This window comes from Prionailurus bengalensis, chromosome D2 (assembly GCF_016509475.1).
Source record: "Prionailurus bengalensis isolate Pbe53 chromosome D2, Fcat_Pben_1.1_paternal_pri, whole genome shotgun sequence".
Lineage (NCBI taxonomy): Eukaryota > Metazoa > Chordata > Mammalia > Carnivora > Felidae > Prionailurus > Prionailurus bengalensis.
The window spans coordinates 39,531,549-39,675,386 of NC_057351.1; the positions used below are offsets into that span (position 1 = coordinate 39,531,549).

The 143,838-nt window shown below is 45.9% G+C and overlaps 1 protein-coding gene across 1 annotated transcript; it reads left to right on the forward strand.

The window, feature by feature from the left end:
* Nucleotides 1–27,597: 27,597 nt before the first annotated feature.
* On the forward strand, nt 27,598–89,070 carry SH2D4B (SH2 domain containing 4B). The gene is made up of 7 exons (XM_043596735.1): nt 27,598–27,962; nt 29,317–29,464; nt 44,149–44,296; nt 55,302–55,518; nt 58,085–58,209; nt 82,285–82,505; nt 86,429–89,070. The coding sequence occupies exons 1-7, from the start codon at nt 27,862–27,864 to the stop codon at nt 86,519–86,521; spliced, it is 1,053 nt and encodes a 350-aa protein (XP_043452670.1). The 5' UTR covers nt 27,598–27,861; the 3' UTR covers nt 86,522–89,070.
* The last annotated feature ends 54,768 nt before the right edge of the window (nt 89,071–143,838 follow it).

A 143,838-nucleotide genomic window follows, 5' to 3' on the forward strand; every position in this document is an offset into this window, starting at 1 on the left:
GAGTTGAGAAGAACATCCCTTGACTTTGGCCTTGGGTCTGGGGACTGATGTCCATTCATTCACTTCCTTTTTGTTTTTTTAATTTTAATTTTTTAAAAATGTTTATTTATTGAGAAAGAGAGAGAGAGAGAGCGAGCGAGCATGGGGGAGGGGCGGGGGGGGGCAGGACACAGAATCTGAAGCAGGCTCCAAGCTCTGAGCTGTCAGCACAGACCTGGACGTGGGGCTCGAACTCACGAACCGTGAGATCATGACCAGGGCTGACGTCGGATGCTCAATGGACTGAGCCACCCAGGTGCCCCCTCCATTCATTTGCTTCTGAACTCAGACTTTAATTCAACAAATGATCTGTGCATGCATTCATTTGTTCATTCACGTAAGTGAATAAGTGAATACTTATTCATTCACTTGTGCAACGCGATTAAGTGCTGCCTTTGGCATAGAGCTTTGGCCCTTGAGACTGGGGGTGGACAGATCACAGGGAACACAGCAGACTGGTGTGCCAGGAGTGAGGCCTGGGGCACAGCAGCCGCATGGTGGCTCAGGGCAGGAGTAAGTGGGGACATGTTCCACTGGCTGGATCTTTTCCGTACCTCCACTCCCCGCTCCCACGTGTCCTGAGGGAAGCTTCTGCTATGCTGCATCGAGGTGCGTGCCCCTTGGGGATCCCTGAGCACAACTTACCCGGTACCTGATGAGTCTAGATGATGCCTTGCCTGCTCCTGCCCATTGCCGCAGTCCTGTCTTGTCCCCTAAGGCCTCCCTCCCACCATCTCTTTTCTGGGGATACTTCCCAGCTCCTAGCAGACCTGACCTTGCTGTTTGTAGGGCTCAGGCCCTGTAGGGCGGGGCCGGGCGTGGTGCTCCCTGTCCCTGAGAACTTTTCCACTATCCGGTTGTGCCTGGAGAGGGGGGTAGGAAACACTGGTGTTACGGATCATTCTAGTTTACAGAACCTCGGGGGGGTGTTTATCCTTGAACACACCCTCGGGGGGTGTGATCCTTGAACACACCTTTGGGGACCACACGGAAATGAGCTGGGGTAACAGTGACGGTCATGGCTGTGCACACATCACTCCCCTGACCACGCAGGCACGTTTTTTTGTTTGTTGGTTTTCACTTCACACTTTGGTGAGAATCTTCCGATGTTCTGCCCTGTTGTGGAAGATACAGACCCTCAGCTTCGATCCTTTATACCATCATGTTTCCTGTTTTGTCCCATTTCTGAGAAAATCCGAAGTCTGACAGGACTCTGGCAAGGCATGCTGTAACACTAGGTGCCTGTTAGATTTAAACCAAGCCCTTCCGATGTTACCGTGACCTTCACCCTCTCTTCCCCTGTTGAGGGCCCTTTCTCCACAAAAGCCCATGCCACACGTCAGGGGTTGTAGAGCCTCACAACCTCCGGCCCCTTCCGTGCTTGCTCGGTCACCCCGTTTTTTAGGCTTGAAGCTGGGTGTTGCCTGGGACGAGGACTCAGGAGACACGTGGTCGCACTGCCACCATGACCCAGGAAGCTTCCTCACCTGGACCTGTCCGTTCTGCCGTGACCGACAGTTTGTGTCGGTGTTCAAGTGCTTCCTCTATAGCCATCTGGACGTCCTTTGTCTGAGAGCCAGATGTCTTTCCCCACCCCTCCTTCCTGCCTGCTTCTTGAATGTGGCGGACCCTGGCCACCCTGGGAACTGAGCCTGCGCGCTCATGGAAGGGGCAGTTCTCACCACGTGGCCAGCTCCGTGCCAGAGAGCCCCGCATCTTCCTGTGTCGGCTCACTGGTCTGCTCCAGCCCCCTCTGCCTCATCCCCCGCCACTGGGATCGTCCTAGGCCCACCTCTCTCTGTTGGCTTAGCCTGGGCAGCAACCAGGAGCAGCTCTAGAACACCCTCCTCAGCATCCTCCCTGTGTCTCAGAATTAAGCCGCTCCTGCTGCACATCTGCCCCGGCCTCCGTGGCCCACGTGGGCCTGGTCCAGGCCCGGATGACAGCTGTGTGACACGCTCCTTTTCATGGGACATCTGCCTTCTCCCTGTTTCCTGGGAACCATCTGGTAACCATGGCAACCTCGCCTGCTAGGCCTGGGCCCTCCTAGCCTCAGTGAGTTCCCTCCCCCCTGACCCCCATGGAAATGTCGACCTTGAAAACCAGCCCTGCCTGGAACCCTGTACTTTCCTGCAGACGTTCCCCGCATGGCCATGTTCCGGGTGGTCCCCTTGCTTCACACTCACTCCCGGCCACCCTTTCTCCGCACAGCAGCCAAAGAAATTTTGCAATACCTGATTAGCTCATTCATCTTCCGGCCGCAGTGGCTTCCAATACAAAGAAAATAGAATGCTTCTTGCTGGCCTCTGCCCCCTCTCCAACCTAATCTCCACGCATCTGTGTCCCTCTTTGGGGAATGCTCTCTCCCCAGATCCTCACGAGGCTGAGTGCTTCCCTGATCACCCACTCTCCACGAGTCCCATCCCCATCTCTCTCTCTTATGACACCCTGCCTAATTTTCTCTATAGAACCTGCCGCATCTACAGATAATCGTTTTTTTTTTTTTAATTGTGGTGAATTACACACAACATAAAATGTACCATTTTAACGTGTCCGTTTCAGTGACAGTACATTCAAAATGTTGTGCAACCACCGCCTTCATCGAGCTCCAGAACATTTTCATCCCAGAACGGAAACCCTTTATCGATGGATGAAGCACTCACCCCCCCCATCCCCTCCTCCCCTCAGCCCTTGGCACCCCCTGGTCGGCTTTCTCCCTCTATGGATTTGCTGCCTTCTTTTTTTTCCTTACGTTTCTGTTTGCTTGTTCATGGTCTGTCTCCTCCGTTAGCCTGAAAGCGCCGTGAGGCCACGGACGTTGCTGGCTTTGGTGCCGGCATCTGGACGTGGCTGGGGATGTGGGTGCATAGCTTGCACATGTGCTGTGTCACAAGAGCTGGACCAGACGGACGGGTGCTAAAGGGTCTCTTTTTTGAATGGAAACCTGTGCGCTCTGCGGTGTGACCTCTCCTCTAGAAGTCGAGAATCTTCAGTGCAAGTATGAAAGTCACAATATACTTGTGTTTGAGGATAGGTGATAGGAGCTGAAATATGATCTATAATAACATAGAAGTAATGGCAATTCTGTCACCTTTTCTCAGACTTAGAACTCACTTCAGTTTCGTTCCTTGTTTTAGGTTTTTGACTTAGATTTTAGTTTGACCAATATGACCTTTTCTGTCTTTGCATCTTCTTAGTGTGTATTTGCCTCCATCTGTTGTTTTTTTTCCCCTCCAGCCTTTTGGTACCATTTTGTTTTAAGAGAGCCTATTGGTAAATGTATATGAAATAGCATATGCCATTTCAAAACTTATTTTTGGAGAGTGCCTGGCTGGCTCAGTCAGTGGAGCATGTGACTCTTGATCTCAAGGTTGTAAGTTCAAGCCTCACATTTGGCATAAAGATTACTAAAATAAATAAATAAATAAATATTTATTTTAAATAAATAAATATTTATTTTAAATAAATAAATATTTATTTTAAATAAATATTTATTTTAAATAAATAAATATTTATTTTAAATAAATAAATATTTATTTTAAATAAATAAATATTTATTTATTTTAAATAAATAAATATAAAAAAAACTTATTTTAAAAAATGTACTTGAACCCATTTTATCTATCTTTATCAGGGCTAAAGCATTTTGTCCTGAAGATGAGAAATATAAGGACTTTAAAATACTTTTCTTCATGATTTTCTTGGTATAATCAAGAATTTTATTTATTTATTTATTTATTTATTTATTTATTTATTATTTTTAGAAAAAGTTTTTATTTTTTTATTTTATTTTTTTTCAACGTTTATTTATTTTTGGGACAGAGAGAGACAGAGCATGAACGGGGGAGGGGCAGAGAGAGAGGGAGACACAGAATCGGAAACAGGCTCCAGGCTCTGAGCCATCAGCCCAGAGCCCGACGCGGGGCTCGAACTCCTGGACCGCGAGATCGTGACCTGGCTGAAGTCGGACGCTTAACCGACTGCGCCACCCAGGCGCCCCTAATTTTTTTTTTTTTTTTTTTTTAGAAAAAGTTTTTAGAGAGAGGTCGGGGAAGAGTGGTAATGAGGAAGAGAGAGAGAATCCCAAGCAGGCTCCACACTCAGTGCAGAGCCCAACGTGGGGCTTGATCCTAGGATCCTAGGATCATGACCCATGACCTGAGCTGAAACCAAGAGTTGGATGCTCAATGGACTGAGCCACCCAGGCTCCTCTAATCAAGAATTTGAGATGGATTTCATTTGCCTTATTTATTATTTCACGATTTACATTTTAGGCTTACAATAGGAGTTTCTTAATCGAATCATAATAACTAATTATTTGGACGTTATGTCCACTCGGTAGCTGTGTCATTACTCCCTACATGTTTTTTCCCTCTGAGGGGAAAGCAATCAATGTTTTATTCCCCCTTCGCCCCATGGCACAAGTGATTTGACCAAGCCAGCAGCACACCCCAACCATGGGGATTCTCAGCACGTCACACAGAAGTCACTAAACATCCATCAACTGACGAATGGATAAAGAAATTGTGGTTTATATACACAACGGAATACTACGTGGCAATGAGAAAGAATGAAACATTGCCTTTTGTAGCAACGTGGGTGGAATTGGAGAGTGTGATACTAAGTGAAATAAGCCATACAGAGAAAGACAGATACCATATGTTTTCACTTTTAGGTGGATCCTGAGAAACTTCACAGAAGTCCATGGGGAGGGGAAGGAAAAAAAAAAAGAGGTTAGAGTGGGAGAGAGCCAAAGCATAAGAGACTCTTAAAAACTGAGAACAAACTGAGAGTTGATGGGGGGTGGGAGGGAGGGGAAGGTGGGTGATGGGTATTGAGGAGGGCACCTTTTGGGATGAGCACTGGGTGTTGTATGGAAACCAATTTGACAATAAATTTCATATTAAAAAAAAAAAGTCACTCAACATCAAGGGAAACCCATGCTTGACACTGACTTCTGCTGCATTCTGTTCTTGCTCACATAATGTGGTGGGACCCCATTGATCTTGGCATGCTGACTTCCTTCAACTTCCTTCTTGAATTTTTCTGTTAGGTCCAACAGTTTTTCAGTTGACGTGGGAGGCGATGACCACATAGGATCACTGGAGAGAGGGTGCCCCGGGTTTCTGAACTGTAGTCGGAGCTGTTGCTCATGGCCTCTTTCCTGGGTACCAGGGACAGAGCGTCTAGGGCAGCGCTGTGGGAAGAGGGCGTTGGGGAGACCATTGACAGACTCTCCCCTTTGGATCTCACAGCACCAGATTACCTGCCATTTGTGCCCATTCCTTTTGTTAAGAAAATGTTTCCCGTCGATATGTAAATTTTCAAGGAACAATTCTGGGGAGGGGAATGTTTGATGTTTTTTTTTGGTAGAATATATGTGATGAGGAGAGAAGAGGTGTCTGGGGGTGGGGCAGGGTGTCCAGCCTGCGGGGGACACTAGTTAGTGCCATGTAAACAAGAGGCAGAAAGTCCCTTGTGCCAAGATAATTGGTAAATTGGGGCTGAGTGTGAGTCTGAGGGGTCAGTTCGGGTAGCAGATGAGCAGTGGGGGTGCTACAAGCCTCTTAGGGAACCCTGAAGTCAGGCAAGAGGAACGTCATGAGAAGCATGTGTATGGTGACCCAGAGCTGTCCACCTGAGCCCAGAAAGGCGTCCTAGCACCCATGACCTGTAAGGTTGGCACCTGCAGCCCTCGGGGTATATTTGGGGGCAGGCGGACCATGTTCATTCTTCTAGATTTTCACCCTTGAAGGGACACTCCATTAGCTCATTTTCTGTGGTTCCCCGGGGTGGGGGGTGGGGCGGGAACAACAGTCACCAGTTAGTTCTTCCCACTTTGGTTGGGTTGACGTTATTTTCAAAATGCCTCTAGCATGGTAGAATGGAACCAGGTCAACTGGGTTTTCATCTTGGTTCTCTTTTGACCTTTGAAAGTCACCTGTGCCAGGGGAATAACAACCCTTTCTCAACAGTTGTTGGGAGGATTCACAAAGCTTCTTCGACAAATGAGAAAAGCTTCCGCCGCCGTGTCAGGCACCTAATTATACTCCTCGCCTTCCTTTCCTCCCCTTACCCCCACTCCCCCCCCCCCCCCCCCCCCCCCCCCCCCCCCCCCCCCCCCCCCCCCCCCCCCCCCCCGGCTCCGATGGCAGCTCCTCTTGGAACTGGCTGAGCCTTTTCCTGGTGCTCCACCACTAGACCTAGGCTAGGGACCAGTTGCCTCACGGCCCGGCCAACCTCAGTTTTTCTGGAGTCTCAGCCATAGGGAGGTGCTACCTTGGCCATGCCTGTCAAATCATCACCCCTTGTGTGGTTTTATTTTGCAAGATAAATGAGAGGAAATGCAGTTATTATATTCTTGGTTCTTGGGATGCTGACAAACACCTTTCCTACGGATCAGGCAAAGACCTCAGACGTCATATTATAGTGCATGCGGGACTAGTCTGCGGGGAATCGCTATTGTCTGCTGATAGCTGGAGGCACAGCATTGTGTGGCCTGGGACCATCCCAGCTGTGACTGTGTGGCTGGGCATGGGGCCTTGTCCTGGGCAAGGCAGTGGGAAAAAAAGCTAGGGGTCTCTGAGAGCTGTGTGTGCATGTGTGTGGGTGTGGGAATGGTATTCATGTTGCTGGTACTTTGGGGTGGGGGGGGGGGCCGGGGCCAGGCTTTTCTGTTCCACCTGCCTGAACGGTGACACCCAGCACGGGCCTTCCACCGGTAGGTGCTCTATCCAGGCTTGTGGACTTGACTAACAGGGCCCCACTTTCTGGCTTTCTAGCCCCATGTCCTGCTGGCACGCGGCAGACAGAAAGGTGGGACAGCTGTGCTGGTGAGTGAGCTCCTAGTGGAGATGCCACACTGCCTCCCTGCAGCTCAGTTCCTCATCTGCAGTGGGGGAGGGGTTTCCGAGTGGCCGCGAGGATGCCAGAGCCACCGGGCAAAGTTCCGAGCCAACTCTGCTTGCACGGCACTGGCTGGGGGCCTCTGGTTCCTTTGCAGCTCCCCGCCTTGGCCCCTTTCCTTCCTGCCTTTCCCCAAGCCTGGAGATACGGTGCTGACTGAGGCAGCTCCATCTGGCAAATGGCGCCGGGGTCCATGGCCCTCCCGTCTCTAGTGGTAGCACTTTTAGAAAGGGAAAAGCCCAACATCACGAGTAAATCACGCCAGTGCAAATTGAAACAATGAGATGGGCAAATGTCAAAGAAGTTTGACAGTGGTAATGTTGATGAGGATCCAGGAAAAGAGATATTCTCTCTTACATGGCTGAAGGGACGTATAAAGAGGGACAGAGTGCTTGTCCTTTTCCATTATTTCTGTTGGTTCCCGAGGAGCTTGGGCCCACTGGGATGGGGCAGATAACGAAGACCAATGCCTGGAGCCATGCAGCCGGCCAGCGGTCAGTGGCCCAGCAGAGAACTTGACTTTTTGGGTAGCTCCCTGCCCTTTCCTGGCTGCTGCCAAAACTCAGGGGCTTTGAGCAGACGGAGTTTGGCTCCGCTCTGGATGGAGGGAAGCCCCTGTCCTGCCTGTTGAAAGGGGGATGCCTGGCGAGCTGCTCAGGTTTAATTTCTCTCCCCTTGCATCAGGGGCGGCCATGCTTGCCCCCTCCCTGCTTCCCCTTCCGGGTTGGAGGTCAGCAGGGACACTTTCTGAGAAAGGCCACCAGCTGCTTATCTCCCGACTCCCTGTAACCCGACCCCAGGTCTCAGCTCCAGCTCAGAGTAACAGGTTGCAGACGGCTGCCTGTCCCTCAACTAATCTCTCCGGGCGGCTAGCATTACTGCTTTCCAGGTTTTTCTCACATAAAAATTAACAAAGCTTCTTAGGGTTTTCCCACTTGGAACCGGGTTTTGCATTCGACTTTGGGGTCTAAATTCCTTGAGGGCATTTTCATACCTATTTCTCCCATGTTCTTGTAAAATTACCTGACCTTAGTTAGGCCTTAGTTATTTTTACCCTATCATTTCACAGATGTGTTTATTTTCTGGCCACCAGGGTTGGGTTCTTGCAGCTGGGCTCTGTGAGATGCTAAACATTTTGGACGTCGGGCCCGTGCCCCCAGTACTTGTGCACCCCCTTCCTTTTACAAATCAAGTTATTTTGTGCCTCAGATGTTGTTCTAGATAAAAATTCATGGCTGACAAGGAACAGAACTAAGACTGGGGTCCAGAGACCTCCCTAGCACATTGGCTGGGCTGTGTCAGTACTGAGGGGAGGTGGGGTTGAAGGTGGGGCATTAAGGATTTCCCAGTGACGATGACATCAAGTCCTAAGATACATGGGGCATTATGGTCTTGGTGGAAGTTCTTGGATTTGCCCCTTAGTCTTCTCACAGCAGGGGGCAAGCCTTCTGAAAGAATGTGGCCTGGAGCCTGGGCGGGTGGGGGGGGGGAGGGGGTCGACTTCAGGAGCCATTTTACGCTCACAAGCTGAAAGCGAGTTTGTGTGTGTGGGTTTAGTGTGACCTGACTCCAAGTGCGTCGCTGACCCAGTTCTGAATACGGCATAAAGCAGCCTGACTATTGACGACGTACCTTATGCCCGCACCATGCCGACCTTCTTTCACGTCACTTGGGCCGGAAGTGGTACGGCAGCCACAGGGCCTGAGTTCAGCGGCTCTGACCAATGTCTAACGGCAGGTGTCTTCCACTTATTAATTTCACCTCAGCAGGTTATTCAAGCCTTCCTGAGCCTCAGTTTCTTTTTACGTACGTTGGGGGTGATGGCAATAGGACCTGTATCAGAGGTCTGTGGGCAAGATGAAACGAGCTGCTCCCAGTACCTGATAAACATTAGCAAAAGCACATTTCTCACCTCGTGGAGCTCTTTTCTGTTTGTTTGTATGTTTTTCCCAGAAGATTAAAGTTCACAGCTTAGGATAAAAAGCACCTGTATAAAGAGAACGCACCAGCTATTGGGGCAGCCACCTCCGTGTAGGATTCATTGAAAGGCACCATTTCATCAGAAGTGGCCCTACCCTTCGGAGATATCTGTATATCTATCAGTCTGCCTATGTATCTATTTAGATTTATTTTAAGGAATTGGCTACTGACTGTGGGGACTGGCAGGCCTGTCATATCTGTAGGGCACACGGGCAGGCTGGAAACTCAGGCAGGATTTCTATGTTCCAGTCTTGAGGCAGAATTCCTTCTTCTTGGGGAAACCTGTTTTTTGCTCTTAAGGCTTTAAACTGATTGGGTGAGGTCTACCCACATTATATACGGAGAGTAATCTGCTTTACTTAAGTCAACCAATTGTAAATGGTAATCACATCTACAAAAAAAACTTCACAGAAACGCCTAGACTAGTACTTGACCAAACAGTTGGGCACATGGCCTATCCATGTCATCATATAAAATTAACCATCACAGCTTATAATTGATGCTACCCACATGTAGTAAACACCTACTGTGTGCATCTACTGTGAGAGATACTAGAAGTCCTCCATGTGGCTGGGTGGCCAGACACTTTGGTAAGGACGTGATGGGTAAAGGGGGATCCTTGCAAGCTACCCCTCAGGATCCGAGAATGGCAAGTACGATCCGGAATCAGAAAGCTGTCTGTAGCCAGAGTTGTTTTTCTCCTGGGTTCTTGGTGTTTTTTCTGCACACTTGCTCCTACAGACCACCTCCCAGTGCTACTCATCTGTGGACGAAACCCTTCTAATGCTATCCCAGGTCTGAATTCTAGGTGGCCTTCCACTTCCAAGATCTGTTATCATCAAATGACCCCATCCTTTTTGTCTTAGTTTAGATTCCTTTCAGTGGGCATCTGATTGGCCCAGCTCTGGTTCACATCTGTGAGCTAAGAAGCTGGGGTCATGGAGAAGGTAAGGCTGCTGCTTTTCAGAGTGGTGAGCTATGAAGGCAGAGCTAGAAGGGAAGTTGGATATTATGGGTAAACTGGTAATATCTCTGCTTAGGGTAAACCTTCTTGTCTTGGTTGACCCAGCCTTTATTGGTTTTAAAAGTGAAACTTCTGCATCTTGGGAATCTCCTTTGTTCCAGGCAAACTGGGACTGTTGGCCATCCTATCTCTGGTACATCTTTTCTATTTGGAGGGGCAGGGGGATATGATATTACCTTTCCCACTCCTTGACAGGTAGAACATGGGCATATATAGAGGGTAAAGTAAGGTTCCACGTTCTATTTTCTGAGAAGAAAATTCTTTCTCCATTGAGTTACTTTGGCTCTCTTGTTGAAAAGTATTTGACCATGTATGTGTGGGTCTATTTCTGGACTCTGTTCTGTTTCACTGATGCACACACCTACCCTTACACAAATATCACACTATCTATAGTTTCATAGTAAATCTTGGAACTATAATTTTGTAGTAAATCTTGAGACTGAATTGTTTTGAGTCACACTCTGTTCTTTTTCAACATTGTTTTAGTTATGCCAGGACTTTTGCTTCTCCACATAAATTTTAGAATCAGCGTGTCAATTTCTATAAAAAGCTTAGTAGGAATTTTAGATTGCTTTGGACATGTAGACCAATTTGGGGTGAGTTGACCTATTGGTACAGTTGTCTTCCAATTCATGAAAAAGGTATGGTGCTCCATTTATTTAGGTCTTCTATTTCTCTCAGCAATGTTTTGTAGATTGGAGAACACATTTTGTTAAATTTATCTCTATTTCATGTTTTTTGATGCTATGGTACATGGTATTTTAAAATTTAATTTTTACTTGTTTGTTGATAAGATATAGAAATATAATTCATTTTGGTGTATTGATTACCTTATTTTCTGTGACTTTGCTAAAACCACCTATTAGTTCACATAGTTTTTTCTTTTGTAGATTCTTTAAGATTTTATATGTAGATGATCATATCATATGCAAATAGAAACAATTTTATTTCTTCCTTTCCAATATGTGTACATTTAAATTTTCTTTTTCTTGCCTTATTACATTGGTTAGGCTCTTAGTACAATGTTGAATAAGTGTAGTGAGTGCAGACAACCTTGCCTTGTTCCCAGTCTTACGGGGAGGAATTTCAATCTTTGATCCTTACATATAATGTTAACCAAAGATTTTTCCTACATATACTTTATTAGGGTCAGGAACTTTTCCATTATTACTATTTTGCTCAGAATTTTTATTAGGAATGGACATTGGTTATGTCAAAAGTTTTTTGTGAATCTATTGAGATAATTATAGCTGTTTCTTTTTCAGTCTGCCCATATGACAAATTACTTTGATTGACTTTTGAATGTTGAATCGACCTTGAATTCTGGGATAAACCCTGTATGGTCATGATACATTATCCTTTTTATATGTTTCTGAATGCAATTGGCTAATACTTTGTTAAAAATCTAAAAACTGTTTCTGTAAGGGATATTGGTCCATAGTTTTCTTTTTCTTAAAATTTTTTTTAATGTTTATTTATTTTTGAGAGAGAAAGAGAGAGAGAGAGAGAGAATGAGTGGGGGAAGGGCAGAGAGAGAGGGAGACACAGAATCCAAAACAGGGTCCAGGTTCTGAGCTGTCAGCACAGAGCCTGATGCAGAGCTTGAACTCATGAAATGTGAGATCATGACCTGAGCTGAAGTTGGATGCTTAACCGACTGAAGCACCCCAAGTGCCCCTGCTCTATAGTTTTCTTGAAGTATCTTTAGTTTATTATCAGGATAATGTTGACCCCATAAAAATGAGTTGAAAAATATTCTCTCTTCCATTCTATGGAAGAGTTTGTGTAGAATTGGTATTATTTCTTCCTTAAATATTTGGTAGAATTCTCTAGTAATTTCTTCTGGGCCCACGTTTTGTTGTGGGCAGATTTTAAAGTACAAATTCAAATGCTTTAATAGACACAATATTTCTTGAGTGAACTTTGGTATTTTATGTCTCTCAAAGAATTTGTTTATTTAATCTAAGTTACCAGACTATCGGCATTAAGTTCTTTATAAATTCTTTTGTCTGCAGGATCTGCAGTGATGACCCCTCCTTCATGCCTGATTGGTAAATTGTGTATTTTCTTGCTATTTTGATCAGTCTAGTGAAAAATTTATTACTTTTACTAATGGTTTCAAAGAACCAATTTCTAGTTCATTCGTTGTTTTCTGTTTTATTGATTTCTATTATCTTTATTATTTCTTTCTTTTATTTTTGGATTTAGCATGTTCTTTGTTTTCTAGTTTATTAATATGGAAGCTTAGACCATTGTTTTAAGATGCTTCTTTTTTTGGGGCGCCTGGGTGGCGCAGTCGGTTAAGCGTCCGACTTCAACCAGGTCACGATCTCGCGGTCCGTGAGTTCGAGCCCCGCGTCGGGCTCTGGGCTGATGGCTCAGAGCCTGGAGCCTGCTTCTGATTCTGTGTCTCCCTCTCTCTCTGCCCCTTCCCCATTCATGCTCTGTCTCTCTCTGTCCCAAAAATAAATAAACGTTGAAAAAAAAACCTTTAAAAAAAAAAAAAGATGCTTCTTTTTTTAAAAATATAAACATTCAGTGCTATAGATTTCTCTCAATGTACTGCTTTAGCTATGTCCCATGGGTTTTACATGTATTTTCATTTTTCTTCAATTAAAATATTTTCTAATTCACCTCGTGATTTCCTCTTTTATCCATGAGTTGTTTAGAATTATATTGTTTTATTATTATTAAAAAAAATGTATTTTAGAGACAGGGAGAGCATGCAAGCAGGGGAGAGGGTCAGAGGGAGGGAGAGAGAATCTTAAGCGCATGGAGCTTAGATGCACATGGAGCCTGACACAGGGCTGGATCCCATGACCCTGGGATCATGACCTGAGCTGAAACCAGGAGTCAGATGCCCAACTGACTGAGCTACCTGGGCACCCCTAGAACTATATTGTTTTATTTCTGAATATTTGAAGGGATTTTTTTCCAGACATCTTTCTGTCATCAATTTCTAGATTGATTCCACTGTGGTCAGAGTATATACCATACATGATTTCAAACATTTTAAATTTGTTGAGTTTTTTTTTTTTTAATGGGTGAGAATATGATCTGTCTTTAGTGAGTGTTCTACGTGCACTTGAAAAAGAAAGAGCTCTGCTGTAGTGTGGAGTATTCTATAAATGTCAATTAGGTTAAAAGTTGGTTGATAGTGTTGTTTGGACCTTCTTTACCCTGATTTTTTCCCCCTACTTATCTTATAAATTACCAGGAGAGAATTTTTCTTAAAAAACTTTATTGAGATATAATTCATGCACCATGCAACTCAGTTATGTAAAGTGTATGATTAAATCACTTAAAAAATTTTTTTTAACCTTTATTCATTTTTGAGACAGAGAGAGACAGAGCATGAATGGGGGAAGGTCAGAGAGAGAGGGAGACACAGAATCCGAAACAGGCTCCAGGCTCCGAGCTGTCAGCACAGAGCCTGACGCTCGAGCTCAGCACAGAGCTCGAACTCACGGACCGCGAGATCATGACCTGAGCCGAAGTCGGATGCCCAACCGACTGAGCCATCCAGGCGCCCCCTATTAAATCACTTTTAGTAAATTCACGAATATGTGCAACCATCACCACTGTCAATTTTAGAATATTTTCATTACCTTAAGAAAGCCCCGTACACTTTAACTATTACTCCCTTAGGTCCTTTTCTTCCTTCCCCAGTCCTTGGCAATCACTAATCTACTTTATGCCTCTATAATTTCTCTGTTCTGGATTTTGATACGAATGGAATCATGTAATATGTGGACTTTTGCGGCTGGCTTCTTGCACTTAGCATGATGTTTTCAAGGTCCATCAATACTGTAGCATTCCTTTTTGTGGCTGAATAATATTCCATTGCTCAAATGTGCATTTAAAAAAAACAATCTGTCCATCTCTTCATGGACATTTGGGCTGTTTTCACCTTTTTGCTATTATGAATCATACTTCTATAAACATTCATGCACAAGTTTTTGTGCACACATATGTTTTCATTTCTCTTAGGTGTGCACCTAGGATTGGAATTGCTGGTTAAACCTTATGTTTAACCATCTGAAGAACTACCAGCCTGTTTTCCAAAAGAGTTGCACCATTTTACATTCCCACCAGCCGTATGAGAATTCCAATTTCGCCACGTCCTCAACGACCCTTGCTTTTATCTGTGTCTTTTGATTAAAGCTGTCCTGGTGGGTATGAAATGTTAGGTCATTGTGATTTTGATTTTGATTTCTTTTATGAGTAACAATGTTGAGCATTTTTTCTTGTGCTTCTTGACCACAATATCTTCTTTGAAGGAATGTCTGTTTAGATACTTTGCCCATTTTTTGACTGGGTTGGATTTTACTATTGAGTTGCAAGAATTTTTATACACTCTAGGTACAAGTTCCTTATCAGATTTAAAAATATTTCCTCCCACTCCTGGGTTGCCTTTTTACTTTCTTGATGGTGTTCTTTGCAACATGAATGCTTTAAATTTCAATGAAGTCTAATTTTATTTATATATATCTAGTTCTTGTTATTGCTGTTTGTGTTTTTGGTACCATATCTAAGAAACCATTGTCTAATTTAAGGTCATGAAGGGGCGCCTGGGTGGCTCAGTCGGTTGAGCATCCGACTCTTGATCTTGGCTCAGGTCCTGATCTCACGATTGTGAGATTGAGCCCCATGTCAGGCTCTCTGTGTTCTCTCTCTCTCTCTCTCTCTCTCTCTGCCCCTCCGCTGCTCGTGCCCTCTCTCTCAAAAAGAAAAAAAAAGAAAAAGAAAAAAGTTTGCAGCAGGATCCATTCTCTCCATTGACACAGGCCTCCCGTTGCCCTTTCTCTCCCATTCTGCATCTTGGCCCCATGCTGAGCATTCTAGATATATTCTACCTTCTCAGGGCTCTCCTTCTGTCTCTCCCTTCTTCTCCCTCTGATCTGCTATTTCTAGGTTCCTCTTCATAAAGCATGGAGCCTGCTTACGATTCTCTCACTCCTGCTCCCTTTGCCCTTCCCCTACTTGTGCACATGCTCTCTCTCTCTCAAAAAAAGTAAGGTCATGAACATTTAGGCCTATATCTGCATCTGTGTTTCCAAATTTATTAACACGGAATAGCACATGAAATTCTCTTGTAATCAGTCCTTGTTTTAGGTTGTCTTTATAATTCCCAATGTTTTCTTTTTTTTTTAACCTTATTTCTTTTTTACTTAATTAGTCATGCCAGGTGATTTCTTATTTTACTACATTTTTCGAAGAACAAATGTTTAGACTCCTAGACGCTTTGCATTTCATTAATATCGGCTTTTTTCTTCATTAGTTCTTTTCCTTTCTCTTATTTTCTTTTTTAAATGTTTTAGATTAAAACGTAGTTAATTCATGTGCATCTTTTAAAAATAAAGCTTTAAAAAATCTCATAAAATATTTGAACATCTAGGCAAAATGGAAAATAATATAATGAATACTCGTGGACCCACAATGCCTTTTTAAAAACTTAAAAAAAATTTTTTTTTAAGTTTATTTATTTATTTTGAAAGAGAGAGAGAGAGAGAGTGAGGGAGGGGCAGAGAGAGAGGGGAAGAGAGAGAATCCCAAGCAGGCTCCATACTGATAGTGTGGAGCCTGAGGTGGGGCTTGAGCTCATGACCCGTGAGATCATGACCTGACCAGAAACCAAGAGTTGGATGCCCAACTGACCGAGCCATCCAGGTACCCCCTGGTTTTAAAGTTGTTTTTTAAAATTTCAATTCCAGTATCGTTAATATACAGTGTTACATTAGTTTCAGGTGTACAATATAGTGATTCAACAACTCTATACATTACTCAGTGCTCATCATGATCGTGATAAGTGTACTCTTTTTTTTAAGTTTATTTATTTTGAGAGAGAGAGAGAGAGAGAGAGAGAGCACACATGAGCAGGGGGGGGGGGGCAGAGAGAGAGGGAGAGAGAGAATCCCAAGCAGGCTCCGTGTATTCAGTGCAGAGCCGGTCACGGGGCTCCATCCCGAGAATCGTGAGATCATGACCTGAGCCGAAATCCAGAGTCAGATGCTCAACCCTACTGAGCCACCCTGGTGACCCAATAAGTGTTTTAATCCTCAATCATCTTTTCACCCATCCCCCCACCCTCCTCCCCTCTGGTAACCATCAGTTTGTTCTCTATAATTACGAGTCTGTTTCTTGGTATGTCTGTCGCTCCTTTTTTTTTTTTTTCCTTTGCTTGTTTGTTTTGTTTCTTAAATTCCACATATGAGTGAAATCATATGATATTTGTCTTTCTCTGCCTGACCTATTTCACTTAGCATAGTACATTGTAGCTCCATCCACATTGCTGCAAAAGGCAAGATTTCATTCTTTTTTTTTTTTTAACGGTTGAACAAAATCCATCTATATAGATGGACAACTGGGCTACTTCCATAATTTGGCTATTGTAAATATTGCTGCTAGAAACTTAAGGGTACATGTTTTTGTACTTTTTATGTAAATACCCGGTAGTGGAATTACTGGATCACAGGGTAGTTTTCCTTCTTTTAAACGTTTTAAACTTTTTATTTTTTATTTATTTTTTAAAGTTTATTCATTTTGAGAGAGAGAGAGAGCACAAGTTGGGGAGAGAGAGAGAGAATCCCAAGCAAGTTCTGCAGGCTCAGTGTGGACCCGATGTGGGGTTCGATCCCATGAACCATGATATCATAACCTGAGCCTAAGTCTGACGCTTAACTGATTGAGCCACCCAGGTACCCCCCACTTTTTTAAATGTTTATTTTTGAGACAGAGAGACAGAAAGAGAGAGAGAGAGAGAGAGAGAGAGAGCATGTGCATGCATGCATGAGCAGGAAAAGGCCAGAGAGAGAGAGAGAGAGAGAGAGAGAGAGAGAGAGAATCCCAAGCAGGGTTTTCACTGTCAGCATGGAGCCTGATGCGGGGCTTGAACACGTGAACCGTGAGATCATGACCTGAGCTGAAGTCGGAGGCTTAACCAACTGAGCCACCCAGGAGCCCCAGGGTAGTTCTGTTCTTAACTTTTTGCGGAACCTCCATACTGTTTTCCGCAGTGGCTGCACCAGTTTGCATTCCCACCAACAGGGCATGAGATTTCCTAGTTCTCCGTGTTTTCTCCAACACTTGCTGTTTCTTGTGTTTGGACCCATAATGTCTTTATTAAATGTTGATATTAGTGCCTTCTTTGTTTTTATTTAAACACTTTATATACAGCAGAGACCTATGTTAATGACTTCCTAAAATTTTACTCCCCGTCTCTCTCCCAATATGCAACTCTTATTAAATTCAATGTGTATCTTGCTTATATCTTTTCCATACTGCAGTATATATTTTGTAGGCACTATGTTGCTTAATCATTATATGAATGACATTATACTGTATGTAACCTGAAGTTAATTTAATTTTGTGGTTCTGTATTTTTAAAAGACACATATCTGTGTTGTTCAAATATATTTTTCTTGCTATAGAGTATTACATTTTAAAACATATCAAGATTTATTTGTCTGGTTTCCTTTATTGGGTATTTATGTTATTTCCAATTTTTCATATTCTGAACAGTGTTAAATTGGAACAATATTTTCTGGTTCAGTTTTCTTTGAGCACATGTGAAAGAGATTCTGTAAGTTATGCACCTGAAGTGCTATTCCTTAGTATTAATGTACAGCATTTTCAACTTAACATTATCAAAGATCTTCAAAGTGGTTGTATCGGTACCTTCTACCATCAGCAATTTGTAACAATTAATGTTGCTCCATATCCTTTCCAACACTTGCCTCATCAGGCTTTTTAAAAAAAAAAATTTTTTTTTAATGGTTATTTATTTCTGAGAGAGAGAGACAAGTGTGAGCGGGGGAGGGGCAGAAAGAAGGAGACACAGAATCAGAAGCAGGCTCCAGGCTCTGAGCTTTCAGTGGCAGAGCCTGACACGGGGCCCGAACCCACGAACGGTGAGATCCTGGCCTGAGCTGAAGTCAGATGCTTAACTGACTGAGCCACCCAGGTGCCCCGCTTCATCAGACTTTTTACAAAATTCTTTCCAATCGTGTAGGAGTGAAATGATAGTTCATTCTTGTTTTTATATGCTTGTGTCTAATTAGTGATAAAGTTAAGTATCTTTGTCAGTTTACTGTTTGTGTTTCCTCTTCCGTGAAATGTCTGTTCGTATCAATAATGTGACAGGAATGTGTTAAGCTGGAAGCGACAGAAAACCTAATCACCAGGGACTTCTGTAAGTAGGGTTTTTTTTCCATCTAACCAAAAAATCTAGAAGTAGGCAGACCTGAAGCGGGCTATTTGCTCTGTGATGTTACTAATGTTGCTGGCACTTCTTTCTTGATCTTCAGATGGTGGCTTAGTAATTTGGGTCTTCAGATGGTTATAGTGCTTTTTAACACCACATCTGTGTTCCAGTTACGAAGAATAGGGGGAACGAAGACTGGGTGTTAGGGTTCCATGGGGGGCTCAGTCAGTCAAGCGTCTGGCTCTTGGTTTCAGCTCAGGTCACGATCTCACAGTTTCGTGAGTTCGAGCCCTATGTGGGGCTCTGCGCTGACAGTGCAGAGCCTGCTTGGGATTCTCTCTCTCCCTCTCTCTCTGCCCCTCCCTGTTCACACTGTCTCTCTCAAAATAAATAAATAGACTTAAAAAAAAAAAGAGAGAAAGACTGGGTGATATTTGTATCAGGATAGCAAACACTTGACATAGCTCTTTCATTACCTTTTACTTATAATAATTGGCCAGAACTTTGTCACATGGAAGGGAGACAGAAAATGAGAATTTTACACAAGCATGTTGCTGTTTGATTAAATTCTGCGTACTAAAAGCAAGGAAACGGTGGAAGGAGGATGGAGGGGTAATTGGTAGGCAACTAGTGGCGTTTGGGTCAATTATCAGTTGCCTTTTCTTCTGTGGGGCTGCTGATCATTTTCTTATTTGTTTGTAAGTGTTCTTTGTATATTTCAGATAAATTTTTTTCCCCCTAATCAAGATTCTGTGAAAAAGTTAAGCCCTGATATTTTAGCAGTGATTCTTGCAGTGTGGTCCATGGGTTCCTGGAGGTCTGTGACTCTGCATGTCCACAAGGTTAAAACTATTTTCACAATAATACTAAGGTGCTATCTGACCTTTTTGCCACATTTGCGCTTGTGCTAACGATGTGAAACTAAGAGTGGGTAAATGGGCTGGTGTCTTAGTATCAGTAGCCATTGTCTTTTTCCACCATCGTGTCGTTACAGTCAAGTTTATGATGGTTTCACTCCTCGATGAGACAGTAAACCTTATTTATTATATTGTATGATAAAATGAGAAGTATGCATAAAGCATTGAGGAAAAGATACCTTCTATTCTGAAGTATTCATAGAATGCTTCAAGTTTTTACTTGAAGGAAGATTGAAAGATAAACTACGGCTTTGTTAAGACTTGGGGATTTGAGAGGCACCTGGGTGGCTGAATTGGTTAAGCATCCGACTCTGGATTTCAGCTCAGGTCATGATCTGGGGGTTGTGACATCGAGCCTGGCGTTGGGCTCTGCGCTGAGTGTGGAAGCTGCTTAAGATTCTCTCTCTCCCTCTACCCCTCCTGCCGCGTGCTCTCATCCTCTCTCTCTCAAAAAAAAAAAAAAAAAAAAAAAAAAGACAGAAACAAAGACTCGGGTATTTGAAAATGAATAAAGTGAAACTGTCACTTGAAAAACAACTGATACAATATATGCCAAAGATAAAATCCCAGCTTACAAGCAAAATTTAGAATTTTCGGAAAACTCTGTCACCAGAATCATGAGACTCATGGGGATGTTAACAAACACTTTCCTAATATTGTAAAATAAAATGTGTCCACATTGGGAATATCTACTTGACCTAGTGAACCAGTATTTTCCAAAGGACCAATGAATAACGTTGCAAGATCATGCATTAGTGAAAGACCCATTTGAAGCACAAAATAAACCAATTGATATTTATTTTGCTTTTTAGAATTTTAAGCTTTTTATTTTGAAATAACTTTAGAGACTTCAGAGTTGCAAGGTGACCCAGAGAATTCCCATATAGCTTTCACCCAGCTTCCCCAAATGGAAACATTTTATATTATCATGGTATATTGATCAAAAGTAAGAAATTAGCATGCAATGAATTCTAACATAATAAAGTACAATAAATTCATTGATATTTTTTCAGGTTTCACATCACAATATACCTTTAAGAAACTACGATTTGTTTAAGTTTCATTGTAGTATCAAAGATTATCAATACATACCTGAAAAAACTATCAATTTTTCTATTTTCTTCTCCTTTCTAACTATGTATCTGTGTGAAGTCAAAAATTTTTCATAAACTTCAACTAAAATTACATATTGCAACAGAATCAACGTAGAAGCAGATATGAGAATCCAGATGTGTTCTATGAAGGTGGACATCAAATAGATTTGCAAAAATGCGGAACAAGGCCACTCTTCCAATTAGATAGTTTTGTTCTAGAATATGCAGCCACTTTTCACAAAAATGCTAGCTGTGTTAGCGTGTCATGGATTTGCCATTATTTTAAATAAACATTAATTTTTTTTCCGATTTTAGTTTTGAATATGGTAAATATTAGTAGATATAACTCAAATAAATTAAAGCGTTTGAGATACTCAGTATCTTTAAAGAATGTAAAGGCATCCTGAGAGCAAGTTATTTGAGAACGGTTCCCTAAAGGATTCATTGTATGTAATGAGTTAACTTTTCTACAGTGCATCAGGCTAGTACTATCTATATACCATCTTTGGGAGAACTGAGGAAAATCATCATTCAAATTACCTTTTATAGGGCTTATTTTTCTCACAAGACCCCAGTAGGGCAAGATTGTTCTAGACATTAATAAGTTTAATAGATGTAAAATATGTTGAACCATGATTAGCAGATAAGCCCTCTGTAGAAGTTAGCTGTTATTATTGCTTTAATTAATTGTTGCAATCATTTGACAGTTATGTGTATTCAAATATCTTCTCTCAGTTGGTGGCTTGGTTTTTAATTGCCTTTATGGTGTGCGTTTTTGTGTAGAAATTTTAAGCTTTAATCTGTATTCAAATTCATCCACATTGTCTCTTACAGTTTATTCTTTTTATGTCTTGTAGCAGAAATTCTTCCCTTCCCCAAAGTTATCATGATGTGCTTTTATACTTCCCTCTAGAAGTTTCCAAGTATTCCTTTCCATCAACTCATGAAACCACTCTTATTAAGATAACCATGACCTCCATGTTGCCAAATTCAGTGGTCAGTTCTCTGTCTTCATCCTCTTGACTGCAGTTGATGCCTCCTTAATTCCAGAAATTCTTTCTCCCCTTGGCTTCTGGGATATCGCTCTTTTAGGGTTGTTCCCCTGCCTCACAGTGTTCTTTGTCCTTGTCTCCTTTGGGGGGTCCTCCTGCTGTCTAACTGTTGAAGTGTCCTGGGCCTCTGTGCTATACTCTGTCCCTGTTGTCATCCAGTTTTGTGGCTTTAGATATCTACACACTGATGACTGCCAAACTTTTTGTCTTCTTTCTAGCCTCTCCTCTCACCCCTATTTTATTCAACTGCCTATTGGACACCGAATAAGCATGTCAAACTTAATTTGGCCCAGATGGAATCATTGATTTCGCCAAGTTGTTTCTTTCATGTTACCAGTTTCAGTCACGTGACCATTCATTCTATCATTTGAGCTTGAAACATTGGAGTTCTCTTGTTCCCTTTCTTTCACAATTTGTATCTGGAATTTAAGCAAATATTGCTTTTTTTCTTCAGAATATATCCTAAATCTTAACCACTTTATGACTCCTCCATCCTTAGCCCAAGAAATGATTTCCTTTCACAGGGACCGTTCACAAATGCTAATGGACCCACCGTTTTCCCCACAACAGGTGGAGTGCATTGTGAAATGTAAATGAGGTCACTTTCCCTGCCCTCCGCTTCTTGTGGCTTCCATCTCACTCAGGATGAAATCCAGAGTCCTTACCTGTGCCATCCGTGTCCACCAGGGCTGGGGCTGCTGCTGCCTCTCCACCTTCTCGCTCACTCTCCTTCTTGTCCACTCTACTGCAGCCACAATGGCCTCCTTGCTGTTTCTTGCACTTGCCAAGCACTTGGCTTCAATAACGATCCTTTCAGGCCCCTGCTTTGCCTGGAGAACTTTTGTTCCCCTTTTCTCTGTAAGAGTTACATTCCTGGTGACCACGATTTGCCAGGGCACCCATGTGGAGTCCAAGGCTTCCACACCGTTCACTGTTTCCACATTCCTGTTTGGAATAGATTCCATGGAGGTGTTTCTTGTATTCCTATGCATTTTTCCCCCTATTATTTTGTATTTATTATTGTTACGTGCTTGGAGAAGAGAGGTGCATCTTCATGGGGACATCAAAAAGGAAAGCCTTTAAGTCTATAATTTTTCTTTTATGTGCCGATAGTTTTGGGCTACATTTTCCTTTTACATAATGCATAATTTCAATTTTGATTTTTTTCTAAGATTTCATAGAAGACCTAGGAGATATCTTGTTAATTATGAATTTATTAATGGCTTTTATTTTGATTTTTTAATTTTTATTTTTTTAGAGAAAGAGAGTGCGAGCAGGGATAGGGGCAGAGGGAGAGAGAGAGGATCTTAGGTCCCACACCCAATGTGGAGCCTGAGGCGGGGCTCAATCCCAAGAGCCTGGGATCATAACGAGCCAAAATCAAGAGTTGGATGCTTAACAGACTGAGCCACCAGGTGACCCAAATTTATTAATGACTTTTAAAAATGGCTATTTTTCCCATCAATTTCTAGTTTTTGTATTATGATTAGAGATCATGGCCTATAAAGTTCTCCTCATATTTGCAAGCTCAAAAGGAAAAAAGTATAATGTCAAAAGCTAAGGAATAAAGTTCTGTAATTATTAACTAAAATTTTGTTGACACATTATTCAAATCCTCTATATTATTTTTAAATAATTAAAAAATTTTTAAGTATTTAAATAATTAAAAAAATCTGTTTGATCCATCAACTTCTGAAATAAATGTAGTAAAACTTGCATCATATATATACATTTTCAAATTCTTCTTGCCTTGTTAGGAGTTTTCTGGGGGCACCGGGGTGGGTCAGTGGGTTGAGTGTCCAACTCTTGATTTTGGCTCAGGTCATGAACTCGAGGTTTGTGAGTTTGAGCCCTGCGACGGGCTCTGTAATGACGGTGGAGATCCTGCTGGGGATTCTCTGTCTCCCTCTCTCTCTGCCCCTCCCCTACTTGCTCTCTATCTCTGTCTCTCAAAATAAATACATATTTTTTAAAAATTTGAAAAGTTAGGGAGTGCCTGGGTGGCTCAGTCGGTTGGGCATCCAACTTCGGCTCGGGTCATGATCTTATAGTTTGTGGGTTCGAGCCCCGTGTCGGACTCTGTGCTGACACCTCGCAGCCTGGAGCCTGCTTTGGATTCTGTGTCTCCCTCTCTCTCTGTTCCTCCTCCTGCTCACACTCTGTCTCTTTCTCAAAAATAAAGATTAAAAATTTTTTTTTAAAAATTTAAAAAGTTAGGAATTTTGTTTGATGCAAGTTGTCTGCTGTATCACATATTGTGTCAAGTTTCATGACTGTTGCATCTTCTTTGTGGAGTGCATCTTTTATTGCCACACAGTATTCTTCTTTGTCTTGTTGAATACATTTGTCCTTGAATTTGCTTTGTTTGACATTGCTACTCTTGCTTTCTTTTTGCTCACCTTTTCACAGTCTATTGTTAGCTAGCTCTTTATTTTTAACCTTTTTCTTGTAAAAAAAAATGTATGTTTTATTTAAATAATCCACAGATTTTATTCTTTTATTCTTTTTATATTGTTATTATTTTTTAAAGTAGACTTCATGCCCAGCATGCAGCTCGACGTGGGGCTTGAACTCATGACCCTGAGATCCAGACCTCAGCTGAGATCAAGAGTCAGATGCTAAACGGACTAAGCCATCCAGCTGCCCCTAGATTTTATTTTTTGACCACGTCTGGAAGCCTCAGATTTTCAACAGGGGAATTCTGTTCGTGTTTTTTGTGTTAACGAACATACTTAGGGTTTAGGGTTTCAGTGTTATTTTGCGTTTGTTACCTATATCAGTTAATGATGTGCTTGACTTTACCTAATGGAGCACCTAGCAAATAGTTGCTTCATTAAATTACTATTTCTTGTTTATATGGTCACATTTCATTTGATAATGATAGAATTGTATTCTGTGAAGTTCCTTACTTGCCTGCAATGGCCAGGCTGGAGATGTACTGCACGGGTTAGTATTGGTGTATCTGCTCAACAGAATCATGAAGGCCCCGAATCCTCACTTTCTCCTTGCTTGCCCTTAGCTTGTGGCTTTCTTCCTCCTAGAGACAAAAGTCTTCCAGCTGTCCCTGGCCTCACCCCTTCATTCCTGGGAGGAGGAAGGAGGAAAGTGTGAAGGGGTTTCTTCCAAAGAGTCTTCCCCTTTTGTTCCGAGGGGGAAAGCCCTTTGCTCAGACTTCCACTTACGTCCACTTTGCCAGAGACAGGGACATTTGCTCTCTTCTAGATCGATCGCTCACCAGTTTTACTTGTCCTTTGAGGCCGGCGTAGAAACATGCCTCTCGCAAAGCTGAGAGATGTCTGTAACACCCTGAGCAGATCGGGGTTTTCTCATGCAGGGAGGAAGGTGGGGGTGGGGTGGGCGGTGGTCAGGAACTGACTGTCTGCTGTAACAGCTGCATAGTTTTTGTTGTTTTCTCTTGTCCCTTTACATATTTTCATAAGATCGGTAGGCCTCTTATCATTTATTTCCCCCCACTATTAATTTAGAAGATGTATGGGGCGCCTGAGTGGCGCAGTTGGTTAGGCGTCAGACTTCGGCTCAGGTCATGATCTCTGTGAGTTTGAGCCCCGCATCGGGCTCTGTGCCGACAGCTCAGAGCCTGGAGCCTGCTTCGGATTCTGTGTCTCCTTCTCTCTCTGCCCTGCCCATGCTCACGCTCTCTCTCTCTCTCTCCCCAAAATAAATAAACATTAAAAAAAATTTAAGAAGATTTATAATTTTAATAGCGGTTGCCTCCCTGTTTCTACCAGTCATAATTAAGCCTGTGTTTCTCCATTACAGTATTTCTTTCAACGTGCAGAAAAATGACAGTGCCCTCCTGTATCAGGGAATTAATGCTGCCCTCGGTAATAGATACACGCTGAAATTTCAGCGAATTAAGTGAGGAAGCTTTATTTCTTGATGTGGATGAGGTAACTCTTCTGTGTCATTGGCTTTCAAACATGGACTCGTGGATCAGGCTGCTTTTTTCTCGCGATGCCACCATCTTGGATGAAATGGGTGGATGAGAGACAACGAGGAAAAGACATACCAGTTGCAAAAGCCACAGCCTGAGAGCGTACAGATCAGATTCCCTGACATTCATAGACTAGAATTCCTTCACACGGCCACATGGAGCTGAAGGGGAGCTGAGAAAAGTAGTCATCTGGTGGGTTCAGGGAAGGGAAATAGGGTGCCAGACAGCACGGCCGTTGTCATAGATTGTCATTCTGGTCCCTCACACATTGTGTTCTCCTCTTCATGTAAATACACTCACCATCTCCTTCATGGGGACACCCTCAAGTCGCAGGCAGTCACTGCATCCAGCCCAAAGTCCGCAGTCTGCACGGATTCTGCGTTAATCTCTAGAATGTCTGGATGTGGCTGAAAAGACATGTTACCTAAACAACCCCACCCCCACCCCCACCCCGTACGACACAGTGCACAGCAGTAGAGCAGGTCCACTATGGAAAAGAGGAGAATGTGAGCCTCACTCAGTCACTAGTTGACAGCATTCCTGAAGTCCTGCTAGTCAGGCACTGTGAAGTTCTCCTGTCCTGGCAGTGAGGGGACAGCCTTGAGTGAGGGTAGGACTGTGCCCTAGAGGAGGCTCGTCCTTGTTCATTGTCCCCCTTGGCTTCATCTGAATGAGTGTTGAGGACCACGCCCTCCTTGGATCAGGATACCCTTTGAAATCTGCCTCCCATTCATTCATGGAGCTTGGGTACCCAAAGGTTGCTGAAGTCTTGAATAATCGAAGGCTTTTTTGTTTTAGTTCAGACTCAAAAACTTAGTAGGCTTCTGACCTGTTTGCTTCCATGTCCCAGGAACAACATCTAAAATTCTTTTCTAGACATATTTTGCAAGCTGACTGCAATTCTCTGCCTCTTTTTCCCTATACCTCTACTTGCAACCGAAGGGCATCTATCTTAGGCTGTTTGAAAAGTAAGTGGGAAGGATTGCACTCTTCATGTGCTTGTGTTAGCCTGGCTCCTCCGAGGAGTTAGAGACAGGGATGGGGTTACACACACAGGGGTTTTATTCAGGAAACGCCTGTGGGGGGAAAGGGGAAGAGTGCTGGAGGAGTGTGGGAGAGCCATCACCCTGCAGCACAAGTCTGACCTTGAGTGAAGGAGGCAGGGAAGGCAGATGAGGGGACGAGGTGTTCTAGGCAGCCATGCAGCCCAAGGGAAGCTTGTCCAGGCTGCATGGAAGCTGCCCATCCGAAGGGTCTGGTGTCCCCTAGGAATGGGTCCACCATGCTGAGTCAAAGACTGGGGCCACCTCTGGGAAGCATGGCCATGGGCAAACACAGGAGCACAGGGACTGTACTGTTTGCTCACTTATGCTGTCTGTAGTTGGATGTCTGCGGAGCACATTCTCATGGCCACCTGTACCTTAGGTCACTTTATTCACCTTAGAAGTTTTATTAGGCTCTGTCATGCAAAACTTAAAAAAAAAAAAATCCCATCTCTTGTAATTTGGGCCCTAGAAAGAGGTGGCTTTTCCAATCCTACAAAGTCCCAAATTTCTATATTCTCTCTATTCTCTTTCATTTTGATTTGCTAAGCACTCAATCCTTTCTTGAACTCCTTTCTTTCTCTTAACACCTTGCTGAACACAGCTGCTAGCAACCAACACCCGCTCTCAATGTTCTGTTTTCTAGCGTCTTCCTTAGAGTGGCAAGGTCAGAAGGTACGAGGGTCTGCCTTTCCAGTTGCAGCATCTGACAATTCGATCAAGTGTTTTGCCCTTGCATAGCGTGGATCTCTGGCCATCCATTCAGCCTGCTGCTGAATGCCAGCAACCTGCTAAGGCAATGGCATTACATAGTTTACATTTCTTTTTTTTTTTTTTTTTAATTTTTTTTAATGTTTATTTATTTTTGAGACAGAGAGAGACAGAGCATGAACGGGGGAGGGTCAGAGAGAGAGGGAGACACAGAATCTGAAACAGGCTCCAGGCTCTGAGCTGTCAGCACAGAGCCCGACGCGGGGCTCAAACTCACGGACCGTGAGATCATGACCTGAGCCGAAGTCAGACGCTTAACCGACCAAGCCACCCAGGCGCCCCATAGTTTATATTTCTGTGTCAGCACTACCCCGCTTTGGGGACAGATTTGCATTTTAGTCACGGGAATTGATGGGGTCTGTTGCCGCCGGCAAACCAAGAAATCTCAGTGGCTTAAAACAGCACGGGTTTATTTCTTCCTCACGTTACAGGCTGATGTGGGTCAGGGGCCTAGCGTCTTCGTCTTGCAACACTATCTCCGTTCCCCGTTTCCAGCCAGTGGACGGGAGGGAGAGAGAGGAAGGACTGGTGTGCTGTCTGCTGAAGATCTCAGAGGGGCTCGGCCTCCAACACCAGTTCCAGCCTTGGGCACCGGCTTTGGCAGCTGTGATGCTCCCCAGAAGGGGCGGGAGGGAGAGAGGGAGGTGGCTTTGCATTCGGGCCGGCAGGTATCTCTCTGGAATGCCTTTGTCGATGACACTGCTCTGTAGAGAGGTGTGAAGGTTGTGCTCTGTCGGCCAACCTAGCTCATCTCGTACTAATTGGGACTCAGACCTGTTTCTTCTTCCTTCCTGGTGCCTCCTTCTGCTGTGAGGCAGCGAGTGACAAGCACATCCAGTGGCTCCTGGGGGCAGATGGTGAAGTCTGGGTCTGGATCATGGGAGAAGGCCCTGGCGACAAGCCCTATGAAGAGATCTCTGAGGAGCTGATTGCGGAGAGGGCGCGGCTGCAGGCACAGAGGGAGGCCGAGGAGCTCTGGTGAGAGGTGCAGACGGGTACCGGGTCGGGTCTGAACACAGAGCCTACGGTGGGTCCAAGCCGCAGGACGCTAGGTTGTGGGTGGGAGGGGGGAGGTGCCAGGCAGCTGGCTGGCCGTTTTCTTAGCTCAGCTAAGATTAGGGGACCAAAGCACCAGTCTTCCATCAGGTAGGTCTGGTGGGTTCAAATCCCGGCTCCACCAGTTACTTGTAAGCTGATCTGGGGTCTCAGTTTTCACATCTGTGGTGCGGGCATAACAACACCCTTTCCGTCTGGACATAGATTGGATTCACTGCGATGATACAGGTGGCATGCTTTTCCTCTCTTCCTCGGGGAGCTGTCCCTGGGACAGCAGAGGAGTTTGGGTTCACCTTTGTGGCTGCTTGTTCCTCTTCACCGTACCTGCCTTTCTCACACAAGGTGCATAGTTGAGCCCCCAGTGAGATTTGGAGTCAGACTTCTTTCATAAACAACTTTTAACCTTTTTTTTTTCGGAAATCCGTATGAAGTTGACTTCAACATTCCCCTACCCCCCTATAAAATAAGTGACAATATTTTATTTTATTTAAGTATTTATTTATTTATTCATTCATTCATTCATTTAATGTATGTATGTACTTATTTTTGAGAGAGAGAGAGAGAGAGAGCGCACAAGCACAAGCGGGGGAGGGCAGAGAGAGAGGGGGTCAGAGGATCTGAAGCGGGCTCTGCGCACACAACAGAGAGCCCGGGGTGGGGCTCGAACTCACGAACTGTGAGATCCTGCCCGGAGCCGAAAGCAGACGCTTAACCAATGAGTCACCCAGGCGCCCCATAATAACAATATTTTAGTTGTAAAATTGTAGCAACAACTCAACGCCCACCGCCTGAGATAATCACGGTGAGCATTTAGGCAGCACGTGCTTTATAAACTGCTTTATTCACACCTTGATAAATTGATTAATATAGATTCACAGTGTTATTTAAGACTACTATATAGTATCCTATTACATGAGAAACCCAATTTATTGGCCCTGTTGATGGACATTTAGGTTGTTCGCCGTTTGTTCTGTTATAAAAATTCTCTGATGAACATCTTCTACCTACATCTTTGTAAACTTGAGTGAGATATAGGATTTCTGAGTCTTTTTTTTTTTTTTATCCGTGGCTTCCTGACAATTCTGTTGATTGACACTCCCTTCCAGGAGGGTGACTGTTTCTCTCCAACTTGGCAACATTGAGTTTTGCTGACCTTAGATCGTTGTCATTCTGATGGACCCAGAAATATTGCTCATAGTTTTTATTTGAAGCTCTGTGGTTACGTGGTCCTTCAGTCTCCTGCATGAGCTTATATCTGCTGGTGTTTTATTGGAAGGAGACAGAAGGAGGCAGAAATCACCAAGAAGTTTCGGGATGCGCTGGCCAATGAGAAAGCCCGGATCCTGGCGGAGAAGTGGAAAGTGGAGACGGAAGACCGGAAGGCTGCCAAAGTCCTCGAGGAGCGCATCCACGAGGAATTCAAGGTGAGGCCGTGCGTGGAACGTGTGTGTGGCCACCTATGCGAGCTCCCAGGCAACTGGCGCCCACCTCTGGTTTGAGCATTGGTTGGCACTGAACAGAAATCTCACATGTCTGAGCAGGAAGGAATTTGACACACCAGTTGGGCCAATTCACTTCTCACTGGACAGATGAGGAAACTGAGGGTTAGACAGAGGAAGAGATTTGCCAAGGACAAGTAGCTTGGGACTGAGCCAAGATCAGAACTCAGACCTTCTGCCTCCCAAATGAAGGGTCCTGCAAAGGGACCTAGAAAGTGTCGAGGTTGTGGTCAGACCAGCCTGGCATCCAGTTCCAGTTCTACTGGTTAGTGCTGCGTGACCTTGGGAAGCTTGCTGAACTTCTCTGAGCCTTCACTTTCTTGTTTATAATATTAGGGTAATAACAACACCCAACTTGAGATTTTTGGAGGATGTAAGGAGATGAAAAATGCACATTTTCTGGCCCCAGACAGAAAATTGTTGGGAACCTTGCATACCTATTCATGCTGGGAAAGTTCAGTGCCGGTAAAGGAGATTTACACTGCTCTAGTTAGAAGTTAAGATTGCCTGAAAAAAAATTTTATTCCTGGTCCCTATTTTGCGTTTTTTTCCCCCTACAGGAATAATATATTTTGGGGGTGAGGGTAGAAAACTCAAAAATACATATAAGTGAAAAGAAGAAAATAATAATCTGCTGAATCCTATTAATGATATTATTTTAGGGGCGCCTGGGTGGCTCAGTCGGTTAAGCGTCCGACTTCAGCTCGGGTCCCGATCTCGCGGTCCGTGAGTTCGAGCCCCGCATCGGGCTCTGGGCTGATGGTTCGGAGCCTGGAGCCTGCTTCCGATTCTGTATCTCCCTCTCTCTCTGCCCCTCCCCCGTTCATGCTCTGTCTCTCTCTGTCTCAAAAATAAATAAAATCTTAAAAAAAATTTTAAAAAATGATATTATTTTATAAATTGTATATTCATGGAATGTGCACATTTAAACATTTTAAAAGTATTTTTTCCTATAATGATTAGATAGAACAATGGCCCCTTAAGATCATTTATGTTGCAAATATTCTTCTCAGTGTTATTTTTTCTTAATTGTGGTTATAGTGCTTTCGGACGTACAGAAGATTACAAGTTTTATTAGCCAACTATATCAATCTTTTCTTTTAATGTTTATTTATTTTTGAGAGAGAGAGAGAGAGAGAGCACGAGTGGGGAAGGAGTACAGAGAGAGGGAGACACAGAATCCGAAGCAGGCTCCAGGCTCTGAGCCGTCAGCACAGAGTCTGATGTGGGGCTCAAACTCACAAACCGTGAGATCGTGACCTGAGCCGAAGCCAGACGCTCAACTGACTGAGCCACCCAGGCGCCCCTATATCAATCTTTTAAAATTATTGTTACATGCTAAGAAAGATCTGTGCCACTACAAGCTTATAAAACACTAATCTACGTTGTTTTCTATGTCTTTCATGATTTTATTTTTTTGCACTTAATTTCCCTCCACTTTAATTTTTCTTTTAAGGTTTGTTCATTTCTCAGAGAAAGAGACAGAGTGTGAGCGGGGGAGGGGCAGAGAGAGAGAGGGAGACACAGAATCAGAAGCAGGCTCCAGGCTCTGAGCTGTCAGCACAGAGCCCGACACGGAGCTTGAACCCACAAACTGCGAGATCATGAGCTGAGCCAAAGTCAGACGCTTAACCTGCTGAGCCACCCACGCGCCCCAATTTCCCTCCACCTTAGAGTGTGGTATGATATAGGGCTATAACTTTGTTTTTCTTCCAAATAGTTAGCAAATTGTCCCATCATCATTTATTATATCATCTCCCTTCTCTTAGTGCACTCGCTGCCTTGATTCTTCTTACCTACCTCTGGATCTCTTCATGGGTTCTTCTTCATTGATCATTCCTGAACCAGATTCACTTATTTAATTATTGTCGCTTTTAAAATGAAGTTTAACATCTGCTATCAGGGAAGAACCTATCCTTGCTCTTCATTTTCAAAATGTCCTTGGCTAATTTTAGTCATTCTTGGCCCACTAGAGATACATCTGAATCATCATGTCGCCGTCCTCCTCCCCGAAACAACAAAAAAATACACGGTGATTTTCATTGGAATTACATCCGCGTTAGAGATGTATTTCTCGTTCAGTCTTCTTTTTCAGGGTGTGGTGTCTTCTTCCTGTTACTCAAAGCTTCTTTTTGTCTTTGATAAAAATTTTTGAAACACCTCTCTATGCACCGTCCACCCAATCCCAAACATGCACAATAACTTATATATACGCATGGTGCCTCCGTCTTTTGGAACTGGGCAAAGTTTATTGTTTTATTTAAATGCTTCACGTTTCTTTTCTACGTAAACCTTAGGTTGAATATTTTTTGTTGCTATCGTGAAGAAGACTGTTCTCATTACTTTAAAACCTATTGCAATTGCTGCTTATTTATTTACATTGCTATTGATCTTATTTAATTTTCCCTTGCGTTATATATACATTTTTAGGAGATTCATTTACTCTCAAAACATACGATTTAAAAGCAGTTTCAGACTTGCAGCCACACTGAGAGAAAAAAACAAATGTTCGTGTGTTCTCCCCTGAAATTCACCAGTTATTGATGCCTTGTCCAATTTTCATTCTCCTTCCTCCTCTTCCTCTATATCTGTGTCTATCTATACGCAGACATATATATACACACACATATCTACGTATGTACATTTTTGTTGCTACTGCTAAATTGTTTCGCTAAACAATTTGAATGGAAGCTGTAGACATCATATCCTCCAGCCCAGGGGTTAGCAGACTATTTTCGGTAAAGGTGCAGATAGCTAATATTTTAGGCTTTGTCGGCCGCATCGTCTCTGTCACAACTCCTCAACCAGGCCATTGTAGCACAAACACGGCTACAGACAATATGTAAGCAAATGGGGGTGACTGTCCTTTAACAAGACTTTATTTTAAATAACAGGGGGCAGGGGCGCCTGGGTGGCGCAGTCGGTTAAGCGTCCGACTTCAGCCAGGTCACGATCTCGTGGTCCGTGAGTTCGAGCCCCGCGTCGGGCTCTGGGCTGATGGCTCAGAGCCTGGAGCCTGTTTCCGATTCTGTGTCTCCCTCTCTCTCTGCCCCTCCCCCGTTCATGTTCTGTCTCTCTCTCTGTCCCAAAAATGAATAAACTTTGAAAAAAAAAAAAAATAAATAACAGGGGGCAGATCTGGGAGCCTTAGTCTGCTGACTCCTGATCACACACTATGTACTTCAGCGTGCCTCTCCCATGACTGAGTACCTTTGCCCCTGGGTAGCCAGGACAATCCTGATCGCACCTGTTGAAATGAACAATAATTCCATGATAGTATCCATAATCCAGTCAATCCATAGTGGAGAGATGTTCAGTTTGTATCGTTGGGTTTTGCTTTTGGTTGTTCAAGTCTGCTGGGGAAGAAAACCAATACTTTCTGTGTATCTCTAACAGCAAGAATCACATGTTCTTGTCTCTGGCCACCCTCCTTCCCAGAGGTGAGCTGAGTCCCAGATACTGGGAGGGTGGCTCTTTGGAGCTGGGGTCCTGGGGTTCATTTATTTCACAAGGAGATTCCAGAGTGAATGAGTTCTCAGAGATTTTCAGGTTGGACTTCTCCTTGAGAACTTCAGTGAGAGAGAGAGAGAGATGATACGTTGTGGGGCGCTCTGTGTGGACGTTCATGGAGGGCTCGGTAAAGCCATGAGGTTCACTAAGGAACCCAAACGCAGACTTTTGGTGTTATTTCCAAAGAAGGCCATGGTAATTATATGTTTGTTTTTGTTTTAAGAATTAACTTGCTGAATGTGAATGTTTACACATCAGTACTCACATTCTGATTCTGATTTGGCGTATCTGCATTTTGAAAAGCCTCAGACTTGCAGGTTGTATCTGTGAGGCCCTGGTGGGGCTCACCAAGGCAATGTCTGACAGGAACACCAGCACATGGACTCTGGAGTGGGAAGGGCCAGGTTTATGAACTAGGATATTTCCTGTCAGAGCTGTCTGTAAGTGAGCTACCGTTGTATTGTGATGAGATCTTCATTGCAGGAACCGCTTACCATGGGCTGAAATGGTATCTGAAAAGTTTCTGTGGTGGATTAAATATGGCCGGTGGCAAGTTCTTTGCCATGTCTCTCTTTGAGACTGCTCTTCCCTTGAGTCTGCTCTGGCCTTGTGACTAGCTTTGATTGGTAGAGTGCAGTAGAAATGACTCTGTGTAACAGTTGAGGACAGGATACAGGAGATTTGTAGCTTCGGCCCCTCTTGCGATGCTCACTTTTGGAAGCTGCCCCCATGAGAAGCCCTACGACCTTAGCCCATCACTCTGTAAGGAAACCCAGGCAAGCCAGGCAGAGAGAAAGGGGCTGTGTGGGGGAGCACTGAGGCACCAGACACGTGAGTGGAATCTTGTTGGTTCTTCCAGTGAATGACCCCAACCAAATGATTGGCCTCGGATGCCTCGGATTAACCTATGGAACCACAGGCAAATAAGATTGTTGTTGTTTTAAGCCATTATGTTTTCTGGTAGTTTGTTACTTGGTAATAGACAACCGGATCAGTTTCGCCAAAGGGATTTCTGCACTGGATTAGAGATTGGCTTCGATAATTTTATTGTGTCTTTCAACAACCAAGACTCTAACCTGACGTGAGGCTCGCATGCAGGCATACGCCAACAACGTTCGTTTAATTTCATACACTTTTCCCCCTTTCCCTGAGAACCTGAGTGCAGGTTGTTTGGGGGAAGTGATGGTGGTAGTTATAAACTCCCTCCTCTCCTCAAGCGTAGAGGGTGCCAGGGGAGAGAGAGAGATAACTCTGGGAGTAACCTTCAGCCCCCACCATGCCTGGGGGACTATGATGGAGCTCAATGGAGCACCTGTACGCGTCCGGGTGTGAGCAGAGACGGGAAATGGACAGGAGATATGTGGAATCGTGAATGGTCTGCTGGTGGGAGAGGAAAAAGTGATGGGGGAAGCCAGACAGGGATCTGGCAAGGTAGGCTGTGGAGCCCTTGGGTGCTACCACAAAGAGGCAGACAGTTCCCTGCGGGCAGAGTGGAGCTGTGAGGATCTCGAAGCAGAGGGACATGGCCAGATCAAGTTCAGTGAGAGTAACTGGTGGTGATGGTTATGATTCAAGTGCTGAAGGCATGGCGAGAGGGAGAGGCCAGTGGTCCAAGTGGGAACTGCTGAGTGTGACTATGGTGAGATTCAGGGGGATGGACACAGAGAAACGGAGGTGAAATCGGCAAGGCTTGGCATCAGTTAGATGCCGGGATGGGGGGAACCCAAAGAGCAAAGACATCAGAGCCCCAGGCTGAGGAGTAGGGACAGGGTGCCACCCTGTTGCTATGGAGATCTGGGAAGGCAGAGTAGGCTTGGGGGGAAGAGAATGTGCTTGGGCTGGCTGGGCCAATGTGGTTCTCTAGAAGGGGAATTTGGGGTGGGGGCTGGAGGAGAGGGGAGACGCTGGATGGGAAGCCTGCTCTGCTGGTGGAGGGGGGCTGGCTGGGCTCACTTCCGGCTACCGGTGTGGAGGATGCAGGCAGGTTCTTGAAATCCTCCTGCTTATAGGACAGATGATAGTGAAAATTCCTTTGAGAAAATGGGGAGGAAAAAAATCCCAGAATCTTGTGTCAGGTTAAAGAGGGAACTTCAAAATAGAAGATACAGACAGCTGGAAACCTGTTTTTAAAAACCATTCTGTTGTGGCTGGCACCATTGGAATGCAATTTACAATGCATATGAAAATGTTCCTTTAGTAAAAAAGGGGATCAGGAGGCCAGATATAATTTGCATATTTTCTCTGCTTTCTTAACTCATAAAACTGCTTTTGGCTGCTTCTGTCTCTGCTTAAGACCGCAGAACACGGACAATAAGGCTCCTTCTCTCTCACTCTTAGTCTCCCTACCCTCCCGCCTCCTGCCAGGGTTCCTGATAAGGAACAGGCACGGGTTGATAGAGTTAGGCTGCCCTTTAATTTTTTTTTCCATTTTCTATTCAAGGCCACTCACGCCCTTTGTTTTTTCTTTCTCCTTTAAGGTTGTAGTTCATTTTGGCCCTTTGTGACATCTTGTATGACTACAGAAACTATCCCCACCTTATTTCCAAAAGGATTATATAAATGGTGGGGACACTTTCCACTTCTCAATTTTCTCTAGAAAATTGTAGACTTTATCTGAGTTTCTCTTGGACAAGGCTGGCATCAACAGGACAACATGATATAGTTTACGCTTTGCCTTTCAACAATCATCACAAGCCCTGTCTTACCTTCACTTGTTCACTTGCTCCTCCAGTCAGTGTTTATGGAGCACCTGCTATCTGCCAGGCTCTGTGCTGGGGGCTGTCGATGGGGGAATAAATGATACAGGCCTGGCCCTGCCCTTTTGGTGTACCTCATCTCGAAAAGCATGATGGTATTATTTGGGCCAGATGAACAACTAAAGGGTTTGGGACAGCCCTCCCGCCCCTGGAATGTGCCACTTTGGCATGTGGATTGTTTTGAGCTGAAGGCAATTGAGACCCTGAGGTCTCAGGAGAAACTATCGCCCCTCCCTCCAACCACATAGAAGAATCTCAGTGGGGGCTGTTTTCCAGAATGAGGGTTATTAACAGTGATAAATTTTATCTGAGTGACCCATCTGTATGGCAGGGCAGACATCTAATTGCCAAACAGCTGCTCATCTCTTTATCACCCTGTGAGGTGCATTCCTTTCTTTTGAAGTCCCAGACCCCTATCGCCTCTCCTAAGCTCAGGATGACACAGATCCCTCATTTTGCCTGATGGTCTTTGGAATTTCCATATCCGTGTGCTTTCCTTGTATATCTGTTATTAAATCTGATTGTCTCCTGTTAATCTGTCTCACGTCAGTCTGATTCTTAGTGCCGCAGGAAGGATCCTTGAAGGGGACAGGACTGCTTGCTCCCCAACACAACAAAAGCGACTATGCCTTCCAGAAAAGCATCTGTCTCAGTGACATTTTCCATCGGAGTGGGGCGGACCCGGGCCTCTGGGGGCTCCTGTGGTGTGCTGTTACTGATGGGTTATCAGGAGAAGGGGGATTGAATAAGCCGGACGGCTCAGAGGGCTTTGGGCCTGCCAGAAAAAGGCATCCATTCCTAACGTGGAAGGGAGTGTTTTCATAGTCGCCTTTTGGCTGCCTTGGCCTGTGGCTGCTAAATTTAAAGACAGACTTTTCACTGGGGCTCATGGAGGAGCCGAAGGATTCTGAGAGCAGCCCCAAACAGGGAGAGCTTTTCAGACAATTTCAGCTGTGAGGGGTGAGTCATTTCAGCAAGACCCTGGAGGGAAGGATGCAGTGCTCTTTATCTGTAGGTGCAAAATGTTTCCTTTTGTTGTCCCCATCCCTGTGAGAAGCTTGTCTTTGTCACAGTAAGTGGCCAGTTATTTTCCTTGGAGATGGAGGCTGTTTTCCGACTCCCAGTCTGTTGTTGTTCATTCGTGGGTGCAGAGGATTGAGTGAACAGTGGCACTGCCGTTTATTTATGTATTTATTTATTTGCTGGTAATTATCACCCCCCCCCTTTACTGAGCTACAATGTACAAAGAAAAATTGTATATAGAGATGTGCAATGTTTTGGTGTATGCATACATTGTGAAATGATTACCATAATCAAGATAATGAACGCGTCTCTCACCTTACCTGGTTACTGTTTTCGTGTGTGGTGAGAACACTTAACATCTGCTCTCTTAGCAGATTTCAAGTATACAGTATAGTATTAACTATAGGTACCATGCTGTACATTGTATTTCCAGAATTTATTCATCCTGCATCACTGAAACTTTGTAGCTTTTCACCAAACACAATCTAAGTGTCTGTTGACCAATGAATGGATAAAATGTGATATATATACATAATGTATATGTGTACATATATATGTGTATGTAATGTGTGTATATATATATATATATATATAATATGATGGAATATTATTCAGTCTTAATAAAGAAGGAAACCCTGCCATTTGTGACAACATGGATGAACTTGGAGGACGTCAGGCCAAGCATCAGTCATGACCCTTCTCTGGGGTGCAGTCTCTTTGTTATGGGCCTCATATGTTGACGGCCTAACTTCCACCATCACAGAATGTAAGTGTATGTAGAGGTAAGGTCTTTAGAAAGGTCATAGGTTAAGATGAGGTCTTCAGGGTGGGCCCTAATCCAGTATGACTGGTGCCCTTATAAGAAGAGGAAATTTGGACACAGACATGTGTGCCCACAGAAGACAGGGCATGTGAGACACAGGGAGAAGATGGTCCCTCTAGAAGGCAAGGAGAGAAGCCTCAGAAGAAACCAGCCCTGCCCACGCCTTGATCTCGGACGAATGGGTGTTCTAATTGATGAGTTATGGCCTCTGTAGCTCCTAAGTGTCTGTTGTTTAAGCCTCCTGGTTTGTAGTACTTCGCTATGGGAGCCCAAGCAAGCCAATACACTCCTTGTCTATATCAGAAAGTAGGACCAGGAGGCTGAAGCCCCTCTGACTCTGACAGGTCTTGGCTGACTGTATTTTCCGTAAGACCTTCCCGCCTGGAAGACCTGACGTGGGCAGGTGCTGGATCTGAAGTGTCTGGGTGGATGCCATTTTGGCTGGCGCTCTGTGTGTTGGGTGATGTGACCTCCTTGGTCAGAGGTGGGGGGGCCCTGTGGGGGCACAGGAAACCTGCTGTGTACACTGTAATGCTGTGCCCACGTGGGGCTGATTTTTGCTCTGCTGACATGCTGGTGATTGCCGAAGGTGAGTTTTTTTCACGGCTTTGAGCTAGAACCCCGCTTGTTCTGCCTTGGAGCCAGGCCGACTTTGGTTCCAGTTTTGTATCCATCACCAACTCTTGACTCTAGCATTTCTCACCTGAGGCTATTTCCCTCCCGACCCCACACTCCCCTCCACCTGTTGATCCCTGTCTCTGCTTGTCTGCAGATGTCCTTAAAGGGCTGCCTGCGGTCATTCCACTCCCTCCCCTCAGTCGCCTGGATGGCTGCCTTCCCCTCCCCTTACCTTGGCCGCTTTCGCTCTCCCATCACATCCTGTGGCCACCACCCGCCTTCCCTTGTCGCTTCTCTGTCCTTATCTTCTGCGCTGTCTCGATGTCTCTGGGCCTGCAGCTCAGTTTACCACTCCCTTTTACTTGAAATGTTCTCTTCTATTGGCTTCTCCAACAGATATCGCAGACTTCTGGGTTTTTAGCTTATCTGTTGGCCTTCCTTCTCAGCCTCCTTTCCTGGCTCCAGCTCTTTCTCTCAAGTTTTAAATGGTGGAGTGGCCCAAGACACTCTGGTTGTTCTCGCTCCCTCTCGCTCTTTTTGACTGTTATTATTGAGGTGTAATTGATGTACAGTGTTAGTTTCAGGTGTGCAACATACTGATTTGACCATTCTATGCATTACGCAACGCTCACCTCGATAAGCGCGGTCACCATCCGTCACCATGCAACATTATTACGGTTTTATTGACTATATTCCCTACGCTGTACTTTCATCTCTGTGATTTATCTCTGGTTGTTTTCTTTTGATCTGCATTCTTTCTCTCAGGGATAGCATTAGGTCCTGTGGCTGAGACACTTCATCCCTCTGCAGATGGCTTCTCAGCCAATATCTTCAGCTGAACTTGCCCTGAAGCCCAGGCACATGCATCCTGCTGCTAACGGCAGGCCTCTGGGGACGTCAGATGGCTTCTCGAACTCATCAAAGATAGCATTTTCACTTTTCTTCTTTCAAACACGGTAGATGATTCTGTACTCAAACATGGCAAACCCATTTGCACTGCTGGCCCTATTGTGTGTGTGGTTTTTCTCTGCCCGGAAATTTCTTTTCCCCAGTACTTACTTACCAATATTCTTCCTTATTGTTCGGTTATCAGATCACATTGTCCCTCCTAGGAGGGCTTCTGGTCACACAGCCTAAAGTAGCTTCCTAAATTCTGTCACTTACCCTGTTTTAATTCTTTGCACACTGTTTATTATTCTCTGGCATTTCCTGATTTTTATTTGTCTGGTGTGTTTCACGCACTGGAAGGTGAGCTCTGAGGGTGGGGCCTGTGTGCGTCATGCCCATGGCTGTGTCCCCAGAGCCCACAGCCCGATGCCGGCCTGAGCCTCTAGGTGCTTTGTGTTTGGTGAGTCACTACATGAAGCCACTTGCCTTCTTTTGCCCTAATTCCCAACTCTTGAGAGTGGCTCATTTGGAAGTGGAAATTTTATTCTTTAGGATTAAAAAATGGATTTGAATTAGTGGAAAAAACCTTAATCTATACCATTTCAGAAGAAACAAAAAACTTTGTCTTTATTAATGAGGGATTAAAACTCAGTTATCTTTTTTTTTTCTCTTGTTGATCCATTAAAATAGTAGCAAAGGACCGAGGAAGTTCTAAAGCACAAGGAGATAGAAGATGAGAAGAGAGAACAGATGAGAAAATATTCACCAGAGTTTGGTTGCCGGGAGGGGGAAGTGGGGAGGGGTTCAGTGGGGCGCCTGCAGGAAGAGGGTGAGTAGGTGAGCTGTATTGGTCTGGATCCACACGGGCTCAGGACCCGGAGGCACCAGGGACTATGGTGAGGGGAGCTCAGACTGGCTCAGTTTCTCTGTGGTGTGGCTGGACCCCCATGTCCCCATTTTCATCCATTTCTTCCAGGCTGCTACATCCCTCCCTCCAAGCGGAAGGAGATGGGGCGCTGGCAGGGGTCCAGAGCTCAGTGTGTCAGGCAGAGTGGAGAGAGCAGGCCAGGGGCAGATGGGAAACAGTAAAGGTCTGAACACGTGCAGTGGGACCTGCAGCCAGGGTTCCCCTAGGATGCACAGGGCCGCAGGTATTTCTGCATGGTGTCTTTGTTTATAATAAATTATTAACTTGAGCCACATAAAATCAGCCTGTTAGCTCTGTTCTGGTGACCTAATCACATGCGATCCTGTGATGAAAATATGGTGCTGCGGGCACCTGGGTGGCTCAGTCAATTAAGTGTCCAACTCTTGATTTTGGCTAAAGTCATGATCTCACAGTTCGCGGGATCAAGCCCCACATCCGGCTCTGTACTGACAGTGCAGAGCCTGCTTGGAATTCTCCTCTCTCTCTGCCCCTCCTTCTCTCTTACTCTCTCTCTCAAAAATAAATAAATAAATAAATAAATAAATAAATAAACAAACATTAAAAAAAAAAAAAAAAAGAAAATACCATGCTAGCTGGCAGGTTTCATCTGCTTGCCAGGTCACCCTCCTGGAACCATGGCCTGGCCATCAGGCTCCAGGATGCCTCCATAAATGAATCCTGGAGCCCCTATGGGCATATGGTTAACACCTTTCACGAAGGAAGGGTCAGAGAGCACCGAGGGGGAGAAATGGAGACTAGGGCTCATGCAGGAGCCGGTCTGGACTTGGAGTACCTTACCTGGATTCCACTGCTGCCCCTGCGAATCCTGGGAGGACTCTGTGGCCATTCCTGGGGGGGACCTGAGAGGGATGTTTGCAAAGAAGACATTTCAAAGCATGGTGTTCCTATGAAATATGAGGTGTGGGCCATGGGTTCTGCTTGCTAGGGTCTAAGAGCTGTCCTGCCTGCAGCCTGCCTCCCCCACAGACTTCTGGTATACCACTCAGGTAGGATAATCTCCGAGAAAGGACTTCTAGATACTTGAACGTTCCCCAGCGAAATGGCTGATTCCTTGTCCATTCATCCTAGAGTGGAGCCCACCTCTCAAAGAAGTCCTGTCTATATACTGAGTCTCTGTGTAGTTATTTTCTCTCTTGAATATGAATAGACAGCCAGGAAACATCAGACATCTGAGGAAAGCCTCCAACACGAATGACAAGCATCACATAAAACACACTTTAAAGAAAATAAAAAACAAAAAACAGAGGAACTAGATCTAAATCAGAATATAGGGGAGAAAAAGCTCTAACATCCTCAGAGATGAAACATTACTCTCATAACAGGGATGAAACCAGAACAGGGTGCAATGAAGCCAAAAGAACGACCAAAGAATAAGAAGGAGGGCTTGGGGATTACAAATGCAGTGCTTGAAATAAAAAATGTGGTAGCAGATTTAGACAAGAAAGTCAGTGAAATCAACCAGGAAGTAGAACAGCAAAGACAGGAGACGGAAAATAAGAGAGAAATGATAAGGCACCAAGAGGATCAAGTCAAGGAGTCCAGCATTTGACAAACAGGAGTTCTAGAAAGAAAAACAGTGAGAGGAGAAGAAATTATCCAAGAAATTCTAAGCCAAGGTGTGTTAGACTGGAAAGATCTGAGACTTCAGGCAGAAAGTTACCTGAGTGCCTGGCACAGTCAATGGAAGAAAATCGCCACCAAGGCACATCATGTAACTACGTTCAGAATGTCAGCAATAAAGAGAAAAATTAATATCTCATGCAGAAGATTAAGAATCCGAGTGGCAGTCCTGGATACTAGGAGGTAAAGTCTTCTAAATTCTGCTTTAGGAAAATGATTTTTAATTAAATTCTATGCTCAGCCAAATGAGCTGTTATATCTGAGGGCAGCATATAGATGTTTTCAGCTAAGACTCAGTGAGTGTCTCTCTGTGCGTCCATAGCTGAGAAGTCCTGTTGCTGCCAAATGACGAAGGGGCCAGAAAAAGAACAAGGAACAAAGAAACAAGGGCTTCAACTCAGGGAGGGCTGAGAAAGGAGTCCCTGGTGGGTGGACAGACAGGAGACTCCGGTAACAACCAGTTGAGTTGGGAGAAAAAGGGAGGCTGGCATCTGGGGGCAGTGATGATCCTGGAAAAACAATAACTGCTGTTTATCTGTTATAATAATAAACACAGTGGGGCACCTGGGTGGCTCAGTTGGATAAGCGTCCGGCTTCGGCTCAGGTCATGATCTCACGGTTCGTGAGTTCAAGCCCCGCATCGGGCCCTCTGCTGTCAGCAAAGAGCCTGCTTCAGATCCTCTGTCCCTCTCTCTCTCTCTCTCTCTCTCTCTCTCTCTCTCTGCCCCTCCCCAACTAGTGCTCTCTCTCTCTCTGTCTCAAATAAATAAACATTTAAAAAAATCTTTAAGAAATAATAAACACAGAGAAAGATCTACCACAGGTCTTAGAGAAGTTTGGGAAAACTCAATATTCAACTTCAGGATAAAACAATTATAAACTCAGGAAAGAAACAGCCATCATACTATCATGTTTTACTAAATATAAGATGCCATTATTAGTTAAGTAACGACTTGTCAATCATCATTTTAGGAAGAAAGAAAAAACCGTTGCCCATGAAAAAGGCAGACTGTAGGTTGTGAGACATATACCCACGTTTCAGAGATTGTGTTAGAAGGCTAAAGAACATCACAGCGCCCCACTCCGGCTTTGCGGTGAGCCATATTTAGTCTGACCCATTGATTTCACCACAGAGAGTGATGTCGACATTGTGAGGATGAAGAGAGGGAAAGTGCGGGTGTGTTCCTGTGTGAGAAACATTAGTGCTAAATAGTCATGAAGCAAAAATGAAAGGCAGTAGTTTAATGCCTAGAATTGATACATCAAAATATTAGCCGCATTAGGCAGACAGAGATGTAACCACACGAAGGAGCAGCCAAAATAAGGGAGAATGGTGGCCTCTGGGCACTGGGGAAGGGTGGGGTAGGTTGGGGTGAAGGGGTTTGGAGACTTGCCGGTTTTTATTGTATTAAAAAAATTTTTTTTTAAATGTATATTTGAGAGAGAGAGAGAGAGAGAGAGAGGACAAAGACAGCTTGAGAGGGGGAGGGGCAAAAAGACGGAGACAGAATCCGGAGCAGGCTCCAGGCTCGTAGCTGTGAGCTATCAGCACAGAGCCAGATGCAGGACTCGAACCCACAAGCAATGGGATCATGACCTGAGCCGAAGTCGTATGCTTAACCAACTGAGCCACCCCCAGGCTCCCTGAGACTTGGTGGTTTTATTCCATTTATGTATGTATGTATGTATGTTTATTTTTGAAAGACAGAGAGAGACAGAGCGTGAGCAGAGGAGGGGAGAGAGAGAGAGGGAGGCACAGACTTCAAAGCAGGCTCCAGGCTCTGAGCTGTCAGCACAGAGACTAAGGTGGGGATTGAACTCAGAAACCGTGACATCGTGACCCTAGCGGAAGTCAGATGCTTAACCGACTGAGCCACCCAGGCACCCCATAGACTGGCTGGTTGTTTAAATGAGCCTTTGGCATATAATGCACGTTTGACCAAAGGTAGAGGAAAATACACACACGCACGCACACACACACACACACACACACACAGCCCTTTTGGAGATTAAAAGAGGGACAACAATTGCAGAAGTGGGGCAACCCTGCTTGTCTCTGAAATACCTTATTCGGACATAAGGTTAGGACATGGTCCTATCCTGCTTCACTGGCCCCCAGGAAGACTGGTACTTACCCGCCTTTCCCCGCTCAATGCAAGATGGCCCAGCGTCCCCTTTTCTTTGCAGAAAGCCTTAGAGTCTACACATTGTTCCATGTGTTTTTACCCATTTGATCCTTCCCGCTGCCTGGATTAGGCCTAACGAACTGTTGCCATTTCTGCCTCAGAGCCGGAAACTGAGCCGCCGCCACCTGCCGGGCCGGCCCACCCCGCCCCGCCGCGCGACGGCTCAGCCCTGCTCAGCCGCACAGGGGCGCTTCTCTCTCGTGACCTCACGCCCCTCTGTCCCCATGATATTTTAGAGGAAAGAGGAAGAGGAGCGGAAGCGGGGAGAGGAGCAGATTCGCCTCCAGGAAGAGCAGAGGGCGAAAGAACTCTACTGGACCCTGAAGCAGGCCCAGCTGCAGAGCCACGCCAGCGAGAAGGAGGAGCGCGAGTGGGAGGAGCAGCGTGAGTACTCGGGCCTGCCTCCCCGCCCACCCTCCTCCCATTTGTGTCCGTGCTCCGTCCTCCTTCCGGTTAGCTAGCGCGCGCGGCCCACACGCCTTTAGCCGGGGCCACCCACGCGCGCGGCCCTGCAGAGGACCCAGAGGGTAAGGGCTCTCTGCCTAGGGGGAGATTTCTTACACTAAAAAACGAAACCCTACATTTACTGAGCCACCAGTACTTCACTGGCCAAGCCCTGGGCATCCAGATATGAGGGTTCATGGTGCTTATCTTGGAGGGACTCATGGGCCAGACTCACAGGCGACGGGCTTGGAGCGGGAAAGTAGCACGTACTGCTGGAACAGAGAGTGGGGATCCTGGCGGGCTTCCAGACGCAGCATTACGGAGTGGAGCTTGATGGGGGGCACAGGAACAACTGAGGCAAACAAGTGGAGGAGGGAGAGGGTGCAGGAGATGGAGACCCCAGCAGGTGTAAAGGCATGATGACCAGAGTGTGGGGTGCTCAGGAGGGTGGAGATGTACGGGGGTGGCGAAAAGGCTTGGAGGCTGTCGGTGGCGAGAAGTTAGGTGGGAGAGGGAAGGCGGGACCAGATTTGCAAGGTGGTGTTTCAGTATGTGCTCGGGGTTCGTTTGAATCAGGTCTGGTGTCACATGCAGATGTGGAGATGTGGATCTTGCAGGAGGAAGTTTTTACTCGAGGGGGCGGGGCTACGTGGGGAAGGCCTGGGGCCAGTCAGGAGGCGGTGGGAGCCAGGGGACAGTGTGGGCCAGAGCCTTTGCTGTGGTTTGCTTGGGAAAGGGAGGGTCAGGCAGGGTAAGCAGGTTTAGGATTGGCGGGCTTGAATAATTTCTGCAGTCTCTGGGGCATAGGGGCTGTCTCTGGTTGCCTGACACCTGGCCCTGGGGTGATGGGGGCATGTGGATAGTGACCCAGAGTATAAGAACTAGATAAAGGAAATGGTTGGGATGTAGGTTTTTGATTGGCTGGTTTATAAATCACTGATTGTGATTGTGATTTGATTGGCTGGTTTACAAAGGCACACTTGCACGTGAGCCCTTTAGTATCTTTGGGACTTGGCGAACTCTGGGAGGGGCAGTCCCTCTGGGCTCAGGTGTGAAAACATCAAAAACTATGGAAAATAAAAAGGCATGGTTCATGCAGGTGGACAGTGGGAAGCATCCAGAAGTGGGCTTGGGAGTGAGAGGGAGGAGGCGGCTGTTGCCGAGTTACACATTAGAGATGATTGGAACCAGGGCCGCAGCAGGGAGAGCGGAGATGTGGGGTGACTTCTACTCGCCAGCCCTCTGGTCCTCAGGCTTTTCTCAACCACATGCCAGAGTCCTCAGACAGACCTTAAAAAAATGGAAATACAATTCACATGACATAAAATTCACCGTCCTAAGGTGTACAATTCAGTGACTTTTAGTATACTCGCTACGTTGTACAGCCTTCACCACTATTAGTTCCAGAACATTTCGTCACTGCAAAGAGGAACTCTGTACACATTGGTTATTCCTTCTCTTGCCATGCCTCTGGAAACCACTGATGTAATTTCTGTCCTTATGCCTTCGCCTATTACAGATATTTCATATACATTGAATCATGCGTTACCTGGCCTTCTGTGTCCGACCTCTTTCATTCAGCGTGCTTTCAAGTCCAGCCATGCTGTAGTTTGGGTCAGTACTTCATTCCTTTTTGTGGTGGAATAAAATTGGAATGTAGGCATGTGCCACCATGTTGTTTATCCATTTGTTAGCTGATGGACCTTTGGGTTATTTCTACTCTTTGGCTATTATGAATAATGTTGCTGTGAACATTGGTGGGTTTTTGTGTGCACATATTTTTCCGTTCTCTTGGGAGTGGAATTTCTAGGTCATATGGTAACTATGTTTAGCATTTAGGGTAACTGCCATACTGTTTTCCAAAGTGACTGTACCATTTTACATTTCCACAAGCAGTATATGAGGGTGCTAGTTTCTTCCCATCTTTGCCAATGCTTGGTATCTTTTGTCTTTTTTCTTTAATTTTTTAAACGTTTATTCATTTTAAAAAATTTTTAATGTTTATTTATTTTTGAGAGAGAGTGAGTGCTGGGGAAGGGCATAGAGAGAGGGAGACACAGAATCCGAGGCAGGCTCCAGCTCCAAGCTGCCCAGAGCCCGATGTGGGACTTGAACTCACAAACTATGAGATCATGACCTGAGCCAAAGTCGGACGCTTAACCGAGTGAGCCAGCCAGATGTCCCCGTTTATTTATTTTTTGAGAGACAGAGCATGAATGGGGCAGGGTGAGGGGCAGAGAGAGAGGGAGATACTGAATCTGAAGCAGGCTCCAGGCTCTGAGCGGTCAATGCAGAGCCTGACGCGGGGCTCGAACTCACAAACCATGAGATCATGACCTGAGACGAAGTCGCCTGCTTAACTGAGCCACCTAGGCACCCCTGGTCTTTTTGATAATAGACATTCTAACAGGTGTGAGGTGACACCTCATTGTGTCATTTGATTTGCATTTCCCTGGTGATTAATGATGTCGAGCACTTTTTCACGTACCTGTTGGCCATCTGAATATCTTTTTGAAAAAAAATATCTGTTCAGGTCCTTTGCCTATTTTTAAATTGGGTTATTTGTTTTGGCTAATCGAGTTGCATGGGTTCCTATATATCTTGAATATTAACCCCTTATTAGGTATGTGGTTTACAAAGATTTTTGCCTATTCCACAGGCTGCCTTTTAATTTTGTTGATGGCTTCCTTTGCTGTGCAGAAGCTTTTCGAATGGATGTAATCCCACCTGTTTAATTTTGCTTTTGGTGTCATATCCAAAATATCATCGCCAAGACCAATGTCAAGGAACTTTTTTCCTAGGTTTTCTTCCAGGTGTTTTACAGTTTCAGGTCTTACATTTAAGCTTTTAATCCATTTTGAGGTGATTTTTGTGTATCCTGTGAGATAAAGGTTCAATTTCATTCTTTTCTAGTAGCTGTCCACTTTTCCTTGCACCTTTTATTAAAGAGACTATCCTTGCCCATTATGGATTCTTAGTGCCTTTGTTGAAAATTAGTTGAGTATATATGCATAAGTTTATTTGTGAACTCTACATTCTTTTCCATTGGTCTGTGTGTCTTTTTATGTCAGTACTATACTGTTTTGATTTCTATAGCTTTGTAATATAACTTGAAATCATGAAGTGAGATACTTCTGGCTTTGTTCTTCTTGCTGAAGATTGCTTTAGCTATTGAAATCTTTTGTGGTTCCATACGAATTTTAGGATTATTTTTTTCTATTTCTGTGAAAAATGCCATTGGAATTTTAATAGGGATTGTTTTGAATCTGTACATTGCTTTGAGTAGTATATTTATTTTAACAATATTAATTCTTCCAGTCTATGAACACAGGATAAATCTTTCCATTTGTTTGTGTCTTCTTCAATTTCTTTCCTCAATGTCGTATAGTTTTTAGTGTACAGGTCTTTTGCCCCCTTGGTTAAATTTATTTCTAGTATTTTGTTCTTTTTTTTTTCTTTTCTTTCCAAGCTTTTATTTAAATTCCAGTTAGTTAACATGTAGTGTAATCTTAGTTTCAGGTGTAGAATTTAGTGATTCATCACTTACATACAACACCCAGTGCTCATCCCAACAAGTGCCCTCCTTAATCCCCATTGCCTGTTTCATGCACCCTGATGCTATTGTCAATGGGGTTGTTTTATTATTATTTTTTTGCTGATTCACTGTTAGTGCATAGAAACACAACTGACATTTGTATGTTGATTTTGTATCCCGCCATTTTAATTTGTTTATTAGTTCTAACAATTTTTGGGTAAAATTATTAGGGTTTTCTATGTGCGAGGTCATGCCGCCTGCAAACAGAGATAGTTTTACTCCTTCCTTTCTGATTTGGATGCCTTTTATTATTTTTTTCTTGCCTAATTATTCTGGCTAGAACTTCCAGCATTATGGTGAATAAAAGTGGTGACAGTGGGCATTCTTGTCTTGCTTCTGATCTTAGAGCAAAAGCTTTCAACCATACACTGGGGCTTATGAGGTTAGTTATGGGCTTGTCATATATGGCTTTTATTATGAGGTACATTCTTTCTATCCCCAATTTCTTGAGAGTGTTTATCATGAAAAGATGCTGAGTTTTGTGAAATGCATTTTCTGCATCTACTGAGATGATCATGTGATTTTTATTCTTTTTGTTACTGTGGTGTGTCAGAGTTATTGATTTGCCGCTATTGAGCCATCCTTGTATCCCAGAATACATCCCACTTGATCGCGGTGTATAGAGCATTTGGAAAGGCCTCCATGGAGGAAATGGCATTTGGTTTGGGGAAAACGGAGAGGTAAAGAAGGCAGGGAAGGGCATCACAGCAGCACTGAGCAAAAGCAAGGTCATCATCATATGCATAGGGCACGGCACATGTTCTAAATCGGCTGCAGCCTGGGGTTCCTGGTGAACAATGACGAGAATGAGGCTAGAAAGGGAAGATAGGCAAGAGCTAAAGAACAATTCATTTAGATTCAGAACGGAAGAAGAGAGGGGAGAAACAAGAAGGCGGGACAAAGGTTTATACTGAAAATATGGTGAACAGTTACAGGGTGAAGTCACATGAGGCTACTCTAGTGTGGGAAGGGGAGGAGCCCTGGACTGGGAGCCCCACCCCAGCTCTGCCACTGGCTAGGGTGACTGTGGACCAAGTTCGTGCTCAGTTGCTCAGTTTCTGTTTTGTACAGTGGGGACATCCGTGTTGAGTTGAGGCTTGTTGGGAGGGTAAAGGGAGAGGGAGGATGTGTCACTCAGGAGCGTTTCTCTTCTGGTAGTGACACGATGAGGTGGACCGTTATGGGCTGGGCTGGTGTTTCCTTGGGGATGGAGACAGGAGATTCTCTGGCTCAAGTGCTGCCCGATTGCTAATTAATGTACAGCGTGGCAGCGGAAAATGGAAAACCCTCCAAAAGACAGAGGAAAGGTGATAATTCAGGTCCCCTGATTTTGGTTCCCTATTTTATGCTTTCTTGAAGAATGATGTGCTAAACTCTGGAGCCTGTCATTCAAAACCAGCAAAGCCGTTCTGCACTCAATTAATTTAATATGAGAGATTATGGTGGGCCATTAATCTCCTGGGAGCAGCAGTTTTTGATAAAACACCTAAATTAAATTCTCCAAGTTAGAGGAAAAAGGGCATTGTTTCCTTTAGTATCACTAGAATACGAAGTTAGTTGTTCAGTTCAAATAGCAGAGCAGGCTCTGGCTTCTGAGAAGCTCTGAATATTCCAGGCAGAAATTCATTTAATTATGTCTCAACTGTGAACTTGCAGGCATGTGGAGTTAGGTGATGTCTAGCTGCCCAGAGATTTGGAGACAAGCTAGCATGACTTGGTGAATGATACACTTTCCAAAAATTGGAGCTGTGTTCTTCTTTACCCCTCTCCTCCCTCCTTGAACCGTGTGATTCTGGTGTGACCCTTAACACACGATCTGTGCTCTGCTTGGCTCCCCCCTTGCCAGGGTGTGGTCAGAACTGAGGGAGAAACTGTGTGCTCAGGCCCAGTATGGAGTCCAATTACGTTGGTTCCCTTCTCTTTGCCCATAGACAGGAGACTGCTCTGGAGTCTGGGTTTCATGTGGGTGATTCTAAAATGCTGTGTGCTTGAGACAGGCAGAACCCACAGGGGTTTGAGGAGACGCAGTGCGGTCTGGAGATGGGGTGGGGCTGGAAGGAAAAGATAACACAGAAGAAGGGCCTGTCCTATCTACTCATGGGATGGGAAATTATGCAATGTCTCTTTGGATGTAACCAGTTAGAGCTGTTTTTCATGCTCTGAGTGCCAAATGTTTTTGGTTTTACAACTTAGAATAGTGCCAGCCTGAGTCTCCACATGCCTGATTCATATCCTGCTTGGGGTTCCCTCTTCTCTTGAATTGCTCAAGAATCCCTGGGGGCTTTCTTTTGTCCCAAAGCAGAGTCATCCCCAGGTTTACCCTGGCCTTAAGGAACCCCTGAAATTACTTCTGGTGGCCGCAGGGGGTCACTGTTGGCAGCCATCAAGAATCAGCAGGACAATGGTGGGTGGTGACCTCAGAAGACTTGAGTCAGGGTGGAGAGAGGTCTTCTTCCCTTGGCCACGTTTAGCTGGGGGTGAGCCTCACTTTCTTTGTCCCCAACCCCTGGATACCAACATTCTCCTTTTTGCTGTGTATTTAACTATTGTAAGTACCATGCGTGGAATATCAGTGGAATCATATGATGTCCTTTTGTGTCTGGCTTATTCACTTAGCATAATGTCTTAAAGATTCGTCCACATTGTAGCAGGTATTGGAATTCCCTTCTTTTAAAAAATTTTTTTAAAAAATGTTTTATTATTTATTTGAGAGAGAGAGAGAGAGAGAGAGAGAGAGACAGAGTGTGAGCAGGGGAGGGGCAGAGAGAGAAGCAGACACAGAACTAGAAGCAGGCTCCAGGCTCTGAGCTGTCAGCACAGAGCCTGATGTGGGGCTCAAACTCACAAACCATGAGATCATTACCTGAGCCGAAGTTGGATGCTCAGGCGTCCCAAGGAATTCGCTTCTTTTTAAAGGCTGAATAATATTCCACTGCATATATATATATATATATATATATATATATATATATATGCATATATGTATATACACACAAACACACACATACCATACTTCGGTTATCTCTTTGTCCTTTGATGAACATTTGGGTTGTTTCCACCTTCTGGCTATTGTGAATCATGCTTCTATGAATATTGCTGTACAAAAATTTGTTTCAACCCCTACTTTCAATTCTTTTGGGTATATATCCAGAAGATTGTATGGCAATTGTACGTTTAATTTTTCTGGACCTGCCATACCATTTTCCACAGCAGCTGCACCATTTTTCATTTCCACCAACAATGCACGAAGGTTCCACTCTCTCCATATCCTTGTCAACACTTGTTTACTGTTTTTTTCTAACTAAAAAAATTAAAAACAAAAGAGCTACCCTGATGCGTGTGAAGTGGTGTCTTATTGTGGTTAGTCTATTGTTTGATACCTCGATTCAGCCTTTCTCCTGAAGTCCTCGGTGTTTTCACACTGTTCCAGCCATCCATACATTGTTACTGTGACATGAGCCTCAGTTTCCCATTAGCAGAAGGAGAAAGGAGACCACGGATCTTACCTTGGAAGTAAGAATGGCCATGGTCACCCTTTGTTCTGTGTGTGGAGCAGGCCTCGCAGTGCCTGTTGGCCAGGCCCATGGGGCGTCACCTTGGGCTGGGACATGGGCTGTGGGAGGAAGAAGCAGGTGTCTTGGTGTGGGTCCTCACCTCTGCAGTGGGTCTGCCAGGCCACGGGGAGAGTCTGATACTTGCTGGCTCAGGGCAGAAAATGCCTGTGGCTCCTCATGTGAGTTTGAGTTATTTTCACTGGGTTAGAAGAAAAATACCCCGTGGGTTCTGGCTGAGGGTTTTCTGTGGCAGATTCCTGGGATACAGTCTGAATTCATTCCTGATTCTGAGAAGGAACTGAAGCAATCCCTCAGGAGTTCAAAGTGGAATTTAGGGTAAGCTGCTTGACCCAGAGAGGATTCCCCATGATCGGCCAGCAAGGGTGCCCCCTCCTGGACTGGCCAGGAACTCGGTTTTGGACCTGGCAATTCCAGGGCTGATGAAAAGAAACATTTTAGCTAATACTTAACCATAGTGCTTAATATGTACCTGACATGGTTTTAAGTGGCTTACCTTATGAGCTCTCTGGATCCTCATGACAACGTTATGAGGTAGGGACTGTTATTATCTCCATTTAATTTATGACAGAATGCAGGCCCAGGGCGATTAAGTAACTGGTCCCACGTCACACAGCTGGTAAGTGAAGCTGGGATCTGAATCTAGGCACCCTGGCTCCAGACTCAGGCTTCGAGAGATTTGAAGAAAGGATCAAAGCCAGGGGCCTGATTTAGTCAGACATCGCTTTTCCAGGACACTTCATAGTTTATAGTGTTTTTATATGTTTCATTTACTCTCCACGACAACTCTGTGAGGCAGACGTTCGTGTCGTTCTCATTTTGACAGAGGTGGAAACTGAGTCCCAGGGCCGTTCTGGAATTTTCTTAGGGAAGCCAGATGGAGCGTGCCAAAGATGTGCAGAAAAGGGAACCGGTGTATGCCGTTGGTGGGAATATAAATTGGTGCAGCCACTGTGGAGAACAGTGCCAAGGCAGAGCTCCCACTTGCTTCCTGCTTGTGGCTTTGGCCACGTCCTCACCCCTGAGAGCTGTCAGTGCTGCCTTGGCCTTTCTGCGCTGCCCTGGCTGTGTATTCATCACAGTTGGTCTGAGCTGGCTGGGCACAGCCGAGCAGGACAGAGTCTCCAGAGCATGGAAGCCCAGTGGAGCCCAGTGAAGAATGGGGAGGAGCTCAGAAACCATCAGGCTGGGAAAGAAAGTGGGGCAGGCGGGACACTTCTTAAGGGCTGGGGAGGGGAATTTGTCCTTTATCCTGTGTCCAGTGGGAGCCCCTGAAGGCTTTGAGGAAGACAATGGCAGGCTTGAGCTGGCCCTTAGGAGGCTGACTTTAGTCTCTGTGTGTCGAATGGCTCTGGGCCTCACCTGGCTGAGTCCCAAAAGCCCATCTTCCTAGGTTGCCTATGACTTCCTTCTGCAACTTGTCTGTCACTGAGTTTCGCTGTCTGTGTGGGGCTGTAAGCTCTCAAAGGTTGCTGGCTTTTGTAGGGCACCACTGTCTGTGTTTCTTTTGCTGGCTAGTGGCTGCAAAGCCCACGCCTGGGCACCCTGGCCTTGTTTGACCCTCCCACGGCAATGCAAGGCAGGCATCATGGTGTTCCTGGTATCCGGAACTTACAGGTGAGCCAGCTGGGCACCAAACCTAGGATTCTCCCTGGGATGGCTTCTTTCTCTGGAAAACTCCTGTTGATCTTCCCAGATGCTTCCTCTCCTGTGATGGCTGTTGGCTTTCTCGCAGAATATGAGAGCTGCTGTCCCTAAACCCAGACAATGCTTTATTTGTCCCAGACTTCATTGTGTTAGAGATATTTATCTTGTTTTCCCAGGTAGCACCTTGAGGGTCCGGTCTCTTGTTATGTCTGCACCCAGCTCAGAGTTAAATCCTTAACTGGACACAGTCGGCCAAGAATAGGCATTGTCTGTTGGCTGGCACGTATGTATTGTAGGCACTGGACGATAGCCATGGGTAGAGCAGGAGAAATTCCCCACCTGACCTTGTGGGACTCGGCCTACTGGATCCTCTGCATGTGACCTCCACTTCCATAAATACCTTCTGAGGGACAGACTTGATGTGCCCTTCTTTGGATCTGGGGCAACGTTGTTTTTTGTGGGTTTTTTTTTTTTGACATTTATTTATTTTTGATAGACAGTGAGAGACAGAGCGCGAGCAGGGGAGGGTCAGAGAGAGGGGGAGACACAGAATCCGAAGCAGGCTCCAGGCTCCGAGCCGTCAGCCCAGAGCCCGACGTGGGGTTCGAACTCACGGACCGTGAGATCGTGACCCGAGCTGAAGTCGGACGCTCAACAGACTGAGCCACCCAGGCGCCCCTGGGGTAATGTTTTATTTCAAGAAAGGGTCTTTGACAAGTTGAGAGACAAATTTAGAAGTGCTGCCTTTCAGGACAAGGGCTTATTTGTCTTGTGTCCTCCAGGCACTAACAGAACACAGTTCTCTGACGTTGGCAGGTTGTAGGTGTTGGCTACACATGCGTGGAATGATTGGAATTGAAGTAGATTATGGATAAGATTTTACTCTAGGAGGGGAAGGTGACCTTCTCAGGCCCACTCAATTACCAGTCATGCACAATTAGGACACGGCCAGCCCTAAGAGTTCTCTGCAGAAAGAACTAGATGTTAGAGGCAGATAGGGACCTGACAGGATGCATTCAGACTACAAAAGAATTAGCTTGAATTCCAGACCTTGCCTCCAACCGGTTTTGTTCCCTCTCTTGGCATTTTCCCAGCTCTAGGACTCCCTTGTGAGTGTTAGAAGCAGCAACACACAGATGTCTTTCCAAGGCCACTTGGCTGAGACAGGGCCCTGCCTGGAGGAACACAAAAGCCTGGAAGGCTGGAGAGAGGGGCCTCTGGGAGTGACAGAGCTCCCAGAGGATCTTCTCGCCAACACACTCATCAGCTGTCAAGGCCACTGCAAACCAGAGAAGGGGCACCAGGACCGGGATGCCAGTGTTTTTAACAACTCACCCTGTGGTAGCAGAAAGGATGGTTCCTGGCTTGGCCATTGACCCAGCCTGGCAAGTTACTGTCCTAGCATGAGTGGGGGAGGGGCAGAGAGAGAGGGAGACACAGAATCTTAAGCAGGCTCCAGGCTCTGAGCTGTCAGCACAGAGCCCGACGTGGGGCTTGAGCTCATGAACCGTGAGATCACGACCTGAGCTGAAGTCGGCTGCTTCACTGGCTGAGCCACCCAGGTGCCGTGGAGGCTGGGTTTCTGGTGTAGAAATTGTGATGGGCCCTCTTCCCTGGGTGGTTGGGGGAAGTGTCTATAATGAGATATCGCAGGCAAAGCATAGAACCCAGGGCTTGGCACAGAGAAAGCTACAATCAATGTGGGTGATGGTAGTGCTATTTGGAGATGCTGACCACCTTGACAGGTGCCCTTGAGGCTGGGCAGGTGGGCACATGGTTTGAGAGGCTGCTCTAAGCAGGGTACTCCTGGAAGGAAATACGTAGAGAGATGTATATTTCCATCCAAAGTTTGCTTGCTCATTCTGGAACAGAGCCATAGGAACAGGCAGATGACCCTGAAGTGTCACGAGTGTTTCTACCTCCACAGGGACAGGCAAGCCCCGGGCTGCTGGCCAGGGCTGGGCCTGCCCTGCCGTTTCCAAGCTCTGAAGCTCCATGCAGCCCATGTGGGTGAATCCAGGTGAATCGTGGGACTCTGGGTGACTCCCAGGGCTCTGGGCCCAGTCCTGACTTGCTCAGTGTACAGCCTGGGCTGCGGGTCTGGGTAAACATACTCTCTACCCCTTTGCAGTGCGCCGGTCCAAGGCTGCTGATGAAGAGAGGAGTCGCAGAGCCCAGCGCGCCAGGGACGAGTACCGGCGCCACTCGCTCCGTGCCATCCAGAAGGGCACTGTCGCTGGCCTCAGCTCCATGTTCCGAGAGCTTGGCCAGAGCCAGGAGCAGGAGGCCAGACTTGACCACCACCTTCCCGGCCCAGGGCCACCGCCACCCCTTGCCGTACCTGTCAGGTAGGTCTGGGGGACTCTGCAAATGCAGTGTGGCGGGAGGATCCAGTCCTGTCTCTGCTCCAATTGCTGTGAAATTTGGAGCTAGTCATTTCCCCGCTGTGGGCCTCAGTGTCTCAGTCTGCATAATGGGGCAGGAGGGGACAGTGAGGAGTCTGGTTGGAGATTTCTAGTAGCCCCGGAGCTCTGGGAGTCTTAACATTTTGGGTCTAGCAGTCCTTTGAGAATCTAAAGAAAGCTGCGTACAGTCTTGCTTCCAAAATGTGCATATGAACATACCCCAAAATGTCTGCATATAATTTCAAGCTCTTCAGGGTCTACAGATACCGGGTTAAGAACTGGTAATATAAGACCTCGAATGGGTTAAATATGGTCCAGCAGCTTGGAAACCAGTGTTGGCTGCTGTTTCTAACCGCAGGTGGCGCTGGTGCATCCTGGGTTCTGATACGGGGTTTGCAGGTGAGTGTGCTTGAGTGCAGGGGGGCGGTCATCTGAGGAGTGCTTTGGCAAGGACACTTAAGTGACTGCCCATGCTCGCCAGACCCACGGTCAAGAGGTTGCCTGGAGCGTCTCCTTAGACCAGCCCCAAGGTTGGTCCCCGCACGTCCATCACTGCTGAGCAGCTCCTGCCCCGGTGAGGGTGGACAGTGAGTGTTTGCTGCTTCCCCGAACCACAGTTAATTTGCAGGACAGTCCATTCACTCCCAAATGACAGTGGCTTGTCTGAGTTTTGCTTTAATTGGGATTTAGGATTATTCATAACCCCCTTCTCCCTCTCCCCGCCATCTAGGGAGAGCTGACCACGTCTGCATTTCTCCTTTCCTTCCTCCCCTTCCTCCCTCCCTTCCTTGTCATTTATGATTCACAAACCAGGAAGTTTAAAAAGAAATATGGAAAAAGACAGACTTCCATTCCTGCCTCCACCTACTTGGTTTTCCCGTGCCCCGTGGGTGGGAGCACTGTTCTTAGTTTATGTGTGCCTGCCCACTTCTGTCGTGTAGTTGCTGACGTGAAAAGTCATAAAAAGTCCTAGCCCAGTCTCTCTCTCTCTCTTTTTTTTTTATAAGAAAAGGTTGCATGCTGTATACATGGCTCTGCTTTTCACATCAATTCTTAGCTATTCATTTATTTTTATTAAGTTTTCTTTTTTTAAAAATATTTTTAAGTAATCTCTACACCCAACATGGGGCTCAAACTCACAACCTGGAGATGAAGAGTCACATGCTCCCCTGAGCCATCCAGTGCCTCTATTTAGTTTTTTCTTTCTTCCTTTCTTCCTTTCTTCCTTTCTTTCTTCCTTCCTTCCTTCCTTCTTTCTTTCTTTTTCTTTCAGTGAGAGAGAGAGAGACAGAGAGAGCGAGAGAGAGAGCGTGCATGATGAGGGAGGGACACAGAGAGAGGGAGGGAGAGAATCCCAAGTAGGTTCCATTCTGTCAGTGCAGATCCGATGTAGGGCTTGATCCCGTGACCCTGGGATCATGATCCTGAGCCAGAAGCGAGAGTCAGACCCTTAACCCACTCAGCCACCCAGGTGCTCCTAGTTTCCTTTCTTATAGTTACGTCGTATTCTACTCCATAGATGTGCTAGAAGTTAATTATCAAAAACTACTGGTGGACATTAGAGTTGTTTGAAATCTTTGGTTATTACCAACAGTGCCCTTAAAGAATAGCCTTGGGGCGCCTGGGTGGCGCAGTCGGTTAAGCGTCCGACTTCAGCCAGGTCACGATCTCGTGGTCCGGGAGTTCGAGCCCCGCGTCGGGCTCTGGGCTGATGGCTCAGAGCCTGGAGCCTGTTTCCGATTCTGTGTCTCCCTCTCTCTCTGCCCCTCCCCCGTTCATGCTCTGTCTCTCTCTGTCCCAAAAATAAATAAACGTTGAAAAAAAAAAAAAGAATAGCCTTGTAGACACTCATCTGACACACGGCGGCCACAGGCGGGAGGCCTATGAGCGGCCGGGAAAATGCCTTTTCTTTCTCTCAGACATCTCCTCCTGTCCTCTTTTCTTTTCTTTTTTTTTTTTTTTAAATTTTTTTTTTCAACGTTTATTTATTTTTCGGACAGAGAGAGACAGAGCATGAACGGGGGAGGGGCAGAGAGAGAGGGAGACACAGAATCGGAAACAGGCTCCAGGCTCCAAGCCATCAGCCCAGAGCCTGACGCGGGGCTCAAACTCCCGGACCGCGAGATCATGACCTGGCTGAAGTCGGACGCTTAACTGACTGCGCCACCCAGGCGCCCCTCCTGTCCTCTTTTCCATTCCCACCTGTGTGGCTTTTTTTCGAACCAAGTGACAACAGTTCTCTTTGGGGAAAAGTAATAACAGCTGGTACGTTATAATCTGCAAAGTGCCTTCAAGCACCTGGACTCATTTAATTGTCTCCACAGGCGTGAGTGTGGGCATCGTGCTTATTCATCTCATAGCGGCCCCCCCTCCTCTCCCCTCCTCTCCCCTCCTCTCCCCTCCTCTCCCCTCCTCTCCCCTCCTCTCCCCTCCTCCTCCTTCTCCCTGCTCTTCTGGTCCCCTCCCCCTCCCTCCCTGACTTTCCACATCCCTGCTGTCTTCTCAGCAGGACTTGGGAGCGCCCACGGAGACCTGTCTCCAGGGAAGTCATAGTCCGCTGGTTTAAGGAGGAGCAGCTGCCTCGCCGAGCCGGCTTTGAGAGGAACACCAAATCCATCGCCCCCTGGTTCCATGGTAGGATGGCTTTCCGGGCCCCTGGGGTGGATAATTTCCACGTGTCCACCTCTCTCTGGGGTTGGCAGGAGGTCCTGAAGGACTGCGGTCATCAGGGCTAGTGGAGGACTTTGGACTCTGCTACTTTCACGCTACCCCCACAAAGACTGGCCGGTCTCCCAGGGTTAAGGATTGGCTGTCCTGCGTCGTCTGGGTGAGAGTGGAGTGGAGAGAGGTCCCGTGGCTGTCCTCTGTTTGCTCATTGAATGTGCTGCGTTCAAGCCACAGGTTGTGATTTCCCCAGGGCCTGAGCTGAATTACTGAGTGGCCTTCATCAAGGCCCTCAGGGACCAAGGCAGACATGTACGAGCAGGGGTCCAGGACACGGAAGGCACCAGGGATTTCTAATGTGCGTTCCCCTCTCTCTGCTGGGGAGGGATGACCACGATCTTGCTCACTGCTTTCACTCACAGACTCCTTGACCATCGGGGCCTCCTCAGAGGTGTCTTCTCTATACACCCAAGCGTGAGCTCTCCGTGAGCTCTCACTGCACCGTGAGCTCCTGGTAGGCAGGGCCCACATCTCGTCGTCTAAGCCTGCATCCCAGATGCCGGCCATAGGCTGGCACACAGCAGGCTCTGAACAAGTACTTGTTGCTGAGATGACAGAATGGCTGAATGAAGAGGTCAGGGCCACCCAAGCATAGAACATGAGAGCGGGAAGCCTCCCTGGAAGTGTCTCATTCCTCATTTTACAGATAAGGAGACAGGTCCAGGTCAGGGAGAACATTTTCATAATGTCACCAACAGACTGGTAAGGTTCAAGAACACATCTCAAGCTCATGACCCCGTCCAGTGATCTGAACCTGTAGAGGCCTCAGACAGGGAAACAGGATTGTGATTTCAGCAGAGACTTGCTACAGTGAAATAAGAGTGGCTACTGGCCATCAGACTCTTCTGTATCAGTTAGCTGTTGCTACATAACAAATCACCCCAAAACTCAGTAGTTGAAAACAAATAAGCATTTATTATTTATTCATACTTTTTAAAAAATGTTTGTTTATTTTTGAGAGAGAGAGTGCACGAGTAGTGGAGGGACAGAGAGAGAGAGAGAGACAGAATCTGAAGCAGGCTTCAGCCTCCGAACTGTTAGCACAGAGCCCGATGCTGAGCTGGAACCCATAAGCCATGAGACCGTGACCTGAGCCGAAGTCGGATGCTTAACCGAATGAGCCACCCAGGCACCCCAATTTATTCATAAGTTTCTGAATCAACTAGGCAGTTCTTCTGGAATGGGCCAGGCTCAGATGATCTGAGCTGAGCTTGCTTGTGTGTCCCCAGACAGCAGGCTGGTCTCCTGGGTGCTGGCTTATCCGGGATAGACTTGACCGAGACCTCTCCTCTCTGCTCCATGTGGTGTCATATTCTCCAGCAGCCTGGCCAGACTGTCAGGTTTCTCTGGATGAGTTGTCTCCTGGCCTTGCTCCCTGAGTCTTCCCTCCCTTGTCAGCACTGAGCCGAGGTTTGCCTGAGAGCTGCTCTGGTCAGAATTGATCTCACCTGCCACAGTTAGCATCCATCAGACCCTTACCTGCCTTTGTTGCACTTCTGCCTGCTTCCTGGGAGCTTGGCCAACCTCCCCTTGGCCTGTGTGCCCTCTTGCGGTGTGAATTGCCAACCTGCTTCCTGGCCAGCTTCCATGTGTTCTCAATTCCATCCGGATGTAGACATGACCCCAGTGTCATGATGGGCACTAGAGACCGTGGGATCTCAAGGGCTACTAGGGAGGCCCTCACAGGCAAGCTGTGGGCATGGCTCCAGCTCCAGGAAAGACAGCTGGAGTGAAATCATGCAGACATCATGCAGGGGCGAGCAAGGCCACGTACGCCTTCATCCCCATCTTCAAGAGCCTAAAGAACTTGTGAACTCCTAAGTATAGGCAGTCACAACATTACAGATGGGGTGAACTGTAGCATTTTTCAGGGACTGTCCCAGGTCATAAAGGTCACAGAGGCACCATCCAGTTCATGCAAGAGTATCTTCAGTGGTCTGCCTGTTTCACTCTGACCCCTCTACAATTTATCATTCACACAGCATCCTGAGAATATTTTAAACATAAGTCAGATCCTGTCACTCCCCTGCTTAATACCCATTGCTTACTTCCCTTTATACTTGCAATGAACTTCAAACTTCATGCTGGGGCCTGCAGGTCCCCAGATGATGGGTCTTGCTTCCTGCTTCAGCCTTATACCACAATTCTCCCCTTGTCCACCTTGCTTCCACAGCTCTGGCATTTTTCTTCTTCAGACAAGCCATTTTCTACCCCAGGCCCTTTGCACTTGCTTTTAATCTGTTTGGTATTGCTCGTTTCCTAGCTTTTTTTGCATGGATGATGCATTCTTATTTCTCATCTCAAATATCCCCTTTTCCCAAAAGGCCCTTTCCTGAATCCTTACCTAGAGCAGCCTTTGTCAATTTCTCTCACTTTACTACACTTATCTCTTTAAGAGTGCTCCCTCGGGACTCCTGGGTGGCTCAGTCAGTTAAGCGTCTGACTCTTGATTTCAGCTTAGGTCATGATCTCACCCTTTGTGAGTTTGACCCCCATGTCGGGCTCTGCTTTGTTGGCACAGATTCTCGGTCTCCCTCTCCCCCTCTCTGTCTCTCTCAGAAAAATAAATAAACATTAAAAAAAAAAGAGTGCTCACCCAATTGATATTTATCTTGTTGTTTGCTTTTGTGTATTCTCCTCCCTTAACAAAAGCCTGTGAAACTAAGGACCTTATTCATTTTCCCTGGATGCCTGCCATAGTAAGTGTCCATAGAAAGAATAGAAGAAGGTGGAAGTGAAGTGTCAGTTTAGATCCCAGTCTTTCTGGTCCCCATGAACAGCCATTGCTTCTGTGCACTGGGCCCTGGTGGGTGTGTGGGTCCCCTCAGGGTCTGATGAGTGAGGTTAAGCTAGAGCCATCTGCTTGTAGACGCCTTCCTTCTCCAGGCCTCCACTTATCCAACAGAAGGATGGAGAGGCTCTTTATGGCCCAGAAAGAAGGGAGTCAACATTCACAGGTGACTGAGCGACCCGTCCTCGAAGCCGGTCCTGGGGGATGCCCTGCCTGTCACTCCCAGTTTTGTGTCCCTGTAGCCCTAAGAGAGCTTGAATCATTGTTTTCCTTTTCATTTATCCATTGGGATCATGGAAACACAACGGTAGCGTCTCAGGCACCTGTGTGGTGCAGCTCAGGAGTTCTGTGGAGATGGGGCTTTGCAGGGGCCCTGCATGCTTGTGGCAGCCAGCAGAGAAGGCATGACACAGGGACTCCAATTGATCTCTAGCTTTATTTTCTCTCCTGATGGAAAAAACGTAATTTTTGTATTGTCACAGGACAAACAGAGCCATGATTTAGGTCTCGTAATTTATGTAACTGATTTCATGTTCTTTTGACAGTTCTATCATAAAGTATGTGAGAAAGTTGCTAATACACAGACCGGAGCTATTTAGTGACAGAGTTTTTATTTGATCTGTGACAGAATGGAAGAAAAAGGCTCATGTATGGAGGGTGGCCGACCGTCTTTGCTTGGAGAGGACTGAGTCATGTTCTAAGATGATAGCCTTTCCTCAGTTTCAGTGTTCAAATGTTCCATCATCTTTTATGAATTGGTGGTGACAGTAAACAGTAGTTATTTTTATATATTGCCTTTGCTCAGAAGAGTAAAAAATGTAGCAGCCCCATGCTGGTTTCCAAACTCTCGAGAGTACCTTTGCTCATACCTAAAATCCCAAAGCCTGGAATGACCGGTGTGGTCCAACTTCTGCCCCAACGTAGGCGTTTCCTGACAGCATCTCTGAGAGCCTCCCCTGTACCAAACCTTCCAGAGATGGCGCTACTGACCGTAGTGTGCCCAGACAGCCTGCACCCATTTAATTGTTAGGGAGACTTTGCCCCAGGTTGGCTGGGGGCTCTGCCTTCAACTGGTCTTGGCAGACATCTTAGCGGGGGCGGCTCCGCTCCCTGTATCTCCCATGCTCCTCCTGGGGACCGGCAGGCTGGCCCACGCACGCTCTTCTCAGGGACCAGAGACCAAGTGGCATTCTTGGCTTGTGAATCTAGTCTTGGAAGCGGGACGCTATTGCCCTCATCTCACACCATTGGCCACGTTATGTCCCAGGGTTCAGGGGTGGAAAAATATATTCTACTTCTTTCCTGTGAGGAAGACAAGGAGGGGAGGAGAATTTGAGTCAATAATGTCATCTGTTACAATCCCAATGTAAGTCTTTTCTTTTCTGGGTAGAACAGTCCTAGTTAATTTAGCTGGGTTTTAGATGCGGGTTAAAAATGACCACCGTGATTTCTAGTTCCTTCCCTTCCCTCAAACACATCCGGTTGTGTTGTGGGGTATACAGTCCAAAGAGCAATGTGGACAAGGAGTCTGAAGCTATGGGGCCCACTCTAGAACCTAGCAGCTCTGTGACCTTGGGCGTGTCCTTTATTTATTTATTTATTTATTTATTTATTTATTTATTATTTTTTAAATGTTTATTTTTGAGAAAGAAAGAAAGACAGAGCATGAAAGGAAGAGGGACAGAGAGAGAGGGAGACACAGAATCTGAAGCAGGCTCCAGGCTCTGAGCTGTCAGCACAGAGCCCGACATGGGGCTGGAACTCACGAACCGTGACATCACGACCTGAGCCGAAGTCGGACGCTTAACCGACTGAGCCACCCAACAGCCCCTGGGTGTGTCCTTTAAATGCCCATCTATGAAATTGGGATTTTCACATCGATTTCACGGGACTTAGGAAGAGAAGCCAACAAATGTGCTTTGTCCGCCATAACGAGCCCTATCGGTGTGAGTGCTGATGTCTCTCCGAGTCTGAGGTGGGCCACCAGAGACCCCACCCCCTCTGGGAAACAGAGTGTATATGGAGGTGGGGGGTTGGGAGAGGACTCAGGACAAGAAGGGGAGGGGAGGAGAACTGGCTTCCTGTTGGGACCAAGGGGTTCTCAATAGTCTCCTCTGTTAAAAAGAGAAAGTGGTAAAGTTATTCCTTGGTTCTCCTTCGTTCATTGTTATGTTCCAGGGTTGTAAGAGAGCCTTGTAGTTATACAAAAATACTCCTGAGAAAAGCTACTGCATATGAGCTTGGCTTGGAGGAGAAAAATCTATTTTTGGACTTCAACATGTATCTAAAATTATTAAGAGCATCCTCTGTCTGCACATTGGCTCAGTCAGACCCCGTTTCCCTTTCTGTGCTTTACCTGTAGGAAAACAGTCACAACGTGAGCCACGATGTATTGTCTTGGCGGCCGCCCGCTGGCCGTCTTGCAGGTTGACCTTAGGACTTGGTGGGCAATCGGCAGTGGCTGATGTAGTTGGTTTGGTAAACTACTCCCACAAGACCCTTCTCAGGGCCTGGGGGCGGACCTTGAACACAGCCTCACCTGCATGCGGGTGGGGTGTTACTGTCATGGCTTTTTTGACCTTCACCAGGGAGGAGGTATTCCCCATCCATGTGGACAGACGGTGCAGTCTGCAGGGTGCCCAGCAGTCGGGGGTGGCTTTCCACGCAAAGCTTGAGCTACCCAGTGGAACGGGCACTGCTTCCTACCTTTCCACACTGTGACTCCCAGAGCTGCAGGGTTCTAGGATGGGCCCAAACCTTTAGACTCCTTGTTCACCTTGATCTTTTTTTTTTTTTTAATGTTTATTTTTTGAGAGAGAGCGAGAGAGCAAGCTAGCAGTGGGGGAGGGGCAGAGAGAGAGAGGAAGACACAGAATCCCAAGCAGGCTCCAGGCTCGGAGCTGTCAGCGCAGAGCCCAACTCGTGGCTTGAACTCATGAGCTGTGAGATCATGACCTGAGCTGAAGTCGGACGCTTAGCCAACAGAGCCATCCAGGCGCCCCTACCTTGCTCTTGATTACAACGCTTCCAAATGTATTTGAAGGAAGGGAAGGAAATAGAAGTCATTGTCACATGTAGCGATTACCTGGGGGAATGTCGGTCTTGGAAAAGAGAACCTGTGGTGTGGGATGGATGGGGGAACAGAGCCGCCACTTCTTGATCTCAAGTTCTGTCTTTTTTGTTAATTTTTTTTTTAACGTTTATTTATTTATTTATTTATTTATTTAAAAAAAATTTTTTTTCTCAACGTTTATTTTTTAATTTTTGGGACAGAGAGAGAGAGAGAGCATGAACGGGGGAGGGGCAGAGAGAGAGGGAGACACAGAATGGGAAACAGGCTCCAGTCTCCAGTCTCTGAGCCATCAGCCCAGAGCCTGACGCGGGGCTCGAACTCACGGACTGCGAGATCGTGACCTGGCTGAAGTCGGAGGCTTAACCGACTGCGCCACCCAGGCGCCCCTAACGTTTATTTATTTTTGACACAGAGAGAGACAGAGCATGAACGGGGGAGGGGCAGAGAGAGGGAGACACAGAATCTGAAACAGGCTCCAGGCTCTGAGCTGTCAGCACAGAGCCCGGATGCGGGGCTCGAACTCACAGACCGCGAGATCATGACCTGAGCCGAAGTCGGCCGTTTAACCGACTGAGCCACCCAGGTGCCCCTCAAGTTCTGTCTTTTTTTTTTTTTTCAACGTTTTTTAATTTTTATTTTTGGGACAGAGAGAGACAGAGCATGAACGGGGGAGGGGCAGAGAGAGAGGGAGACACAGAATCGGAAACAGGCTCCAGGCTCCCAGCCATCAACCCAGAGCCCGACGCGGGGCTCGAACTCCCGGACCGCGAGATCGTGACCTGGCTGAAGTCGGACGCTTAACCGACTGCGCCACCCAGGCGCCCCTCAAGTTCTGTCTTGAGAGGAGGAGATTATTAAAGGGGATACGACCGGAGCTGGGGGCTAAGCGTTTGGAAGGGATACGTTTCACTTCGGTACAAGAAAGAACTTTTTGGTGGCTACAGCTTACCACCGGGCAGTCTGGATGGCTAGTGGACTCACCGAATGGGAGAATGGGGACCTTTACGCTTTCTGTCCTTTGTGTCCGGGATACAATGTGATTCTGAGCGCATGTTTTGCTGGCATCACCTGAGGACCATGGGCTCTGCTCCTGCTGAGGCTCCAGAACTTTCTCTGGTGGTTGGGAGCATTGGAAACTATGGCCAGGGCACGGGGCTGGCCACTAGTGGGCGCTTGGGAGTCTGCGGCCTGAGGATGAAGGTTGTTCTTCCCAAGACTGTTGGCTTCTTCCCCTTCCTCATTTCTCTATTGCTGGTGGCGTTACTGGTCCAGGAGCCGAGGCACTGGCAGTGGTGACCCCTTCTGGATGGTTTTCAGGAGTCCTGCAGCTGAAAGGCGGACCCACCAGGTGTCCTGCAGGGAGGCAGCCCTCTGTGAGGTGGGAAGGATTATGCCTGGAAGGCAGAGGCCGAGTGGGAATGGAGCGTAGACTCAGTTCCTCCAACTGCATGCACTGGGAGGTCCCTTCTTCTCTGAGCTGCATGGAAGGACTTGGTTGGCTGACCAGCGCTGATCATCGGCGATCCCTCCAGCATGATGGTTGCATGTGGCTGTTTAGACATATGGGGGTGGGGGTGGGGGGTGGATGTGCACCGTCTCACAGGCGCTCTCAACTGCTCTTGACCCAGTCATGGTTCACTTTTTACAGGTGACCATACTGAGGCCCGGAGAGCTTGAGAAACCAACCCCTGTCACCCAGCAGGAATCACAGGAGCTGTAGGGCTTCTGGATCCTGGCCCTTCCTACTCCATTTTGGCGGTCCCTTAAATACACTGTTACCCAGGGAGGGAGATCGGGGCCTAGAAGTGTTCCCTCTGGATTCACTATCCCTTACTGTATATTCATTTGAACCTCTTTTAGATGCTGCCCGGGTTCTTTATTTTTAAATCTCACGCCTGCTCGTTCTGTGACCTTGTGGAGTGGAGATGCCACTGGTCTCCTGGCCCAGCTGGAGGGAAATCTGGCAATGCCCTGTTTGGCCTTTGGGATCACTCTCAGAAGCTAGCTTTTCTGGGGCCGAGATGGAGAGAGTGAACCAGCCCAGGCCCCGTCCTTGCTGTCCAAGATCCGTGGGAGGACAGGGAACCGTGGTGAGGTTTGGAACCTGCAGCCAGAATGAGGGACTTGGGCAGCTGTGGACCCAGACACGAAATCCATGCTAAGCTTGGAATAGCCGAAGACACCGGCAGGTGCAGAAAGTAGTAATATCCACTTTGTAGTTGTGTTATGAGGATTAAGTTATAATATTTATAAAGTGTTTAGAACATTCCTGGCATACAAGAAATGCTTCCATTTGTTACCTGGAATAAATAAACACGGTAGCCTTTGGAGATGCATATCATGATTTGAATATGTAAATGGTGGCCTCACACCCTGAGGCGATGCTTCTGCTGTCAAGGAAGTGAAGAAAAAGATGACATCAAATGACTGTGCTTAAAAGGAAGACTATGCTGTTTAGCCTTCCCACCCCCAAAAAGCGAAAGTCTGGATTTTCTTACGTTATGAACATGATCCCCTCTTTCAATGTTGTTTGAAAGCTGTGAGGGTAACACACGGGGTCATTTGGAAGGATGGTTGGCTTGTCACAGATCCATCATGTCAAAGTTAGATTGCTAGTTCCCCGCTGCCCAGCAGAATGTGGAATGGAAATTTCCCACCAACTCGGATCCCAAATGCAAACATTTCCAAAGAGGAAAAAAGTAGGTCAGTTGACCTACTTTCCTCTTAAGCTCTTGCTTAAGCTGTTCCAACTAAGAAATAAAGGGATCTTTTTCCTTTTTTCAAAGAAAGGTTGTGCGCTGGCTGTAAAGTCTCAAAAAAGGAAAAAAAAAAAAATTACAAAGAAGAGCAACGCTAATTTTCGCTTTGGGAAAGCGTAGATTGTAAATGGCATTTTCAAGGTCTTAACTCTTTCCTTTCGGCCGTCTGTCATTCTGTGTTTTTGATTTCGGCCTTTTGTGTCTTGTCTACCTCACACGTTTATTTTGGCTCTTTTCCGGCCATCTTTACTTTCTGATCCACAGGTGGGGGTGACTAAAATGTGTGGGCAGGGACAGGGCTAGGGCATCTAGTTGGATTTGAGAGGACTGAATTTTTGTTTTCTTTCTGGATTAAAAAAAAAAGCACAGAGTAACAATAAACCATGATTTCTGTTGATGTAATTGATTTAATATTCTCCTGACAGTCCCGTCGTATTTCTGGTGTTCCCCAAAGATCCCTCCTATCTTCCTAACTCTGGGAAGTGCCTATCATAGGTTAGACCCTTCTTCAACTCCAGCAAGCTATTTTGGGACTTTCTTTGCTCCAGGCTCTGTAGTCTATCTAGTTTCTCACCTGTTTCCAGCCCCAAGTTCATCCCAGCCCTGGCACCCACGGCCACTGCTCAGCCCAGAGCATCAGCTGTGCATTTTCCTGAGGGCAGGCGTGGGGTTGAGAAGGAAAATTTAGAGCGAGGGGCACAGCTGCTGTCTTGAAACCACCAACGTCCCCTAACCTGTTGAAGGCCTCAAGGTCAGGATGTGAAGTACATGGTGAAAGGCACAAGGTGCTGACTTTGATTCAGTCTGGTGAACTTTGCAGCACTTAGCTGTCTGGACGCGGAATAAGCTATCTCTGGGAGTCGCGAGCACCCAGTGCTGGGGTGTGTAAACAGAGGCCAGACAGCCCTTCGGTCAAAATAGCGAGCCTGTGGATTGTCCAGTCTGATGGGGATTAGGTCTTATCACATGACATTTCCCCCCTAGCCTGCCCACTGTTAGTTATTCTGTCTCTGCTTACCTGAGAAACAAATAACGGTGGCTTTGGCATTTGCTGGAGAATCAAGTCTAGTCTCAACTACAATAGTAGTTGAGAAGACTTTCTGGAAATGAAGATTCATTAATATTTATGCTTAATTATTAAAAGTTTATCGGACTCAAATTAACTTCTGTCTAGTGATTAAGTTCTTTATGGATTTACATGCCTGAGCATTTGCTTACAGGTTTCATTTCAACTCAGGATGCTGCTTTTGGGTGTTGTGATTCACACCCCGTCTCACCAGCCTCCAGGGGTGCACAGGGCGGGAGGGTGGCCCCTACCCCTGCGACAGCCTAGAAATGCTTCCTGGAGGAGAACAGCATGGCTTGCATATGCAATCAACGTATGGTTTCTCCTGTAATCGACACAAATGTGCCGCCCCTGCAGACAGTGGGGCATTGCCAACATTTGTGCAGTCGGGATGTAGGTGTCAGTGTCCAGAGAAAATGCAGTTCCCTTGCTTTTCTACATTTTCTCCCATATCCTGAACTTCTCATCACCTCCTTTTCCTTTCTGGGTAGTAGGGAAAAAATAAACTCTAGTCCATTTTTGGTTAACTTTGTCCTACTCAGTGGAGTCGTCTTTTTTAGTTAAACTGCCTTTTGGGGGAGATGAGGTCTTTGGGGTTTTCTCTCCCCACCCCCTTGCTTCTCTGCAAGGGGGCATGGGGGTGTTTGGGGCTTCTCTCCAGGGTGAGGAGGTGGTCAGGGGCAGGGCTGCAGGGCAGATGTTCAGACTTCGTCTTGCATGAGGGTATGTGGCTGAGGCGACCAGAGAGGCAGAAACCTGGGTGTCTGCTTCCGAGCCCTGTATGCCGTATGGGGCTGTGTCTATCTGGAGCACACCAAAGTCCCTCTTGGATTGGTGGCACCCCCGGAAAGGAGGCACTTTTTTTTTTTTTAAGTTTATTTATTTTGAGAGAGAGCTGGGGGAAAGAGAGAATCCCAAGCAGGCTCTGCACTGTTAGCACAGAGCCTGACACGGGGCTCGAACTCACGAACCGTGAGATCATGACCTGAGCCGAAACCAAGAGTCAGTGCTTAGGTGACTGAGGCCCCCAGGCGCCCCTGGAGAGGGGCACTTCACCTTGTACTGGTCCTCAGGTGTGCGTGCACTGGTTGCTATCCACAGGGGTGTGGTTGGTTAGCCTCCCCTGTGGCGTCACGCTGGCTTTGATGTTGTAACAGATCATTTATTAAGTTTTTGCTTTGTGCTGGCTATTGCAGGTAAGCATGGAACAGCCGGTGTTTCATTTAGTCCTCCCACAACTCTCTGGAAGAACTGGTAATACTGGCCGTGAGGCAGGTGCACAGTGTTTAAAGTATGCTGGCTTCTCGCTCACATTCGTTAATTTATTTAAGCCTTGTAACATCGCATGTGTGCTTCCGCTAGCATTAGCCTCCTTTCGCAGACGAGGAAGCTAAGGCACAGAGAACGGAGGCCACGTGCATGAGGCCCACTGTTTGTAACGGGGGGCAGTGGGGTTCAAACCCCAGCGGTCCATGCTCGGATCTGTGATGCAAAACAGCCTTGTTGCCATTTCACAGTTAAGTAACTGCCTGGGGCATGCAGTACTCAGGGAGCTAGTTCCCTGCCCAGTCCAGAATGTCTCCTTGAGCAGGGAGAGATGGCTCTTCCGTTAGGAGACACCAGCGTCTCTGGGTCGTGGGGTGAACTGTTTCAGCTGCCATGCCTTATTCTTGGCGAGGCAAGTGTCTGCTGTTTCCTAGGCCTCCCTCCCACAGAATTCCTGAAGGGTGCCCTCCAAGTCTCCTACAGTCTGCAAAGTCCTCACGCAATAAATAGAGCGAAACTGGGAATTGTCAGTGTTTGGAATTACCCAATTACCTGGGCAGGGGCACGAGGAGGCAGGCTCCCTGCGTAAGGCATTTGCATAATTAATTTATTGATTGTTACTATTAGGTTGCTGTTGTGTGCTAGGCACATGCTAAGTACAGAGCATGTGGTGGTGAATGAAACTGACAACTTCCCTGCCCTCACAGAACTTACATTCATTTGCAAGTAACAGAAAAAAATCAAACTGATAGAATCAAAGAGAGGATTTATTTGCTTATATGACTGAAAAATCCAAAGATATGTCTAGCTTCAGGCTTTGCTTGATCCAGGGAGCTTAGGTTGGCCTGGCCTTTCTCCATCTCTCAGCTCTGTTGCTCTACATGTTGTTTTCATTCCCAAGCAATGCATCAGCCTGTGGTTGCATGCCCGCTTTTGCTGAGTTTGAAATCCAGGAGACACAGGGCATGGTTTTCTCTCAATACTCTGAATACTAGTCCCCATATCCTGCCTTGTTGGGTCTGCTTTGGTCACATGCTCACTCCTGACTCCAGTCCCTATGGTCAGAGGCATGAGACCTCTGATTGGCTAGGCTTGAGTCACATGACCGTACCTGGCATGGAAGAGAGTCCATCCCACTGCAACTGCATAGACATGAATGAGAGGGTGTGGCTTTCTAAAAGAAGGTCCACGATCCCTTGCCAGAAGAAGGGCAACTGGTCCTGAGTGGGCAAGACTGATGGATGTCTATCATAGAGAGGAAAAAAAAAAACCTGTCCTCTGTCCTAGTGAAACTGTCCGTCCAGTCAGCAAGACCGGCATGAATCAAATAATAGATTTATGCTTCCAGTTGAAGTTAGCGCTACACAGGATCCTTGGGTAGCCAGGTTGAGAGGTCATTTTGCTGGGTGGTTGCAACCCTCTGTCACCAACAGTGGCATTAGTGATTTGAACCTGGCATGTCAGCTTGGAGCAGGCAGTCATGGGTGTGGGATACTGCCTCTTGTGCATGGCTGTATCTGGAACCAAGAAGCTCATCCGCTGAAACCCTTGTCTCAGCAGTTCGCTATGGTTAAATTTCATTTGGAGGTATAAAAAATGAAGGCATGCGAGCTCCTTTATCACAATCTCTGTGGCTTTAGGATGCTTTAAGAAACTGTTGAGAATGAAGAGCTTAACAATTCCAGCCTCTTTAATGATGCCGTCTGGAAAGTATGGCAATAAGAAAGGAAAGTCACAAAAATGAGTGAGAAATAGCTAACCCGTCATGGAGGAGTTGCCGGCCGGTGAGGCGTAGCTATAGTGAAAGCTGTAAGAAATATGCACGTCAGATAAATTGAGACCCATAAAAAGTAAACCCGTCGTGTCTGGCCCTGCTGCATTTCTTTCTTTCCAGAGAGAAACCCTAACAGAGAAATAAAAGGAGCTCATTTGGTTACCCAGGTGCAATTCAGAGCTAATGATTTCAGGGAATGGGCATGGAGGTGGAGGAGGGGCTGGGAACTGAATCCCGGGCCGGCTTTAGAATTTGCTAACATGTGGATTTTTGGGTCCCTTATAGCTGAGCGTCTTTTGAAGCTGTGCCTTCCCTTTCCTGGGGCTGCCACAGTTAGCACCGGTGGGATAAATATTTTGATAGCAACTTGAAGTTGTTGGCAGGTTTGAGAGCATCTGCATGGGATGCAGGGAGATGATTAGGTGAGGCATCAGGGAGAAGGCACGGGGATGCACGGGGATTCGTGCTCTGTGCAGTAAGAAGGGAGTCGGGAGCTGCTGGCTGCACCTCGCGGGGGTGCTGGGTGCAGACGCCTGCCTGCCTGCCATATTAATGGGTATTGGGACAGGAATAGCAAGCCTTGCCTTAAGCCTTGACTTCTTGGCTGGCCATCCTCCCCTCCTGCGTTCCTAGCTTCTCAACCGTCAGGGGGCAGCCGCCCTGGAAGGCTTAGGTTCCCTGACGTTGGCCCTGGCTTTTTCTGCCGAGGCCCAGCAGAGGGCGCTGTAGTTGCCTTTGACGCCCAAAGCCCAGAGGAGCCCTGGACTATTTTTGCTCTAACTTTTGTTGTTATTGTCAATGAGAGATCTGTCGGGTCTGTCTCCATGTCAGTGGTTCTCAACTTACCAGGGGTGATTGTACCCCAGGGAAGAGCTGATAGTGTCTAAAGGCATATTTGGTTGTCACAACTGCAAGGTGCTGTTGGCATCCAGCGGGTAGAGGTCAGGGATGCTGTTATACATCCTACAATGCATTCTGCAGACCCTTATCTGGCTCAAAATGTCAACAGTGCCAGGTTGAGAAACCCTGGTCTACCTATAGATTTATGTGAACCTCTCTACCAAGCTTTTTAATTGTTGCTGGAAAGACCTACAAGTGTAACTTCTTTAAAAAAAAAGTTTTTTTAAATGTTTATTTATTTTTGGGAGATAGAGAGGCAGAGTGCAAGCAGGGGAGGGGCAGAGAGAGGGAGAGACACAGAATCCAAAGCAGGCTCCAGGCTCTGAGCTGTCAGCAGAGAGCCGGATGCGGGGCTCAAACTCACCAACCTGCGAGATCATGACCTGAGCCGCTGTCTGACGCCCAACAGACTGAGCCACCCAGGTGCCCCTACTTCTTTTTAGAAATGATCTTACCTCATCAGGACCTCCATTCTGCTAATGCCTGAAAAAAACCCCTTAAAATTTCCGGTTCCTCTGGTTTAAGAGTCTCTTTCAGTTTACCTCGGTTACTTTCTAGCAACTATTCAACCTTAATTTTAAACTCAAAGTTCTGCTTCTCCCTTCTCATGGGGTCTCTCCAACATCACTCCTTCCCCCCAAGTAGTGTCTGAGTGTAAGGGCAGCTTGTGGCTTGGGAGGAAGCCAAAGAAAGGCCGTGGTTGGTTGCTCATCTCTGGACTTTGTTCTCTGCTTTTAGGGGTCCCCTTCCCCGCGCTGATTATCCCCTAAACTTGACTTGGCTGTACCTTGACTCTTGCTGGGGCTTCTGAATTTTAACAACTGACATCAATTAGCTGTTAGTGAAGACCATCCACCCCAAAGCCTAAGTTCGGGGGTCACCTTGCCTCTTTTCTGGGCTCTGCTCTTTTTTTTTTTTTTTTTAAGTTGATTTATTTTGAGAGAGGGAGGGACGGAGAGAGAGAGAGAGAGCGAGTGTGCGTGTGCAAATGGGGGAGGGGCAGAGAGAGAGGGAGAGAGAGGCAATCCCAAGCAGACTCTGCACTGTCAGTGCACAGCCTGACTCTGGTCTGGAGCTCACCAACCCGGAGATCATGACCTGAGCTAAAGTCTGATGCTTAATGGACTGAGCCACCCAGGCGCCCCTGGGCTACACTCTTAATGACGATTATTTTTTCAAAAAACCCTTAGTCCTAAAGGTTCATTTCACTGGCTCCCTCTTCCCTCTCTTGTCCTCACAGTTTATGATCATTATGGAAAGGAACAAGGCTGTCCCTTATTGTTTTATTTTCTTACTCTCCTTTATTTTTCACTCACATTCCCATTCCTCCTCAATAAGCAGCCTCTCTGATAATACTGTGTATCTGTTCAAACGGTTCTTGTATATATATTGTATATATATATCACCCGAGGGGGGTTACTCTGCTCTTTATTTTCTTTTTTTCTCATGGTAGCGTTGACCTTGGTGCTTTTCTGTGGCTAGTTTTTATGTGAAATTAGTTTGCCTGAACATTTCAAGTGAAACAAGAGCCTGGAGAGTTGTTTTGGACTTTGCAGAGCCTCCTGTTCTATTAGTTTTGTGAAGTGCTCACAAATAGGGCAGCTTGCCTCTCCGGAGTAGCTCGGCTCTGTTCCCCTCCCCCCACGTGGGTCTGGACTTTCTCCTTCTTTCTTTTCTTTTGTCCTACCCGGCTCAATTTTTATGCCACTCCCAGTGGTCGAAGGTGGCTCTGGAGGGTGTCACCATGGGCCTCTTGCACTTCCCCAGGATTGCAGAAGGCAAATCCTTCCCAAGTTTTGACTGCTGTTCTTAAGTTAGCCTCCTGCTTTCCAGTGAGTTCCTGTTGACTGCTCTCGGGTCCATTGGTCACTCTTGCTTCTCTCTTCTTCCTGTGGAAACACCTGGTATGGTGAAGGTCTTGTGTTGACTATTTGTTCCCACCACTGTTTGTATGTGGGGTTCATGGGACCACCTTGCTACCTAGTTCTGTTGTAAACATAGCCCATGGACTTTTGGTTTCGTCTTTACTTGTCCTGCTTCTTCTTATTTGGGGATTTGGGCAGATTGGAAAATGATGTTGCTGCCATCACAGATTCTACCTTGTCCTACCCTGTGCTTACGTACATTTGCCTGAAAGCTGAGGTAAATCATTCTTGTTCCTCACTCTGTCTCACCGAGCATCTGTTACGAGAGCCATGCTGTTCCTGTCTCTGGCCTATTATTTCTAATTGCTGCACAGTATTCCTCAGGGTGAATCTACCTGGTTTTGCTCATCCACTCTGAGTCATGGACACCCTGATTGCCCCCAACTTACCAGCACCACAGATCAGTCTAAGAACCAATTACGTCTCTTGGCGCCAGATGCTTATGGACCTGTGTGACGATTTCTTTAGAATATATCTCAGTAATGGAATTGTTGGGCCAGAGGGTATACATGCAGTTAATTTGACTAGGGGTACCAGTGGCTCTCCAGAAGGCTGATCCGGCCCCTATTGCCAGCAGCCAAATGTGAGAGTTGCTCTAGCCCCATGTTCCAGATCCCACACCAGAATGCGGTAGAGGTCCTTGGTCCCCTCCACGATTCACAGGAACTTGGGGAGGCTGGCAGACATGATCATCAGGCTCTTCTGTCTCCAAATACATCATTCTGCCCTAATTGTGGCTCTATTATGTGGGCAAAATTGGGGTACGGGGGGATATTCTACTTTCTCAATATCTGTGGGGTGCAGGAACATGAGTGGGGTCCCTCCCTTTAGTCCTTCATCCCCTCTGTCCCACCCCAGCCCAGGAAAAGCTCTTTCCCATCTGGCAGAGACTTCTCATAGGACCTATCCCATGTCCTCTCTAGAGTAGGTCAGTTAAATTGTGTTCAGACCTCCAAGTATTACTTTAAATACAGAGGAAGTTTCTAGAATGTAAAAATCACTTTTTACCTTTTTGCCAATCCTGGCTTGCAAGACTGTTTACACTCTAGCTCGGCGAGTCTCAAACCTGGCTGCCAGTTGGAATTACCTGAGAAGATTGTAAACATGACCGATGCTTGTTGTTCCCAAAGTGACTGACACAAGACTCAGTCAGAGTGGGCCAGGGTTGAGAACCATGCTCTAGAGACTCAAAGCAGCCAACACTGACATTTAAAGCTCATTAGCGATTCTTTTTTTCCTAGGTGATAACCTCCCCATCCCTCAAAGGACATTGACCGACTTTGAATGAATGTCATAGCATAATGTGTGGGGAGGTACAGAGCAATGATATTTAAATACTTAAAATATTCAATGTGGAATATACGTGGTGTGTGCACGTACAGATGTGAAGGGCGTGAAGGGGGAGCTTCAGCAGCGGGGACACGACCAATCCTGGAAGCACCTGTGTGCTCGTCCCCAGGCCAGCCCCTGCTCCTGTGATCTGTCGCCTGAATATTTTCTCCATCAGCTCTTTGCTTCATTTCTTATTTCTATGTTAATCTCCAAACACCGTAGTGTTTAGCTTTGTGAGCTTTTCCATTTAATATAAACGGAACTATAGTGGCGTTATTTTTTAGTTATTAGCTGGCTTCACGCTTCATTGAAAAAAACTTTTCTCTCATTGCATTTTTCCATCTCCGTTGTTTGGAGGTTATACCGCTCTCAGTGCTCGTCTTTCAGTGGTTGGTTTAGAGGATTTAACATTCATATTTCACGTATCCTAAAGTTGATGTATATCGTTACCCTCTTCCTAAACACACAGAATTTTTATTTATTTTTAATGTTTATTTATCTATTTTGAGAGAGAGTGGGCACACGAGAGAGGGCGTGAGTGGGGGAGGAGCGGAGAGAGAGGGAGAGACAGAGAATCCCAAGCCGGCTCCGTGCTGTCAGCGCAGAGCCCAACTCGGGGCTCGGTCATGAACGGTGCGCTCATGACCTGAGCCGAAAACAAGAGTTGGAAGCTTAACTGACTGAGCCACCCAGCTGCCCCTATTTTTGTTTTTTATTATTTTTTGAAGTTTTATTTATTTAGGTAATCTGTATACTCAACATGGAGTTTGAACTCACGACCCCAAGATCAGGAGTCGCGTGCTCTTCCGACTGAGCCAGCCAGGTACCCCCTAAACACATAGATTTTTTGAAGTCCAGCATTTCTACTCTCAACTGATCAGATGTTGTCAACATTACAGTTCTATATTTTTTTAAACCCTCCACTATCCATTATTAGTATTAGTTTGTAAGTCAACATATACTGTTAACTTACCTGTGATATCTGTCCTCATCATGCCTTCTAGCCTCTCAGATGGTCTATCCAGGATCCAATTTCTTCTACCTGAAGTACGTCCTTTAGAATATCCCTAATTGTCAATTTTCTCAACTTTTTTTTTTTTTTCAGAAGATGCCTTTATTTCGTCCTCCTTGAAAGATAGTTTCATTAAACACTGTTATTTTTTTTCTCAGCGCACTGAAAATATTATCCCATTGTCCTCTGGCTTCTACTGTTGCAACTGAGGAGTTAACCAACAGTCTAATTGTTCATTCTTTGTAGACAATCAGCCTTTTTCTCTGGTTGACAAAATGAGACGTTAAGTGGCTTTGTGCAGTTTCCCTGTGATGTGTCTGTGATGAATCACTCTTAAATATTGCCTCCTCTCCATTCTCCTCACCGGTCTTCTCTGGGATCCAGATCATACACGTGCTAGATCTTTCCGTCCATCTGCTGTGTCTCTTCCTGTCCTGAGACTTAAATTAGGCTTCTCTTAGGTTGCATTTTTATAAATGTGCCATGGACTCGTTCTTCTTAGTCTTCGCTGTGACTCTTCCCTCATTTTATCCCTCCTTCTCCCCTTTTACCTCACCACCTCGGCTTACGGCCACGGAATCTACCCAGCCCCCAAGGCCTGCTTCTCATCCCCCTTCGTTGCCTCTTTGAGGCCTGCCCTGACTTTTCTACAGGCCACATTAGTCTCCTCCTTCTTGTGCCTTTCACAGCCCTTACTGTCCTCTGCATGAGATAACATGGTGTAGAGCAAAGAGTACTAGACTTGGAGTCTGAGGACCTGAGTTCAAATTCTGACTCCGCCATTTAATAGCTCTGTGGCCTTGGGGAAGTCCCTTTTCTTGCTGACCCTCAGTGTCCTCAGTTATGAAGTGATGATAATTGGGATGGTAGGAAGACCGAAGGAGATGAGGCCCACTGAGGCCCCAGATGGTGTCCCATGCTGGCTGTGACATGAGGCTTTTCATGTAACCCCCGATGTGTCCTTTTGCCCCCCTGCTTCAATATAGAAGCCATTTCTGGCAGACTAGTGGTCTGGGAGCTAGATTCCAGTGCTGTAGCTATGGAAATGTAGCTATGAAGAAATGCTTAGATGAAGGAGCCCTCATTGCATTGAGATCGCTAGCTTGTGTGCCTATAATTCATGCCCCCTGAGGCCATTTTTTTATCCTTGAACATTCTCATATTCTTCTTCTGCTTAGGGAACACCAGTCGTTTCTCATTGCCCTCAGAATTAGGTCCAGAATCCTTCTAATGGTCTGGGGAGCGCATGGGAGCTTGGCCCCTGCCGACCTCTGTGTATGTTGTCACCACCCATCTCCTACGTTGGCCTCCTCTCCTGCCATGAAGACTCATGTGCTAATCCCTTTTGCAAAACAGATACTTGCCTCACCCCTCTGTTTTAACCCTTCTGGTCTTAGTCTAACTGTCACTTCTGCCCCTGGCACCAGAGCTGGGTGGGGTGCTTCCCCTGGGTGCTCCCATAGCACCCGTGGCCTTGATCACCACTGGTTACGGTGAGCCTTTTCTTTAAAAAAAAAAAAGAAAAAAAAAACACAATAAAATAGAAAAATTCTGCCAATCTCTACTTCTGTCCAGAGTCAAAACTTCTGGGAGGCAGGAACTGTTTCTCATTCAGTGCTGACTCCCAGGTGCTAAGCATGGGGCTTGGCTCCTAGAGAGTGCTTAATACATACTTATTAAAGGGAGGAAGGGGAGAAATTACAGGAAACGCTACATTTCTCATCGTTGGTGGGTGAGAATTGGCTCAGAAGGGATCTACAGTTGCAGTCTCCAGTGACCATTCCAGAACAGGTGCTGTGGGGCCTTGGCCATGCCCCTCAGCCAGCCTTGGTCACTGGCTGAGGCCGAAAGTTCCCGTGATCCCTGGGGAGCACTGTGCTCGCTCCCCAGTCAGAAGGGGTGAGGTGAAGCTCTCCCTTCTTCCTCAGCCAAGAGGTTGTGGAGTGTTTAGAAGGGGCAGAGGTGGGATGGGTTGGGGTATGGTTAGTGCTTAGGATCAGTACACTTGGCTTAGAGGCCATCCAGGGAGAGAGAGAGGGAGATGGGGAGGGCAGGGTGAACGGGGCAGGAAAATGTGACAGCTTCTCCTTGTAAGTGTCCCTCGGGGCTCCCAGCCACTAATTCTCTTGGGGGTCAGGTTTGCTGTGAAATGGCCGGTGCCGTCCTAAACGATGAAGCTGTACTCCTTTTGGTCTTGGGTCCAGATACAATTTTGATTTCTAGGTTAAGTATCCAAGAGCGGGGCAGGTCTCACAGATGTTTACTATTCCAGACACCCGGAAGAGTCTGCGGGGGGAGGGGGGGAGGTGGTGATGGCAGTGCAGGCTGGGGCCCAGGGACCCGAGCAGTCCCCACCAGAAGAAGTCCTCCTCAGCAGCCTCAGTCTGGGGGGATTGGGTGCTTGGGCAGCACAGCCTGGCAGCACGATGACCAAGGCTGCTACCAGCACAAGGTGACATCCAGTCTTGGCACACACGAGCAGCACCCTTGGTGTGGCCAGGACAAACTAGTTACGTGTATTAGACGGCCATTGCGGAGGTGCCTGGTGGCTCAGGCGGTTAAGTGGTTGAGTGTCTGACTCTTCATTTTGGCTCAGCCCGTTCGGTGTGAGATCGAGCCCCGCGTTGTGCTCTACACGGAGCATGGAGCCTGCTTGGGATTTTCTCTGCCTCTCCCTCTGCCCCTCCCCTGCTTGCATGCATTCTTTTTTTATATAAAAAAAAAATTAGATGGCCATTGTGTTCTCAGCCACTGTGGTAAGCACGTTCACACATTAATTTAATGTAGGCTCGAGCAACCTTAAGACGTAGATAGTATTAGTGCGACTGCTTAATAGATGAGGACGCCACCCTGGGTTTCAGAAGCTTAAGTAACCTGCCCAAGGCCACCTGTTGAACAAGTCCCTGAGCTGTGGTGTTAGTCCACGCTCTGGATTACTGCTTCGGACAAGCCCCCCAGCATTCCAGGTCCTTGGGGCACAGACATCAGCTTCTGTGTCAGTGTGGGGCTTCTGGGAAGCAGAAGTGCCAGGGATTTACTGGAAGAAATGCCCATGAAGGATAAAGGGGAGAGGGAGCAGGAGAAGGTGGGGAGTCTTCAGACAGTGGTGCAAGGAGGGAGGGAGGGAGCGAGGGAAGGAGGGGCGGTTGGGGGAGGAGCCTGCTACTGGAGCGCAGCTCAGGGCAAGTCTTGCTCGGGCTGATGGGAAACCCCAGAGCAAGGACTGCTCACTCAGAAGTCCTGCACTGGGTGGGCACGGTGGCTCCAGTACCCTTGTGCTCAGTCATAGAAACCTCTGTGCTCTGAGGCAAGGGCGCCCAGTCTTTTTTCTCTTTTGATGTTTATTTTACTTTTGAGAGAGAGAGAGAGAGAGAGAGAGAGAGAGAGAGAGAGAGCGAGCAGGGGAGGGGCAGAGAGAGAGGGACAGAGGACCTGAAGCGGGCTCTGCGCTGACAGCAGAGAGCCCAGTGCAGGGCTCGAACTCACGAACTGTGGGATCATGACCTGGGCTGAAACTAGGAGTTGGATGCTTAACTGACTGAGCCACCCAGATGCCCCAAGGGCACTCGGTCTTGTACCCTCTGTGCCAGAAGCAGCCTGGGGAGAATATGCTTCAGCGGTGCGTCCTGAGCAGCAGCTGGAGGCTGTCAGTCCAGACATCGTTTGCAGCGGAGTCCGTCCTGAGGGTCCCATGGTTGCCACAGGCTCTATCCTTGAGCCGTTCACAGCCTGTTTCCTAGTGTACTATAGCCTCTGGGCAGGGCGTTATGAAAGCTCGAAGGTGGGTATCCCGTGCAGCCTCCCGGTGTAGAAATGATTTCCTGATAGGGTTGAGCAGATTGCGCACTGAGTAAAGCGAACTTGCCAAGAGGGCTAGTTGTGGGCAGGAGGGACTGAAATGCAGAAACGAGAGCTTGGCCATTTGGGTCCAGATGGGCACCGTTTTCAAATTCTACCGCTCAGAGGGACATCTTTTTCTATCTTGCACAGAGGCAGAGTGTAAGTGATCACCAGCTTGTGCTTCCCAGGAGAGAAGAGACATCCTTCATTGAGGATTTGGGGTCCGCTGGGACAAAGGGGGCTGGGCTGGGGCTGAGGCTTCTGCACAAGGGGGGCTGGAGGTCAGCAGCCAGTAATGGCTCATGAGGGAGTGAGTGAATGAGCCTAGAGAGGTGGGTGAGATGGGGTCCCGGAGCCCAGTGCCTGTCATTGCTGAGCCTGGACTCTGCTGGATTTCAGAGGGGCTATTCAAAGGTTTTAGATGGCAGAGAGACATGACATTGTCCTTTTGGTCTTACTGGTCACTTTCGGGCGGTAAAAAGTCGAGTCCTATTCAAGTTTGATTGTTCAGTCTCCTACTCCATGTAACACTTCTCTCCTCTCCCAGTTTCCAGTCTGGGCTGGGCTTTAGCTTTAGGTGTGGGGAATGGGGTTGGGGGTGACATTTGCTGGTCTCTCGTCCTCCTGAGCCGGCTCTATACTGTCTCACTTTCTTCCCCACCCCAGCTACCTTTAGGGTCTAGGTCCTCTGATACTGGGGCAGGGAGGTGGGTGAGGGACTGTGCTGAGTCTTATGACAGATTCCAGGTGGGCCATTTTGGCCCTCTTTTGGCTGTCATTGCTTCCCCGGCCGAAGGCACTAATGCCCTCCCTGGGGGTAGGGGACAGCCCCAGGGTGCACCCTCCTGCCTACGAGGGGTTTGTGTGCGATTCTTCAGGTGTCCTGTGGCAGAAGGGCTCACTACTTCCTTCCCTTCCTCTCTCTCTTCCTAATTTCCTACTTCTATAGCCTGGTTGGGGAGAGGGTGGCTCACTTGATTGCCTCTTGATAAGTCCTGGGCAAGGAGGAAAGAGGTGGCCCCCATTTGTGTTGGCTGTCTTTAAAAGGGGGACAGGTGACAGTGTGATTGCCTCTATGTCCTCTGCTTTGGGCACAAGGAAAGTCTGGCCAGATGACCTATAAGTAGGAGAGTGATGGTGGTGTGTGTGTGTGGGGGGGAGGGGAACACTACAGGAAAGTGCAATATTGAAAGCGGTACCAGGGTGCAGCGTGGGACAAGTCACAAGTCCCTGGGTCACAGGGATGAACAGCCCAGCTGCCTTCTACCCCTTGGCTATGTCACTGCCGTAAATGATCCCACTGAATGTATGCAGCGGGTGAACAGGTGGGCGTGTGAACAAGACAGTGTGCTCCTCCTCTCCCCCGAAATAACAGAGGACAACAGCAGCCAACATGTCCCCAGTTGTTCTCGATTTACGAAAGGCTTTCACGAACTTTATCTGACTTGAAAGTTGTGAGGTGCCCTTGAAGTGGTCGGATTAAGATGATCACTTAAACGTCGAAGGACACCGCAGAAGTTGAGGGGTTGGCTGAACATCCTGTAGCCCGGGTGAAGGCAGGGGTCAGTAGGTAATCTAGGTTTTCTGGCTCCTGCCCTCTTCCCACTGCCCTGCCCTCAGAGGCGGACCCACTGGACGCATGGCTTCCTGTGCTCTATCCCTGAGTGCAGCTCCCTAAAAGCCCTGCTGGAGATAGCCACTGGCGAATACTCGACTCCAGGGCCAGACCGCCTTTCATACTGTGGTGAAAGCACATTGTGAAGGACTGTAGAAAATTTTGTCCTTTGAGCTGTTTGCCTGGTGTCCGCAGGTGGATGGAGGAAGCCCTCTTTCTTCTTAAGAGGACGTGCTGTGTTCAGGCGCTCATTCACGGGTACAGGAAAGGTAACTGGGGTAGTAATCGTAAGTCCCTACAGTGTTGTTATCAAAGCAGGACTCTTATGTGTAATTGATAGATGCTATAATCCTGGCTCATTGCTAATTCTTTGCTTACCCAGTTAATCCAAGTTAGTGTGGCATAATTTGGAGGAAAGAATGCTAAACTCAGGTCCTAGTAGGAATTCTGCCCAGACAGCTTGTTCTGGGCCAAGGTGAGCCCACTGTGGAATGAGGCAAGTACCTGAGCCCCCCGCAGCCTCCCTTCCTGACACCCTTGAAGGAGGATGAGGGGCAGGGATGAGTGGAGGAGAGTGGCAGGGGAAGGTTTGCTGAACCTATGGCCTTTTTTCCCCCCCTCTTTTAAACCAGGAATTATTAGCCGAGAAGATGCAGAAGATCTCCTTGAGAACATGACAGAGGGAGCATTTTTGGTCCGGGTCAGTGAGAAAATCTGGGGTTATACCCTCTCCTATCGCCTGCAGAAAGGGTTCAAGCACTTTCTTGTGGATGCCTCTGGAGATTTTTACAGCTTCCTGGGAGTGGACCCCAATCGCCATGCAACGCTCACTGATCTCATTGATTTCCACAAGGTATCCCTCGTAGGGGTGCTGGTTGAGAGATGGGACTGGTAGAAACTTGAGCTGAAGGAGAGCCAGGTTGTAGGTGTTCTAAGAGAGGAGGTGGAGAGGGAGCACGCAGCCCCCAAAGGTCTGTAGGATCACAGGAACATGGAACATTGGGGTGGAAGAGAGTACAGTTGTCTAGACAGGCTCTGGGACCTTCTCTTTTTCTCTCTGGCTTACCCCCTGACTGATACAGGCACCTGATCCCTAGCGTCTTCTCACCTCGAGTAGCTGAGGGCTTCCTACTGTCAACACTTAGGAGCTGGTTGACTCACCTTCAGTCCAAACCTGCATCTCACCTACAACTCATCCCTAGGATGTCCTGCTTGAGAACATTCTAGGCAGGTCTCTGGCAGCTCTGTAGGGTTAGCTGAAGCCTAGCTGTCAGCCCCGTGGTTTGAGAAGCTTTTCTAGTAGAGTTACCATGTCTCTTGTTCCAACTACAGCTTTACCACTTGGTATGTGTATGACCTTGGGTAGGTTCCTTAGCCCTCCCTGAACCTGAGTTTCCTAACCAGGCAAATGGATATAAATAGTACTTAGTTCAGATCCCATGACCATTAGATGAGGCAGTGTACATAACAGTGCTCTGTAACTGGGAAGCGGTATGGAAGTTCTTGTTTTCCAGAACCCTGTCTTGTTATTTGTCCCCTGCTGTAGACCTCTCATTGGGAAAGATGTTGCCTTCCGAACAATATATTTAGACAGGAGCAACTTTTGTGTTGATGTGGCTGTTGGCACGGTGGTAACTGGTAGCTGGGAGAAAACCTAAGATGGAACTCGATGGCCCAGAAGGGTGGGGGAGGGATTCCGAGAGACAGAGTGGTGGGAGCTCACCATCTCCCTGAGCTTTGCACCTGCGGAAAGGTTCTCAGGGTTACTTGACCATCTCACTGGGTTTTTGCTGTAATAGGGACTCTTGGATTTGTATTGTTTTCTCTTCATGGATGTTCCCAGGGCTCTGAGGACAGCTCCTGACTTGACCTTATAAGTCAAGCACATAGACAATCACCCATTTACAAATACCTAGACATTGGCTGGAGAGTACGGCTGGAAAACTGGACTCACCAGGTTGAAGGCAGATTTCTACCTGTGTCGGGAACAGTCTTCTAACAATTCTAGGAAAGAGAGAGCGAGGACATGTGTGGATGTTGGCACCTTCTCTGTATCCGGCATTGTGCCTGTTGCTGTACATCATGGTCTCACGTAATCTTCATGGCAGCTCTGTGAGGGAGGCATATTTCACAGATCAGGAAACCAAAGCCAGGGAGCTTGGGTAACTTCCCTAAGTTTTTGTGGCTGGTACCCCTAGGTCCAGCAGTTAATCCTCAGGCTGTCTGCCTCTAAAGCTTGTGCCTTTTCCCTCTGTACCACACTGCTTGGTTTCCCCTATCAAATATAATGTGCCTTGAGCAGCGATGAACTTCTTGCCCCTGGAAGTGTTTAGGCAAAGGGAAAAGGTCCGTCTCTCGGAGATGCTATGCTATGGTTCCTGCACAGGAAGGCTTGAACAGTATCTTTGAAGGTCTTTATTCTCTTCCGAATCTGGGGTTGGAGACTGCCAATCCAATTTTGTTTCTTTCACAAAAGGGAGAGCTCATCAATGCCCATGTGGCAATCTGATGGCCAGCGTGTGTAAATTAAAATTTTAATTACACAACTAATTTATGATTACATTCTAAGAAAAATCAGATACAGTACAAGGTGAAAGCCTTGTTCTTTAAAGATTTTTTTTAAGTTTATTTATTTATTTTGAGAGAGAGTGCAAGCAGGGGAGGGGCAGAGAGAGAGAGGGAGAGAGCGAGAATCCGAAGCAGGCTCCGCACCGTCAGCACAGAGCTTGATGCGGGGCTCAAACTGACAAACCATGAGATATGACCTAAGGTGGAGTCCACCACTTAACTGACTGAGCCACCCAGGCGCCCTGTGCCTTGTTCATTTAATATCCCCACTTCCCCTGGGTGGTTCAGTTGGTTAAGCGGCTGACTTTGGCTCAGGTCATGATCTCACGGTTCGTGGGTTTAAACCCCACGTGGGGCTCTGTGCTGACAGTTCAGAGCTTGGAGCCTGCTTTGGATTCTGCTTCTCTCTCTCTGCCCCTCTCCCACTCACACTTTGTCTCTGTCCCTCAAAAATAAACATTAAAATCCCCACTTCAATCCGGTATTAACATTGAAATTTGTGTACATAAGGAAATACATAGTTTTGTTAATTTTCACATAAACTGGACAATTCTTTACTTAATAGCTCAGCAATATGATTGTTTTGTTTAACACAATATATCATATGGTATATTTTTTGAAAGCATGGTCCCTGGAAGCAGGCTGCTAAGTTTTAAATCCCAACTTCATTACTGTGTGTGATTGCAGGCAACTACTGATGATTTGATGCTTTAGTTTCCTCCTCAGTAAAATGGGTTTCAAAATAGCACTCGCCTCCTTAGGGTCACTGGCAGGTTTCACTGAGAGAGCACTGTGTAAATTGCCGAAACAGTATACCTGACATCTGTAAGTGATCAGGACGTTGGCTGTTACTGAAACGTTTCTGTTCAGTCCACGCACCACATCCTTGTACGTGCCCCATGGTGTTCCGCAATGGCCACTTAGTCAGCTTCCAGGCTCCCACGATCACAAACGGGGCTGCAGAGATTTGCTTGTCTGTGTCTATGTCACTTAGGGCGCATGTGCAAGGATTTCTCTGGATGGATCCCTCGTACTGGGATTGCTGGATAGAAGATTATGCACATTTTAATTTGAAAAGATCTGCCAGATTGCCCTCCAAAAACATAGCGCCAATTCATGCTTCTGCCAAAGCGAGATGAGGCTGTTTCCCCACACTGCTGCCAGCCCTGGGGATTATCAGTCATTTAAATTTTTTCCCATTAGATGGGCAGATGCTGTATCTCCTTGTTGATTAGCTTGCATTTCTCTGATTCCTACTGGCACAGAGGATCTTTTCATATGTTTACTGGCCACTTGGATTTCTGCTGGGGATTGTCTGTTCCTGTCTTCTGTCCATTTTCTACTTAGACATCTCCTTTCTTACTGATGTGTCAATTCTTCCAGCAACAGAATCGCTCTTTAGTTATGTCCATCCTGCCCCTCAGGTCTTCTATGGAAATTTTTATTTAAATGGGCATTCTTTTCATTTCCAGGTTCTTTAATTTTGAAAAAAATATAGCCCATTCTTATCTCATGGATGATTTATGCTCTTATGTTCTCCTGAGGAGATTAATACCCATCCCTTAAAGGCTCCTTCCGTTTGTTTTATAAACTTGACCTTCTCTTCAATGTCCATTCTGTTGTTGAGTTTGGCATCTTTCTTTTACAGGTGTGATTTTTCCTTAAATATTCATAGATTTTGAGCTATGAGATGGTGTCTGAACTTGAAATTTCCTGTTTATCCATCAATGGATGTAGTCCCTATTTCCCAAATCTGTTCTCTCCGTGCTGTAAGGGTTGGAGTTGATAGTGAGTAGCTAGCTCATCTTTTGGGCATGGGAGTGTAGGAGCTTTGGTGGTCTCTCCTCACTTCTGATCTGCCCAAGGCAAAGACCTTTGCTGTCTGGGGTTCCCCAGCCCCTGCCCTACGTTATCTCCTCCGACACTCTCATCCTGTGGGTCTTTTGGTTTTTCAGTACTCTTTAACATTTAGCTTTGTGGATGGCCTTCCTTCTTATTTTCCCGTGTTGGATTTCTTTCCATTTTCCCAGTATGGATTTACTTCTTTTTAAAAGCAGATTTTTTCCCCCTGCCATTTCTATAAATTTGAGTGAGGAGAAGGCAGATACATATTCATAGACTTTCTACCTTGAACTGGTCTCTCTCTGGCGGATGTTTATTTCCCTTACTTGATTATAAGTGCGCTTTCCTTTTTGTTTTCCCTTTTAGGAGGAAATTATCACTGTTTCAGGGGGAGAGCTGCTGCAGGAACCCTGTGGACAGAGGGACAGCCCGCCAGACTACCATCTGTTGTTTGAATGATTTTTTTTCCCCCTTACCAATTGGACTTCTTTGGGCATCCAGTTTTTGAACTCAACTTAAGAATTTCCCAGCTCAAATCCTTCCTTATGGCCTTCTGGAATATCCACCACCATCCAGTGGATTAAGTAGATTAGTATGCCTCAAGGGATATGAAATATATGGCGTATGTGCTATCGGTCCCTGTCCCGATGCCCAGGACAGAAATTGCAAATAGCTGCTGCAACTCTTTCACGAAGAGTTTAGTTATGACTTCAGAAGAGAAGCCTATCTGCCCTAAATCGAGCTCCTAGAGCACACGGACCATGTTTTAATAATCGAAAATAATTCCAGTGCCGAACTCCGATTTTAACATATGGTAGGCATTCGATAAATATTTGTTTGAATGAATGCAGTTCTTCTGAAAGTTTTCCAACACTAATCAGCAGTCGTTTCTAGTAAGTTATTTCCTACCTGTTCCATTTATAAAGTCATGGAGAGGATGGAAGAAACGTTGCAAAGAATTTATATGGAAAATAGAGATGCTGCGTCTTTAATGGTGTATGTTATTGCCCTCATTGATTTTACCGTTGGAATTACCCAAGGCTTCTGAGACCCCGCTTCCAGAATAGGTGACGGATGCTGCCCTGCCTTCCTTATTTGCCACCCCTGCTTGGTCTTGGAAGCATATCTTGACCCTGGTTTTACAATATTGAGGCAGTGGTTTCATGCAGTCCCAATAAATGTGCGCAAAACCTGGGGTGAATTATAAATCCAAAAAAGCCTTTGCTCTCTAGGATTTACCCCTCTTTATGCAGGTTATTCAAATGATTACTTCTGCCTTTACGGTCCTTTGGACGCTGATCCTTGTGTTCACTTACTCTGGCTATGTTTTTCATATCAACAGGATTCTTCCTGTGACCCCTGAATAACTCTCAGGGGCAGTGTCTTTGCCCACACTCTGCCTTCACGTTTATGGACATATGCGTAGAGACAGCATGTTGTGATGGGAATATTATAGTGGCATCAAGCAGACTTGCGTTCAACTCCCCACCCTGGACCTTACTAGTATTGTAATGCTAGAAGCCCCGTATTTGGTGGGAGTGGGAGGATGGATGGACTTTGTGCCTTGTCGGTGGACGGGCATACATTACTTGATGGTCACGTCACACATATCCTACGTCACGCACCTCTCACATCATGCGTCTCTTCCGTCACGTTATCTCTTACGCTCCATTTCCTCTCTTGCCTCTTCTACTCTTCACATCCTTGGCTGCTTATTATGCCCTGGTCACCATCACTGCAATCAGTTCTGCGTGGACTCTGTTTTTCACCACTGGGCCCATCAGCTTCATTTGAGATAAGCCAACGCCACCTGGCCCCACGTGGGGCTCTGGGCCTCTCATCCCCTATGGCTGCAGACACAGAAGACACCAGAAAACCAGCAGGAGCAGGGCAGTTAACTCCCCATGCGGTGAAGCTTGCATCAATGGGAGACAGCAGCTTGAGGATTAGTTCTTCTGTCTTCCTCCTCCGGGGGGGCTGTTTGGACCGGCAGCTCTTCCTATGACCTCTGGGAAAACAGTCCTGCAAGACGGAGCAACTAGTCCCGATGGAACCAAGGAGCGGCCGGATGAGGCCCACCCCCTCCTGTGTGGCCCCCCTCCTTCCCCGCCTCGCTCTCCTGCTCCCCTCCAGGATGGCACTCTTGAGCTGAATGACACCACAGAGGCATTTGCCGCAGGCTCTGCCTCTTAGGGAAAGCCAGGGAAGGCCCCATTGTACAGATAGATGTGTTCGATACTGTCAGCTTTGCAACCTGGCACCCTTCTGCCGTCTCACAGGGCCCCTGAATGAATAAAACCAAGGGAAGGCAGGAAGCCGGCTTCCTGAATACGGAAGTGCTTTAAAACTATTACCGATTATGGTTCGATTCTCTTCTGTTAGACATCGAGTGGCCTCAGACGAGCTGAATTTTAGTTTTGGCCATGCTACTTACAGACTATGTGACTTTGTTCAAGTCAGTTAACCCCATGAAAGCTTCTCAGTATACTGAGAAGAGAGCTTTTTGTGTGGCCGTCACTGGTTTTTTTGGAGGGTCAGTTACATGAGCAGTAGGAAAGCTTCATCTAAATGGAAGGCATTGCTAATAACCCCACTAACAGCAACAATTATTCTGGGCTCAGCAGCGATGTGTCAGGGGAACATGGTGTTGATTTTCAAGGTGTTAGAGGAAGCTTCTTATTCCAAGAACTAGCAGCAGCTCTGAAAGCAGACCAAGGGTTGAGAACCTGAACCCCTGAGCTGTTGTTTCTGTCGCTCCTAATTAATATGTGAGAGACAACAGCTGGGTTTTCCATGCCTAACACATTTATTTCATTCTGTTTGGGGCCTGCACTTTCTGCACATCTCATATATTTTAGGTTTTACCTGGCCTTAAAATAAATTCCTCGTAAGTTGTCCTGCAAATGAAATTACTGTCTGGAAAACTGCAATTTCATCTTGAGAGTTTTATTATGCTAATAAATGTCAGGATTCTCAAATAAAGGGATTGGCTTTTTTTTTTTTTTTCCCCTCCCCGAGCCCTGCAAATATAATGAAAAACAGTCAGTCAGCTACAAGATTCCGCAGAGAGAAAATTTACAGTCTGGAACTAGAAAGAGAAGTTGTAAAAAACACTAGGCAACTTATCGGAAGATAAACGTCGACGAGTGGAAGGGTGACTTGGGGTCCCGGTCAGGGAGAGCCCTACGTGGCTGAGCTGGGGAGCTGGACACCTGGGGTGCAGCGGTCTGGGGAGCATAGGCCGCAAGCGGCTTCTGGGAGTGGGAATGGAGCCCTGGACATGAAGACCCGGGTGCCTGGGGAGTGCGGCCCTTTTTTATACCCTTGAACCCTTCCTTAGCCTGAGGACCAGATCTGGAGCCAGAAAGACCTCTGTTCGGTGACCCTAGACAAGTGTTTCCAATTCTCTGGGCCATCGTTTCCTCTGTGAAATGGGGTAAACCGTGACTGTCTCAGATGGTGGCCTGTGAAAATGTAGTCGACCCTTGAATAATGTGGGGGGTGAGGAGTACTGGCCCCCCACATGCTCAAAAATCCACATATAGCTTTTGAGTAACCTCAAACTTAACTACTAATAGCCTGTTGTTGACAGAAGCCTTACCAATAACATAAACGGCCAATGAAACACCTACTTTTTTATATGTATCATATACTGTATTTTTTACAATAAAGAACCTAGAGAAAAGAAAATGTTATTAAGAAAATCATACTGGGGGCACCTGGATGGTTCAGTTGGTTGAGTGTCTGACTCTTGATTTTGGCTCAGGTCATGATCCTAGGGTCGTGGGATTGAGTCCTATGTCGAGCTCTGTGCTGAGCATGGAACCTGCTTGAGGTTCTCTCTCTCTCTCTCTCTCTCTCTCTCTCTCTCTCTCTCTCTCTCTCTCCCCCTCTCCCTTTGGCCCTTTCCCATGCTCATGCTCCTCCTCCATCTCTAAAATAAAAAAGATAATAAAAAAATAGAAAAAGAAGAAAATCATACTGAAGAGAAAATACATTTAGAGCACTGTATTTATTGGGGGGAAAACCACGTATAAGTGTACCCGTGTAGTTCAAACCCATGTGGTTCAAGCATCAACTGTCACATGATGTGAGATTTTGTAATAGTAATGACAAATTCTGTTTCAGCTGTGTGTGTGTGTGTGTGTGTGTGTGTGTGTGTGTGTACTCACAATCATGCTGAGGCAGACAATGCTATCATCTCCACCTTTCGCATGGGGAAATTGAAGCACAGAGAAGTTTAGGACCTCCCCAGCGTTACCTGTCTGGGAATTCGTATTTTAGAGCTGGGATTTGCCAACCTGGCTTCAGAGTCCGCGTAGACCTTAAACCAGTGCTTCTCAAACTCGGGTGTGCAAATCAGACACAAAGGGATGTTCTTAAAATGCAGATTCTCCTTGCGTGCATCTGGGGTGGGGCTTGAAGTTCTGTATTTCTAATGAGCCCTTGGGTGCTGCTGATGTTGCTGAACTGTCTGCCACACTTTGAGAAACCAGCTTTGAAAGCAGGGCTTTGCAAACCATTGCTACAGGCCAAATTTGGCCTGAGGCCCTATGTTTCTACAGCCTAAGTAAGAGCCAAGAGTGGTTTGTACATTTTCAAGTGGTTGGAAAAAAAGTTAAAAAGAAGAATAACATTTTATGACCTGTGAAAATTTTATTACATTCAAATTTCAGCACTCATAAAGAAAGTTTTATTGGAAGAGAGCCACGCTCATTTGTTGACATCGTGTCTTTGGCTGTGTAGGGCCTGGAAAGCCTGAAATAGTTACCGTCTGGCCCTTTACAGAGAATGCTTGCTGACCCTGGCTTTAAATTACGTGCATATGTCACAAATTATTTTGCTCTCTTGGTCTGCTTTATCTAAATCTACTCTTAGGAGCGATTCTCACACTATATTTATACCCTGAACAAAATGTGTTACATTTTCCGACAGCGTTCCTATTTTAAATACAATACATGTCACCCCCTCTCTGGTAACCAGAAAGGAGGCTCATTTCTTTGACAAAGGGTTTTAACCAAATGTAAGCCAGTAACTATCACGGTTATATAGATGCTTCACGTGGACATTGAATCATTTGCCTCTAAATTTATCATCCTTTCTTACACTTAACTGTGCCTATGTCTGTTTTGCCCTTCTGTCTGTGCGGTCGCCGAGGTCCGACAATGTCATATTTACTGGTGTGTTTTATCATGCGTGGCACAGTGGATGTTGTTGGGTTGTGTTTGTTATAGATTCGGGACAAATGGACTATGCAGATCTCAAAGCCTTGCTTTACCCTTGACAGGAGCCCCATAGTCGAAAATCACAGGCTGAGCTAAATGATGGCTGCCTTGGGTTGGAATCTCAAATCCACTACTTTGAGTTGTCTAGAGGAATGAACCAACCAACCAATGAGACTGAAAAGGTCAGAGACAGCCCATCTAATAGCTAGGGTGGGATGGGCGAACTGAGAATTAAAACAGAAATTGCATCTTGGCAAAGCTGTTTTCTGTGACTTGCCAAACGTAGACTGAACTCAGCCACAGCAGGCCAGAGAACTGCCTGAGCCCAAACTCTTTTAGCTTGTTTGTGCAGACTCGTGTGTTCTCACAGGACGTCGGATGAGCTGATCTAGTGGTCACTCTGCGTGACTTTTTTTTATTATGGTAAAATATACGTAACATAAAATTTACCATTTGAATGCACTCGGCACCCTGCCCGTGCACGGAACACTTCATCTTGTAAAACTGACGCTCGGTACCCATTAAACAATAACTCCCCATTCTCCCCTCCCTCTGGCCCCTGGGAATCAGCCTTCTACTTTCTGTCTGTTTTAATTGGATAACTCTAGGTAGCTTATATAAGTGGAATCATTCTGTATTTGGCTTTTTGTCACTTGGCATGATTCCTCCAAGGTTCGTCCGTGTTGTAGCATGTGTAAGTATTGTCTTCCTTTTGAAGGCTGAGTAGTATCCCCTTGTATGTATGTACCACGTTGTGCTTATCCGTTCATCCATCCGTGGACGTTTGGGCTGCTTCTGCCTTTTGGCCATTGTGAAAATCATCCCGCTAGGAAAACTCCCTGGTTTACAGATTCTGACCAATCCCTACCGTTCCCAATCTCAATAAGAAACCTTGCCTAACTCCCGCCTTACGAGAAGTTCATGATTCCTCTGGTCTATGCTCTTTCTTGTCGCAATAAGCTAATAAACCTAACTTGGGTTACACGTATGCTCTAGGTGGGCTTTAGCTGGTGGGCTTTAAAACGATGATATCTGTGAAGCATGGGGTCCATGAGAAGCACTTAATAAGAGCTGAATGTCTTCTCCCCCTTGACCACGCTAAGAGCACCTGTGCAAGTCCGTGTCATGAGTCGCAGTGTGTGCACTTACACCCTCGTCTCAGAGAATGAGCTTCTGGACTGGCTGGGCTACGAGCTCATCCCCCAGAAGACTGTGTAAAGCAGTCTTTGCAGAGCCAGAGGCAGACTCAAAAATGGTGCGCCAGCTGCTCTTCTGAAGGGAAATTTCTTATCCCGGGGGCACCCAATGTCAGAGGCCCAGTGTTCAGAGGGACCCCCTCAAGGGAGGCTGAAGGAGGAGGCCTCAGGAACACCTGCATCCTGTAGAATGGGGGCGGGCAGCGGAGCTTGTTTACGGTGGACCCTTAACCCATTTGCTAAGGGGCTTCTACCCTCCATGGACACCTATCCTGCCCCCCCCTCGCCTCCTCTGCAGACAGAAGGAGACAGCAGAGGATAGTGGGAAGAGTAATTCTTTGGGGCTATCAATATAAACCTAAATTTAAATGGCAGAAGAATAGAAGAGGCTGCCAGGGGGCACCTGGGTGGCTCAGCTGGTTAAGCGTCTGACTCTTGATTTTGGCTCAGGTCATGATTTCACTATAGTTGTGAGATCGAGCCCTGCAATGGGTGTGGAGCCTACTTAAGATTCTTTCTCTCCCTTTGCCCCTTCTCAATCATGTGTGCGTGTTCATGCATGTGCTCTTTCTCTCAAATAAAGAGAGGAGAGGAGAGGAGAGGAGAGGAGAGGGGGAAGGGGAAGGGGAAGGGGAAGGGGAAGGGGAAGGGGAAGGGGAAGGGGAAGGGGAAGGGGAAGGGGAAGGGGAAGGGGAAGGAGAAGGAGAAGGAGAAAGAGAAGAAGAGGCTGCCAGGAAGAGGAAACAAGTGTCATAAGCAAAGGTTCGGAGGCATGAAGGTGCATAAGTGTCTGTGCATGTGTGTTTGAGGGTCAAAAGCCTTAAATATGATCCAAGGGGGTCATTCAGACCCAAACATGGGCCGTGTGTGTGTGTGTGTGTGTGTGTGTGTGTGTGTGTGTGTGTCTGTGAGAACGAAGACCTGAGGGTCGCTCTCTAGGATACTATTCTCCACTCCTCCCTTATCATACCAACTAAACATTTGCATGACCAAATTCATCACTGGGGACGCATTCTGCCCAGATTCTCCGCCGTTGGCCAAGTGCCTTGGACACTTCTGCAAGCCTATGGGGCAACAGCAATTTGTGCATATAACTTGGGTGTTGACCAAAAATTCAGCATAGCCTTCCATAACTTGGTTTGTTCCTTATACATCTTTTCCTGAATCCTTTAATCAATATTGCTTTAATCAGTATTGCTGACTACCTTTTATGTCCTCTGCTGGAACGTCTCTGGGCAATTTCTCTTTTATTCTCACATCGTCATGGATTTTTGGTGGGTTTTCCATTTGTTTTTTTCTGACTGGCTGTCATTATTGCCTTTCATTTCACCATTTTCTGATGGTTCTTTCTGCCCTGGGCAGCTGCCAGGCAATTCGGTGAGAGGAGGGAACCCACCCCCTTATATGTGGCCTGGGTATTCTTTGCAGTGTCATGTTTCTACTGGGTTGTTTGTTGTTGAACAGAACTATAGAAATTTCTTTGCGATAATCAAACCTCCCGCCTCATTTCTGGTTTCTAAGGATTTATGAAAAGTATGACACACATATAAGCCGATAAAACAAACAGCCAAAATATTACAATGAAACACAGAAATTAGTATTCTAATAAATAACTACATCCATAAAAAACATCTGTGAGCTAGTAGCCCAAAGTCTGACTCTAGCACACTGTTTTAGGAACAAATCTGACACCTCCCCAAGTCTGCCTAACAAAACATCGTTTTCCATTAACAGCTTAGCAATTTGTTCAAGAGGCATGGAATCCCTGAACAAATGGGCCATCGGGAAACTAATTAATGACGCTCTGCATTAGACACGTTCTTAACCTTAAAAAGCAGACGCTAACTCATAGTTGAAACAGAAACACAAAATCATTTTAGGAACAACTTAGCTTTTATTACTTAGTGCATACCAAGGGAGGAATACTTTGTGTTAAAAGCACTTACCTGACACACCTATAAAACAATAGAGCCCGGGCTGGTAGGTGTACCACACATGGCCCTTAAAGAGAAACTGTCAGTATTCACAATAGAGATTTATGTTCTCAATTAAGCAATTCAATTATTGGTTTAAGGGAGGTACCATTTCTCCCAGCAATTTAAAAAGCCCTGAGCACTAATTTTTTAGCCAATTGTACTGAAAAGTACGATGGTGGCTCAAAAAGGAGAAAAAGTTAGAGATACATTTCATGGGCTCTTACAAGCTTTTTCTTGTGTCCCTGTTACTTCTTCAGATAGAATCATTTTTCAATACCATTGAATATGTATTCTGTCTTTTGCCAGACATCTGAGAGTGGCCAGAAGCAGACCTAGGGGCTGTTGGTGTCTATATTAGTCAGATCCCTTAATAGGAAAGAAGAGGGAGCCCAATTCAGGGCCATCTGATGAGGCTTCATTCCCAAAGGTGGGGGTGTAGGGGAGCCAACTGGAAAGTGCAGTGACCTATGGCTTAGTAGCTTCCCAGCTGTCTCCCTCCCTAGCTCACCCCCAATGACAAGGGAGGAAGCAGGTGCCATATGAGGAAGGAGATCCACATGCAGGTGACCAGAGACAGAGCTGGCCTCAGGTGACCTTGCAGGCAGGTCCCTGGGGCAATAAATAAATACCCTGACCTCACCCTCCTCCTTCCTTCTAATCTCTGCAGTGTGCCCCAGTGGCTGCACTGCCTAAAGCCAGAGGGTCTGAAACTCTGGGTAAAATCTACCCAGGTCAGTCTCCAAGGTAGAGGGGGCCAAAGGTGTATCTGGGGGGCAAAGTTAGTCTGATGGTGTCCCAGCATTCTTTGCCAACCCTGAGTCCTCTCACACATCCAGAGGTATATCTCTGTCTGCTTTCCTGTTCCATCCACCCCTGTCACCTTTCCAGTCCCCCTCGGAAAGTCTGTGAATGGGCCTCTTCATCTTGCTTTGAAGGCAGACACCATTATCTCATTACCTAACTTCCAGCTTTTCAACTTGGCTCTAGTGTTTCGGTGCCTGCCACCACCACCAGGTGACGCTCACCTTTCCCTCCTTACCTGAGGAGACAGACAGCATGGCAGTGGTCACTGGACCCCAGGATGGCAGACTGCCTCATCCTCTCTACTCTGATGTGCCCATTTTGATGGATTTTCTATTTAGTTTCATGTTTAGCAAGGAACCCATTCTTGGGATATTTCAGTCCTGACTGTGACCGTTTGATCCTTTTGTGGGTCTCCAAAGACAAAGTAACCATGGGAGATTTGTGAGGGTCATCAGAGAAACACACAACTGGAGTCAGTACACTCTGAGCATCTCTGGAGGCTCAGGGCTCCCGCACAGGTCCCTCAAGCCCCTACTGCTGGAGGAACATGAAGCCTGGGTCCCGCCCCTCAGGAAGCTCTGTCCAGGGTCTCCACGCAGTAGTTCTACAGTGTTGGCAGGATGAGGGGGTGGCCATTCAGAATGGCTGTTGTCATTTCCTCACTGGTTCATCTGAGCATGGGATGAACCACTCGTGTGATTTCTAGCAAATTAGGAGGAAGAAGTGAAATTCAACTATAGTTGAGACTTCTGGCTGAGTCTGATATGGCCATATTTGAAATTTGGCCACAACAGGAGGACAGAAAACACACTAGCAGTGAGGGGAAAGACCCGCAATTGTCTGCTTCTGTCTGTCCAGCCAGTCAATTGTCTAGACACAGGATCACATACCGGGCATGAACAGGAAGATCTAAAGTAGTTTCCAGTGGTACATGAGAATAATCCAGGGATCTTTAAAACTAACAAACAAATGAGCAAGCAATGCCTGCCCTAGTTATGTGGACACTGTTGGTCTGAGCTGGGGTCTCTGTATCAATATATTTGAAGGAAATGGGGGACTCTGTGTGTCAGAGGCTAAATTTGCCCTCTGTGGGGCACAGGATAGTGTGGACATACTGCGTTTGTGGGGACGATGACATTTATAACCTTCATAACTTCAGGTAACTGTGCAAGAAATGAACCTTTAATTTTCTGTAATTAAAACTAATTAATGTCAAATTCTCATTCTGCTGAAATAAACTTGGTTATTTCAGGTTAAACTCAAGTCAATTCACAATCCCGTCTTCTTCCCTGCATGGATTTAAAGCACTGGGGGCGGGGGGTTTGTGACTACTCCTGGGTGGGATGGGGCTAGCTAGGGGTCTTCCTTTCAGGAACTGTTCCTTCCGAGTCAACGTCCACTGGATGTAGCCCTATGTGATGTTGGGGTCTGTCCTGCTTTCCTGCTGCGTGTTGGTGGACGTTCCCATCTTGTTCCCAGCCATGACATTCACACTGCCACTACTGATAGTCCTGGTCTGGCTTCAAAGCCCCAGTAGGTCCACCCTCTGTGAAAGGCACGCAGGGAAAGATCTGTCTGCTTTCTGAGCTCTCTCTATCCAGATGTGTGGAGACTGTGCAACCTCCTGGGACTATCCTTCTAGGTACATTCATATATATATTTAAATAGAAACATCACTTTTATTGACAAGTTAGGGCCACAGATAAGACAGTCCCAAGACAAATACACACACACACACACACACGGATGTATATCTATCTGCAGGGTTTGTCTTTGGAGAAATGAACTTGAAGTTACAGTTCAGTCCAAAGACTACTGCAGATTTTCCGCTTACTCAGGGGAGGTCAGTCTTTTGTTCTATTTAGGCCTTCAACTGATTGGATGAGGCCCACCCTCAATACAGAAAGCAATCTGCTTTATTCAAAGTCCACTCATTTAAATATTAATCTCATCCAAAAACACCCTCACAGAAAGATCCAGAGTAGTCTTTGGTGACATATCTGGCACTGTGGCTCAGCCAGATGACATACAAATAACCATCACAGTGGCCCTTAACTCTAGAAGCCAATGGTGATGTTAAAAAGCATTGACTTCCTGATGACAAGACTTGGGCCATGGTGTCCCTAAGAAGGGCCTTACTTGGTGGTCCCCTCTCTTGCTGTTCTGTCACACCTATGCCTCAGACTAGGAGGACCCAGCTCTCTCTAGCCTCCCAGATCAAAGCCTTTGGTAAATCGCTCCCTGCTGCTTCTTCAACCTAAAATGGGAGAGAGAGATTGCCCCCAGGCTCTGCTCTTTCTCTGAGGTTGCCAATTCAAAGGCATAGGATTAAAAATAGCCCTCTTTCCAGAGTCAGCCTGGATGAATTCCTCGGGGGGCTCTCCCGTGAAAGCACATCTGTCAGGGGCTTATGAGCCTGTCCAGTCCTGCCTTCCACTTGCTAGCAGGTGAAGAGAAGTGACCTGCTGTAGCAAATCGCCCGTGTCCTTTGGGTATTTGATGTGACTTCTGGAAGCCATCTGCATCAGCTCCAGCTTCTATCCTCCTCCGAAGAGGATGGATAGTTGTAGACTGGCTGTGTCTGAGAACTCCATATGCTTGTTCACCTTCTACAGACAAATGCGCACTCCACACTGGATCCTTTCTAATGGCAGGGGTCCCTTCACCTTGGAAACTCCAAGAGTTTTTTTTCCTTGGGCAGAGACAGTGTGGTCAGGACTTGCACGAGAATGAAGGGAGTGTAAATCCAGGTTGGAATCCCTGACCTGCACTTGCTTGCCTCCGGTCGGGTCTGTGCTCATCTCTGTTGCTTCATTTTGCATCCCAGCAGCAAATGTGCCGATTATAGCCAGCATTTATTCACTTTTTGACATTTCCAGGATGCCTGCTAAGCTCTTGCCCTATGTGGGGTGCTGGGAACGTAGGGACAAATCAGCCACAGGCAGTGCTTTCAAGGGGGCTCCCAGTCCAGTGGGCCCCTTGGAGCGGAGAGTGGCAGAGCTCTCTCCCACCTCCTTGGACCCCACTTTACCATCGCTGCTGTCAACATGATGTTTTTAATAGCTTGTGTCTGCTGCTCTTCTCGAAGGACTCTACTAGGGTGACTGGAGCCACTTTGCAAGGATGTGCCTTGGGGTTTACATTAATTTCCCTCTCCCACCCTGGCTGCCACTAATCAATGCCTGTTGGGCATGAAGTGTGGGAGCCCAGCCCCTTGTCTGGGGGTGGGACACTTCTGAGATGCAGATGACCCTCGTGAATTCCCGAGGGGTCAGCCCGAAGCCACCCTCTGCTTCACTTCCGTCTGAGATCTCCTCCTGCCTCAGCTTCCTCCGCTTCCTGTCCTGTCCTCCCTTCTCCCCACACCGATCTTCCCCCAGGAATTGCCTTCATAAGTCCCTGCTATGTGATTCCTCTTCTGAAGGTCTGCTTTGGGGGGAGTGTATCCTAAGTCACAGCAACCTAGTCAGAAAAATACAGAACCATATGATTAAGCTTAAGGGGTGCTGGGAACACAGGTCAGGGACTGTGGGTGAGTGAATGTATGCGTGTGACACACACAGAAAAGCGTGTCTGGGGAGTTTTGGTGCCACAGGGATGCTCGTGTAGAGTCGCCGTGTCTATTCTGTTTCTGGCTGCCTGGCATCTGAGCCCTTTACCTGAGTGAGTCTGGCTGGAATTCAGGCTGTGTGGCCCACCACGGAAGTTGAAAAGCCCAATTTTCCCATTCTCTGCCCCTCCTTATAAGAAGGGCAAAGTCCCCCAGACTTGCCCATTTGGACAGATCGGTCTGAACTTGGCATTGCAGCTGCTGAGTCACATTTCTTATTGGACTGGTGATGGTGGCAGTGTGGGGGCAGTCAGCCCGCGGCAGGTGGTGATGGTGAGGCCCACACCTATGGCTTCTGGTGCTTGGCAGTGGAGGGGTCGGCCCTGAACTGTTTTGCACTGCGGTCTTGGCCGCGGTTCTGACTGTGATTTTCCATCATTCCCAACCACCTGCCTAGGCTTCTCAGTGATGCTGGGAGCTCCTCTGGCAGGCTGCTTTAGTGCTGAAGTCACCTGGAGGCAGATTCTGTTGTAGCCAAGAGGCCTGACTGGCCTTGGGTCAAAAGTCTGGGGAGGATGGAGGGAAAGGGCAGGGGGAGGGGGCATGTGAAAAGCCACGGAGGTGGAAGGGGCACCAGGAGCCACAGAAGTTTGACATTTATTGGACACAGAGTCAGGGATGAGCTGGAGAGGCCAGAGCAGAAGGATCTCATGGGTTCTGTGATGGAGATGGGCCTATGTTTCTGTTGCTTTTTCTTCCAGATGTAACCCAGATGGGGAGATGGGCCTTCGATGCTCAGTAACTGAAACTCTTTGGCCATATGATAAATTGTAGTATATTTTATTTTCAAATGAACGTTTCTGTAACATCTCCTGCCTCTAACTTCCTGGAACCTGGGACCCAGAACTAACCACGAAGAAAGGGTCCTGGTTTTTCTGGAATTCCAACCCCTCTGACACAAGAGGAGCCAAGGCAGTGGGGATGGTCCTTTTCAAAGCAGTTCCCATTCTGTGTCTAACTTATGCGTTCTGTTTATCAACTCCTTACAGGTAAGAAAACTGAGGCTCATGTGACTTAAAGGTTGTTTGAGGTGACCCAATGACAGAACATTGATGCTGGTATGTGAACCCAGACCTTCTAGCTCCATAGCATTGAGTCTTTCCCTCTGGGCTCACTGAAGATTTTATTTGCAGGTCACGTTTCAGTGTCTGCCTGGAGCACAGGTGAAATACGGCTCACTTCCAGTGTGGCGATGAGGCATCAATCTTATTTCTTCTGTGTCTTTCCAGTTTGGATGTGAGAGAAGATGTACATTCATCAGGGACGCCTAAGACCCCTGTTAAGAATTCAGCTCTAACTGAACAAAAGCCTCGGGGTTCAGTTATAGGTGGAGCTCGCCTTGGCAATGAGGGGGCTAATAAATGACTCTGACGTCCATAAGTGTGAGACGCTATGATTTCCATGTTTGTGTAAATCAAAGCCTTTTACTAGTATCCACGAGCAGTGAGCTGCTGAGGACATGAGCCTATTGGGAGAAAATTCGCATAGTGGTGCTGGTAATGCTCACCTTTCACTGCACGCCCATTACACACTGGAGACCATCCTAGGTACTCATATATGGTATCCACACAATCCAGGCAAAATGCAGTGAAGAAGGTATGGACACGCCCATTTTACAACAGGGACTTCAAGGTTCAAGACGGTTAAGTCGTTTGTCTGAGATCACACAGCTGGTAAGTGGGAAAATTGGGGTTCAGACCATTCCATCTGTCTCCAAAGTTTATGCACTTCCGTCTACAATCTTGCTACTCAGAGTGTGGTCCTTGAGCCAGCAATTGTATCACTGGTGACCTTGTTAGTGATGCAGGGTCCCAGGCTCCGCCTGGAGCCCAGCTAATCAAAATTCGCATTTCCACAAGATCCCCAGGTGAACAGGTCTGTTCACCTTAAATTTCTTAAAAAGGTTCTTTTAATGTTTGATGAGAGAGACAGAGAGACAGAGCATGAGTGGGGGTGGGGCAGAGAGAGGAGGAGACACAGAATCTGAAGCAGGCTCCAGGCTCTGAGCTGTCAGCACAGAGCCCGACGCGGGGCTCAAACCCACGAGCCACCAGATCACCACCTGAGCCAAAGACGGATGCTTAACCGACTGAGCCACCCAGGTGCCCCACGTTCACATTAAATTTCAAGGCACTGCTCTGGACTAGGCTACCTGGGTTTCATCCTTTCAGGATCTCGTGGATGGAATTCTGATGGCCATAGTTTCAATTGAACATGAACAGAACAATGTCTCATGGAATATTTCATTTCCCCTCTATGTGGACAGTTGTTTCACTTTGGCCCCATAGCTTATGTATAGGTTTCCAACCGCTGGCGATGGGCGGGCAGTAATAGGGAGGGCGGGCAGGACTGTGATACTCTGTTTGTCCAGCAGGGGCATCTGCTGCATCTGCCGACCTCTGTAGCTGCAGACCCCCCAACATGGTGAGTGTAGTGCGTGGAGCAGACCACGCCTAGGTGAAAAAGTCTTGCCGTCTGCTTTCTTGGACTGGGGCCCATGATTCCACAGTGCTGTGGTGCAGAAGTGCAGGGGGCTTTGTCAGTGTGTGTGTTTCCGAGTAAGCCATGCTACAAACCCCCCTGGAAGAGCCTGCACACTTCTCTGCAAGTTGCAAGCCAGCAAGCACATGGAGGCGGGAGCTTGTGGTCAAGGGCAAGGGGCCTGGGTTCTAACTCTACCTCTGCCACGACCTCACAGTGTGATTTTGGTTCCTGGTTCTTTTCTCCACCTTAGTTTCCCCAGCTGTCTGAGACTAAGGTGCAGGACTAAGGATGAAGGTCTTTTCAAGCTGTAACAGTCTATGAAGTCATAATTAAAATGCCCTGGGAGAACACATTGTCTATTTAAAGGATTTTTTTGTTAAATGAAACTGTGCAAAGCTAATTATCACTCCTTAATTCATTTATTTTATAGCTTTCCTGTTTTTTTTCCTGCCTTTTTTTTTTTCCGGTACAAAAGTGAATATTTAAAGTGTGAAAAGAAATCCCAACAAAACACAAATTTGAATAAGTTGCCAAACACCACAAACATCTTCAAATCCAAGGTGGAATAATGTTTGCTAAACAAGTGCCTACCACCCATCTAGAGTACTTACATCTTCCTACCTTTTTCTTGGCTTCATATTCTTTGATCATCTTGCCCCAGAACTGTCATTTTCCACGCAAATAATTAAAAGGATAATCTCCTGTTTCTTCTAACAAAGTTGATCAAAATTTAAGGCGTATTCTTGAGATTTGGGACGTATATGTACCACGTGACTTCAGACACACACATACATACTCATTTGTTTATAGCCTTGCTACAGGATTGTGCTTTTCAAATAGGAAGTCTGAAAAAAATTGTATTTCACTCAATTTTCATCAACACCGAGAAGGTATAGGGTACATTTATAACTCTATACACTGCATCCTTGAGTATGTTTTTGAAAGGAGAGCACTTCCATTTTGGCTAAACGGCAGTGAGAATTCTGGCTTCCACTGTCAATTGTACACATATGATGGCTTGAGAACTTTCTCACAGATTGGCTTCTGGCTCAGTACACATCAGACCATGTTTCTCCTTCTCTGTTCTCCATTTATTTCTGGGGCCAGGTGCAGTAGGATGTGTTCACCGGGTAATGGAACTGGTGGTCCTATACCTTCATGAGAGGATGTAGATATGTCATCATGTAGAGCATTCTGGAAGCCATTCCTGCACTCTTGCCTTCTTCAGAGATCTGGGCAGAATTTGGGCTGAGATTCCATCATTGCTGCTGAGGGAAGTTCACCTCAGGGGGCAATGTAGGCCACTGGCTATGGTTGAGCCGGGCTTTGATCTTCCTCAGGGAAGGTGCCAGTGGAAGATGGGGCCACCGGAAAAGCTTCTTCTAATGCTTTAATTTCACCTCCTCTGAGCAATTTCCCTCAATGCCATTTCCCTCCTATATGATGTGTCCTTTCTTTCCATTAACTATTTTTCTCACCATATGCCCAAAGCCTGAAACTGTGGGTGGACTTGGGATGGAAATAGTTGCACCCTACTTTCCCTCTCGCTCCAAACCACAACTTGAAGGGTGAGTAAAAAAGGAAGCAAGGGGCACCTGGGTGGCTCAGTCAGTTAGGGATCCGACTTTGGCTCAGGTCATGATCTTGTGGTTCATGGGTTCAAGCCCATTGTCGGGCTCTGTGCTGGCAGCTCAGAGCCTGGAGCCTGCTGCGGACTCTGTGTCTCCCCCTCTCTCTGCCCCTCCCCTGCCCACGCTCTGTCTCTGTCTCTTTCAAAAATAAATAAAAACAGGGGCGCCTGGGTGGCGCAGTTGGTTAAGCGTCCGACTTCAGCCGGGTCACGATCTTGCGGTCCGTGAGTTCAAGCCCCATGTCAGGCTCTGGGCTGATGGCTCAGAGCCTGGAGCCTGTTTCCGATTCTGTGTCTCCCTCTCTCTCTGCCCCTCCCCCATTCATGCTCTGTCTCTCTCTGTCCCAAAAATAAATAAACGTTGAAAAAAAAATTAAAAATAAATAAATAAAAACATTAAAATTTAAAAAAAAATAAAAGGAAGCTAATGTTTTGGATGTTCTGTGTCTTTAGAGAATATTTCCCAGCCAGGTCTCCTGCTTCTCACCTGTGCTGGTAATTCTTTGCCTTTTTTTTTTTTTTTTAAATTAAGCCTCATATGAGGATGTAGTAAGCCAAATTCAGAATGAGAGAAATCCTATAGGACAAATGACCTGACTTCTTCAAGAAAGAAATGGCATAAAAAAGTGGGGGCGGGGCAGTAAGTTGTAGATGAGAAGAAACTTAAGAGACAGATCAACCCAATGTAATGTGTGGACACTGTTTGAATCCCGAGCTGAACAGATTGCCTATAAAAAGGATGTCTGTGAAAGACGTGCGATGTTTAAACATGGCCTAGAAATCAGCTGATGCTAAGAAATTTTTGTTAATTTGGCCGGATGTGCTGTGCTGATAGTTTGTTTGTTTATTTATTTATTTATTTTCCCCCCTGTTATTGGTTTCTTTTTTTTGAATTAATTTTATTTTTTTAAAATTTACATCCAAATTAGTTAGCAAATAGTGCAACAATGATTTCAGGAGTAGATTCCTTAATGCCCCTTACCCATTTAGCCCATCCCCCTTCCCACACCCCTCTAGTAACCCTCTGTTTGTTCTCCATATTTGTGAGTCTATTATGCTTTGTTCCCCTCCCTGTTTTTATATTATTTTTGTTTCCCTTCCCTTATGTTCATCTGTTTTGTCTCTTAAAGTCCTCATATGAGTGAAGTCATACGATATTTGTCTTTCTCTGACTAATTTCACTTAGCATAATACCCTCCAGTTCTACCCATGTAGTTGCAAATGGCAAGATTTCATTCTTTTTGATTGCCAAGTAATACTCCATTGTATATATATACCACATCTTTATCCATTCATCCATCAGTGGACATTTGGGCTCTTTCCATACTTTGGCTATTGTTGATAGTGCTGCTATAAACATGGGGGTGCATGTGTCCCTTTGAAACAGCGCACCTGTATCCCTTGGATAAATACCCAGTAGTGCAATTACTGGGTCATAGGGTAGATCTATTTTTAATTTTTTGAGGAACCTCCATACTGTTCTCCAGAGTGGCTGCACCAGCTTGCATTCCCACCAATGCAAAAGAGATCCTCTTTCTCTGCATCCTCACCAACATCTGTTGTTGCCTGAGTTGTTCATGTTAGCCATTCTGACAGGTGTGAGGTGGTATCTCATTGTGGTTTTGATTTGTATTTCCCTGATGATGAGTGATGTTGAGCATTTTTTCATGTGTCGATTGGCCATCTGGATGTCTTCTTTGGAGAAGTGTCTATTCATGTCTTTTGCCCATTTCTTCACTGGATTATTTTTTCTTTGGGTGTTGAGTTTGATAAGTTCTTTATAGATTTTGGATACTAACCCTTTATCTGATATGTCATTTGCAAATATCTTCTCCCATTCTGTCGGTTGCCTTTTAGTTTTGCTGATTGTTTCCTTTGCTGTGCAGAAGCTTTTTATTTTGATGAGGTCCCAGTAGTTCATTTTTGCTTTTGTTTCCCTTGCCTCCGGAGACATGTTGAGTAAGAAGTTGCTGCGGCCAAGATCAAAGAGGTTTTTGCCTGCTTTCTCCTTGAGAATTTTGATGGCTTCCTGTCTTAAATTTAGGTCTTTCATCCATTTTGAGTTTATTTTTGTGTATGGTGCAAGAAAGTGGTCCAGGTTCATTCTTCTGCATGTCGCCATCCAGTTTTCCCAGCATCACTTGCTGAAGAGACTGTCTTTATTTCATTGGATATTCTTTCCTGCTTTGTCAAAGATTAGCTGGCCATACGCTTGTGGGTCCATTTCTGGGTTCTCTATTCTGTTCCATTGATCTGAATGTCTGTTCCTGTGCCAGTACCATACTGTCTTGATGATTACAGCTTCGTAGTATAGCTTGAAGTCCGGGATTGTGATGCCTCCTGCTTTGGTTTTCTTTTTCAAGATCGCTTTGGCTATTCGGGCTCTTTTCTGGTTCCATACAAATTTTAGGATTATTTGTTCTAGCTCTGTGAAGAATGCTGGTGTTATTTTGATAGTAATTGCATTGAATATGTAGATTGCTTTGGGTAGTATCGACATTTTAACAATATTTGTTCTTCCTATCCAGGGGCATGGAATCTTTTTCCATTTTTTTGTGTCTTATTCAATTTCTTTCATAAGCTTTCTATAGTTTTCAGTGTATAGATTTTTCACCTCTTTGGTTAGATTTATTCCTAGGTATTTTATGGTTTTTGGTGCAACTGTAAATGGGATCAATTTCCTTGATTTCTCTTTCTGTCGCTTCATTGTTGGTGTATAGGAATGCAACCGATTTCTGTGCATTGATTTTATACCCTGAAACTTTGCTGACTTCATGAATCAATTCTAACAGTTTTTTGGTGGAGTCTTTGGGTTTTCCATATAGAGTATCATGTCATCTGTGAAGAGTGAAAGTTTGACCTCCTCCTGGCCCATTTGGATGCCTTTTATTTCTTTGTGTTGTCTGATTGCAGAGGCTAAGACTTCCAATACTATGTTGAATAACAGTGGTGAGAGTGGACATCCCTGTCTTGTTCCTGACCTTAGGGGAAAAGCTCTCAGTTTTTCCCCATTGAGGATGATATTAGTGTTGGGTCATTCATATATGGCTTTTGTGATCTCAAGGTATGATCCTTCTATCCCTACTTTCTTGAGGGTTTTTATCAAGAAAGAATGCTGTATCTTGTCAAATGCTTTCTCTGCATCTATTGAGAGGATCATATGGTTCTTGTCCTTTCTTTTATTGATGTGATGAATCACATTAATTGTTTTGCAGATATTGAATCAGTCCTGCCTCCCAGGTATAAATCCCACTTGGGTGTGATGAATAATTTTATTTAAGGTATGGTTGGAGCCCTGCATCCCAGGTATAAATCCCACTTGGTTGTGGTGAATAATTCTTTTTAATGTATTGTTGGAGCCAGTTGGCTAATATCTTGTTAAGGATTTTTGCATCCATGTTCATCAGGGAAACTGGTCTGTAGTTCTCCTTTTTTAGCGGGGTCTCTGTCTCATTTTGGAATCAAGGTAATGCTGGCTTCATAGAATGAGTTTGGAAGTTTTCCTTCCATTTCCATTTTTTGGAACAGCTTCAAGAGAATAGGTGTTAACTCTTCCTTAAATGTTTGGTAGAATTCCCCTGGAAAGCCATCTGGCCCTGGACTCCTGTTTTTTGGGAGATTTTTGATTACTAATTCGATTTCCTTCTTCCTGTTTCAGTTTTGGTAGTGTATATGTTTCTAGGAATTTGTCCATTTCTTCCAGATTGCCCATTTTATTGGCATATAATTGCTCATAATATTCTCTTATTATTGTTTTTATTTCTGCTGTGTTGGTTGTGATCTCTCCTCTTTCATTCTTGATTTTATTTATTTGGGTCCTTTCCTTTTTCTTCTTGATCAAACTGGCTAGTGGTTTATCAATTTTGTTAATTCTTTCAAAGAACCAGCTTCTGGTTTCATTGATCTGTTCTACTGTTTTTTTGGTTTTGATGGCATTAATTTCTGCTCTAATCTTTATTTTTTCCTGTCTTCTGCTGGTTTGGGGTTTTATTTGCTGTTCTTTTTTCAGTTCTTTAAGGTATAAGGTCAGGTTGTGTATCTGAGACCTTTCTTCCTTCTTTAAGAAGGCCTGGATTGCTATATACTTTCCTCTTATGACCACTTTGCTGCATCCCAGAGGTTTTGGGTTGTGGTGTTATCATTTTCATTGGCTTTCATATACCTTTTAATTTCCTCTTTAACTTCTTGGTTAGCCCATTCATTCTTTAGTAGGATGTTCTTCAGTCTCCAAGTATTTGTTACCTTTCCAAATTTTTTCTTGTGGTTGATTTCGAGTTGCATAGTGTTGTGGTCTGAAAATGTACACAGTATGATCTCGATCTTTTTGTACTTGCTGAGGGCTGATTTGTGTCCCAGTATATGGTCTATTCTGGAGAACGTTCCATGTTAACCGGAGAAGAATGTATATTCTGCTGCTTTAGGATGAAATGTTCTGAATATATCTGTTAAGTCCATCCGGCCCAATGTGTTATTCAAAGCCATTGTTTCCTTGTTGATTTTTTGATTAGATGATCTGTCCATTGCTGTGAGTGGGGTGTTGAAGTCTCCTACTATTATGGTATTACTATTGATGAGTTTCTTTGTGTTCGTGATTAATTGATTTATATATTTGTGTGCTTCTACATTTGGCACACAAATGTTTACAATTGTTAGGTCTTCTTGGTGGATAGACCCCTTGATTATGATATAATGCCCTTCTGCATCTCTTGATACAGTCTTTATTTTAAAGTCTAGATTGTCTGATATAAGTATGGCTACTCTGGCTTTCTTTTGTTGACCATTAGCATGACAGATGGTTCTCCATCCCGTTACTTTCAATCTGAAGGTGTCTTTAGGTCTAAAGTGGGTCTCTTGTAAACAGCATATAGATGGATCTTGTTTTCTTATCCATTCTGTCACCCTATGTCTTTTGATTGAAGCATTGAGTCCATTGATGTTTAGAGTGAGTACTGAAAGATATGAATTTATTGCCATTATGTTGCTTGTATAGTTGGAGTTTCTGGTGGCGTTCTCTGGTCCTTTCTAATCTTTGTTGCTTTTGGTATGTATGTATGTATGTATGTATGTATGTATTTATTTATATATTTTCATCTTTTCTCCCCTCAGAGAGTCACCCTTAAAATTTCTTACAGGGCTGGTTTAGTGGTCACCAAACTCCTTTAATTTTTGTTTGTCTGGGAAACTTTTTATCTCTCCTATTTTGAATGACAGCTTTGCTGGGGAAAGAATTCTTGGCTGCATATTTTTCTGATTCAGCACACTGAATATATCCCGCCACTCCTTTCGGGCCTGCAATGTTTCTGTGGATAGGTCTGCTGCAAACCTGGTCTGTCTTCCCTTGTATGTTAGGGACTTTTTTCCCTTGCTGCTTTCATGATTCTCAACTTGCCTGAGTATTTTGTGAATTTGCCTATGATATGCCTTGTTGATGGTCGGTTTTTGTTGAATCTAATGGGGGTCCACTGTGCTTCCTGGATTTTGATGTCTGTGTCTTTCCCCAGGTTAGGAACGTTGTCCGCTATGATTTACTCACATAACCCTTCTACCCCTAATTCTGTCTCTTCCTCTTCTGGGACCCCTATGATTCTGATGTTGTTCCTTTTTAATGAGCCACTGATTTCTCTAATTCTTAAATCGTGCTCTTTTGCCTTAATCTCCCTCTTTTTTTCTGCTTCATTATTTTCTATAAGTTTGTCCTCTATATCGCTGATTCTCTGTTCTGCCTCATCCATCCTTGCCGTTGCAGCAACCGTCATGATCGTAGCTCAGTTATAGCATTTTTTATTTCATCCTGACTAGTTTTTACTGCTTTTGTCTCCTCAGAAAGGGATTCTAATCTATTTTCTTTGTTTTTAATTTCTATTTCTATTTATTTTTTTTTATATGAAATTTATTGACAAATTGGTTTCCATACAACACCCAGTGCTCATCCCAAAAGGTGCCCTCCTCAATACCCATCACCCACCCTCCCCTCCCTCCCACCCCCCATCAACCCTCAGTTTGTTCTCAGTTTTTAACAGTCTCTTATGCTTTGGCTCTCTCCCACTCTAACCTCTTTTTTTTTTTTTTTCTTCCCCTCCCCCATGGGTTTCTGTTAAGTTTCTCAGGATCCACATAAGAGTGAAACCATATGGTATCTGTCTTTCTCTGTATGGCTTATTTCACTTAGCATCACACTCTCCAGTTCCATCCACGTTGCTACAAAAGGCCATATTTCATTTTTTCTCATTGCCACGTAGTACTCCATTGTGTATATAAACCACAATTTCTTTATCCATTCATCAGTTGATGGACATTTAGGCTCTTTCCATAATTTGGCTATTGTTGAGAGTGCTGCTATGAACATCGGGGTACAAGTGCCCCTATGCATCAGTACTCCTGTATCCCTTGGGTAAATTCCTAGCAGCGCTATTGCTGGGTCATAGGGTAGGTCTATTTTTAATTTTCTGAGGAACCTCCACACTGCTTTCCAGAGCGGCTGCACCAGTTTGCATTCCCACCAACAGTGCAAGAGGGTTCCCGTTTCTCCACATCCTCTCCAGCATCTATAGTCTCCTGATTTGTTCATTTTGGCCACTCTGACTGGCGTGAGGTGATACCCGAGTGTGGTTTTGATTTGTATTTCCCTGTCTAATCTATTTTCAACTCCAGCTAGTTTTCTTATTATCGTGATTCTAAATTCTGATTCAGACATCTTGCTTGTATCTGTGTTGGTTAAATCCCTGGCTGTTGTTTCTTCCTGCTCTTTCTTTTGGGGGTGAATTCCTTCGTTTCATCTTTGAAGGGAGAAAAGGAATTAATGAGGTAGAAGAAATTAAAATTAAAAAAATTAAAATTAAATAATATGAAAGTTAAAAACTAAACACACACACACAAAATCAAATAAAGGATGCTAGATCCTAGGTGTGTTTTGGTCTGGGTGTTGAAAGTGGCTTGATTGGCTAAAGAAAAAACGGAGGAAAAAAGAAAAAGAAGAACAAAAAAGGAAATCGTTCGAAAATTTGAAAAAACGAATACACTGCAGTAGACTAAAGTGAAATGATGGAAGTAAGATAGAATTTGAAAAAATTTACACAAAAGTAAAGATTATAGTAGGAAAAATTAAATAAAATATTTTTAATAAAAATTGAATATAAAAATGAATTTTTTCTCTTTCTGTATTCAAGAAAAAGAAAAGAAATGAAAAAGAGAAAAAAGAAAAAGAAAAAAAGGAAATCGTTTGAAAATTTGAAAAAGTGAATACACTGAAGTAGATTAAAATAAAATGATGGAAATAAAATAGAATTTGAAAATATTTGTGCAAAAGTAAAAAATATAGTAATAAAAATTAAAGAAAAACGTTTTTATTTAAAAAATTTTTTTTTCCAACGTTTATTTATTTTTGGGACAGAGAGAGACACAGCATGAACGGGGGAGGGGCAGAGAGAGAGGGAGACACAGAATCGGAGACAGGCTCCAGGCTCTGAGCCATCAGCCCAGAGCCCGACGCGGGGCTCGAACTCCCGGACCGCGAGATTGTGACCTGGCTGAAGTCGGACGCTTAACTGACTGCACCAACCAGGCGCCCCAAGAAAAACGTTTTTAATAAAAATTGAAAATAAAAATGAATTTTTCTCTTTCTGTATTCAAGAAAAAAGTGAAAAAGAGAAAAAAAATGGAATAGATGGACCTAACAGATTCAAATATGACTGAAATTACTTCATTTTCCGCTAGAAGTCAGACTACGAAGCTCTTTATAGTCCATAAACTAAGCAGGTGGTGAGACTTGTATTCTTGAAGAGTGAGGCTGGCTCAATTGGGCGGGGCTCAGTGTAATGGCTCCATTCTCCACTAGATGGCGCTGCGAGCCTACTGGGGTGGATTGTTGTGGCGCTCGTAGGTGCGTATGTGCATGCGCGGGAGCAGTGAAAATGGCGTCACCCAGTAACCCAGTCTCTAGTATCAGAACTCTGTTCTCCTGATCAGCAATCGTGCACCCGTCCTCTGTCTTCAGCTTTTGTCCACTCCCCGCTTTTTCACTGTCCGTGAGCAGGCCCCAGGCAGTACCTCTCTCCCGAGTTTTGTCTCAGCTGCAGCTGTTTTCCCCAGCCCCTTAGTTCTGAAGGACTTTGGCTTTGACCCGTTCCGCCCCTCTGTGGAGGGTCTCACGGAGCAATGGCCGAATGCCGGCCGCACCCAGGAATGTTCGCAGGACCGTGCTGCTGCTGAAGCCCAGAGACTGTGGCCAGGTGCCAGCTGGCCCCATAAAAAAGTTCGCGAGACAGTGTAACAGCAGCGTTTCAGGGATTATGGAAAATCACAACACACGACTGGCACCAAGCTTCACCCTTAACGACCTTGTTCCAGCACCAGCGAATGCGGCCGTTCTCTGGGGTCTGCTGGGCCCAGGTTGCCTCAAGCCTCTACCAAATGTCCTTCCAGCAGTGGAACCGCTTTTCCCTGTGTGGCCCGAGAACCTCCCGGACCCCACTCTGCTCCTGGGGATTCACCCTTCCCACCAGAGCACTGCCAGGTATGGAGCTGTGGAGTTGCAGACTCTGTGCTCGCCCTGTTTACAGTTTTAATGGAGTTTAAACCCTCTCCTTTCTTTCTGCCTTTTCAGTTTAGTCCCTGCAGCTGTTTCCAATTTTCCACTTTCTCTCCAGCTGCTTTTCCCGTATTCTCCACCCCCCGACCCCAGTCTGTCCTCTCTCCACACGCAAAAGCACCTCCCTGGCCTCCGTGGCCTCTCTCTCCCCCAGTTCACCTCCTTGCACCACGCACCTGCTGAATTCTGTGGTTCAGGTTGTGCAGATTGTTGTGTGAATCCTCAGATCAGTTTTCTAGGTGGGCAGGATGGTTTAGTGTTGGTCTGGCTGTATTTCATGGACGCGAGACACACAAAAAACTTCCATGCTGTTCTGCCATCTTGGCTCCCTCCCCGATAGTTTAAATTATGGGTCAGCGCAGGGTCACCCGCTACTACCCACACCCCCCAGCAGTAGAGGATGTGTAGGGAGGGAGGAGGCAGATGCACAAATCCAGAGGGGAGATGGCGGCGGCTCGGACAAGGGGGCGGCCCTAGGGGTAGTGGGAAGGAATAAACCCCAGAACCATTTTCTCTTTCCGTTTCACCCATTGTCTCCTCCCCATACTATCATGCCTTTTCTTGTCCTTGGGCTTTGCTTACTGGGTTGCCCCTTCTTAGAAGCCTTTTCTTTAGCTTCTTTTCTCTACCTTCCACCCAGCCTACCTTCGGCCTGCCTCCTCCAGGGAGCATCCTCTACTGTAGCACACACTGTCGGCCCTTCTCGGAAAGCCCACTGTATGCCCACCGAATTCACGGGCATTGGCATACAAATCAGCTCTTGGTCACGTGCTCATCTACCCAGTTGGACAAGGTTTTTTTTTAAGTTTATTTATTTATTTTGAATGAGAGAGAGAGGAAGGGAGGGGCAGAGAGAGAGAGAGAGACAGAGAGACAGAGAATCCCAAGCAGGCTCCACACCGCCAGTGTAGAGGCTAACACGGGGCTCGAACCCACGAACTGCGAGACCATGCCCTGAGCCAAAATCAAGAGTCAGACGCTCAACTGACTGAGCCACCCAGGCCCTGCTGGACATTGGGTTTTTTGAGGAAAGGCAAGGGCTGGGTCTGATGTGTGTGTATCTCTCCTAGTGTGCATGCTTAGAAAAGGTTTGCTGACTGAGAAACACACCAGGCAAAGATCATTTATCCTGGAAAATGCACTTGCATTGAGATAGGGTTGGCCCCGGCAGTGCCTCTGCCAACTCACAGTGGGTTTGGAGGCAGCGAGAACACCAGGTGGGGACCTGCACATACCCCGGAGGATAGTGAGTAATGTGGCTTTATTTCATCCCGTCTCACCCCCGATCATGGCACTTCAGAGGTGCTCTCCTCAATGACGAGGCAAGACTTCTGGCAGAGAAGGTGTTGATCTGTTTCACGGCAGTGCTTCTCAACCCCGGTCTTATGTTAGAATCACATAGGATGGGGGGAAAGGCAATCCTTACACATGGCCCTCCTCACCTCTTGCAGACTAATTAAAACAAAATCTCTGGGGGGTGGGGTGGAGACCCAGGCATCTTGTTTAAAAAAAAAAACCCATCCAGGTGATCCCATTTGCAGCTGAGGCTGTGAAGCACTGGGCTGTGGGAATCTTTGCCCCACTACAGAGCTGGGATTTACTGGAGTCATTTACAAAGCTGCCAGCTGTTCTGTGTTGGCTGTGCCAACAGAGAGAACAAGCTTATAGTTTTTTATTTCTATAAAATACAGCCAATAGTCCCAACAGTAAACAAGGGGGGGGTTCTTAAAGCCATATGCTGCAGGAAAAAATTGGGGTCTGGGCTTAGCTGCCAAGAGGAGAAATTCAGAAGAATGGGATGGAAGTCTCTTTGCTGAAAAGAAGGGACTGAGCAATCATTTCAGATGTTTTAAAGTTCCTTGTCCTGGGAAGGAGGCTGAAGCATGGGGTGAGAAGGACAGTGGGCAAGAGGGCAGGAGGAAGGGGAGAGTGAGGAAGAGCGTCTACCCTGGGATCTGTCCTCAGAGGAAGAACTCTAACAATCCGAGGGGGACTCAGCTGCCTGGAGCCCAAGGTCCAGGGAGAGGGTTAAAGTATCCCACTCTCTGAGCGCCCTGATGCCCCTCTATACCATTGCCAGTTCTTGCCAAATGGATGTGACCTGGTGGGGCAAGGCTGGGAGCTGAGCGGGGCACATGCAGGTGGCTGAAGGATGCTGGTAAAGGAAGGAAGTGCTAACCAGCTTGGTGACCCCCTTCTGTGCTGCCATGTTATGGGTCTCCCTCCCTCTCAGCACTTGCTACCCTGTATGACCACTGAGTGGATAAAAGAAATGAATGACTGGAGTGCCAGGGTGGCTCAGTGGGTTAAGCATCAGGTCATGATCTCACGGTTGATGAGTTTGAGCCCCACGTCAGGCTCTGTGCTGATAGCTCAGAGCCTGGAGCCTGCTTCAGATTCTGTCTCCCTCTCTCTCTGCCCCTCCCTCACTCACACACACACTCTCTCTCTCTCCCTAAAATAAACATTAAAAAAAAGAGAGAAATGAATGACTTACATGATACTTGAGGTACAAAAAGTGACACATTTCCTATTTTTTCTAAATCCTATAAAATCCAGCTCTGAGATTCACTCATAAACAGGCCCAGTCATTTCTGGGCTTTCCCTAGACAAGTACCAGAGGCTTTTTACATCCATGGTTGTTGCCAGTTTCCTTTTCTTTGCTTCATCCGCTAATGATGTCACTGCTTCCCTGGGAAGTCTGTTGTGAAGATGTTCTAGTCTTAATAGGAGTGGAAACCCAAGCCCTTCCCCTTATGCAGCTGATCTTGAAGGGCTGGAACAACACTACATTCAATCCTTAATGTCCAAAGGGGCCAGTTCCCTTGGTGGTTCCAAAGGGCCCCCTTAGACTAGCTGTTCTCACTGGAGTCTCCTGGGGAACTTGGGACACTGCTGATCATTGGCTCTCACCTCCAGATTTTCTGACCTAATTGGCTTAGATGTACTCTGGCCATAGTGACTTAAAACTTCCAGGTGATTCTACCCTGTAGTCAAGATTGAGAGCTACCGCCAGCCCAACCCCTCTTCATTGAGCATAGAGAAGGTTCACAAACCCAGCTGCAGAGGGCGAGTGGTTAACATCAACACCACACACCAAGTCTCCCACCCACCCAGGTCCAATGTCTTTTCAAGTTTTGTGCAGGCTGAAGACAGTGGCTATAGGGTGGCCCTCAGTGACGGGTGTGAGATCACTTGCCCAGATTTTTGAACACAAATCTTACTCATGCACTCATCCGGCGGGTAAAGGAGGCCCAAGCCTTCAGACTGAAAGCCCCGGCTATCTCTTTGGGGCAATAAGACACAGCTATTTCTAAACTGGGTTATAGCATATTTCTTTCTTTTTTTTTTTTTTAATAATTTTTTTGAAAGAGAGAGAGAGAAACAGAGAGTGAGCAGGGGAGGGGCAGAGAGAGAGGGAGACACAGTATCTGAAGCAGGCTCCAGGCTCCGGGCTGTCAGCACAGAGCCCGACGTGGGGCTCGAACTCACGGACTGTGAGATCATGACCTGAGCTTGAAGTCTGACACTTAACCGACTGAGCCACCCAGGCGCCCTGGTTATAGTATATTTCTAATGAATCATGCTGCTATGCTAGTGGACTTGTCTGTATTTGTCTGGAGAGGCAGTTCCATGAGACTGGGGGCCAGATCTGTGAGTTTACTGCTATGTCCCTACTTTATAGGACAGAGCCTGGTAAACAGCCAGTCATCGGGAGAACAGATGAATGCCTGAGTGGATGGACGGATGGACGGATGGATGCGTGGGTGGGTATATGATGGCTATGTGGACGGAAGAACTGGAACCACAGCCTCCTGAGAGGCTGTGAGAAAACCAGCCCCTCACTCAGGGTTTAGGGTTCTTTTCAAAAGTCAGAATTAGAAGGACATCTGAAAGCGGAACAGCCTAGAAATTCGATTTTTCGAAAGGCCAGAGCCTCCGAGTCCTGGGAAGTTTTATCTTAGCTATTTATGTTGTTGCAATTTAAGCTCTCGTAAGAGTAGCCACCGCATTAGCCTCTCTATCTTGTGACATGCAGACCCCACGACTGAGGAGCGGAAAGAAAGCACATTCCTAAGAAAGCCATCAATCTCAGAGTGACCTTTCAGCTATGATTTATACGAGAGGAAAAAAGAAAATGCTACAGTGAAAAGACTCAGATTTCTTTCTTTCCTTCTTTCCTGGCTACCTTTCTTCCTGGAGGAAATATCTTTGGGCTGCCTTTTATACCATCATTGTGAAGGCCTTCTCTGCACCCTGTGCAGAGGGGGTCCCTCGGGGCGGAGACACCTCTGAGCTGGTGGGTGGCGATGGGAGGGTGTGAGGTGGCTGTGGTTGACTCCTGTGCCGACCTGGCTTCATTCTGGCTGTGCCCGAGCAGCGTGCAGTCCTGTGGGCTTCTCACCTGTCTCTAAGTAAGGAGAGAGCAGCCCATGTGCCTGTGGCACAGTCTGCCTTCTGGGGACATGGGACCCAGGCCTGTCTGTAGAACGGTATCTCGGGTGGCTTCCAGGTTTTCTTGCTTGTCCTACGGAAGCTCTCAGAACCTGACGTCGGTCGGGCCTATAGACCAGACCTATAGGCCTATAGCGTACAGAAGGGCCAAGAATTCAGTAAGAACCCAGGGTCAGCAGGTGCGTTCTACACCCTGATCAGCTCTCACTTCTGACCCCTGACCCTTGCCTCGGCAGGGCTTGAGCCCACCAAACCCTATCATGGACTGTTAGGCACCATCATGAACTGGAAACCCATCCTTGGAGGAGAGCCAGTGCTCTGCCCCTGTTTGAGGTGACGGTTGAGGTTTGGCCATTTTGAACCTTTCTAAGTAGGGGCAGTCAGCTGTCCTCCCTCATCCCAGGCAACGCTGGACGCTAGCACCGTAAAGGAAGCGGTGAACCCATAAAGCGTGTATTGTTTCAAGGATGTGAACTTTCCTTTGGGATCCTGCTCTGTGTCAGGCTCTATATGCTTTATACATTTCATCTTCTTTAAATTTAAAAAAAAGCTTTTATTTTATTTGAGAGAGGGAGAGAGAGAGTGAGCACGAGTTGGAGGGAGGGACAGGGATAGAGAGAGAATCTTAAGCAGGCTCCGGGCTCAGCATGGAGCCGAACATGGGGCTCGATCCCATGACCCTGGGATCATGACCTGAGCCGAAATCAAGAATCAGACCCTCAACTGACAAGCCAGCCCGACACTCCACATTTCACCATCTTTGATCTTACAACAGCCCTCCAAATGAGCATGATTGCCCCATCTTACAGAGGAGGACACAGAGACCCAGAGCCATACAGCTAGAAGGAGTCGTGTTTAAAATCTTGGCCTGTTTGATGGCCCAGTGACTGACAGCAGAGACCCCTGCAGAAATTCCTGAGACCCCAGAGGGTACATATAGGAAAGGTGGGAGGAGGGACACAGGTGAACAGGAGTTCACCCAGGCAGCGTCAGGGTGAACAAAACCTTGAGAATCTGAGACTCACAGTGAATGCCAAGGGCAGGTGCACTCAAGGTCCTATTTAATTCTGTCTGGAGTTAATTGAACAAGGACAGGGTCTGCCTGCTGTTTGGGGGCAAGGTTGATAGGTGGAGTGAAAGAATGCTATTTTGCTTTCTCTTTCTGTGGGGGGGGGGCACCACTTCATGTACTGACCCAGTTTGGATGGAAGAACCAATACAATGGGCTGTTGAATAGACCTTCAGAGACACACTGTATCATTTAGATAAAATAAAATAAATTTTAGCATGAATGTGTCCCAAGTTCACTATTCGGCCCTTAACATCAACTAGTCAGGTACAGGTCAGTCAGAAGAGGCAGAATTTAGGCTCACCCCAAAAAAGGCTGAAGGGTCTGCCTCGGGAACGTGGGCTCTGCTACGAGAGATAGCAGAACCAGAGAAAAGATGGGTGTTCTTGCTCTACAGAGATCTCATCCTGTGGACTGGGCTGCACTCTTCAGATGATGTTTGGGAAATTGAAGCATGCACAGAAAAGCATTCATTCAGATTCTAGTCCAAGATGGCAATGTAGGAAGACCTTGAACTCACCTCCTCCATGGACGCACCAAAGCTACATCTATTCATAAAGTGATTCTTCCTCAAGAAGAACTGAGGGCTGACTGGACAGCTTCTATACAACAAAAGCTAGAACGGCAGGAGAGAAGGAGACGTGAAGGGACCTCTACCTCTGACACCGGGGACTGCAGTGGGGAGGGACAGCACAGAGGGAGGGAGCACATTCATCTACCCCGAGGCACAGGAAAAAAGCCATGATTTAAAAGAACAACAAGGGGGCACCTGGGTATCTCAGTGGGTTAAGCATCTGACTCTTGGTTTTGCAGTTCCAGTCATGGTCTTTACAGTTTGTGAGTTCAAGCCCTGCATTGGGTTCTGCACTGACAGTGCGGAGCCTGCTTGGGATATTGGGATATTCTCTCTCTCCCTCCCTCCCTCTCCCTCCGCCCCTCCTTGCCTCTCTGTCAAAATAAATAAGTAAACTTAAAAAATAACTAAAAAATAAAAGAACAACTAGGGTATTAAAGATCCAGTTCTAGAACCCCGCCAGGTGATGGGTTGGAGGAGTTGGCAAGCACCACAGTTTATATTCCCCCTTGGCCTTGATAGCACACACAGGAGCAAGGTCCAGGCACCATAGCCTGCCTGCTGCCTCAGTGAGCTCCGGGCTGCCAGGCCCACCAGCCCCAGCCATCCCACCAAAGCGGCCCCTAGGACACTCCTGGTCAGCACTCATTACAGCTCAGGCCATTGTGCCAAGGCGACACAGGTACAAAACACCCCAGAATACTCCAGGCCCACACTACTTAAGGTCCAGATGGCTTTCGGGGGCACCCCTGGCACAGAGCACTGTGGGACTTCCTGGTTCACACCTGCTTCCAGCCACCTGGCCAGGGCGTCCCCTGGGACACCTCAACTTACACCCACTTCAGCCACAGCTGTTCTGCCAAGTTGCTCCTTGCACAGAGCATTTTGGGATTCCCCAGCCACCCTGTCAGAGCACCTCTTGCACAGGGCACCCTGGGATCCCTCAGCCTGCACCTCACCTTGACTCCAGCCACCTGGCAGGGTGCCCTCTATGCAGAGAGCCTTGGGACACCCTGGCCATGCCCACTTCACCCCCATGCCATCCTGCTCAGGTGACTCCAGGATAGAGTGAGCAGGACCCCCAGCCCAGGCCAGCCAAAGTCACCAGCCATACACAGTCTATCCAAGGCATGACCATACACACGAACATTCTTTCAAGTCGAGGAGAAGTAGCTGTTCCACCTAAATATAGAAACAAATACAGAAAGTCAAGCAAAATGAAGAGACAGAGGAATATGGTCCAAATAAAAGAACAAGACAAAACCTCAGGAAAAGAACTAAATGAAACAGAGATAAGCAATAGGCCCGATAAAGAGTTTAGAGTAATGATCATAATGGTATTCACTGGACTGGAGAGAAGAGTGGAAGAAAAACATTCATTCGTTCATTCTTTTATTCAAAAATAGTCATTAGCATCTGCCAGGGCCAGGCACTCATGAATTTCTTAATCTAATGTAGACATGGTAATAAGCAAGTGTGGAAATAACAAGGCAGATTCAGATGCTGATATAAGTGCAATACAAAATTGAAACAGTGGGGTATGTCAGAAAGTCCCCGGTGAGTGGAGGCTCCTTTAGATCGAGCGGCCAGGAAAGCCCTCTTTGAGGATCTGACATTTGAGCTAAGGTCGAGATGATAAGAAGGAGCCAGCCACGCAGAGAGCCAGGCAAAGAGAACAGTGGTGGGCAGCCTGAGGTGGAATAGACCTAGGTGTTTGAAGAACAGAGATAAGGAATTGAGCACTGGTCCTAAATTGATGGGATGTATGGCAGGGATGGCTAACTAAGCCCTTTCTTCTTCTAGGCACCCAAGTCTTGTATATTTCCTAGCCTCCCTTGATGCTGGGTATGACTCTGATTAACTTTCAACCTGTGGCATGTGCGTGTAGGTGATCGGTCCTGCTTCCAGTCTTGGCCTGTAAGAAGTGCCCCAAATCCCTATTTCCCACGTCCCATTTTCTTCTGCTGGTCTGCTGGAGATGAGCAAGATATTAGGAGCCATGTTTTGAAGATTAAAAAAAATATTGTTTATTTTTTGGAAGGAAAGATCAAGGTTCTTGTTTTGGTTACATTAGGTTTGAGATGCTAGTTAGAACCCATAGGAGTTTGCCCACTGTGAAGTGGGTGCATATTAGATCACCCACACTTCTGACACCAGCTGCAAGCTTGGGGACTTTTTTTTTAAATTTTTAAAAATGTTTTTATTTATTTTTTTGAAGGAGAGAGAGAGAGAGACAGAGAGAGAGAAAGAGACAGAGCATGAGCAGGGGAGGAGCAGAGAGAGAGGGAAACACAGAATCCGAAGCAGGCTCCAGGCTCTGAGCTGTCAGCACAGAGCCTGACGCGGGGCTCAAACTCACAAACCGTGAGATCATGACCCGAGCCAAAGTCAGACGCTCTACCGATTGAGCCACCCAGGCACCCAAGCTTGGGGACTTTTAAAACCACCTTCATATTTGATAATTCACTAGAAGGACTCTTGGAGTTCACGGAAAGCTGTTTTACTCATGTTTACGGGCTATTACAAGGCAAGGATACAGATTAGAATCAGTCAATGGAAGACGTTCATAGCAGAGTCCAGAAGTACCAAATATGGAACTTCCGTTGTCCTTTCCCTGTGAAGTCAGGATAGTATTTCTCTCCCAATATCAATGTGTGACAATATGCATGGAGTATTGCCAACCAGGGGGCTCACCTGGGCCTTGGCATTCAGAGGGCTCATCACATAGGCATGAATGAGTACTCATGGGGCTGATCTTAATTTCCAGTCTCTTTGGTTATGCTGATACTATGTAACCTAAATCATGTTGTTAGACTATTTGGTGCCATCCAAGGCTCTCAGGAAAATAAAGACACTCCTATCAGTCAGGATATTCCAAGGACTTACAGATAAGCTCCCATAAGTGAATGGCAAAGACTAGATATTTTTGGGGGGGGCAAGGTTAACTTTTTTACTACACAATATCCAAATGGAAATGTCTAGTAAATAATTGGATATGTAAGTGTAGAGCTCAATGGAAAGGTATGAGCTAGAGTTAACACGGTTGGGGCAGTCCTAGACATAAGGATGTTATTAGAAGCCAGGGGTAGAGAGAGGAGGTTTGAGGGCCTAGGACAAAGCCCAGGCACCCTACCATTTGGAGGCATCCAAACAACCTGAATTAACAAAGGACACTGAATGGTATCAGCCAGTGAGGTAGGAGGAAACTAGACACTTACAGAGAGCCATATATATATGTAGTTGAACAGTTAAAGGTGTCAGAATCATAAATATATAAGAATTTGAAGGAAGAATAATTACTAGTATTTAATGGAATACTTAATATGCATTAGGACTTATGCTGGCATTGTGCATAAAACTCTATGAGCTATATCTTCTCTTGTAAATTCCCCATTTTAAAAAAATTCCCAACATGTATTAAGTGCTTAATATGAGTTAAGACCAGTGTTCACATTGTGCACCAGACTCTATCAGGTGTCTTCTCTATTAAATTCTCTGTATTACAGAAGAGGCGTTAAGTCTTAGGAAGGTCAAATAGCCGGACCGGGCCCCAACTAGATTCACTCCACATCCATCTGACTTCAGAGCCCTTGCGATTAAGTAGTGGGCAACAGAGTTTCTGTTTGGTCTTTGGGGATTGAGGAAGGAATGGGGAGTCCTTAATGGAGACAAGAGGTGCTTTTGTAGGGGTGTCGGGGTGACTCAGTTAAGTGTCTGGCTTTCAATTTTGGCTCAGGTCATGATCTCACGGTTGGTGGGTTCGAGCCTCGCATGGGGCTCTGTACTGACAGCTTGGAGCCTGGAGCCTGCTTTAGATTCTGTGTCTCCCTCTCTATCTGCCCCTCCCCTTTTGTGCTCTCTCTCTCTCTCTCTCTCTCTCTCTCTCAAATAAATAAACATTAGGAGGTGCTTTTGTAGGGCCGCCATTTGGAAGCAGATGTAGAACTGCTCTATGTAGCAGCAGAGGGCAGACCTCGAGCCTACACTGGTCTACTGACAAGATTTCATTTGGCACAAAGAAAACTTCCCAGTGGCTAGTGTTCTCTGAGACAGGCGCAGGTGGTATAGAAGGTGTTCAGACTGGTGAGTCATGGTCAGGGTGGATGGATGTCCTTCTTCCAGTTCACTTTGCTTCTTCTCGTATGTGGGAAGCTGCTACTGGGGTCCAAGCTTTGCTTCCCCTCTATGCTTTCTGGGCCATTAAGTGTAATCCAAATACCACAAGCCTCCAATCCCCTCAAGTTTTTCTTCCCGTATCTTCAGTTTCCTTAAATGGAAATCAGCCAGTCAATAAGCTGCAATTGCGTGGGTGCCACATGGTTGTTGCCACGGAGGGCTATACTGAGCACTAATTTTGTGTCAGGTGCTGTATTAGGTGCATCTCAATAATCCAATAACATAGGTACTATCATTCCCTCATAAAGGTGAGGAAACTTCAGAAAGGTGTAGTTGCAGAGCCTGCATTCTAACTCCAGCTGGCCTGGCCCCAAAGCTTGTCCACGTGGCTGTGTATCATTGACCAGACCCTGGGTGACGTTCCTTGTGGCCGTCCAAGGCTACAGTGCAAGCTGTCTTGTCAACCTCATTGGTTAATTATGGGATTGCTGTGTTTCTTCCCTTGAGCCATTAGAGACAAATAACTAGCTATTGATGTTTTGGGGAAGGTCCAATAGCAGAAATGTCAGCTTTTTCAGAAGAATAACAGCTAAGGAATATTAGCTGAGGAATAATGTGGATTTTGCTTGAACATCAGCTCTGGGAAGTGGGGAATAGACACCCCACCCACATCTGTAGCCACCAGTATTCATGCTGACCTTGACACTTAGCCAGATCTTAGGCTGGGAGGTCAATGTGCAGTGTGGGTGTGTGAGTGCTCATTTCTAAATAACTGAGTCTTCCCCTCATGCTTTTTCTTCTTTCTTTCTTTCTTTCTTTCTTTCTTTCTTTCTTTCTTTCTTTCTTTCCTTCCTTCTTTTCTTTCTTTCTTTCTTTCTTTCTTTCTTTCTTTCTTTCTTTCTTTCCTTCCTTCCTTCCTTCCTTCCTTCCTTCCTTCCTTCCTTCTTTCTCCTTAGTGACTGAACCACTGTTCCATTAGCAAAGTGTAAACAATATTCCATAATCTAATGTGATTCTCCTAAAGGGCCTGGAGGCACACAAGACTATGCTATTGTTCCTGTTTTACAGGTGAGGAAACTAAGATCCAGCGAGTCTGAGCAAAATGCCCAAAGTGACATAGTGGGTTAATGGCCAACACCCGGGTGCTTTCTACTCTACCACACTGCTAGCGCGCCTCGCTCACAGGCCCAGAGAGAGGAGTCCAATCTGTTTCCAGAGTGGACAAGTGAGTGGGGAGGAGGGAAAATGGAGATAGCAGCTATTGTGTTTCTTTACGAGAACCATTCTACAAAATTTGATTCTTCCCAGATCTAAACCAAGCATGGCGGCTGGGCTAGTACCTAATTCTTAGGCTTGACCATGCATGGAGGGAAATGGGATATTGAATGCTTATAAGGTGTTATTGTCGTGTTAATGCAGGAACTTGGAGTGATTACACTGTGAAATTTACCTGGCAGCTCAGCAGTGAAATTGCAGCTAATTAATTTTGCCTGACTTGATGGAATCCTCCTCATTCTTAATCCTCTCTCTGCTCTTTGCCAAAAGATGAATGAGGGGGATGTAAATGGAAATGTAACTTGCAAAGTAGCTTCTCTGTGTGGCCACCTGGCATTTCTCCTGCAGCCCACCCATTTTCAAGCACAGAATTCTCTTTTCATGGGGTCTGGGTAGAAAGAAAGCTGGAGGCTGTTAGGGGGTTTCATTCATTTCCAGCAGAGCTATAGAGGAATTGAAGATGAGGAGTCTGAAGTAGGAAGAAGGAGATTTAACAGTCCAGTTTTGTAGAGTTCATGGAGAAATTCAGAAAATTTTTTAGAGCTGGAAGTATAGAACTCATCTATTCTGTTCTAGCACTCTCTCATAAAATTGTGGCAATCTGTGAGTGAGTTTGGACTGAGCCCTGGGAACTTGACCTGAAAGGGGCCAGCTTGGGCAAGGACCCATGGCGGTTGTCTAGTGTTTGGTATGGCCAGCCAAGGGTTGAGGATGATCTGAAAATGATCTGGGGCTGTGGCCATGGAGAGCAGCCTCTGAGCCAGGTAGGCTCTTTAGAGATGACTGAACCATGATTGATCATGTCTTAATGCTTTGGATGGTGGAAGGACCCCCTACTGGGCCATTGTTGGGGTTCTAGCCTGGGCTGCTGCAACTCCGTAGGTCTCAAGCTTAGGGTGCAGAGCAGCAGATGTCCCTATAGCTGTGACTACATGTTCTCAAGGCATGCCAGGGCTCCTTTTGGGGAACGTTTTGCTGATCAAAATTAGGATGCTTCCCAAGCCTAAGCTATTTCTTTTTTCTTTCTTTCCCAGGCTCTGTCTTTAAAGTGTTCCACCCAGGGGCACCTGCGTGGCTCAGTTGGTTAAGCGTCTGACTTTGGCTCAGGTCATGATCTCATGGCTTGTGAGTTTGAGCCCCACGTCAGGCTCTGTGCTGACAGCTCAGAGCCTGGAGCCTGCTTCAGACTCTGTCTCTGTCTGCCCCTCCGTGACTCACGCTGTGTCTCTGTCTCTCTCTCAAATATATATAAACATTAAAAAAAATTTTTTTAAAGTGTTCCACACACATTCTGTCCTGTAGCCTGGATAAGTGACAAGAAGCGGGCTTTCCATTTCTTTCCATCTCTCTCTTGCAGCCCTGACACTAGGAATGTCATCACACAAAGGGCTACATTTTCCAAGATAAAGGACTGGAATTTAGAAGTGTTGGGGGAGGGGGGGGCGCCTGGGTGGCTTAGTCGGTTAAGCGTCTGACTTCGGCTCAGGCCATGATCTCGTGGTTCGAGCCCCGTGTCGGGCTCTGTGCTGACATCTCAGAGCCTGGAGCCTGCTTCGGATTCTGTGTCTCCCTCTCTCTCTGCCCCTCCCTGCTCATGCCCTGTTTCTCTCTGTCTCAAAAATAAATAAAACATTAAAAAAAATAAAAAAAACCAAAAGAAGTGTTGGGAAATTATTGAAAGTTTTTTTTCCGCTCTACCAGTTTCTTTTTAATTTAATAACTGTTCATTTTACAATAGTTTTTAGATTTACAGAAAAATTGCCAAGAGAGAACAGAGAATTCCCATGTATCCCACACCCAGTTTCCCCCTATTATTAATATCTTACAATAACTGGATACATTGATTACAATGTATGAACCAATATTGATATATTATTATTATTAAAAAAAATTTTTTTTGCTGTTTATTTATATTTGAGAGAGAGAGATAGACAGACAGACAGAGCACAAGCAGGGGAGGGGCAGAGAGAGAGTGGGAGGCACAGAATCCGAAGCAGGCTCCAGGCTCTGAACTGTCAGCACAGAGCCCAATATGGGGATTGAACTCATGAACTGTGAGATCATGATCTGAGCCAAAGTCAGACGCTCAGTCAACTAAGCTACCCAGGTGCCCCTATTGATATATTATTTTTAACTGAAGTCCATACTTTATTCAGCCTTTTTGAGTTTTTACCTAAGGGGCCTTTCAGTTTCAGGATTGCATCAGAGATACCATGTCATATTCAGGTGTCATGTGTCCTTAGCCTCCCTTGGCTGTGAGTGTCTCAGAACCACCAAAGGGTGCTATCTGGCCACGTCTGAGTTTCAGAAAATACTGAGACTAGAGTGATGGAAGGTGGGTGTCTTCTCAGAGATGAGCCTTGGGGTATGAAGAATGACAGGTGGACTTCTGGCATCTGGGCTCAGACCCTTAGTCGGTGGGGCAGGGATCTGGGGCCGTGGGCTATTGCTTCTCACTGGGTCAGACCCACATTCTGCTCCTCCCAGAAGTATTGTCAAGAAATCTATTACTTTATCTCAGTTTTTAAGATTTATTCATGTGTAGTTGTTTTATTTATTATTTTATTTATATTGTGCCTGTAGGTGTTTCCTATTTCATTCCACTTTTTAATTTTCCCCGTTCTGTTCTGATCAGTGTTGCCAAAGTTCTATGTTGTTAATTTCTTCAAAGAACTAGCTTTTGGTTTTGTACAATGTCTAGTTTTAAGTTACCAACTTCATTTATTTTTGCCTTTTTGCAATTTCTTGAATTGGAGCTTTTCAATTTCTGTTTTTACTGTTTAGATGAATTTATGAGTATCTGGAAAGTTCTTCTATTCCCACAGATTTTGAAATGGAGTGTCTTAATTGTTACTGAGTCTTAGAGCATTTATTAATTTCAGTTATGATTTGTTAGACCAAAAATTATTAGTCATATCTAATCCTATTTCCTGATATATAGAATTTTGAACTTAATTTTTTGTTAGTAGTCTCTATTGGAATCTGAGTAGAGAACATACATACCTTTGAGATAGTAGAATATACCTTTTAGAATTTATTGACACTTCCATGGTGTTATAGATGGTCATTTCTTGGTGCAGGTTAAATATGTAATTAGGAAGAATGCATACTCTGTACTTATTGGGTGTGAAGTCCTCTATCTTCAATAATTGCATTATCCAGATAGTCTCTACTTTTGCTCAATTTTTATGGCTTTATTTATCAGTTTCTGAGAAGGGGATATTAAATTCTTAACTGTAATTGTTGATTTATAAATTTCTTCCCACAATCCTGGAGGTTATTGCTTTGCATATTTTGAATTATTATTACAATTATATTGTAAGATATATAAATATTCATCATTATATTTTTTTACCCTACTATTTCTTTTGATCAATATATATGTAACATTACTCTTTGGTCTTTGAATTCCATTTTGTCAGGTATTGAAACTGCTCTCCCAGCATTTTTTGGTTTCATATTTGCCTGGTATATCTCTCCTCATTTAAATACTTTTTAGCTTTTCTCTATTTCTTGGTTTGAAATGTATCTAAGACAACATGTTGGTAGATATTGTTTTCTTTAATCCAATGTGGAGAGTCTCATTTTATTTATTTATTTTTTATTTTATTAAAAAAAATTTTTTTTTAATGTTTATTTATTTTTGAGACAGAGCGAGACAGAGCATGAACAGGGGAGGAGCAGAGAGAGAGGGAGACACAGAATCTGAAACAGGCTCCAGGCTCTGAGCTGTCAGTACAGAGCCCGATGCAGGGCTCGAACTCACAGACTTTGAGATCATGACCTGAGCCGAAGTCGGACACTTAACCGACCAAGCCACCCAGGCGCCCCCGCGAGAGTCTCATTTTAAATTGGTAAGTTTAACCCATTTGGGTTTACTATTATTAGATTAGAACTTATTTGCCATCTTAGGTCTTATTTTCCATTTGTTTGTGTGTTTTTCCTCTTTTTTGTGTTTCATTGGGTAGATTGAGTTTTTCTCCGTTGATATAAAAGCCATACGTTCTATTTTGCTCTTACTGTGATTTTCTCCTCTTATCTAACTGATTGGCTATTATCTCTCGTAGTGTTAAGAGTTGTGAAAATGGCATCCTTGCCTTGTATCTAACGGTAGAGCAAATGCCTTCAGCAATCCCCCATTAAATGTGATGTGTGCTCCGAGAAACCACATTTTCTCTATTATCATAATTAATGATAAAACTCACTTTCCCCCTCCTCACTTGAACCCAAGGCATGAGGAAAGTAATCATCATTTACTTTCATACTTTCTGACTTGCCAGGTTTGCAAATAAAGGTTGGAGTCTTTCTGAATGAGCCCACATTAATATACAAATGGATGCATTTTCTTTTGTAGGAACAGTGGCATATTAATACAATAATTTTGAAACAATATTTATAATATATTTAGTATTAAGTGCCTGTGGCAGAGGCAGTTACTTGTTTACCCTAATTTCCATTTTCCGTTTCACATAAGCTTTGATTTTTTACCAGGGCACATGGCTGCATTGAGTAAGACTACATTTCCCATCCTCCTCTGCATTCAGATGAAGGCGTGTAATTAGGTTTCAGGCAATAAGGGTAAATGGCATTGTTGTATAATAGCTTCCGGAGTGCTTTGCCCCTTCTTCCTCTCCTTCTGTCCTTGCTTCTTGGAATATGGATGTGATGGCTGGAGCTTCATGATGGGACATGAGCAGGAGGGCTGTCCTCTGGGAAGGGTAGTGACTGATGATGCTGCAGACACTAACCTGGCCCTGGCCTGCCCACCTTCAGACTTTGAAATAAGACAAACATAAACCTGCTTTAAGCCACTGTCATTTTATGTCACTGTTAACTGAAGCTGAACTTAATCCTAACCACTATAGTTACCATTTTTGGGTGTTCCTTTCTTATTGCCCATCATTTTATATTATGACTTTTATGTTCTTTATTTTGATTTGACATTTAGTCTGGGAAGTTGGTCTTTGAACTAGTCAGATTTGAGTTTAAATTCTTATTTTCTCATTTATTAGCATAAAACTAGGACTATTTTCTGTATTTAACCTAATTCTTTATTTGCAAATCACTAATTACATGTATCTTACATGACTGTTGAGGGATCCAATGTTTATAAAATGTTTAACAAAATGCTAGTCCTATAATAGCCTCTTGATGCATTTTTGGGGTTCATTGTCCTCTTTACTCTCCATGTTGGAGAATCATATCCTGTGCCACAGAATAATATTCCCAAATCTTTCCCATAAAACTCATTGTATGTTGGAACCCAGTGACTTGTCCTATGGTCGCTGCCCAACTCAGTAGCTTGATCTTCTTTCCCTGTTAATATCGGGGCACCTTGTGCCATTTGCCAGTACCTAGGATGAGAGTGAGTAATTTTACCTTACCTTGAAATGTGTCATCATTTTTTACTTTTAAATATCATTTTCAAGGATGATAGAGAGGTACGTACTCAGACTCTTTTCACAAAGTGATGAACTTCAGTTTTTCTGCAATGAGTTGGTTGGTTGAATTGAGTTCTGTTCATTCAGGGGGACAGGACCTCCGGATTTGTGACAAAGAAAGCAAGACGTCTGCTTTTGAGTAGTCCTGGGAGACAGACAGGAGGTAAACACGTTTGCTCAAGTATGTAGAGCATATAGAGGAAGGACTAATTAGTGCTAAGGGGAGATTAGATGTGTTAGGTAAGTGTTGGTTCATCAGACCATACCTGAAGAGGACTTTGAAGAACAATAGGGATTTCCCTGGCAGGTGATTGGCAACATTTTGGGAGCCCTGGGCAGGGCAAATATAGATGAAGAGACCAGACCGCACTGAGGGATATGGGTAGCAACTAGCACGGTCTGTCTCTGCACCTGGGAATGGCTGTATATTGCCAGGTGCAAGAAGGAAAATGCTTAGAGTCTGCATAGTCCTGGGGCTGGAGGGACAGAAAGCTGCAGGAGGGCGCTAGCAAATACAATGCTTTTAGAGGTTAGAGTTTGCATTTCCTCAAGACCCGTGAGGCAGCAGAGTTGAGGGAGGATTGGATTATTCAGGGGAAAACCACAGCAGGCAGCCCAGTGAGGAAGCCACTGCAATCATCCACAAGGGAGAGGAGAAGGGCTGGAATCAGGTAATATCATCTAGGGATAGAAAGAAGAGGGCATGTTTGAGACATATCAAAGGGCCAAAATTGACCCCACTTGACTGCTGGTTGGTTGTAAGAGTTCAGGGCTGTCCCCCACTCTCTGGACTGAGTGACTGAACGAATGATGAGTCCATTAACCAGAACAGAGCATCTGTAAGGAGAAGGCAGTGGAGGAAGACAAGGAAGCCCAATGTGGGGCACGATGAGATGATGCTGCCTTTTCAGAAACCTCTCTGTGCCACTCAACTCTGGTCCTGATTCTTATAAGGTGCTTCTTGAAGCCAGCTGTCTTTTACCCGCCTCTATTGTGGGCACATAACAGTAGCTCGGTTTCAAACATGCAGTGTTTTAGGAAAAGTCCTTGGTACACCCGGGAGAAAGCTGGAGTCAGGGCAGTGTTGGAGAAACGGCGTAGGAGCTCAAGAAGGCAGACGCAGTCTGTGAGTCTGTGCTCAAATCCTAGGGGAGCGCCTTACAGGAAAAGTAAGTGAACTCGCAGGAGACAAAACACGAAGAATCTCCGAATTATGGAAAGCATGTTAGAAGGGATGGAGGAGGAAGCATGGGCAAACCCATGCACGAGAGTGAGGGGGTTTGGGGGCGAAGGGGGTTCGGAGCTGATGGCCAAGAAAGAATTCTTGAAGATGTCTTTGGTGCAAAAAAGTGATTTTAGTAAAGCATGGCCCTGTGGGCAGAAAGAGCTGCACTGGGGTTGTGAAGACTGACTGCTTATATACTGTGGAATTGGGGGAGAAAAGTCAAGAGGAAGTTTCTTGAAGGGATTTCCATATGCTAAAGAAGACTCATAGATTACTGGAGGCCTGGCTATTGTCAAGCTAAAGTGGTTTTTCCTTCTAGCAAAGCATTATCTTTAAGACAGTAGGGAATTCCTAGAGATTAGGCTATTGATGAGATATTTGTAAACGGATGGAAACTCATCAGTTGACCATCGGTTTTCTTTCCCTTTCCTTTATCATTGGGCAGCCAGGAGTGCCTGAGGAATATAACACATATCCTACCCTAGGTGGCAGGAGTGGGGGTGGGGGGTGGGGTACTAGTTTGTGCTTGGCCTTCAGCTTGCCTTATGGTCCCTCATCCAGAGGATTGTGAAATAGTGGAAGTACTCCGGCCTGTGCTCAGCACCTGGAGGAGGCCGGCCCTGGAAGCATGAGGATTTCTCTGGAATAGCAGTCAGGTGGGCTGGTGTCCTCAACACCCTCTCATTGCCCCACTCGGCGCACAGGACAATGACAGGGGTGGGAAGAATGAGAAGTGGAAACGTGAGAACGGCAAGGCAGTGTCTGTTGGAAATCACCCTGGAGGGGTTCCTGTGGTCCCCAAATGAGGTCCTGGTGCATTCTGCCCTGTGACGCAGATGCTTTGCCCCCACCGTGATCTCAAGTCCACCTCACCTACCACTTCCTTTTCTCTGTTTCTACTTCCCAGTGGAAAGTAAAACTGTAGGAGGGAAGACCTAAGAAAGTCTCTACCACTGCCTGTCTGAAAAATGAGCTAAAATCTGAGTTTGTAGTGGATATAATTTACATCATAATAAAGCTTCTACAAATATGATTTTACAATAACCCTTTCAATTTCCAGTTAAACTCCTAGAAGTTTGGTGATTTTAGACACTTAAAAAATTTTTTTTAATGTTTGTTTATTTTGAGAGAGAGAGAGAGAGAGACAGACAGACAGAGTGCAAGGAGGGGAAGGAGGGGCAGAGAGAGAGGGAGAGAGAATCCCAAGGAGGCTCTGTGCTGTCGGTGCAGAGCCCGAGGTGGGGCCTGATCTCACAAATGGTGAGATCATGACCTGAGCCTAAACCAAGAGCTGGACCCTCAACCAACTGAGCCACCCAGGTGCCCCTTTTAGGTACTTTTATGATGTGGAAGGGCATTGAGTCCTACAGTGAGATCTCTGGGCTAATGTACTTGTTAACTTTTAAGATTGGTGGTTTCTGGGAATTTATATGATATCACACAAGGACAGCACAGACCAGCTACATAGCATACTCTACTCGGCTGGTTAGCAGTCTGGGAATTACAGCATCCTTTTCTGCTCATGTCTTAACTGATTGGGGGGGGGGGTAATTTATTTATGAGGATTGAAGTAGCATGAGGGCTGGTTTTCTAATGAGAAGGTCATAGGATATAGAGTTTTCTACGTGGCAAGGCAATGTGGTGAGGGGCAAAGTCATGGGTTTCAGATCCAGGTGACCTAAATAGGAATCCTGCTCCCATCACCTATTTGCTGGATGATCTTGGCAAGTTACTTGACCACCCTGTATCTCAGTCACCCCATTTATAAAATGGGGGTGATGACATCTGTCTCATGGGGCCACTGCAAGGATTAGATGAGATGAAGCATATAAGACACCTGGACCAGAGTAGGTGCTTGATCAAGGGGCCTTTTCCTCACCCCTAGAGAAGCTGGAATGAAAAAAACACAGCAACAAGGAGCAAAGAACCTGGATTCAAATACCACATCCAATCCTCCCAGCTCTGAGAAGCTCTTAACTTCTCTGAGTCTCACTTGCCTCATTTGTAAAAGAGGATTAATATAATTGTACTCTCTAATTACTTCTCCCTGATGCTATGAGGCCCTCAACCATAGTGCTGAAAGTCCTTCAAGAGCCACGAAGCCTTCTTAGTTAGTGTGTTGTAGGAGAATGTGTATGAAGGGTCAAGCAAGAGAGCAGAGAGGATGTCTTTGTTTAGAATTTGTGTGGGAAAGACATTCATTTAATATTCAAGAGACATTTGTTAGTGTGGGCCTAAGGTATGTTTATCCTGGGAGTTAGCATGGTCTGGAGGACTATATGGAGGTGGGATTTGACCCTACAGTTAATTCACAGGAAGATATTGGGTCTCTCTTGACATTTTGATGGAGGAAGAGAGCATCATCGTGCATATGTATGGCTTCAGGCCAAGAGGGTCCTTTTGAGGGTTGATGTGGGATTCCAAGGAAGACGGACCTTCACTCCAGGCACTTCTGACAGATGTCTTAAGTGAGTCTGAATGGGTTATATCTTAATGGCCCTGGCACCAAGCAGATGCACAGTCACCTATACTGAATGAATAAACGTGTTGACTGTGTCTTTGTGGGACACAGAAAAGACAAGGCATGGAAAGATTTAGAACGGAGGGTGGCAGTGACATTGATTTCCCATGTACTTGTCATTGAGCTTCAGCGCCTAACGAGCAGCAATTGGGCCATGTGGGGCACTGGGCCTTGCCCCACTCTTCGAGTAGGTAAAGGAAAGAGATATTGTAACAGCTCTTGGAAGACAGAAGACAAGAGGCAAATTGCAGGTGTCCCATGGTAGCTAAGAGGTCTCATTCTCAAAGCTCATATAAGAAAACTCCTGGCCGCTGGGGCGCCTGGGTGGCTCAGTCGGTTGAGTGTCTGACTTCGGCTCAGGTCATGATCTCACGGTCTGTGAGTTCGAGCCCCGCGTCGGGCTCTGTGCTGACAGCTCAGAGCCTGGAGCCTGCTTCTGATTCTGTGTCTCCCTCTCTCTGCCCCTCCCCCGCTCATGCTCTGTCTCCACCTCTGTCAAAAATAAAAATAAACATTAAAAAAAAATTAAAAAAAAAGAAACCTCCTGGCCGCTTAGAGAATTGGCTGGGAGAAAGTTCAGAGGATTCAGAGTTTCCGTGGAGCAAGTGGAGTTGTAGTTAGAGAAATACATTTGGATGCCCAGACCAATGTGTTGTAGTCTATGTCCAAGGAATCTTGGGTAGAAACAAAAATGAATGAGCTGTCCTAACAGACTTTATCGTCTAGTGGTGAAGTAGACACGTACCTCCCTGATTTAGGATGGAAGGAAGTAACTAGGGTTGGAGGAGAGGTCAAGGACGGGTGACACGAGCACTCAAAGGAGGAGGAGATGTGCTCTGCTCAGGACATCAGGGCAGGGGTGGGCTTTGATCTGGGCAGGGGTAGACCAGGGAGGTGAGGCAGAGACTCTTTCAGACACCAGTGCTAAATCCCTAGAGGGACAACCCAATCGTCCCCCTGCTATGTCATATGTGCATGCCGTTCCTCTCAACTGGGGACGGGAAGGAGGCATCATGAGAGGCAGAAATGGCTGCAGGACCTACACGTCTCACCCCTCCACTCAGATCTTAGAGATACCTTCCCAGGTACCCCTTATCAGAGCTCTTTACAGCTTGATGTGGACAGTCTGATTTCCACAGAGCCACCTAATTAATCTTGCAGAAGCATGACTATTTATGTTATGACCCTGCTCCAAAACCTTCAATGACTCCCAATTGCCTCTGCAAAATTTTTCAAACTTCCTCGATGACCAGAATTACTGGAGGGGTCCCTGAGGGACTCGGTAAGTTAAGCGTCGGACTCTTGATTTTGGCTCAGGCCATGATCTTGCAGTACGTGAGATCGAGCCCTGTGCTGGGCTCTGAGCTGACAGCATGGAACCTGCTTGGGATTCTCCCTCTCTCCCTGTCTCTCTGCCTCCCTGTCTCTCTCTCAAAATGAATAAACATGAAAAAAAAATAATTACTGGAATATCAGGACTCTCCCCTGGAAGTTCTTTTTTTTTTTTTTTCTAGGTTTATTTATTTTGAGAGAGACAGAGACAGCATGAGTGGGGGAGGGGCAGAGAGAGAGAGAGAGAGAGAGAGAGAGAGAGAGAGAGAGAGAATCCTAAGCTGTCAGTGCAGAGCCCGACGGGGGGCTCGAACTCATGAAACTGTGAGATCATGACCTGAGTCAAAAGTGAGAGTCAGATGCTTAACCAACTGAGGCACCCAGGCACCTGTCCCCCAGAAATTCTAAACCAGGATGCCTAGGTTAGGCCCCAGCAATCCATTGCTTTGATAAGCACCCCAGATAATTCTTAAGCTCAAGAAAACTTGAGAAAAGTGCAGAATAAGTTGTAAACTCATGAGCGTAAGACTCTGGAGAATGCAATAAAGTGGTCCACAGACAGAGCGCTAGGAGATGGGTATGCTGGGTGGGGTGGACAGAAGTCAGATCTGGACTTAGCACAGCACCAGGTTGGAAATCTGGCTCCTGGTCTGGTCCCACCTCTGCCCCTGACACACTGTGGCCTTGGACTCTACTTTCCTCTCACTGGGCCTCAGTATTTTCTCTTCTATAGTACGGGAGGTCGGGATCATCATATCAGCTCCCAGTCAACCTCTGGTTTTGGCAAGATTCTATGGAAACCGCCGAGGTGTGCTCAGAAAAATGTACCCCTTTGAAGTTCTAACATTGCCAAGTACTTACTGGGGTTTGCTTTCCTATCCTGGGACCTGGGTGAACCTGGAAGAGGCAGGGCCTCCTGGACAAGCCCATGGTCACAGCCAGACAGGGTTGGCCTGGGGCACCCCCAGGCAGACAGTCAGTGGCCAGCATGCACACTAAGCCATGTGTGGGGCTGGAAGAACAATCAGTCCTGTGATTCCAAGGTAAGCTCATGGAACCAGAGGTGAGGTGAAAGCTAGAGATCAGAAACGTATTGTTGGGAAGGGTCCACGCCTCTAGCATCAGGCGGGTCTCTCATCTGTGCTGGGTGCCTGCAGAGCATAGTACTATGGCATGCATGAGGCCAATTGGTTTAAGGCTGCAGTTTCTGGCTGGAGGCTTTAAAAATCCTTTGGTGTTCAGGGCATATAGACAAGCCAGGCCTGCTAATGACGTCAGAAGATCTGCTAGATGATGTCAGGCAGGGGTGCTGGGGAAGGAGCTTCGGGAAGGCGGGGAGCTTTCTTGGCAGTCCACTGTCCCCTGCCCTGACCCTTCCCCGCTCCTGCTTCCCACCTCCTGCCCAGGACCAATGATCTGTGGGGTGTGTGCTGTCATCCTGGAGGAGGTGCAGATGGAGGGGTAGTGAAGCAACAAAGCCGAAAACCTTGTGTCATTTTAACGAAGAAGAAATGAAACATCAGGCAATTAGGCAGGAGTGCATCAATTAGTGAGCCAGAAAAGAGCTTCACGATATTTTGATGACTCAACACTGGCAAACAAAAACAAAATTAAAAAGGAAAAAAGCCCTCAAACAAATACCAGAAAACCCGCAGAAATCCTTAAATAATCACTTCATTTAAGTGCATTTAAAATATTGGAAACAGGGAAAAATGGAGAGACGCATTCGGAGGGGAACAGAGTTACCACGAGGTGATTGAGTTCCCCATTTGTAAGAAATATAGTGTACCGATTCTCTTCCCCGACTCCCCTCTCAACAAGGCCCCCCCTTTGACCATCAGACTGCTGTGAACTTCCATCCACTCCCCAGCCTGGGAAATAGAGAGAGGAGCAGAGAAGGCACCTCACATCTCCCTCCTGGGGTCTGATGCCCGGTGTCCCTCCTCAGCTAGGACAAGAACCCTGTGAAACAAATCGTGTGCAAGTGGGTAGATAAGGAAGAAGGATGCGTTTTTGGGTTGACCTCAGCTTTGACATTCACTGGCGATGCGACCCAAGGGAGGATAGATTAGCTTGTGAGTTCTAGTGTCTTCATTTGCAAATCAGGGTAATGATCCCTATGTCACAAGGTCATTGTCAGGATTTAATGAGAACATGTATAAAAAGTTGGTGACGTATACTGGGTATTAACCACACGCTATTTTCCTGTCCTCAGAGCTTCAGTCTCAAAGATAACCAGGATCTGGGGCGCCTGGGTGGCGCAGTCGGTTAAGCGTCCGACTTCAGCCAGGTCACGATCTCGCGGCCCGTGAGTTCGAGCCCCGCGTCGGGCTCTGGGCTGATGGCTCAGAGCCTGGAGCCTGTTTCCGATTCTGTGTCTCCCTCTCTCTCTGCCCCTCCCCCGTTCATGCTCTGTCTCTCTCTGTCCCAAAAATAAATAAACGTTGAAAAAAAAATTAAAAAAAAAAAAAAAAAAAAAAAAAAAAAAAGATAACCAGGATCTCCTGAAGTGTCAAAACACGCCAGCTTTCCCTGTCCCAACTTGTTTTATGAATAAAAGAAAGGGCCTTTTGGCCACACGGCTACATGCGGCCATGCTGGGTGCCAGGCCTAGAAGATTTCCTGGAAGGTTTTTTCGTTGTTGTTTTTTTGTGTTTTTTTTTCAACTTTGTATATGTTTTATTTTTATCAATATATGAAATTTATTGTCAAATTGGTTTCCATACAACACCCAGTGCTCATCCCAAAAGGTGCCCTCCTCAATACCCATCACCCACCCTCCCCTCCCTCCCACCCCCCATCAACCCTCAGTTTGTTCTCAGTTTTTTTTTTTAATTTTTTTAATGTTTATTTTTGAGACAGAGAGAGACAGAGAATGAACGGGGGAGGGTCAGAGAGAGAGGGGGACACAGAATCCGAAGCAGGCTCCAGGCTCTGAGCTGTCAGCACAGAGCCCGATGCGGGGCTCGAACCCACAGACCGTGAGATCATGACCTGAGCCGAAGTTGGACGCTCAACTGACTGAGCCACCCAGGCACCCCTGTTTTCAGTTTTTAAGAGTCTCTTATGCTTTGGCTCTCTCCCACTCTAACCTCTTTTTTTTTTTTTTTTTTTCCCTACCTCTCCCCCATGGGTTTCTGTTAAGTTTCTCAGGATCCACATAAGAGTGAAAACATATGGTATCTGTCTTTCTCTGTATGGCTTATTTCACTCAGCCTAACACTCTCCAGTTCCATCCACGTTGCTACAAAGGGCCATATTTCATTCTTTATCATTGCCACGTAGTACTCCATTGTGTATATAAACCACAATTTCTTTATCCATTCATCCGTTGATGGACATTTAGGCTCTTTCCATAATTTGGCTATTGTTGAGAGTGCTGCTATAAACATTGGGGTACAAGTGCCCCTATGCATCAGTACTCCTGTATCCCTTGGGTAAATTCCTAGCAGTGCTATTGCTGGGTCATAGGGTAGGTCTATTTTCAATTTTTTGAGGAACCTCCACACTGTTTTCCAGAGTGGCTACACCAATTTGCATTCCCACCAACAGTGCAAGAGGGTTCCCGTTTCTCCACATCCTCTCCAGCATCTGTAGTCTCCTGATTTGTTCATTTTGGCCACTCTGACTGGCGTGAGGTGATATCTGAGTGTGGTTTTGATTTGTATTTCCCTGATGAGGAGCGACGTTGAGCATCTTTTCATGTGCCTGTTGGCCATCCAGATGTCTTCTTTCGAGAAGTGTCTATTCATGTTTTCTGCCCATTTCTTCACTGGGTTATTTGTTTTTCGGGTGTGGAGTTTGGTGAGCTCTTTATAGATTTTGGATACTAGCCCTTTGTCCGATATGTCATTTGCAAATATCTTTTCCCATTCTGTTGGTTGCCTTTGAGTTTTGTTGGTTGTTTCCTTTGCTGTGCAGAAGCTTTTTATCTTTATAAGGTCCCAGTAGTTCATTTTTGCTTTTAATTCCCTTGCCTTTGGGGATGTGTCAAGTAAGAAATTGCTACAGCTGAGGTCAGAGAGGTCTTTTCCTGCTTTCTCCTCTAAGGTTTTGATGGTTTCCTGTCTCACATTCAGGTCCTTTATCCATTTTGAGTTTATTTTTGTGAATGGTGTGAGAAAGTGGTCTAGTTTCAACCTGCTGCATGTTGCTGTCCAGTTCTCCCAGCACCATTTGTTAAAGAGGCTGTCTTTTTTCCATTGGATATTCTTTCCTGCTTTGTCAAAGATTAGTTGGCCATACGTTTGTGGGTCTAGTTCTGGGGTTTCTATTCTATTCCATTGGTCTATGGGTCTGTTTTTGTGCCAATACCATGCTGTCTTGATGATTATAGCTTTTTAGTAGAGGCTAAAGTCTGGGATTGTGATGCCTCCTGCTTTGGTCTTCTTCTTCAAAATTATTTTGGCTATTTGGGGCCTTTTGTGGTTCCATATGAATTTTAGGATTGCTTGTTATAGTTTCGAGAAGAATGCTGGTGCAATTTTGATTGGGATTGCATTGAATGTGTAGATAGCTTTGGGTAGTATTGACATTTTGACAATATTTATTCTTCCAATCCATGAGCATGGAATGTTTTTCCATTTCTTTATATCTTCTTCAATTTCCTTCATAAGCTTTCTATAGTTTTCAGCATACAGATCTTTTACATCTTTGGTTAGATTTATCCCTAGGTATTTTATACTTCTTGGTGCAATTGTGAATGGGATCAGTTTCTTTATTTGTCTTTCTGTTGCTTCATTATTAGTGTATAAGAATGCAACTGATTTCTGTACATTGATTTTGTATCCTGCAACTTTGCTGAATTCATGTACCAGTTCTAGCAGACTTTTGGTGGAGTCTATCGGATTTTCCATGTATAATATCATGTCATCTGCAAAAAGTGAAAGCTTGACTTCATCTTTGCCAATTTTGATGCCTTTGATTTCCTTTTGTTGTCTGATTACTGATGCTAGAACTTCCAACACTATGTTAAACAACAGCAGTGAGAGTGGACATCCCTGTCATGTTCCTGATCTCAGGGAAAAAGCTCTCAGTTTTTCCCCATTGAGGATGATGTTAGCTGTGGGCTTTTCATAAATGGCTTTTATGATGTTTAAGTATGTTCCTTCTATCCTGACTTTCTGAAGGGTTTGTATTAAGAAAGTTGCTGAATTTTGTCAAATGCCTTTTCTGCATCGATTGACAGGATCATATGGTTCTTTTCTTTTATTAATGTGATGTATCACGTTGATTGATTTGCGAATGTTGAACCAGCCCTGCATCCCAGGAATGAATCCCACTTGATCATGGTGAATAATTCTTTTTATATGCTGTTGAATTCGATTTGCTAGTATCTTATTGAGAATTTTTGCATCCATATTCATCAGGGATATTGGCCTGTAGTTCTCTTTTTTTACTGGGTCTCTGTCTGGTTTAGGAATCAAAGTAATACTGGCTTCATAGAATGAGTCTGGAAGTTTTCCTTCCCTTTCTATTTTTTGGAATAGCTTGAGAAGGATAGGTATTATCTCTGCTTTAAACGTCTGGTAGAACTCCCCTGGGAAGCCATTTGGTCCTGGACTCTTATTTGTTGGGAGATTTTTGATAACTGATTCAATTTCTTCGCTGGTTATGGGTCTGTTCAAGCTTTCTATTTCCTCCTGATTGAGTTTTGGAAGCGTGTGGGTGTTTAGGAATTTGTCCATTTCTTCCAGGTTGTCCAGTTTGTTGGCATATAATTTTTCATAGTATTCCTTGATAATTGCTTGTATCTCTGAGGGATTGGTTGTAATAATTCCATTTTCATTCATGATTTTATCTACTTGGGTCATCTCCCTTTTCTTTTTGAGAAGCCTGTCTAGAGGTTTATCAATTTTGTTTATTTTTTTCAAAAAACCAACTCTTGGTTTCGTTGATCTGCTCTACAGTTTTTTTAGATTCTATATTGTTTATTTCTGCTCTGATCTTTATTATTTCTCTTCTTCTGCTGGGTTTAGGCTGTCTTTGCTGTTTTGCTTCTATTTCCTTTAGGTGTGCTGTTAGATTTTGTATTTGGGATTTTTCTTGTTTCTTGAGATAGGCCTGGATTGCAATGTATTTTCCTCTCAGGACTGCCTTCGCTGCATCCCAAAGCGTTTGGATTGTTGTATTTTCATTTTTGTTTGTTTCCATATATTTTTAAATTTCTTCTCTAATTGCCTGGTTGACCCACTCCTTCTTTAATAGGGTGTTCTTTAACCTCCATATTTTTGGAGGTTTTCCAGACTTTTTCCTGTGGTTGATTTCAAGCTTCATAGCATTGTGGTCTGAAAGTATGCATGGTATGATTTCAATTCTTGTATACTTATGAAGGGCTGTTTTGTGACCCAGTATGTGATCTATCTTGGAGAATGTTCCATGTGCACTCGAGAAGAAAGTATATTCTGTTGCTTTGGGATGCAGAGTTCTAAATATATCTGTTAAGTCCATCTGATCCAATGTATCATTCAGGGCCCTTGTTTCTTTATTGACTGTGTGTCTAGATGATCTATCCATTTCTGTAAGTGGAGTGTTAAAGCCCCCTGCAATTACCACATTCTGATCAATAAGGTTGCTTATGTTTGTGAGTAATTGTTTTATATATTTGGGGGCTCCCGTATTCGGCACATAGACATTTATAATTGTTAGCTCTTCCTGATGGATAGTCCCTGTAAATTATTATATAATGTCCTTCTTCATCTCTTGTTACAGCCTTTAATTTAAAGTCTAGTTTGTCTGATATAAGTATGGCTACTCCAGCTTTCTTTTGACTTCCAGTAGCATGATAAATAGTTCTCCATCTCCTCACTCTCAATCTGAAGGTGTCCTCAGGTCTAAAATGAGTCTCTTGTAGACAGCAAATAGATGAGTCTTGTTTTTTTTATCCATTCTTATACCCTATGTCTTTTGGTTGGCGCATTTAGTCCATTTACATTCAGTGTTATAGAAAGATATGGGTTTAGAGTCATTGTGATGTCTGACTGTTTTATGCTTGTAGCGATGTCTCTGGTACTTTGTCTTACAGGATCCCCCTTAGGATCTCTTGTAGGGCTGGTTTAGTGGTGACGAATTCCTTCAGTTTTTGTTTGTTTGGGAAGACCTTTATCTCTCCTTCTATTCTAAATGACAGACTTGCTGGATAAAGGATTCTCGGCTGCATATTTTTTCTGTTCAATGCATTGAAGATCTCCTGCCATTCCTTTCTGGCCTGCCAGGTTTCAGAAGAGAGATCAGTCACGAGTCTTATAGGTCTCCCTTTATATGTTAGAGTACGTTTATCCCTCGCTGCTTTCAGAATTTTCTCTTTATCCTTGTATTTTGCCAGTTTCACTATGATATGTCGTGCAGAAGATCGATTCAAGTTACGTCTGAAGGGAGTTCTCTGTGCCTCTTGGATTTCAATGCCTTTTTCCTTCCCCAGTTCAGGGAAGTTCTCAGCTATTATTTCTTCAAGTACACCTTCAGCATCTTTCCCTCTCTCTTCCTCCTCTGGAATACCAATTATGCGTAGATTATTTCTCTTTAGTGCATCACTTAGTTCTCTAATTTTCTCCTCATACGCCTGGATTTTTTTATCTCTATTTTTCTCAGCTTCCTCTTTTTCCATAATTTTATCTTCTAGTTCACCTATTCTCTCCTCTGCCTCTTCAATCTGAGCCGTGGTTGTTTCCATTTTATTTTGCACCTCGTTTATAGCATTTTTAGCTCCTCCTGACTCCTCCTTAGTCCCTTGATCTCTGTAGCAATAGATTCTCTGCTGTCCCCTATACTGTTTTCAAGCCCAGCGATTAATTTTATGACTATTATTCTAAATTCACTTTCTGTTATATTGTTTAAATAATTTTTGATCAGTTCATTACCTGTTGTTATTTCCTGGATGTTTTTCTGAGGGGAATTCTTCCGTTTCATCATTTTGGATAGTCCCTGGAGTGGTGTGGGACTGCGGGGCACTTCCCCTGTGCTGTCTTGAATAACTTGTGTTGGTGAGTGGGGCTGCAGTCAGACCTGATGTCTGCCCCCAGCCCACCGCTGGGGCCACAGTCACACTGGTGTGTGACTTCTCTTCGCCTCTCCTAGGGGCGGGATTCACTGTGGGGTGGCCTGGCCCGTCTGGGCTACTTGCACACTGCCAGGCTTGTGGTGCTGGGGATCTGGCGTATTAGCTGGGGTGGATCGGCAGGGTGCACGGGGGCGGGAGGGGCAGGCTCAGCTCGCTTTTCTTTCGGAGATCTGTTTCGGGAGGGGCCCTGCGGCACCGGAGGCAGACCCGCCGGAGGGATGGATCCGCAGGAGCACAGTGTTGGGTGTTTGCGCGGTACAAGCAAGTTCCCTGGCAAGAACTGGTTCCCTTTGGGATTTTGGCTGGGGGATGGGCGAGGGAGATGGCGCCTTTGGAGATGGCTGGGGGATGGGCGAGCGCCTTTATTCCCTGCCAAACTGAGCTCTGTCGTCCAGGGGCTCAGCAACTCTCCCTCCTGTTGTCCTCCAGCCCTCCCCTTCTCTGAGTAGAGCTGTTAGCTTATAACCTTCCAGATGTCAAGTCCCGCTTGCTGTCCGAACACACTCCGTCCGGCCCCTCCGCTTTTGCAAGCCAGACTCGGAGGCTCTGCTTGGCTGGCAGGCTGCCCCTCTGCCCCGGCTCCCTCCCGCCAGTCTGTGGAGCGTACCGCCTCGCCGCCCTTCCTACCCTCTTCTGTGGGCCTCTCGTCTGCGTTTGGCTCCGGAGACTCCGTTCTGCTAATCCTCTGGCGGTTTTCTGGGTTATTTAGGCAGGTGTAGGTGGAATCCAAGTGATCAGCAGGACGCGGTGAGTCCAGCATCCTCCTACGCTGCCATCTTTCCTTCTCCCTGGAAGGTTTGAGGAAAGTTACCTTTCTGTAGGGACGCTTCCTTCATTTTCCCACAGCGGTTTTGTCTCCAGAGGAAGCCTATACAAAGAAGTCAGTGAAAATAAGTTTTCACTGTTAGTTCCTTGTTCTCGCTGAGCAGAATATGCATGTCAGTTTCCACCTGCTTTGTATCTCTTCAATGCCTTAATTCCTTCAATTCTGGAGCCCAGGAAAGACATTCAATGCCTAGGGAACAAACTGGTCTATGATTTCGTTCATGCATTCATTCACTTGTTCATTCATTCAGCATAGATCTGCATGTTCCCATTCACATAAGAAGGTGTTAATATGGTCAGTCCTTCAGGGGTGGAATGTGGGATGCAGGGAGGAGGTTGCAGATGTACAGGTGCCTCCCGCAGGGTGATGGCAGCATCTGCAACGAAGAGCCCCAATTGCCAAGTGTGCTGGAATGACTCCAGGACCATCAGTGATGCTGGTTCAGAGGTGCCTTCCTGTGGCTCTGCCCTCAGCCTGGGAGCAGGTGGGCAGGGTTTCCTTAGTTACAGAAGGGCCGAGGCTGCCCTGGACAGACCTTGTGCCTGTTGGAGTTTGAGTACCCTTCTGAGGTGTGTGGGGGGCAGGTGTGGCCTGGTTCTGTGTGACACTCAGGCTGCCATGAGCATGAGAAATGTATTTATCCTCACACCCAGTACCCATAGTGCATCCATCCACATAAACCCACATGCCCCGAACTCCAAGCCACAGAGCTGGACAGCCGCTAAAGGTCACTTAGATGGCACCATCATGATACAAATGGCGAAACTGAGGCCCAGAGTGGGGAGTTCACGGGTCTGAGATCAAGCAGGGAAGAACGCAGGACCCAGCAGACCCCGGCCTCCCCCTTCCCACCCAGTGCTGCTCCCTAGACACAACCTCTCTCAACTCTTTAGCCATTCTTTCTAGTATTAACTTTATTGTCTTGAAATACAAGGTTAACCTACTGTTTCTTGACTTATCACTATTAGGCAATTATCTATGGACTTCTTGTCAGTAGATGTGGGGTCAGCTCTCCTGTTTCTTGCCCCCTCCCTCTCTTTAGTTTCCTCAGCCACCCAAATCCTCTTAATGTAATGAAAAAGACTGCTCCCTGCAGGTCAAGTTGGTCCCCTGATCACATTTTCTTTCTTGTACAACTTTTCATTTGCCTGGAATTAAAAAAACACGCATTCCTTTTTCATTTGCATGGTTTGTGACGCGCTTGTCATTATTTTCATTCCCATTAGATATGCTATAACCTTAACAGATGGCTTTTCCCAAATGGGGAAGGGCATTGTCACCCATGGCTTGGATCAGCCCAGTTCCTCCCCACTGTGGCTAGGGGGCATAAATTGGGGTTATGCTCACAGGAACCTTCCTCTGCATTTCAGG

Bases quoted from the DNA above. Each gene is read 5' to 3' on its own strand.
- SH2D4B (XM_043596735.1), top strand. From the start codon at position 27,862: ATGGGAGAAGGCCCTGGCGACAAGCCCTATGAAGAGATCTCTGAGGAG. The intron at 58,210-82,284 runs GTAGGATGGCTT...CTTTTAAACCAG, and splicing joins CATCGCCCCCTGGTTCCATG to GAATTATTAGCCGAGAAGAT. The intron at 82,506-86,428 runs GTATCCCTCGTA...TTTCCCTTTTAG, and splicing joins ATCTCATTGATTTCCACAAG to GAGGAAATTATCACTGTTTC.